Source organism: Nuphar pumila, chromosome 4 (assembly GCF_984573655.1).
Source record: "Nuphar pumila chromosome 4, dmNupPumi1.hap1.1, whole genome shotgun sequence".
NCBI lineage: Eukaryota > Viridiplantae > Streptophyta > Magnoliopsida > Nymphaeales > Nymphaeaceae > Nuphar > Nuphar pumila.
In genome coordinates, this window is record NC_143252.1 from 24,657,137 (window position 1) to 24,778,547 (window position 121,411).

Sequence of the window (121,411 nt, forward strand, 5' to 3'; positions counted from 1 at the left end):
TTGGCGAGAGAGGAGGGAGTAAAAAAAAGTGCTTTTGGAAAAATGTTTCAGACTGTTTTCTGTAATTATTGGTCGAGGGTGGGGTGGGTTCTGGGTATTGAATAGACAAGTAGCTACAAATGGCTCTCCGCCACGTGCTGTCCCCTTTCACGTGGGGGCAGTTCCCTCACCAGACGATCCCTCCACCTCACGGAAAGGGATTCTGGAAATACATATATGACCTTCATGTCCCTAACCTTCCAGACCCGTTTGGGTAATAGTCTGCCTTGACTAGGTCCAGTTTCTGGGCATATTGAGGTTCTATTGACCCGGTTCAGTTTGTTGACCATTGCTAGGGATGGCAATGGACCAGGGAGGGGGCAGAGGATAAGGTCTCCACCCCCCGCCCCATCTCAAAATCCGAACTTTCATCCCTGAACGGGGATGAATTTTAACCTCCACCCCCGCCTCCATTCTTGTTTCATGTCCTCTATCCCCGGTCCAAACGGGGGCGAGGCCGTGTTTCCCCTCGATCTATTGTCATCTCTTAGAAGGATTGGGGATTTGGGGGGGGGGGGGGAGGGGGCAAGGCAGGGATCGGGGCGAGGAGGGGGAAAGCGTAAGTCCATCCCCGCCTCCATCCCCATTTCATGCCCTTCATCCCCGGTCCAAACGGGGTGAGGCGGGGTGGGGCTCCACTTTCCCCGGGTCCACTGCCATCCCTAACCATTGCCTGGCTGAGATTGAGGAAGGGTTCACACTGGTAGTCGGGTCGAGTTCTTCTTATAGGAGGTGTTGCTTAGTGGGTTTTTTTAAGACTTGCCAATATACCCATAAAATGTTTTTAGATTACCTCCACCAGACTTTTATTCACTTCTCTTGAAAGTTTAAATTCTCTATTTGCAAGCATCCATGGGTTTCATTTAAAGTTTGAATCTATGTATGAAAACTACTCTTTAAGACCTGCATGCCAACATAATGCAAGTCAGGCCCTGTAGGATAAAACAGACACAGATTCACTTATCTTTTACTCTGTGATGGTTAATCGAGTTGAGATGTTGGACACGCTCAGGTCAACTAGCCATGCTAGCTTGAGTCAAAGCCAATAAGTTGGTGAACTGAAACTTGAGTGCATATGCCGATGAATTTGACTAAATAGGCCCACTTAGCATAAAGACACATTCGGGGAAGATGTATCATCGGACCCAATTGCGCGAGTACGATCCATCACAAACATATGGACTTTTAGATTTTTTTTATAGCAATTTTTATTCGGAAATGTTATTCGTTAGGAGTTAAAAATTAATTTTTGATTTTTAATTTAGGATTTTGATTTTCGATTAAATAATTGCATCTGAATCTAGATTCAATAGCTCGTTAGGATCTCTTTAGCGCTATTGAAAGATGTAAGAGAATTTTGGATAGATTTTATTTTTTATTTGAATTGAATTGGTTTAGTGGGTGTCAAATCCACCTATTGAGCCCAAAAGAACCTTTATTGGTCCAAAAAATCAATTGTTGAACCCAACCCATGGTTGAATGGTTATTCAATACCCTTTCTCTCTTCTCTCTTTGAGTTTTTATATAGAGGAATTAAAAACTTTAAAATGTGGGCAACTTAATTATATATTTTTAGAAATTTCTCCTCCTTCAATTGAAGAGTATGTGAACTTGGTGAAGAAACCTCACAATCTTCTTGGTGGCAGACCTAGGGTGTGACTGCTACCAACCCTTGGTCGGACGTTGACCTTGTTAGACGTCCGTTTGGGTGCTGCTGATATTCTGGACGTGTTCTCTGGCCAGCGATGGTGTGCACCTGAGCTAAGGAGACGCCAAAGATAAGCCTTTCATTCTGTTTCTCCCTTTCTTGATGCACTTGTGAATGCTAGAATGTTTTGAGATTGATCATATGTTCCCTTATGTGCTAGATTGTTCCACTTTGAGTTCCTAAATCCCTGTAAATTTTTTTAGATTCTTGAGGTTTCAGTTTACAGGACACACGTAGAGATTGAATTCTTGTGAGAACTTGAAACTTGTTGAATATCGAGATTTTTTTACTAAGATACATCTGATTGGTTTTTGGATTAACATTGAAAGCTTGTAATTCTTTTCACCAACCATTCTCACATTCAGTTCTGTTTGGATTTTCTGATTTCACGATGAAAGGGTTGAGTTCGTATGTGTGTGTTGATTGCACGATGAAAGGGTTGAGTTCGATGCCCTATTTTAGCAACCTTAGAGTTCTTTTCGTCCCCAACCGGCGGTCCTTAATCCTTTCAACAATCTTTTGATGTTATTTCGATGATATTCTGACAACATTTTGGCTTTATGAAAATCCTTCATTGATGGCGGTTCATCGATAATGGTTCACCGGAGGTGGCAAACCCCAAAATCATGGGTGACACTTCATTGACGATGAGTTTTTTTTGATAAAATCATTGACGACACTTCATCAATTGTGAGTTTTTTCGATAAAAGTATAGGAGATACTTCATCGATGATGAGTTTTTTGGGTAAAGGCGTGGACAATACTTCATCGAAAGTGAGTTTTTTCAGTAAAAGCATAGGAGACACTTCATCGACGATGAGTTTTTGGGGTAAAGGCATGGGCAATATTTCATCGAAAGTGAGTTTTTTTGGTAAAAGCATTAACGATGAGAAAACTAGTGGCACTTCATCAACAGTGAGTTTTTTTTATAAAAACATCGATGATGAGAAGATCTGTGATACTTTATCGATGATGAGTTTTTTCGATAAAAGCATCAACAATGAAAAGATAGGTGATACTTCATCGACGATGGGTTTTTCGTTAAAGCATCAACAATGAAATCCTGTGGTATTGGGTGAAATAAGAAACCTAAAGTCCACGAGTTGTTTGTGACTGTTACATTCTCATCATGAATGATGATGATGATGATGATGTAGAAGGCATCTGCTCAAACGAATTGTGATAGTTGAAAAAATATATTAGATGATGATGATGATGATGATGATGATGATGTAAAGTCGACATATCTCATAGTCAACATTCGTTCGATCAAATGATACGGGTGAAATAGAAAAAAATAAGAGAATGACACAAAATGTAGAATCAACGATGGTATACCTTGTTTTCTCTATTTCAAAGATGCAGTACAATTTAACATTCTTAAAGCCAAAAAGATGAATGCACTTTTGTATATACTTTAATTTTTTCTATGAAAGAGGTAGTGAGAAACAACATTCTTGTGAAAGAATGAAATTAATGCAATGTACGAGCGATTTTATTTTGTGAAAACAGAGATTCTGTTACAGATAAACTGAATCTCTGTTTTGAAGTTGGTGTTCATTGCTGGGTCGTATGTGCTGAGATTGACATCAAACCCGTTCACACGTGGATCCGGTCCCAACGTCAATACCTGCTCACTTTGGGGATTGATTGTGCTATAAATTTATCTTCACTGAATTTGGTTTTATGCTCTAATATTCATACGCATATCTATTTTTGGTTTGAGCATGGCGTTGATCTTGAGCTTATAAAATACACCTTGCGTCAAGACTGTTTTGCCCTAAACTAGTTTGACGATGAAACTGATTATAATTTTGATTTTTATGTATGATTTAATACAAGTTAAATTCAATATTATACTTATTTTTTTATTGTGAAACAATAGGGAACTCATTTTACTAATTTTCATGTGAACCATTGGCTGTCTTTGTGCATTGTGAGTGGCTCACTAAGTGTTCGGTAAAATGCCTCGTTTATTTGAAGCTGAACTTTTAGGGTGTCTCAGGGAAAACTCTAGTGACATTACCCCACTTGTTGTTGACGTCTTATCAGCCTATTTGAGACCCTAAACTGGTGTCCTCCTAAAACCAGCCCACTGAAGTTGTGTGAACCACTATAGTTTAGTTTAAGGCTTGTTTAGCAGTGTCCTAGTTAGGTGTGTGCCTAGTCCTTGATTGTGTCTCCTAAGTCTCGCCCACGACCCTATTCGCCCTCATAGCATCTTGAGTATCCGCCAAGGTGAAGACGATGATGCAACTGCAAGAATTGAGCTTAACTATTGGGTCACATCCAATTCTCGAGACGAATCCACTAGGATAACACCCTCAAAGGAGGCTCATGAGACATGAATGTCACTTATAGAATACATAGTGGCAAATATGGGATTTAGGGTATGTTTGGCTGCTCTTTTAAAAAATGAAAAGAAATCTCATGAGAATTGAAATCTAGTGATTTTTTTTCTTATGTTTGTTTAGTGAGAGAAATTCCAATTGCATGAGATTCTACCTCTGAAAAACAAAAAAACACACAGCCCATATGGAAGGGGACACAACAGTCCCTGGAAAGTGTTGCATCCCTCATTTCAAACACAGCTCAAGTCTACCCTTGAGCATGTCGCTTTACAATTCATCTTCTCATATGAGAAGTAAAGCACAATTTGATGTTAAAAGGCTTGTTTAATTGCTTGGATGTGAAGGTGCCTTTTGAATCCCTTAGATCTCATATTCCAATGATAGAACTTAGCATAGCAGAAATTTAAAAACCTTAATATCAAATCTTTATTTTTATTTTTTAACATAGAATCACATATCTCTCAACCAACCTAAAGGGAGAGTCAGTGACATGAATCTTCAATCCTTGAATAACCAAAGCATTCAAATGCTCCCTGCAAATTCAGATTTGAGATTCAAGGATTAGGGATGAACGCATCTTTGGCTCACCTATACACCAATCAAGTGAACCACCTAGTTGAAACTCATAGAAGAAGGTTGTTTTGACTAATTATATCCTTATGGATGTGTTCAGTGTGGTCAAAATAACAAGAATCAACTTTTGGATTGTATTTTTTTCGATCTAAAAATATATTTTTTTAAGTGATGAAAAATTGGTTTTTTGTGAGCCCTAGATTTTTTTAACCCTCAAGAGAAATCTGACATACATATTGGAGAAACATGGTTCAAGAGCTAGCATCTACTAAACCAAACATGTACATTACATCTACAAGGTCATACGTGCAAAAAAATTTGAAAAACAAAAATTTAGACTTTTTTTCCTAGACAATTCCAACCCGCCAGGATAGCAAACATTGACCCTATGAGTTTGTCTAGAACAGATGCAGTCGGTATCGTCAATGGCCACTTGGAGGGTAGGGGACGCGAGGATTTACTTGATAAAGAGTTAGTGAACATCCTTTCTCAATTTGAACAAGTTAGAATCACTCGGGTTCTTAAAGTTTGGAGTCACTCATGTGATTTGGAAAGATAAAGCTCCACAATGGTGTCCGTCAAGTAAGGGTCTCAACGGGTCAGGTTTGCTTTGGACCCAGGTGGAACCAGATTTTTGGGTATAGTATCAAGTCCAGACCAGGGTCTAATCAGGTCCACTATAAAAAAACCATACCTGGACCCGCCAAACCCCGTAAAACCATATTTCTCATCATTTTTACATTAAAAAATTGTGGGTCTTAATCGAAACTGGGGTCAGGTTTGGGTCTGGTATAAAATTTCACAAACTATACCGGGGTTCAAGTATTAATCGGACTTTTAGGTATGGATCCGAGTCTTCTTATTTATCACCATACCCGGACAGTATCGGGTTTGGTTCCGGTGATAAACGAGGCCCATTGACACCCCCTAACGTCAAGTCTGGATGCTTGAATTGTTTGATTGATTCTTTATATTAATGAACATGCATAGGTCTGCCTAACCCCAGCTTTATTATCCAAAAAAACTAGGGGGTGTCAACGGGCCTAGTTTACCTAAAGTCAACTCGTACCAAAAACCCTATAGAGTTCAGGTATGGTGATAAATAAGAAGACCCAATTAAGACTTGAGTCCAAATATAAAGGTCAAATTAATACATGAAGTCGGGTATAGTTTGTAAAATTTTATACCAGACCCGAGTTGCGATTAAGACCCACAAGTTTTCAATGTAAAAATGATAAAAAATATTATTTTATCAGGTATGGCCAGGGTCTGGTTCATGTAGTTTTTATCAGGTCGGGGTATGGTTTCTCTTATGGTGGATCCGATAGACCCAACTCTGAACCGATACCATACCCAAAAATTGGGGCCAGGTCTGGTTCCACCTGGGTCTGAATCAAACCCGACCCGTTGACACCCCTTAAAAAAACATTGAACCTATATGAACTTGTATTAGTTCTTCTGCAGATGTGGATCAACCCCAACCCAACCCATTTAACAACTACTAGCTGTTAACATCCAGTCCTACTTTACACTCATTGCTTCTAGGGCTGTCATCAGGTCGGGTTTTCCTTGGATCTTGGTTTTACCTGAACTCGCCCAAATAATAACCAACCGGCTTCGAGTACTTCACCCGGATTACATCGATTCAAGAAAATGAAACCTAAATCCGAACCCTATAATTTATATTCTCATTAAAAAATACATGTAAAATAATAGGATCAGCTGGATCAGGTGGGTATCAGGAAAATTAACCAGATTGGGTCAGGTATCAAGAAAAAAAATTATGTCCTAAACCCGACCCGCGTGTCAGTGGGTCTGAGTTTGCATTGACCCGAATATTGTTCGAGTCAGAAATGTTCAAACCCAAACCCCTGTATTTGGGTTCTCGTCGAGTCGGGTATCTGATACAAACCCGACCCGTTGACAGCCCCAAATGCTTCCACGTGATAGTTGCTACCTCCCTGGCCAGTATACAACGAGGGATACAAGTGTCATATTGTTACTAGCTAAAAGTAAACTGGAACTTTCATCTCTTAGATTTGGGTTTCGAATTTGAAATCAAGAGAAATCAATGGCAAATCTAAAATTTCTAAAGATGCTAGGGTATTTACGTAATTTATGAAACAAGGTTATTTTCAATCCGTGCTGCACTAAAAAATACTAAAATAATTCAAAATTTGGAGTGCGAAGGGAAGCCCTTCTGCTCTGCTTTGGTTAAGGAAACGACTAGAATACCCTTGCACAATTAAGGAGCCGAAGCCCATCGCAACGCAATGGTCTAATAGTATTCGTATGCAGGCAAAAACTTTGTCGTTGATAGCCTTCGAAGGGGTGGTTCAGTAATTTAAAATTTACCAATTTTGCATGTTTTTTCCTTTTTCGAAAACTCGTCGCTTTTCTGCTCGCCATTGCTGAAAAGGAGCTCCGCTCTGAGCCTCCTCGCCGATATGGTAACGGTCGGAAACGGCGAGCTGACGTATCCCTGACGGTGTCAACTCCGATCGCCAGCACTCCCCCCCTTCGATTTAAACGTCGATCGGGCGGCGTTGCACTGACGGCATTAAACTCTCTCTCCCTCTCTCTCTCTCTGTTAACCCTCGCATCCTCTCCCTGCCCTCTTCCTCTTCTCCTTCTTCTTCTTCGTCGACCCACATTCGCTCGGATTTCCTCCAAATCCATCGCCCGAACTTCATCTCGGGCTCTGAAGATTCAGATCGCACTTTATCTGCCATCTCTGTAAGTTTTCTTTCCATCCCCCCAAAGTTATCCACTGATTCTGGATCGGCATTGCTCTCCGATTTGCTGAATCTTTTCCGGAGTGCTTTTTTCTTTTGTTTCTCTGATTTTTTGATATTTTTACAGAGATTTCATTCGCAAAACATAGTGAGAGAATTTTTTTGAGAATTTTTTTATTTTTATGTTTTCTGGAATATTATGTTCATTCTGGAGGAGATGATGCGAGAAGGATTTCAAGATTTTTTTTTTTGCGTTGTTCTTTTTTCTGGTTTCTTTGATGTAGGAGCCTAGATGCGTCTATTTTTACTATTTTCATGATGAATCATTGAAGTACTTGTTTGATGTACAACTTCGTTTTTTTTTTAATTTTTGCTGCAATTTTTGTTCTGTTCTTCTTCTGGATTTTGAGAATCTACAAGTTTTTTCCTTCGTTTTAATGTTCTGTTTGACTGACGATGTTGTGAAATTTTCGGCATTTGTAGTTTTCATGTTTTTGGATATCCCTGGTTCCCGGATTTCTGGATGTTAATTTAGATTTTTCTGATTTTATGCGATTTGCTTTCTTTTCTCCTGCAGTTTGTGATTGGCACTCTTAGACTTTGGATCAATACATTATTCGTTGGTCAGTAATAATTTATTTAGGTCCTTTTCATTTTTTGCTTCTGATCTTTCCATCTCTTTCTCGTTACGGTTTTCTGTAATTTCTTTTTTTTTATTATACGTTTTAATTACTAAATTTGAGTTTATTTTATTTTTATATTTCTGTTATTTCGAGTAATGAAATGCATTATCTTTGCTGCAATATTTGCTTGTTTTACTATAACATCTAAAATATGATGATCTTCCACTTCCTCTTCTACAGATTTTTTTTGTGGATTCGGAACATGTTTTGTGAATTTGACAATTTTCTCTGTCAGATTTTGGTCCATATTGAATTGCTTCTCCATAGTTGCATTCCTTTGTAATTAGTTAAGTTGCTCACTAATTAAGGCTCACGCACATACATTGGCATCCTTTTTTCTCACCTTGTTTATCTTTTCTTACTGGATTTATACAAATTGAGAGTTTTGAAATCAGTTTTAGATTATCGTTTTCTTCTCTTAATTTCTCAATCTTGTAGAAATGTTGCTTTCTCTACAATTATTGTGAAATTGCAAATCCTTGAATCAAATTATTTTCAATTTTTCTGTTCAATAGTGTGAGCAAAATTTTGTTTCAGTTATTTGTTCCTTGCATTGCAGATTTTGTTTTCAATACTTTTGTCTTTTTCATTTTTTGAATTTTCAATCTGGTATATGTCGTATGCAAGTTTTCTAATATAACCACAATTCTACAGATAATTTTAGAAAATGCTACTGTTGCTACTGTTTTCTCAGATTAAAGTTTATTATTTCTTTAATTTTAGTATTGAAAGTGTGTTGTATTTGAAAGGTTTCATGTTCTGGTTTTCTTACTGGTGGTTTCTTTTGAGCAAACAACATTGCCTTTATCTGCCTAATGTGATTTGCTTCATTTTACTCATTTTATTCATATGCTGGTTGGTTTATTTTCTTACCTTGCATGTGATATTTATTAATATTGCTTGTAGAATTCCCTCAACTCTCAAGCTTTCGTTCAACTATTAGTGGCTTGTTCGGTTTAAGAAAATTGCCATTATTATGCTATCAGTTGATGATTTTAGTTTCTGATGGAAGTTTCTCTGATTATGTGGTCCATGTATTTCAGATTCTTTCCTGCACTTTTTCTTTTCAGTGAGAATTTTAGACTTGGTTGCAGTATATAAAAAAACATCATTTGTCTTGTTTTCATTAGTGCCTGAAATCACTCACAGCAAATCAGTAATTGGGCTGAAGGAAAACTTGGGCATTTCCGGTACTTTAGCTATGGATCATAGCTCACAGCTTCAGAAGAAAGGGGGTCTAGTTCCTATTTCACCATCACAAACTCCTCGCTCGAGTGAGAAATCCGGTAGAGATTTCCGATCAGCTGATGTTTTTAATAGCAGGCAAGACAAAGACAAAGGTGTTAATGTTCAAGTTATTCTGAGATGCAGGTGAGAATTCAATTTCCCTCCGTTTTTTTATTTTATATTACAACAGCATGTAACCTGTCAATGGGAGTTCATTTTTAAGTGGGAGTTGAAGAGAATGTATCTTGTGAAGTAGCTCCACTTGTGTCTATAGAAGGTTCATTCTAGAAAGGTTTACTTTGTCTTTGTTCCATCTATATGCCTTTTTGTGTATCCATTTTCTCCAATTCTTTTGAGAATATACATCATTTATTCTTTCTTTGGTTTTTTATTAGGCCTCTAAGTGAGGAGGAGTTAAGGGTGAAGACCCCAACAGTAATCTCTTGTAATGATCATAAACGAGAAATTTCTGCTTCCCAAACCATAGCTAACAAGCAGATTGATCGGACATTTGCATTTGACAAGGTTTGGATCTCATTGATGCTTTCTAGACCTATTGCTTCTGAGTTCTGAGGTTGTTGGTCCTACCATATTAGACATGCTTCCAGTTAATAACTTTTATGATTACACCAGGTCTTTGGCCCAACATCCCAACAAAAGGATTTGTATAATCAAGCCATCTTTCCTATTGTAAATGAGGTTTTGGAGGGGTATAATTGCACAATTTTCGCTTATGGGCAGACAGGCACAGGAAAAACATATACCATGGAAGGAGGGAAGAAAGCAAAGGTTTAAGTTTGTGCTCCATTACATTTTATCCTCCATCGTTTTTTGTCTTTCTAAGATTATCTCATGTTTTACATCTCTTGAATGCATTCCTTGATAGGCTATCTTTTTGTTTTTTGCAAAGTTTTAATGAACTTCCATTTCTTATTTGTATTTGTAGAATGGGGAATTCCCCAGTGATGCTGGTGTTATTCCTAGAGCTGTTCGACAGATATTTGATATCTTGGAGGCTCAAAATGCCGAGTACAACATGAAAGTGACATTTCTTGAGCTGTATAACGAGGAAATAACTGATCTTTTGGCACCACCAGATGATTATTTGAAGTTTAATGATGACAAGACAAAGAAATCAATTGCTCTCATGGAAGATGGAAAGGGGGGTGTCTTTGTGAGGGGTCTGGAAGAAGAAATAGTTTGCACTGCCAACGAAATATACAAAATCTTGGAAAAAGGATCTTCCAAACGTCGCACTGCAGAAACTCTTTTAAACAAGCAAAGCAGGTAGATGGGTATGATTGTGTTTATTGTATGATATCCACTTATGCATATGTAGTCTTGACAAATTGGTGAAAGAAAATAAATCTAAACATGCTGCCTGTTTATGTCTTGGCAGTCGATCTCACTCTATATTTTCCATCACTATTCACATCAAAGAATGCACTCACGAGGGGGAAGAGCTAATTAAATGTGGAAAACTCAATCTGGTTGATCTTGCTGGTTCAGAGAACATTTCACGCTCTGGTGCTAAAGAGGTGTTCTTAAGCATCATATATCTTTCATATTGTTTCATGTATTGAATTTTTGGAATTTCCTTCTATTCATTATCATGTTAAGAGAATTTCATTTCAGGGTAGAGCACGAGAGGCTGGAGAAATTAATAAGAGCTTGCTTACACTTGGTCGTGTAATCAATTCCCTTGTAGAACATTCTGGTCATATTCCTTACAGGTTTAAAAGGCTAATTAATTTATTTGTGGTTTAATTTCTCTTAGCTACTCTAGTGAGAAACTGATAGCTTTTCTGCTGAATCAGAGAAAGCAAATTAACAAGGTTGCTTCGGGATTCCTTGGGAGGTAAAACCAAGACTTGCATAATAGCCACTATATCACCTTCTATCCACTGTTTAGAGGAGACACTCAGCACGCTGGATTATGCACACCGTGCTAAGAACATTAAGAATAAGCCAGAGGTCTGCAATTCTATTGTTTATTTTATTTCCAAGTTTTTGAAGTTGAATTCTTTCCCGAACTTATCTTTTGTCTAAGTACATGTTCTTTTCAACTTTTTCCAGATTAATCAGAAAATGATGAAATCAGCAATTCTCAAGGACTTGTATAGTGAAATGGATCGCCTTAAACAAGGTTCTGTTTTCAATTTGTTGGATATGTCATGTTTTAACTGGTCTTATCTCTATTCATCTTTGTGTGGTTTAGTAAAACTTACAGTTTTATATGATTTTATTATTTTTATTTTAATCTAAATAACTTTGAAATGACATTATTTGTAATACATCTTATGCATGCATATGCAGAGGTATATGCTGCAAGAGAGAAAAATGGAATATATATTCCGCGTGATCGTTATTTACAAGAAGAAGCTGAAAAGAAGGTTTGCTGCGTTTTCTTTTGCCTGGATACAAATATTGGTCCTTCTGAGAGCATTGGTTGCAGACTATAACATTTCAAAGAAATAACATTTCCACCATTACGGTTTCTATTTGTTGCACAGGCCATGACAGAGAGAATAGAGCGCATGGAACTTGAATTAGAATCCAGGGATAAGGTTTGTTTGATATTCTTTCCTTGCATAGTGACTGTTGCGGTGTGGTTTCTATTGCTTGACTTTGAAGTAAACATCTGACATTCTTGACATTTTTATTCAGCAACTGGCTGGGCTTCAGGAGCTTTATGATACACAACAACAATTGGTTGCAGATTTGACTAACAAACTTGAAAAATGCCAGGTAAGTTTGTTTAGGTTTCTTTTTATTTATTTTTAACTATAATTTATTCTTTCTGTCTGTGATTGTACTCTTCTGCACCAAATGTTGTCTACCCATTGCATCTATAACTGCAGCGAAAACTCGTGGATACAGAACATGCTTTATCTGACCTAGAAGAAAAATACAGACAGGCAAATGCCACAATTAGGGAAAAGGAATACTTGATCTCTAACCTTCTTCGGTCAGGTACTGTTCTTCAACTTTGCTGCATCTTGAGAAATAACATTTAAATTGAACTTTTCTTGCAAAAACTAATCATCAAAACTGCAAGAACAGAAACTGAATGTTCTATTTATGCCACATTATCTTTAGACAATCACAAGTTGTTATTTGGATAATTATTTTTTTTCAGAGAAAGCACTTGTTGAACATGCAATTGAGCTTCGTACTGAACTAGAGAATGCAACAGTGGACATGTCAGGCTTATATGCTAAGATTGGTAAGTATTGCTTTTTGGCAGTATCCTTTGTGTTTATGCATGGTGTTGTCAAATGAACTTAAGAGATGTCTTATTCATGGTTGCTTTAGAGCGAAAAGACAAAATAGAAGAAGGAAACAGAATTCTTGTACAAAAGTTCCAAGCACAATTGACTCAACAGCTTGAGCTCTTGCATAGAACTGTTTCTGCTTCCGTGATGCAACAGGAACAACAACTAAAAGGATTGGAGGAAGATATCCAATCCTTTGTATCTACGAAAGCCGAGGTATGATGTAACCTTTGTAAAATATGTTGTGTGTTTTTTTATTGACCTAATCTTTACATGTTACTTTTGTTACTGTGTTTTTTCTTATAGGCAACAGAAGCACTTCGTTATCAGGTTGAAAAACTTAAGACTATGTACAGCTCTGGAATCAACACATTGGATGATTTAGCTGGTGAATTGGAGCAAAATTCACAGGCAACCTTTGGAAGCCTAAACTCACAAGTGTCTATCCACTCTAATTCTCTTGAGGATGTAAGTTCCATTTTATTCTAGGGAATGCCATTGTGAATCGGATACTTAATCTATCCATGCAAGGTTCTGATACTGCTCTTTGGGGACAGCTTCTTAAAAGAATAGCTTTGGAGGCAGAGGCGGTACTCAATGAACTTCAAGGTGGCATTTCCAATCAGGAGAGAAAACTAGCTTCATTTGTAGAACAACAGCGTGAGGTTGGAAGAATGATAGCAACTTGCAAGCTTTTTGTGGTTCTTTAGAACTTAAATGTTTGACTTTATTTCTTCAATCATATATAGGGGCATTTGAGAGCCATTGAGGCTACACGATCTATCTCAAAAATCACTGTGGACTTCTTCAAGACCTTAGACATTCATGCTTCCAAGATAAGCCAACTTCTTGAAGAAACTCAAACCTGTCAGGACCAGAAGTTGTGTGAACTTGAAAAGAAGTTTGAAGTAGTTCCCTTTCCCTACCTCAATGTTTTCTTGACACAAAGGAAAAATGTATTTTTCTGCAATCTTTTGAATCTAATCCTGCCTCTCATATGCAGGAGTCTGTAGCAAATGAGGAAAGACTATTGTTGGAAAAAGTGGCTGAATTACTGGCAAGTTCAAGTGCTAGGCAGAAAAAGCTGGTATCATGTCTTTGCATTCCAAACCTCATCATAAACTCATACAATTATATCAAAGTATGCAGATTACATGTATGGAGACACACACACAAACACACACACACAAATTTCATATTCATGACCAATATTTACAGCTATCCTAATGATTTGCATTTCAATTAATATCTTTTAAGTTTTGTACAATTAACAAAGGAACAATTTCTAATATTGGCCAGATTTGACATAAGCTGGGACAAGTCTATAATGCAAGTTCTTAGTTCAGTTCGCCAGTCTTTTGAGTGCGATAAACAGATCTCTGAAGACCAACAACTCTGATTTTCACACACACACACACACACATCATAGGTTTTGCTTTTCTTTTCTTCTTCAGTTTATTCAGCTTGTGTCATCTGTATTTCGCAGAGGGATATGTCCTTTGATGCTTTTAAACAGCCGAGTTCTTGTCCTAGTAACCCATCAGCACTCCTTCAAAAATCATTCAGCCTCTGAGTATGTGATTCTATTAAATATTGGGGCTTCAAAATTAATTTAGACAATACAGGCTAAGTTATATAACCATATGGTATCGGATATCCTTGCTAGGTATTTGCTTAATCATTCTTTTTGTGCACCTTATATTGTAAGATATACTAGTTTCATGCTTTAAGAGATGCTTATGCATAATGTGCTCAAAATTCTCCAAGCACGGAATAAGACAAGGAAACATTAACTGTGGTACTTGTTTATCTGGCTTGAAAATTTGAAATAGTTATAATCCCCAGCTCACTCGCTCGTGAGGTCACTGGTGTAAAAACCCCAGGTCCTGTTTGCCCACCAAGGAGTACACCCAGCTTCGGCCTCAAGTTAAGAGGTGCACACCCTTGGGTTTCGAACTTGTGATGCTCCTTCAGATTGGTGACGGTCACTGAGTCGCCCCTACAGTTGAGCAAAACCTTGTGGAAAAAATTGTAGTCTATGTTTCTCAGGGTTTTGGTACTGGGTATTGGTAATCAATATCTGAGTCTTTAAGGTGTCTGATGTGTTTATGTATACTGTTATAAGCAGAGTTACCGGAAACTCGCTTCTTAGATAGGTGGAAAGCTTGCTTCCCGGAAACTCGCTTCGGAAGTGTGATACTCCTCGCTTCCGAAACTTGATGAGAACCTTGATTCTCCCATGCTTCTATGCATTCCACATGCTTCATCCATTCTTCTTATATGTTATCTTACTCAACTTTTCATGTTTGTTATGTGTTTTCTCTCACTCTTCTCACTCACTTCCATGTGCTTTCTATAAATTGGTAGTCATCTTTTTTAGATTTTGTTAAAAATTTAACTTTTACACTAAAAAATCATGAAATTTAATATTAGTTACTTTTTTATTCTATGTCACGGGAACTCATCCAACTAGGTGCCACATCCGCGTCGACATGACGCTGTTAAAACATATGTAATAATACCATAATACCTGATAGGGGTATTATGGTCATTTCACAAAGTACCCCATAGGGGTACTTATTTTGTTTCTCGTATTTCACTATTTTTTATTTTTCTTTTTATTTTTATTTTTGTATTTTTTGGATACCGAAAAGGGGCCCCACAATGGAGTCGTTGGGGCCCCCAACGGTCACATATGTGACCGTTGGGGGCTCCCAACGACTCTATTGGGAGCCCCTTTGGTCTCCTCTTCTTATAAATAGGGGGAACCCCCCATGTATGTAGTATTGCTCTTGAGAGCTCCTCTTCAATAATAGTGATATTATTTTTCATGTGTGTAGCCTTTTTATAAGGCCCTTTGTATATCCCTTAGTGGATTTTCTCTCTTGTGCTTGTTGCATTTGTCCGTGTGGGACATAGTGAATGCTTTAGCATTTTTGGTTTCTTCCGCTTATTTCGTTACATGGTATCAGAGCCATAAGATCTTCTAAAGGTAAAATCTTGTCTCTCTCTACTTCCTTTCTTTCTCACATCTTCCTTGTGTAGCAATGGAAGTCAAGATCGATCTATCATTCAAACTCAATGGAAAAAATTACATGATGTGGGCATCCGCAATGGAGAATAATCTCAAAGGCAAGAAGCTTTGGGGTTATGTAATGGGAACCGTTCCGGAACCCCAACTTAAGCTCATAAAGATGGAAGGAGATCAAGAGAAAGCACTTGAAGGCGATGCTCGTCTCAAGGCCATTGAAGATTATAATCATCAAATGGAAGATTGGGAGAGCAACCATGCAAAAATCCTTGCATGGTTTATGAATAATGTCGAACTTAAGGTATGTGCAAATATTGCAAAATTCCGCCGGGCAAATGAAGCTTGGTTTTTTATGAAGGGTATGTTTACCCAAAAGGATTTTGCAAGAGCTTATTTCTTGCAAGAAAAAGTAAGAACCACAAAACAAGGCGACATGAGCATACAAGATTACTATAGTGCTCTAAATCCTTTGTGGGATGAATTGGCTCTTTTAGAGCCTAAATGGGTATCTATGGAGGATGTGGTTCTAAGACAAAAACAAATGGAACAAGATAGATTGTTTCAATTTTATTTGGGCTTCGTCCCGAATTTGAACAAGTGAGATCCTCACTTCTCCATAGATCCACGTTTCCTCCCTTAGAAGAAGCTATTGCCGAGATTACTCAAGAAGAGACTAGGCATAGCATGGGTAAAAGCATAGAGGAAGTTCTTGCCGTATCTAAACCCGGCAATCATGTTAAAACATACAAACCACCTCATTTTGGTAAGCAAGGGAGTGGTGGAAGAAAAATGATTATATGTCACCATTGTTATGAGCCGGGACATATTAAACCCGTTTGCCCAAAGCTAAATGGGGCATTCAAGCCAAAGGTGGCTTCCGTTGAAGAATCCACCACCAAAGAAGATGACGGCAAGAACGGGGATCTCAAAGACACTCTTGGACAAATCTCCTTGGCTCTTCAACAAATCTTAAAGGTCACTTCTTCCACCTCCGGTGCCGCCATTGCCTCATCATCACCTCCCGGTACGTACTCTTGGATTTTAGATTCCGGAGCTTCTTTTCACATGACCCCTCATGAAAATGCATTAACCAATGTGCACACCAATTCAAAAATGTCTTGTGTCTCTACGGCCGATGGAACTTTTCTCAAAATAAATGGTGTTGGAACTCTTGATTCTAAAAATGTTCAAAATTTTCTTGTCCCAAAAGTTAGAATAGTTCCAAAATTAAATCTTAACCTCTTTTCCGTTTCTCAAATAGCCGACCATGGATGTGAAATATCTTTCTCATCCCAAGGGTGCTTTGTGCAGGATCTCCGGTCCGGGAAGCGGATTGGGCAAGGCCATAGGAAGGGAGACCTTTATTTTATGGATAATTTAATGCTTCCAAATACCTCATTTTGTACTTATGTCCAAGACAAAAATATTGAAACTTGGCATAAAAGGCTTGGACATCCAAGTTACTCTAAAATGTATCTTTTTCCTTTTGGACACAAGTTTTGTAAAGAAAAAGATATCAATTGCAAAGATTGCATTTTTGGCAAAATGAAGTCTACCCCTTTTCCTATTAGATCCTTTGTGACAACAAGACCTTTTGAATTGGTGCATTCCGATGTTTGGGGGCCATCTCCGGTTCTATCTAAAGGTGGTTATTCATATTATGTTACTTTTATTGATGATTATACTAGATATGTATGGATTTATTTTCTTAACTTTAAATCGGAAGTTTTTAACTTCTTTAAAGAATTCCATGCAAAAATTCAAAATCAATTTCAAAGTCAAATATCCATTCTTAGATCCGATTCGGGTGGAGAATACTTATCAAATGATTTTCAAGCATATCTAAAACAACATGGCATTTGTCATCAAAAATCTTGCCCAAGAACTCCTCAACAAAACGGTCTAGCGGAAAGAAAACATAGGCATATTTTGGAAACCACTAGATCCTTACTAATTTCTAAAAATATTCCTAAAAATTTTTGGGTCGAAGCCGTGTTAACCTCCACCTATTTAATCAATAGGATGCCATCTTCAAAATTGAATAATATCTCTCCTTATGAAAAACTTTTTAATATGACACCCGACTACAATCGTCTTCGGATTTTTGGGTGTAAATGCTTTGTTCTTTTACATAAAAGAGATAAATTGTCACCTAAAGCAATAGAATGTGTATTTTTAGGATATGGTGAAAATCAAAAAGGCTATAGATGCTTTGATCATAAAAACAATAAGTTATTTGTCTCCAAAGATGTAACCTTTTTAGAAGATGAAAATGGATTTGACATATTGGAAAAATCAAATGAAATTGATTATATGTTTATCAATGATCTTTTAGAAGATTCAAATGATGACTCTTTGAGTCATCCGGAAATTTTAGAAAATACTCATGATTCTCATAATGATGATGTATCACCAACTAATGGTGACAATCTCCAAGTATACACTCGGCGTGAGGAAGCCCAACCTATTAGTGCTTTAGAAAAATTCTTGCGGCTTAATGAACCCCTAGAAGAAACCTCCCTTAGGCGTTCTTCTAGAGAATCAATTCCACCTAATAGGTTTGTCTCATATGAAACTCTTTCACCTAAATATAGAGCTTGTCTAATAGCCTTGCATTCTTACTATGAACCCTCCCATTATAATCAAGCAAAAAGTATACCTCATTGGGTTGAAGCAATGAAAGTTGAACTAGATGCTTTAAATAAAGCTAAAACTTGGGAAATAGTTCACCTTCCTCCAAATAAGAAAGCTATAGGATGTCGATGGGTCTACAAAGTCAAAACTAAAAGTGATGGTTCCCTAGAGCGCTATAAAGCTAGATTAGTTGCTAAGGGATACTCACAAGAATATGGCATCGATTATGAGGAGACTTTTGCTCCCGTGGCTCGCATGACAAGCGTTAGAACTTTAATTGCGGTAGCATCATCTAAGAAATGGCCTATATTCCAATTAGATGTTAAAAATGCCTTTCTTAATGGTCAGTTGAATGAAGAAGTATATATGGATCCTCCGCCGGGAATCAGTGTTAACCAAGGTCAAACCCTTCGGTTATTAAAAGCCTTATATGGTCTTAAACAAGCCCCTAAGGCTTGGTATGATAGATTTAGTGCTATCATGTTACAATTGGGATTTCGCTCATGTTATACTGACACTGCTTTTTTTGTTAAAAATGCAGGTAATAGTATCATCATCCTTCTGCTTTATGTTGATGATATGATCATCACTGGCAATGATGAAAGCGGTATTCTTAAAGTTAAAAATATGTTAAAACATAATTTTGATATGTCTGATCTGGGTTTTCTCAGGTACTTTCTTGGCATAGAAGTTGCATACTCTCCTCGAGGGTATATACTGTCACAGATGAAGCTTGCTGCAGACATATGTTCCAAATCTGGGATTTCAGATGATAAAAAGGTGGAGACTCCCGAGGTTATCAATGCTAAACTACGACTGGAGGATGGAGTTCTGCTGGACGATCCTACGCCCTACAGGCAACTCATAGGCTCCCTCACCTATCTGACTATCACCAGGCCCGATATTGCTCATGCTGTGCACTCTGCAAGCCAATTTCAGCATGCTCCTACATCTGTGCATATGAGTGCTGTGCTCCGGATCATTCGATATATTAAAAATACTTTGACTAAAGGGCTATTCCTATCCTCAATCTCTTCCTTAGATTTATTAGCTTATACTGATGCTGACTGGGGAGGAAACCCAAATGATCGAATCTCAACTACTGGCTTTTGTGTATTCCTAGGAGATTCGCTAATTGCTTGGAGGTGCAAGAAACAACAGAAAGTCTCATTGTCTTCTACTGAAGCAGAATACAGGGCTATGGCAACCACTACAATGGAGCTGGTGTGGCTTCGAAGTCTTCTTCAAGATATGGGAGTCGAAATTACCGGGGCTTCGAAGCTTTGTTGCGACAACAAAAGTGCTATCTACATTGCCAGCAACCACACTTTCCATGAGAGGACGAAACATATTGAAATGGATTGTCATTATGTACGTGATGAATATCTTCGTGGGACAGTAACACTGCCATATGTCACTTCAGAATATCAACTTGCTGATTTCTTCACCAAAGCCCTGCCTGCTCCTCGCTTCTTGTTCCTCCTTGGCAAACTTTCGGTCATTCCCCCGTAAAGTTTGAGGGGGGGTGTTAAAACATATGTAATAATACCATAATACCCGATAGGGGTATTATGGTCATTTCACAAAGTACCCCATAGGGGTACTTATTTTGTTTCTCGTATTTCACTATTTTTTATTTTTCTTTTTATTTTTATTTTTGTATTTTTTGGATACCGAAAAGGGGCCCCACAATGGAGTCGTTGGGGCCCCCAACGGTCACATATGTGACCGTTGGGGGCTCCCAACGACTCTATTGGGAGCCCCTTTGGTCTCCTCTTCTTATAAATAGGGGGAACCCCCCATGTATGTAGTATTGCTCTTGAGAGCTCCTCTTCAATAATAGTGATATTATTTTTCATGTGTGTAGCCTTTTTATAAGGCCCTTTGTATATCCCTTAGTGGATTTTCTCTCTTGTGCTTGTTGCATTTGTCCGTGTGGGACATAGTGAATGCTTTAGCATTCTTGGTTTCTTCCGCTTATTTCGTTACAGACGCGATGCGGGTGCGGCACCCGGTGCGGTCAACCTGACCCTGGGTGCGGTCAATGCACCTAGGGTCATTTATGTCCAGACTATATATATATATATATATATATATATATATATATATATATATATACATATATAATTTTTTATATTTTTGCCGCACCCCCGCACCCTTGTGACATAGCTTTTATTTTAGTTGTTATTTGTGTTTCATTTTGATTCTCATTCAATTCTTATATTTCTTCTTTTATTCCTCGCTTTCATCTTCCTAGTCTGTCAACCTTGGTTATAAGTATAAACAATGTTTATATGTAATTCATAAATAATAGACATAATTTGATTATGAAAACAAATTATCTTGTTTTGATGACAAACTGATTAAAATAGATTTTAAATATAAACTTTTTTTGATGGATACGGGTTCCCTCTATTGGAGCCAATTGGATCAAATGAGCTTAAAGGATCCAGAATTCACATCACAATTCTCAGATGGGTCTGAATCATGCGGCTCAAAGTTGAAAGTATGTGGGTTCATGTTTTCTCTAATTTGGGCTGAATGGATCCTGTATAAAGTCATGCAGAAAATATGTTAAAGTTGGGCCAAAGCTAACCCGATCTATATACGATCCATATTAATCCTTGAATTGGATTTGGTTATAGTTACCAAATGTGTTTGAATGCATGATGATAGTACAATGTAAAGTTGTAAACAAAAAGTTATAAACCTAATGAGAAAAAGAAAACCTCAGCTTACAAAATTTAGGCTGTTTATATTTAATTTTTGTTTGTATTTCTTAAATGGAACAATGAACAGTTCATCAAGACAACAATTTAGGCTGTTTATATTTAATTTTTGTTTGTATTTCTTAAATGGAGCAATGAACAGTTCATCAAGACAACATTTATGTTATAAGCGTGGAACTCTGATTTCTGGTAACTGATGTTAGTTTCTACTCATGGACAGAGTTACTCAAAGCTTCTTAGATAGGTGGGAAGCTCACTTCTCGGAAACTCGTGTCAGAAGCGCGATACTCTTCGCTTCCGAAACTTGATGAGAACCTCGATTCCCCCACACTTCTCCTATGCTTTCCACACGCTTCATTTATTCTTATTATATGTTCTCACTCAACTTTTCATGCTTTTTATGTGTTTTCTCTGACTCTTCTCACTCATTTTCATGTGCTTTTGCTAAATTGGTAGTCATCATTTTTAGATTTTGTTAAAAATTTAATTCTTACACTAAAAAGTCATGAAATTTAATATTAGTCACTTTTATTTTAGTTTTATTTGTGTTTTATTTTGATTCTCATTCAATTCTTATATATATTTTTTTATTCCTCGTTTCCCGCTTGCTATATATTTTAAAATGCATCGCTTTTTGCTTCCATTTCCCATATTGTTTCCCGCTTCCACTTCCTAGTCTGCAACCTTGCTCATGGACCCTTTATTGAACCAAATGTGGTTGAATGCATGATGATAGTACAATGTAAACAAAAAGTTATAAACCTAACTAATAAAAAAACCTCAGCTTACAACATTTAGGCTGTTTATATTTAATTTTTGTTTGTATTTCTTAAATGGAACAATGAACAAACTCATCAAGACAACAATTATGCTATAAGCACGGGCATGCATCTTAAGAGTTAAAAGAGCATCTCCATGCTGGCCTGGCTCGTGAAGGCTAGGCACTAGGTAGTAGTTCCTACGCAATTAACAGGAACTTTTCGTATAATATTAAAATATAAATCACATTTACCTTTTTTAGACTTTTAAAAATTTCACATTTTAAAAAAAAAATCATTTGAGCTTTGACATTAGGTGGTAATGCCTAAGTTTTGTGTGTGCATGTGAAATATTCAGGACCGTAGGACAATTTTTCTCAGCTAATTGATATAATTTTAACCTCTGGCCTATCAATGTGATATATTTAACCATTGAAACTTATGTCATCTTGGAGTGAGATGGTTAATTAGTTTGAAACTTCATAATGATCCATAGTTATAACAAAATCCTTTTACTTAATAAGAACAGTCTCTTTAAGCATGTATATTTGAGAATATTCTCGCACATTCATTGCATTTTTTCTTGATTATTATTATTGTAGAACATTCTTTTCTTAAAAAGCCCAACCCCAAGAATGCTACTCTGCATATCCAAAAAAAAAATTATGAGCTATAAAAACTAGAAAAAGAACTAAGAGTGGATTGCTCACTGCCTCCACCATGCTATGAGATGTGCCTAGCTTACTGCATTTTTCATACATAGGCTTTTTTCTGTGTTTTTTTTTCAAAGACCAGGCCATATTGGTTCTCTTCTGGACTTTCTGTGTTGTTAATCCTTTAGTTTAAACTTTAAATACTACTGATGACAAGTTTTTTGTGGTTCAGGTGCAAACAGGAGTATTAAACCTTCGTGAAAGTGCTGCATCTAGAACTTATGAGCTGCAACAAGGAGTATCAAGCATACAAGACTTTACGTCTTCTATTAAAGACCAGTGGACAGCTTTTGTGTCGAAAACTGATAACTACTATATTGAGGATACTGCTGCAGTGGAAAGCGGCAAGCATTCCCTGGAGGAGGGTCTCCGTGAATGGTAAACTGCAACTTTGAATTAAAGTCATACTGTTTGTCTAGACTTAAAATGAACTTACTCATGTAAATTATCAATCTTGCAGCATGAAGCAAGCAACATCAGCTGGGAATCAATGGAGGAATGCACAAGATTCCTTATTTCATTTGGAGAAAGGCAATGTTGAAGCCGTCGATTCCATAGTCAGGTAGAGTAGGGGAGGGTCCAGTGTTTTATTTTCTTCCCTTTTTCTTCTTTTAGAGGTTAAAATAATTATTTGTGCTATTAGTGTTCATTCTCTTTTTTCCACTTGTTTTTCTGCAGATGTGGTTTAGAAGCCAATCAGGGTTTCCGTGCAAAGTTGTCTGCAGCTGCCTCCACTGTCCTGGAAGATGTCAATACTGAAAATGGGAGCCTTCTTTCGTCCATAGATTGTAAGAGTTAACATTATATGCAGTTCAGGTCTAGGAATGTACATGTCTTGCCCAGCATATACGGGTTACACATTCTTCACAAGATGATATGCACAATACTTGCAATGAATAAATGCAAGAATATGCAAATGAGCATAAGCATTGGTATGACTTTCTGTGGAGCTCATATACTTACTACTGTGCAGATGCATTGAAACTTGATAATGATGCATGTGTTAATGTTGATGCCACAATTGTTCCCTGTTTTGATGAACTGAGGGAACTGAGGAGCTGCCACTTTCATAAAACTGTGGAAACAAATGAACAAGCTGGGAAGAGTTTGCAACAAGAATATGCTGTAAGTATCCATTATCCAGTCTAAGGGTTAAAATTTTGGGCCTAGGTGTAGGTTTTATTGTGTTCCACAGTTGGTACATGATGCATGTAAATCCATTACTGGATTTGTTCATGAGTAATCTGGCCATTGACACAGTTGATCACATTTTTCTCTTCTTCTCATTAGGTGGATGAACCATCGTGCACAACCCCTCGGAGAAGGTCATTCAATTTGCCGAGTGTGGCATCCATAGAAGAATTGAGGACTCCACCTTTTGAGGAACTGGTAAGAGCATTTTGGGAAACAAGATCTGGCCGGCTCGCAAATGGGGATGTCAAACAATTGGCAGGGATGCATGATGCTCAATCTTTACGAGACTCTCGTGTTCCTCTTACTGCTATAAATTGAACACGGATAAAGCAGTAGATACAACAGAAGATTGAGCCTTGTGGCTTTCTTGATTCATCTCGAGATCAAGTTAGCATCTTTCATGGTATACCTTTGTACAGATATTTGATCCTGTGTAAGTATTCATTCAATCTCTGTATGTTTATTATACTTTCTAGTATAATTTGAGTGATTTTAGAGAAGCCAATGCATAAAGGCTAGTGTATGTATATCCAGTACAAATACTGATTGTATTCCTTTTTATGGTGAAATCTAAGAACCATGACAGCAAAGAAGTCGGGGGGGGGGGGGATTTTTATTTTTTTTAAGTAGAATAAAGAAACTGGTACTCATTTTACAATTTAAGATTTCTTCTCAAACATGGTAAATTGATAGTACATCAGAATTACCTGCTGTCACGTGTAGCTCTGCAGACAGTGTGGGGGTCCTTTCCCCTTTGCATGGTTGGTATGTAAGTAGTAGGACCATCATTTCTTGAGCAGTCGCATTCATTCTCTCGTGTGTTGATAATTAACTGGGAGTTCCCTCCTCCCTTGCTAGCCTCTGGTCTACGATATTACTGTGTGTATCATAAAGTAAACTTGTAGGTTGTAGCTCGTCTTTCATTCAATCAGTAGCAAATTATTTTGGTGAGGCTACTCTGAAATCAAGCAATGAGGACTGCCAAGCCGTGATGGACTACGAGAGAGAGAGATGATATGACTACAAGTTTGCTTCATGTCCACTTTCTAGATAAGCGTGGAGTCGGGCACCCGAGGGTGTTGAGAACCTAAATAAATGCCATAACTTATGACTGATCTCATTCTAGTTAGTAGTTAGATCATGATCTCAATAGTAGCAATCACCTTGATGATGTGGACGATCTGAGAAAGTTCAAACTGTAATTGTTGGTTACAAGTTCCATCTTGTCATTAACTTTCATAAGATTTTAGGCAGGAACAGTCAAGTCATAGCTGGCAATCACAATCACAACTTGTACTTTCTCATATTTCACAGGATCTTGAGAAAATCTAAGAAGCAGTATATCCTTAGGGAAAATTTCAAGAATGAGCCTAAACTATTAGCTACAATGAAAACACACGTAAGTTTTAAAAATTGTTGGAAACACACCTAAACTTTTTCGTGGTTAATTAAGAAAATATACAGTTTAGTTACAATTTCCATTTTGCCCTTAAAAAGGTATTTTTAAAAGACACCTAACAAAGGAAATTTGAGGGTAAAATAATAGCTTTATCATCAAAATTCAGCTAAAATAACAACCAAAGTGAAAATGAACAAAACATAGATTTGATTAATGGCGTGTTTCTAACAATTTCGAAAACTTTTAGGTGCATCTTTTGAAAATTCCCCTTCAAAAATTTAATGCCCTCGATTCTTGGAACTTGTGAGTTTCATTTCTGGGTGCAAATACAAAGGAGACGAATCTGTGAGTTTATGGGTGCAAATACAAAGAAGAATCTATCGATTCCATTTTTGGCAAAAATATAGAAAGTAAACGTTGCAATTCCTCACGTGGCTTCTCAATTATTTTCTTAGAACGACCATTGTTAAACTTGAGTGAATTACAACCCAGTTCCTCAGTTCTTCAACTATCAGCTCCCACACAGCCCTACTTGAGTGATCTCAGACAGAGCTTCTTTATTTGAGTGATCAAATTGGCCTCACTAGACTAAACGCATGAAAGTCTTTGTTGGTCCGTCACATCAGCTCGACAATTTTTTAAGTGAAAAACAAAGATTCTGCACAAAAAAACCTAACCTCTCTATCAAAGTCTAGTCTTTCCAAAGATCAAATAATATAAACTGTCATCCATGATGCACATAGAAATTTGCAGGGCCCAAACCAATCTACCTTATGTTAGGATGGAACTGCTAATTATGGTCTTTAGTCCTTATTGTCAAAGGTATACCTTTCTTTGTTCGTGCATAAAGTTCCCACTTCAGCATTAATCTTTTATTTGAAATGTTTGCTTGTCATGAAATTTATTTCAGGGTACACGTAACTTTAAAATGGTTGACATTACCACATTGAAATACTCCCAACACTCTTAAAAACAATAACATTTTTAAAGATATAATTCTGGGAACAAAAAATCACACATTTTTTAAGAAAAGACCTGATATTTATTGGAAACTCTTTGTTTTGCTTAGAAGGAATCCATACAAAATTAACACCATCAGATTTCCTCGACTTTCATACCTTAAGTAGGTCATTCTAGATAGTTCCTGACCCTTGCAGAGAAAAAATTGCTAAATTGTCAAAAATATTAAGAATAACTCAAGGAAAAGGTCGGATAAGTGAAATGGTGAGAGTCCCACTATCTTAATGAGGGATGGCTTCGAATCCCATTGAGAGCATCACTCAGCCTGACTATAAAAAAAAACTTCAAAAAAAAAAAAACTAAAATACAATGAATAACTAGTAATTGGTGAAGGGTGTGTTATTCTATGGGATTCATGCAGTCATGAAAGCAACCATGGCCCAGATGGTGGGCTAGAAAACTAACGGCTTGGTTTTACTGCAGTACCCACAAGCTTACAAAGGGACCTACAATCCATAATCACGACAAGCAACATCTGCGGCCTAATAAATCAAAACCATTAGGTATTTTTCCATGAGACCCCACACCAACAAGTTCACAGCACGAGATGTATGGAGCCAAATCTCAAACTTGGACCACTGATTTTCAAAGCTGAACAGCTGAGTCGAAGAAGAAAAATGAAAGAGATATCTCTCCATTTTTTTTCTTTTTTTTTATTGAAGATCATCTTCCCCTTTAGATTTTTCATGCCAGGTTGTCGATCATGTGCTGAAGTTTAATCGGAAAATGACCCTACCGTACAAGTAATTTGACACGTTTCTATAAAAACCCTATATTCTCTTGATGTTCAAAATCTTAAATATTATACTTCGCAACTGCGAATTTAGTCATTTGACTTACTCATTGATTTGCATAATGTTATTTGAATGTTTCTATGAATGAATTTTTATATAATGTCGTTTGTTTGTCATGCATTTATATATAATGTCATTGATTGAATGTTTAAATAATTTGAATGTAAAACTGAAACCACAGTTCAATGTTTAAACTAAAACCACTGAATGTTTAAAGTAAAACCACTCTTGTTGTACTTTAAATGATTTGTATATAATGTTATTGTTTATATGTTTTCAAATCATTTCAATGTTTAAATGAATTGAATGTTTATTTGCTTACATTGTTTGGGTTGTTGATCATGCATATTTTATTCATATTTTTATAGATCTTGTGCATACTCAATGTTTAAATGGCCATATTTAGTTCATTTTGATGTGTTTTCATGCAGGAAAGCTTCGTTTTGAATGTCATCGAAATCAGAGTTAAAATGAGCAATTTGATAGCCTTTGGATCGAACCCCGAAAAAATGGATCTGGTAAAATTTAAACTCCAGATTTGACTCACCTGTGTTTTAGAAATAATTTAGTTTCTAACAAGAAATAATGTTTTAGTTGAGGCATTTTGAAAATTATTGAAATTAAGACTTTTTTTTAGAAAATTTAAAAATTCTCTTTTAACCCTAAGCTCCCATTATAAAAAGGAGTTTAAGAGGAGAAAGGGACGTTTTTTCTCCTTGGGATTCACTTCCCCCCTCTCCCCATGCCTCTTCTCTTTCTCCCAGTTGTCCCTCCTTCTTCTTCTCTTTCTTTCTCCTCATTCTTCTTCTTCTTCCATCTCTTCCCTTCTCCCTCCATCGGCCAATTGGTTTGGGTTCTTCTCATGATTGAAGATCAACTTCGGAGGTATGTGACAAGCCACAACATAGAGGAAAGGCCACTCTTCTTCTCCTCAATCCATCAGAGGCGAACCACACAACGAGTCTCTTCTCCCTTCATTCTAAGTTTGCATGCATATAAATTAGTTTTTTTAGAATTGATTTCAGCATTAAAGTTCATTTTTTATTTGTGTAAAAATCTAATTTTTAAAACCACCAACCCAAGCTGCCGGCCATACCCGTGCAATCGCAAACGGTTGGCCAGACCTGTTTGCGTGATTTTTTTTAGTTAGTTGTAGAGATCAATTGTTAGTTTTGTTATTTTTTTTATATATTAGGTTAGCATTTTAATTAGCGATACACATGTTGGGATAACATTTTTGCAAAAACTTCATGCGAGTTTGATATTAAAAATCTAGTTTGTGCATATTTCATAACACTGAAACCGAGTTTCACGTGTTCTATGAAATCTGATCTTTTTTGCAACATCGTGACCTATTCTTTTCTCAATTAAAGTTGTTTCTTTTCTTAAATTTAGTCATAACAATCTGTTATATTTAGATTCATTTCAATTATTGTTTTAGTGGGACTAACCGTAACTAGAATAGATAGTCTAGTTTGCCTTTGTTTTTGTGTTGGTTTTGAGTTTTGCAGGTGGGTCATGAGCTTATTGATTTTAGGTGGAACACGGTCGTGGTAGACATATCAAGGCCGTATATACGAGATCAACAGGAGCTAATTCACGGTCGGACAAAGACTTACTTTTTTAATTTTTTAGGGCATTAGGCCAATTATTTATTCTAGGTTGTATTAATTTGTATTTTTGCTCAAACATTTGTAATAGGATTAATTGCGCATTGGTTTATTTTCGAGGCAATAAGGAGTGTGTTTTGTTTGGAGTACAAAGTTTCAACTTGTTCCCTGAGTTCGACCCAGACTTCACCACTAGTGTTAGCCAGTTATTTATAATTTGATGCATGGTTTACACTGACGATTTTTTATTGAAAATATATTTTAAAAATACTTTTAAGAAAAGTTGCAGCAAAATTTTGGCATTGTTTCCAGGGAACAACAATTTAAGACTAAGTACTCACTTTACTGTCTCTATTTCATGTATATTTAGGACTGCTAGTTTGTTTTCACAATTTTTTTAAGATTGCCTAGTTTATTTTCTGTTGATATCTAGGATTGTTTAGTTTGCTTTGGTTCATTACTTAGGATTGTTAGAACCACGTTGAGTGCAAACTATAGAGCCAGTTTATTTTTTTTGCCTGTCCTACCTACTAGGGTACCATTTTAGGTAACTAAGCATGTAGTTTGTTTTGAAGCTCTATACTTGCACTTGGGTGGTGGTTATTTATTTTGTTACTTTCTTGCTTGCTTCGTAGCATGTCTTGATTGTGATTGCACGCTAGTGTAGGTAAAAAGCCCTTGGGATGAGTATTGCACCGGTCTCAACTCAGCAGTGTATGCAAGGGCAATGCGCTTTAGGCCCTAAACTTGTTGATCCTGTTGATAACCCCAAATTAATCCTTAGGAGATTCCATAGAACCAGACCCATGTCGGAAGACCTTGCCCAAGTTCGTCTTTTGAGGGAGTACTTCGTTCCTACAAAGTATACTCTCATCTCCTGCATTGTGCGATATGATATAGGAGCCCCACAATATGAAATCAAGGCTATTGTCATCCAAATATTATCATCCTTCTATGACCTTAGTAATGAGGATCCCTATCATCATCTCGATGAGTTTCTAGAGATTTGTTTCACTCTTAGGATCAACAATTTTTGAGATGACATGCTTAGGTTAACCTTGTTCTCATTTTTCCTCAAAGACAAAGTCAAGCATTGGTTAAAGTCTTTGGATACAATTCAAATTACTACTTGGGATCGGATGCAAAAAGAATTTTAAAAAAAATATTTTTCAATTGGTAGGACGAATTAATTCTGTAAGGCTGTCACTAGTTTCACAAAAATAGAGAAAGAACAGTTCTATGAGACCTGAGAGATGTTGAAAGATCTTCTCAGGAAGTATCCCCATCACCAAGTGCCCAAATGGCAACTGGTGCAATACTTTTACGATGGGCTAATCGAGAAAAATAGGTAAATAATTGACGCAGCTTGTGGGGGCACATTTATGCTCAAGAGAGAGGACAAAGCATGAGCCTTGTTCAAGACTCTGAGTGAGAATTCTATGAATCATGCTTTAGACTCAAGAGCAGAAAGGGCAACACCTGCCACTAGGGGAGCTAAGAAAGTTGGTATGTATGAAGTGTGGACAAACCTTGAGTTGCAAAACAAGGTAGACCTTTTGATTGAAAAATTAGACCAGTTGTTGTCAAATCTCACACCAGCATGGTGTGCGTGCTGTGTGCGAGCCCATCACACCATGTTATAGATTGTCCTGTTATACCACAATACCTTGAATTTGTGCAATAACAAGTTCAAGCAGCGTAAGGTTTCACCAAGCTGGCGAACAACCCATTTTCCAACACTTATAACCCTGACTGGCGAAACCACCCCAACTTCTCGTACAGAAATCCATAACAACAAGCCCCTGCTCCTCTCCAGACCCAGGTTAGGCCAAGTAGCTATCAACCTAGCTACCAGAGACCCAATTTCCCTCAAGCTCAGCCTATGTTTAGCCAACCTATTTCTCAAGAACCTACATCTAGTCAAACCTTTGAAGAGAAAATGCTTCAAGCCTTTGCAGACATAAAGGCAATTCTGAATTCCCACACATAGTCAATAGCTAAACTAGAAACTTAGATGGGACAGCTAGCGGAGGGGTTAAGAAGGCATAGCGAGTAGACACTACCTAGTCAACCTATGGTCAATCCCTGAGAAAATGATCTAATCCATGGCCTGCATATGACTAACTCACACTAAGAGCAGGCCAAGTCTATCACCACTATTAGGAATGAGAAGGAATATAATGGTACCATGGAGACGATTGGAGAGCCTCAAAGACAAAAAAGTGATCAGTTGGTCTCCTTAGATTCACCCCAGGAAAGCGGAAGGGCTCCACAACCTGAGCCTCCCAGATCATACATACCCAAAGCCCCCTTTCCTGAAGCACTAAAGAAGCCAAAGTCTTTTGGCAAGCAAAGGGTGAAAATGCAAGAGATGCTTGAGTTATTCAAGTACGTGCAAATAAACCTTCCCTTGTTGGATGTCATTCAGTAGGTCCCTCCATATGCGAAGTTCAACTTTGCACACAGAAGAGGAAGTTGTGGTCTAATACACCCAAAAAAGTATACTTGGTTGAGCAGGTAAGTGAGGTGTTGCAACACCAAACTCCACCTAAGCTAAAGGACCCAGGGCCCTCTATTATCTCATGCATCATAGGATACATTATTGTTGAGTACGCCTTGCTCATCCTTGGAGCAAGTGCAAACATCTTATCAAGTTTCTTTTATGACATATTTGGGTTAAAGGATATGGAACCCACACCTATGACACTGCAATTAGCAAATAGATCAATCAAGGTCTCACAAGGGATTCTTGAAGTCGTGTTGGTCAAAGTGGAGGATTTCTATTTCCCTGTTGACTTTATTATTCTGGATATGGAGGGAGTTAACCACGTCAGGCAGACGTCCATTATCTTGGGACGACCCTTCTTGACTACAACCAATGCGTGCATCAATTGCCGCACAAGAGCCATGGATGTGTCCTTTGGTAACAAGAAGATGGCGTTGAACATTTTCAATGCTGCCATGAGCCCTGCTGGCGAGGATGCTTGCTTCCAGGTCAACTTGGTTTAGGACCTAGTAGAAGCAGAGCCCCTTTGGACGTTGAATGATCCACCTTAGGATGAGGATGATGAATCACTCAGAGAGGATAGCTTGGGATTAATAGATAGACTTTCAGGTGAGCTTAATTGGACCTAGAACTTTGAGCCTCTCCTGGATCTGGCAAAGCATGCTGCCAAACCCTCAATCGAGAATCCGCTTGAGCTTGAGTTGAAGCCTTTACTAGCTTATCTCAAGTATGTCTTCTTAGGAAAAGAACATGCCTTGCATGTTATTATTGCGGTAGACCTGACGAGCACCTAAGAGCGTCAACTTTTTTTAGTCTTGCAAGAGCACAAAGATGGAATAAGATGGTTTGTGGTAGACCTAAAGGAGATAGATCCCTCCTTTTGCATACACCGGATCATCATGGAAGATGATGCTAAACCCTCTAAGGAGTTGCAAAGGAAGTTAAACCCCCACATGAATGAGGTGATTAAGAAGGAAGTATTCAAGTGGTTAGACGCTGGGATCATATATCCTATCTTCGACAGTCAATAGGTAAGTCCAACTCAGGTCATTCTTAAGAAATCTGAGCTCACTATGACCATTGATGACAAAGGAGAAAGTATCCCCACAAGGACTACCACAAGATATCGAGTGTATATTAACTATAGGAAGTTGAACAATGCAACATGAAAGGACCATTTTTCGTTGTCGTTCATCGATTAGATTCTAGATCGACTCGCAGGCTAGAGATATTTTTGTTTTCTGGATGAATATTCATGATATAATCAAGTGGTCGTTCACCTTGATGACCAGGAGAAGACCACGTTCACTTGTCCATATGGCACCTTTGCTTTCAAGCGTATGTCGTTCGGACTCTGTAATGGCCCAACAACTTTTCAGAGGTGCATGATGGCTATCTTTTCAGATATGGTATGGATGACATCCTAGAGTTTTTTATGGAAAACTTCTCAATGTATGTCTCATCTTTTGATGATTGTCTCCAAAAGCTATCTAGAGTGCTCAAACGATGCATGGAGACTAATCTTGTGCTTAGTTGAAAAAAGAATCATTTCATGGTTAAGCAAGGGATTGTCTTAGAACACATTGTGTCTGAGAAGGGGATTGAGGTTGACAAAGCAAACGTGGAGTCCATTGCCAAACTTTTTCTGCCAACCTCAGTGCGACATGTTAGATCATTTCTCGGGCATGCAGACTTTTATAAGTGATTTATAAAAGATTTTAACAAGATTTCATGACCATTTTTTAACTTGTTAGCTAAGGATCAACCTTTCAAATTCGATGATGCATGTATGAAGGCATTTCTTACTCTCAAGGAATCCCTGACCTCAACGCCCATTTTGAGATCTCCTGACTAGTCATTACCTTTTGAGATAATGTGCAATGTTGCAGATTATGCAGTAAGAGCTATTTTAGGCTAAAAGGTTGATCGAAAGCCGTACGTTATTTACTATGCTAGTAGAACCCTCTCTGATGCTCAAATGAATTACACCACTAAAGAGAAGGAATTGTTGGCTGTGGTGTTTGCGTTGGAGAAGTTTTGATCATATTTATTGGGCTCTAAGGTCATGGTTTACTCAGATCATGTCGTTATGCGGTACTTGATGAGTAAGAAGGACACAAAATTGTGACTCATCTGATAGATTCTGCTATTACAAGAGTTTGATCTTGAGATTCAAGATAAGAGTGGATGCAAGAATCTGGTACCAGATCATTTGTCCAGACTGACAGTGGAGTCATCCCTGATCAGAGACAGATAGATGACTCGTTCCAAGATGAGCAGATCTTACATGTTAAGCGTCTTCCCTAATTTGCTAACAATATTAATTATCTGGTGACAGAAAAGTTTCTTGCGCATTGGTGTAAAAATGAGAAAGATTGGTTTTTGGCGCAGGTGAAGCACTATTTTTGGGAAGACCTAAAGTTGTTCAAGTTATGCACTGACCAGATGATTCGTAAGTGTATCCCAAAGGAGGAGAGTGGGTCTTGGCCTTTTGCCGGTTCTTAGCTTGTGAAGGACATTTTTCCAGTCAGGAGATTGCAACAAAGGTCCTCTAATCTGGATTTTGGTGAACTACACTGCATAGAGACTCACATGAGTTTTGCAAGCGATGCTTGCGGTGCCAGCAGACATGGAACATCTTCAAGAGAAACATGATGCCCTTGCTCCCCATCTTGGTGGTAGAGATTTTTTATGTTTGAGGAATTGATTTTATGGGTTCCTTTTCACCATCGATCGAATATGTTTACATTTTGGTAGCAGTCGATTATGTGTCCAAATGGATCAAGATCGTAGCCATCCGGACTAACGATCATAAAGAAGTGATTAAGTTTATTAATCATAATATTTTTAGTAGGTTCAGAGTTCCTAGAGCGATAATTAGTGATGTGGATAAGCATTTTAAGAATGTACAAGTTGCTTCTCTTCTTAGGAAGTACTCAGTGCATCATAAAATTGTTACACCCTACCATCCATAAACCAATGACCAGGTCGAGGTTTCTAACAGAAAGATCAAGCAAATTTTGTAAAAGACAGTCAGACCTGACTGTAAGGATTGGTCTCAACGCTTAGATGACACTTTATGGGCATACAAGTCTTCAAGACCCCAATTGACATGTCTCCCTACTGGTTGGTATTCAGGAAGCCATGCCACCTTCCTATTGAGTTGGAATACAGGGCCTATTGGCTATTAAGAAATTCAATTTTGACATAGCCCAAGCTGGCAAAGAATGCAAGCTTCAGTTAAGCGAGCTCGAAGAGTTGCGTAATGATGCATACGAGAGTGTCAAAATCTATAAAGCTCGAACCAAGGACTTTCATGGCAAGCATATCTTGAGAACGCAATTTGAGCTTGGGCAAAAAGTTTGGTTATTTAATTCGTGACTCCAGCTTTTCTCAAGGAAGCTTAGGTCAAGATGGGATGGTCTGTTTGTAATTCAGGAGGTATTTTCACACGGTGCAGTTGATGTCCTAGACCCTAGAATGGGCGGGAGATTCAAAGTCAATGGGCAGAGGGTGAAGCCTTGTATTTTAGATGTCGTAGTGAACCAAGACATTGAGGTTATTGACCTCGTTGATGTATAGAGTAGCGTGCATATGTACATTATGTTAGGAGTAGAGTGCATTTTTGGTAGATAAATAGTTTTTGCTGCATATTTCTTTCTTTTTATTATATGAGCATGAATGACAGATCATGTATACATCTCACCACCTGGTTAGTGTTTATGAGTGGAAGGTGACAAGACAACTTAGAGCCTCTAGAGAAACAACTTTTGAGCCAACTCAGCAGGAAATCATGCATCTACGTGTGCATGGCAGTGGTAAATTGACGAGCATAAATCATCGCATGTAGGGTTCCATCGCAAACAACATGTGGTATCTATCCTTTCTCTCGTGTTTATTTTATTTCCTTGGTGTGCATTCATTTAGTTTGCATATAAGCATGGAGGAATGTCACTGAGGACAATGTCATTTAAGCATGGGGGAGGGTACAGTATGCACATCCATATTTTTTTTATTCATGTATATGTTTTTATAAAATTCATAAAAATGAGGCTTTGAGAAAACAAGTTTAGCTTTATATTAGTGAATTCTGCAAAGGCGTGACATTTTAGAAGTTATTTTTTTAGACCCATGTGGATTTTTTTTTGAAATCAATCTAGAGCTAATGATTATTTATGTGGATTTCAAAGATATATATATATATATATATATATATATATATATATATATATATATATATATATATGAATGTTAAAGTTTATTTTGAATCACAAGTATGAATATGCACAGTATAAAAAAAAAACAATGGATATATAAAGAAAAGAAAAGAAAAGAGCATATATGTAGTTTATTTTGATTTTCTTAGTTGTTCCTTCCTTAGTAACTGGGTCCAGGAACAAGTTAAAGTGTCTGCGCTCACACGAATAGGACAATTAAGATGGTCAGACTTCTTGTCTAGTCAACACCTATGGCCTTTTAAGTTCGAGCAATTAAGCTCAAGGGGTGTTCTACACCTGGTGCCCTAAAGCCATCTGACTTGGGAGCCACTAGCCCCAAGCTCGCTATATAAACCCATTAGAAAGATTAAGAGGTGTAGGCATTGCACATGACAAGAAGAAAACTAATATGTAGTTATGAAAATCTAGGGCCTAGTGACTCGAGTGACTAAGTCTGAGGGATACTCTGTATCTAGTGCCCTAAGGTCGTCTGGCCTGAGAACCATTGACCCAAAGCTTGCTACATGAGTCACGAAAGCTTGAAAATTGACATAGTGCTTAGAGAAAAAGAAAAGAAAGAAGAGCCTAATGAAAATGCATTGCTTAAGAAAACTTGTGAAAATCTGTGCAAAAAACATGTGTGAGGATAGATGGGTAATAATATGAATATGCATGATTTTTTGAGAAAGAAACATAAATAATTGCGAATTTTAGAAAGGTAGAATTTTTTTTTACTACTGTGGCAGAGTGATTTGATTCTAATTTGCCATGAGACTGCAATTTCATGAAATATGTGTTTAAACTAGCTTTCTTGAATGCCTAATATTTTTGAAAAATGATTGAATGTATACATGACAGAGATGTTTGTAGGTAGCATCACTGCAAACCCTCACGAGACCTCACTCGTCTACTGGGGTAACCTAGGGGTTTAAAGGGCTTGTTGCATATGCTAAATGCAACCGTGATTTCTATAAAAGTGAATTAGGCTAATAAGATGTTGCATATTAGTTTTTGCATTTAGGCCACTGATTTGCATGTTTTTTTTTTGCTTTCGCTTAGTTTAGGAATAAAGTTTCCTCGAGGACTAGCAAACGATAAGCATGGGGAAATTTGATCATACATATTTTACTCATATTTTTATATACTTTTATGCATGATCTTGTGCATACTCAATATTTAAATGCTCATATTTAGTTGATTTTGATGTGTTTTCATGCAGGAAAACTTCATTTCGAATTTCATCGAAATCGAAGTTAAAATGAGCAATTTGATGGCTTTTGGATTGAACCCTGAAAAAATGGATCGGGTAAAATTTAAACTCCAGATTTGACCCACCTATGTTTTAGAAATAATTTAGTTTCTAACATGGTTTTTGGAAATAATGTTTTAATTTTAGTAATTTGAAAATTATTAAAATTAGGATTTTTTTTTTTAGAAAAATTCTAAAAGTTCTCTTCTAACCCTAAGCCCCATTATAAAAAGGAGTTTAAGAGGAGAGAGGAACATTTTTCCTCCTTGGGATTCATGCCTCCCTCTCTCCCCTTGCTTCTTTTCTTTCTCTCAGCCGTCCCCCCCCCCTCTTCTTCTTTTTCCTCCTCCTCCTTCTTCTTCTTCCACCTCTTCCCTTCTCCCTCCATCGGCCAGCTGGTTTGGGTTCTTCTCATGATTGAAGATCAACTCCAGAGATGCATAACAAGCCACAACGTAGGGGAAAGGATGCTCTTCTTCTCCCTAATCCGTCGGAGGTGAACCACGCGGTGAGTCTCTTCTCACTTCTTTCTTTAGTTTAGGTTTGCATGCATATAGATTAGTTTTTTTAGAATTTATTTCAGCATTAAAGTTCAATTTTTATTTGTGTAAAATTTTGATTTTTAAAATCACCAACCCAAGCTGTCGGCCATACTCGTGCAGTCGCAAACGGTCGACCAGACCTATTTGCATAGTTTTTTTTAGTTAGTTGTAGAGATCGATTGTTAGTTTTGTTATTTTTTTATATATTAGGTTATCATTTTAATTAACAATACACATGTTAGGATAACATTTTTGCAAAAACTTCATGCGAGTTTGATATTAAAAATCTAGTCTGTGCATATTTCATAACACTGAAACCGCGTGTTCTATGAAATTGAATTTTTTTTGCAAAATCGTGACCTATTCTTTTCCCAATTAAAGTTGTTTCTTTTCTTAAATTTAGTCGTAGCAATCTGTTATATTTAGATTCATTTCAATTATTGTTTTAGTGGGACTAATCATAACTAGAATAAATAGTCTAGTTTGCCTTTATTTTTTTTGTTGGTTTTGAGTTTTGCAGGTGGGTCATGAGCTTATTAATTTTAGGTGAAACGCATCAGCAGTAGACATATCAAGGTCGTACATATGAGGACAACATAAACTAGTTCGCGAGCAGACCAAGACCTGCTATTTTTATTTTTTTAGGGCATTAGGCCAATTATTTATTTTGGGTTGTATTAATTTTTATTTTTGCTCGAACATTTGTAATAAGATTAATTGCTCATTGATTTATTTTTGAGACAATAAGGAGTGTGTTTTGTTTGGAGTACAAAGTTTTAACCCGTTCCTTGAGTTCGACCCTGACTTCAACACTAGTATGAGCCGGTTATTTATAATTTGATGCATAGTTTGCACTAAATTTTTTTTATTGAAAATATGTTTTGAAAATACTTTTAAGAAAAGTTGAATTAGATGTTATATGCAAAAATCAACAACAAGTTTATATATGATTCAAGAAATTCATAAAAAATAAATTTTTTTGCATATTTATCATAATTTCACAAATATTTAACTATGATATTTACAATATTTGAATATTCACAAATAACTTTACGTGAGAGCATTCAATATATGTAAAAAGTAAGTTATTTATGAAATTAGTGGTAAGTGTTTCACAAATATATTTTTGTGAAATATTAATGTATATGTGAGAGAATGATATTTATGATTTTGGTGGTTTCGATTTCACCAAGATTTCACAAATAAATTTATGTGAGTTCGTGAAGTATAAATTCACATAAAAAAACCTATGCTTCTGAATTTAAGTGGGTGTTGGACATATTCGACGAGTGATACAATTTTATTGCAAAAATGCTTAAATTTACAGTTGTGAAGGGTAAAAGTATCCTAACGAATATTTGTGATTTTGAACATCGAAAAAAATATCAGAAATTGTAAAGTTTTTAAGAAATCGGGTACTGTCATTTTCCAAAGTTTAATACCTCAACTGCTACAACCAAAACAAAATAGAGCAGGAAAGAAGCAAACTTGAGCCAAAGCTATATCACATGGATATGACTGCAGATTCGGGGATATGGCCATTTTTATGAAGTTTTCAGTATGACATATATAAATGGACATGACACCCGGCCCAAAATGAAAGCACATAAAGCCAAAAAAACCTCTACAAGTTGCTGCTTACTACTATACAATTTAGCTGTAACAGAATGTACAAATAAAATGCTGTAACTTCGATACATATTCAATGAAGTTTCAACGTGAACGTCCCCCTGTGGTGGGACGTTGTCGTTGGTGGGAGCTGTCAGTCCACGTCTTCCTGTGGTGGGACATTGCAGGTTCAAAACCCCAGTGGTACGTTGAATAATAAGGGGTCTGCCTAACTCCAGCTTGCCTTTCAAAAAAAAAAATGTTTTGACGTGAACCGTCTTTCCTAGTGAGCACTCGGAGCCCCTGCAGAAAAGTAAAAATACTGTCAAAAAATATAGTGACAAGTCCAAAACAACTTTTTTCTTCTGTTTGAAAGAACTCAAATCACATAGTTGAAACACACGAACAAAGCAAGATGAAGACATTACATTTCACTCGACAAAGAAGATCGACTAGCCATGACGGATTTATCATTTCTGAAAATATGTTGCAGCAAAAGCTCAGTTCTCTAAACAATGGAGCTGCCGATGACACTACTGAAACCATCTATAACCTTTTTTATTTTTATGCAAACTAAACAAAGTAGCCTTCCCATCTTTATTCCTTAATCAACAAGGTCCTTTTGTTGTTAAGACAAAAACACACCTACGATTGCAACCAAATTATGCAGCCCAATTACTGGATTACTTCATATGAACTTATGTGAATACATCACTTGATACAAATTATTGTAAAGACAAACACGCACACCTCTCTCTCTCTCTCTCTCTCTCTGTGTGTGTGTGTGTGTGTGCACACGCATGAATGTAGGGGTGGGCATCGAGCCAGCCTGGCCAGCTAATGGACCGGGCCAGCCCGGTTCTTAACGGGCTCGGGTTTGAAGAGAAGCCCATGGCCCGGCCCATTGGCTCAACGGGTCAAAGTGAAGCGGGTTGGGTCCGTCCTGGCCCAATCATAAAAAGTATAAATGCTTGACTAAAATTATGGGTTAATGAGAGAATAACAAGTTCCCATGCAACTAATTCCTAATTAGGTAAATAGTAATAATTAACAAATAGCAAGTTTCCATGCAACTAATTAGGTAAATAATAATAGTTATCCAAGTTACTATGTAATAGTTAATCTTTAAAATTTTATATTATTAAAAAAATTAATAAATAACTCAGGCCCATCGGGCCAACCCGGTACCTAACGAGCCCGGGCCTTAAATCATGGCCCAAACCCGGCTCATGGCGGACCGGGTCGGCTTGGCCCATCGGGCTGGTTGACCACCCCTACATGCATGTGTGCATGCACACACATGATGTGTGCACGTTGCATGTTGCCATGACACTGAACGTGCCACAACACTTCATAGACAATCAAACCTTTGTTACACAGTCAACAGTCCCTATATTTTTCTTTTCTAATGATCTTGATATTTTATTTTACAATCGTATTTATTTTATTCTAAAATATCACTGATACACACATTTCAGTTTTCCACTTAGGTTCATTATTTAATGCATATCATACAATGTATAAAAGTAAAAGTGAGGGTCATGACAGAATAATTTTCTTCATAACTTTTTTCGAAATGACATGATACTAAATAGAAACTCTTTTTTGCCACTTCCCATTGTTGAAGAAAAATTGCTACCCACACTTTATAAAAGGGCTGCACCATGCCCAACAATGTCAAAATTACATTTCATTAAATTCTTTTTACTTTCAGATCAGTAAAATATTCAAAAAGAGTAAACTTTCCATAAAGGGGTTGGCAGCATCAGGTAACCTGGTTCTCAATATTCGGCAACATTCAGTCAATATCATATTGCAATATCGGAGTAGTCTGGCTCTATAGTGAATTAATAATGCACTGATTTTCAGATCCAACAATATACGAGTTGCTGCCCACTATAATTGTAAAGTCCAAAAAAAAAAAAACCCGAGTCGGACACGTATCCGACACGCGCTAGGCACATGTCGGACACGTGGCTCGGTTGATCCGTCGCTTTGGACCCAGGCTGGACCTGGATCTGCGCTCGAGCTGGATCCGGATCCACGTGCAGCCCAGGACCCGGCTTCTCGAATGATTGAGAAGCCTGTGCCTTTTAAAAAGGCACAGGCGTCTCGGGCGAGCGACTGACACCCTCGCCTGTTCTCTCTCCTCCCTGCGTTCACCGCCTCCTCCTTCCTCTCGTTCCCTGTGGCCACTGTCGCCGGCAAGCGACACCGCCAGCCATCGGACCCTCGGGAGGGAGCAACGATGCAATTGGAGCCACCGCCTTCCTCCTCTCGCTTTTCGTGGCCGTGGTTGTCGGCAAGCGACACCGCCTCCACTTTCCGCTCTGACGTCGGCCACTGACGTCCCCCGCCTTCGTCTCCGACGGCCTCGATCGACGTCCACTCCGCCACCCCCTTCTCTCTTTCTTTGCCTCTGTGTCTGTCGGCAACATCGAAGTCTTCGCCGGTAGCCCCCAAGGTATGTAAAACCCTCTCTCACACTCGTCTTGTCGTGTCGGCAGGGGGCTCCGTCCCCCTGCCATTTGCCGTGTCGACAGGGGGGCTTCGCACCCCCCTGTCCTTGTCTTGCCGGTAGGGGGGGCGGAGCCCCCTGCCGATTCTAGTGTCAACAGGGGGGCTCCGCCCCCTGTTTCCATTTTCGCCTGCCGGCAAGGGGGCGGAGCCCCTTGCCATGTTGACAGGGGGGTTTCGCACCCCCCTGTTTCTTTTGGCTTGCCGGCAGGGGGGCAGAGCCCCCTGCCGATTCTGGTGTCGACAGGGGGGGCTTCACCCCCTGTCCCTATGTTTGCCGGCAGGGGGATCAGAGCCCCCTGCCACTTCTCCTCTTTGACAGGGGGCTCCGCCCCCATGTCCCTACGTTCGTCGGCAGGGGGATCGGAGCCCCCTGCCACTTCTCCTCTTTGACAGGGGGCTCTGAACCCCTGTCCCTGTGTTTGCCAGCAGGGGGATCAGAGCCCCCTGCCACTTCTCCTCTTTGACAGGGGGCTCCGCCCCCCTGTCCCTGTGTTGCCGGCAGGGGGGCGGAGCCCCTTGCCACCTCTCTTTGACAGGGGGCTCTGCCCCCCTGTCCCTGTGTTTGCCGGCAGGGGGATCGAAGCCCCCTGCCACTTCTCCTCTTTGACAGGGGGCTCTGATCCCCCTGTCTGTTGCTGTTGTTGGCAGGGGGCGGAGCCCCCTGCCATCTTTTTTAGTTGACAAGGGGGGCTCCGATCCCCCTGTCCGTTGCTGTTTGCCGGCAGGGGGGCGGAGCTTCCTGCCACCTGTTTTGTTGTTCCACAGGGACTCTGTTTCCCTGTCTCATCTTTGTCTTGCACGCTAACTTTTTACGCTTGCAGGTTGCACGACGGAGCGCACACGTATCCCGTGGCCCGAGACCGTTCGTACTTACGCCCGCAGGCGTTTGGGAACCCGCAACCCCCCAAGGTAGGGGAAAGTTGCGTGGAAGGACTTTCAATGAACAAAACTAAAGAAAAGATAATCAAACAAGAGGACGATTATATACGTATACATACAAGTTATATATGTACGTTCTTTAACTCAAGGGCGCAGTTTCGCGATCCTTGTCCTCTTTATCTTTTCAACACTTTACTTTATGTTGTCGTCGCGCTTTATGTGCCTAGGCTTTACTGTTTGTCTTTTAACTCAAGGACGCGGTTTCGCGATCCTTGTCCTCTTTATCTTTTCAGCACTTTACTTTCTATTGCTGCCACGCTTTATGTGTCTAGGCTTTACTTTGTCTTTTAACTCAAGGACGCGGTTTCGCGATCCTTGTCCTGTTTACGTTTCAACACTTTACTTTCTGTCGCCCCGCGTTTTATGCGTATTGGTTGTTTATATTTCAGCACTTTACTTTCTGTCGCCCCGCGCTTTATGCGCCTTGGCTGTTTACGTTTCAGCACTTTACTTTCTGTCGCCCTGCGCTTTATGCACCTTGGTTGTTTATGTTTCAGCACTTTACTTTTTGTTGCCCTGCGCTTTACGCGCCTTGGCCTTGTGCTTGACCTGCTTGTTTATGCTCTTACTGCTTCACTTCTTGCCTGCGCCATGTAAATTGCGATCATGCTATTGTTTCTATTTCTCAGTTATTTCTAGAGATTGCTGACAGCTTTTGAGCTTGTTTTGAGTGCCTCCTTGTGGCCTGTGGCTATGAGCCTAGCCGCATCTCTTGGCGATGATATGCGATGCTACGATGAGTAGCACGAGGTGGATAGACCTCATGGTGTGCGAAAAAGCATAATTGTGGACATCTCACTAAATGGTAATCATGCGCTTTCACAGGCAAGATGCTCGAGTGGGTTGAATAGAGGGCATGTAGAGTAAGGCGATGATGAAGAAAAACCCCTCATCGTACTTGTTCGAGATGATTTATCAAAGGAGAGGATGGATGGTACAAAACCTCCGATGGACAGGCCATTAATGGCTATTACGAGCAAAGGTCTGGCTTCCCCAGTCATCGGAGGTAAGAGAAATGACGCTACCATAAGTATCCTAGGTGGTAGTCGCCGGACACTTCTGTAGAAGTTGGATGCATCCTTGGGCCATGTTTTGCCTTTGGGGGCTTACTCTCTTGACCACTGGTCGTCCCCTTAGGAGTGGATTCAGTCAGTCCTTCGGGGTATAATAAAATACATAGCATAATGGGCCCCCGAATGGATCTTGGTTGTTTCTACGTTTTATACATTGTGCGTACCCATAATGGCCAGTTAATAATCAGATCACATTATGGCATGCTCACAGTTGTTCCTTGTTCTTGCTTTTGACTGTCTGCTTTACCTTGCTATTAGTTTGCTACTTGCGATAGTTAAAAGGTATGCATGATAAGTTTTGTTGTGACTGCTTACAGTTAGATTGTTATCACTGTAATACTAGCTTGCTTGAGCTCATGATGATATTCGTGTTAGCTTTGTTATTCACCTACATACTACTTATTGCATCAGTTTATATCTGCTTAGATATGAGCATACTTTAGATTAGTTGATGTTCTTCTTATTCTTTTGCGCACCTACCAGTTTTCAGGACTGACCACATTTTTATGGGTGTAGGTGACAGGTAGGCTCTCCTTATAGGCGGTGGTGCAATGCTACATGATCAAAGTCTCACATCTCTCGTCGGCGTTCTGGCTACTTCACTTTGGGTTTTGCACTTTTGTTGTTAGGGGTGGATGACTCCTGTTCTGTACAGACTAAACCTTTTTATGGATAAACTCTTTTCTATCTTTTGCTCACTGTTTGGCTTAGTTAGGAAATGGGTTTGTGCTGGGTCTTTTTGCTAACGTGCTCAGAAGAATCGACTTATGCCTTTATCTAAAACCTTTGGTATCTTTAAAAATCTTTGCTGCAAACTCTGATTTTCGAAGGTAATTTCATTCAAATCTTCTTGTTTCAAGACGAACTTCTGAGGCGTTACAATAATGGTGGTTCTCAACAAGGAACACAATCTCCAAGGACATCAAGACTCAGAAACAATTCCTTGACTGACAAATCTAAAATCCTCTAAATCTCCAACAATGAAGAAAAAATCCTACCAATTAACAGCTTACAACACTTTTTCCCCTTTTTTTCTTGCAGTAAGGTAAGAAACAGAAGTCAACGTCAAGTTGACAACACCTTTTCCCAAGGGGTTCCACATAACACTGGTTTCAATAAATATTTAAAAGCACACTCTCTTGATCAATGAACACTGTTATTGTAAATATAGCGTGATAAGAAGTCCCCAAGCTACAAAATTACATTAAGGAACTAATTAAATTTTTTATTAATGTATGACAAGAACTCCCAAGTTACAAAATAGGTTAAGAAATTAACAGCGCATGCTAATATAAAATCACTAACCAAACTCCAACACAAACTTGGCAGCACTTGCAAAAAGGTTAAACCTCAGTTTCTCACATCTACACAGCATATTGACTCTAACATCCGTTCCAGAAAATACAGAAAACTGCTTGAGCACCACCACCACAAAGTCAATACTGCTGTTTGGAAGTTTAGCTGTCAAATAAATTGGTCAAGAGCATGCAATGCATATTTAAGAGAAAAGTGAAAAAAAAAACTTATATTGATCCTCCACCAAGACAAACTCAAACACCAATGCAAAAGCTTCAGTTTCAACTTTCAAGCAGTTTGAACAGCACCCAATAGGTGAAATGGCCAGAAGAACATCAATTAGTGGGTATTGGGAAGATAGAGATAGAACTGTATATCCCCATAGTGAACACCACACTCATCAAAGGGCAGTATGGCCAGCTTTGCTCTGTCATACTCCCATTGGAAATTGCTTAATAAGGGCTGCAAATGAGTTAAATAGGTCCATTGTATTAAGCAGCCTGAATTTGTGCAAAGTACTAACCTGACATATAACTTGCTAATCTACATTACTACTAAGGCTTAATGCCCCCTGCATGGGACGCCTTTTTTGGTGTTTTCTGCGGCAGGGCAATTGGGGCCTGAACTCAACTTGGAGAGGTAGTTGGGTGGCATGGCTTTGTTGGCGTGTAGTGACTCCTGGACACATTGAGATGGAGAAAGGGCATGTGTGGGAGAATAGAGAGTGTAGCAGATGTTAAGGTTGAATGGATGGAGGTGAGGCGGGATACGTTTCAGAGAGAGAGAGAGAGAGAGAGAGCAGCTGCTGCTTCTGAAAAGTGGGTATAAAAATAGAAACCCCAGCAGAATCACATAGCATCTTCCAGGCACACATTCCAAGTGATGAAACCATGGGAAAACACCATTCGTGGTGGGCATCGACCCCATTGCGGGATCTGATTTGTATACAGTTTTGGAATGGATTAATCTGCCATGTGATTACATTGGGGTATTAGTTGAATGAATTCTGAAGTTGGTTTTACTCCTGATGCTTATTTGTGGAGGTTTTGCTTCAGTTCAGTGGAGTTCCAGCATTTTTTTCTGTTTCCGAAAATAAGGGGTTCCATTTTTAGGTTCTGAAGCCATCTTAAAGGGTTTTGGTACTCATTGATTTCATACTGGTTTCTTTTTCCTTATTTTTAGGTCTTTCTGATCATGATAATGAGCCTGAGTTGTTGTTTTTTGTTTTGTTTCGTTTGTCTAAATATGGGAGCTAGATATTGAGAATTAGGCAAGATTGATTCCCAAGGAGACTTGATATGGATGGTTTATAAGTTTTGGGTTGGTTTGTCTTTTTTGATCTTCTTGATTTTAGATTTTAAGTCTGACCTAAGGTTGACAGACTAAGAAGCGGAAGTGGGAAACGGCATGGGAAGCGGAAGCGAGAAGCGATGCATTTTAAAATGTATAGGAAGCAGAAGCGAGGAATAAAAATAAATAAATATAAGAATTGAATTGGAATAAAAAATGAAACCCAAATAAAAACTAAAATAAAGTGATTGTTCTTAAATTTCATGATTTTTTAGTCTAAGAATTAAATTTTTAGCAAATCTAAAAATAATGACTGCCAATTTAGAGAAAGCACATGGAAGTGAGTGAGAAGCGTGAGAGAAAAGACAAAAAAAAAACATGAAAACTAGAAAGAGAGCATGGGAGAATCAAGATTCTCATCAAGTTTCGGAAGCGGAGTATCGCGCTTCCGAAGCGAGTTTCCAGAAAGTGAGCTTCCCACCTATCTAAGAAGCTTCTACTAACTCTGCTTTGACTACCAGAAAGAGCCTGCTGGGGCTCTCTTTTATCAGAAATGTGGACTTGATTTTGAGAGTAAGTTTTTCTATTAACCATCTTGTATTAGAGTGAAGTTAGGAACTTAATTATTTTCCTATTATTATTAGAGTGAACTTAGGAACTTAATTGTTCTTTGCTTTGAGAATTTGGCTCTAATCATCAGCATGTACCCTGATGTTGGATATTTTGCTTTTATTGTCTTTAGGTATTTTGGGCTTTAACTGTGTTGGAGCTCTGTCCATTAGTTTGATGGTAAGCAGAAATGTTTACAGAAGCACCATTTAGAGTGTAATGAAATATGCAAAAATACAAAATAAGGACCTCTAAGGGCTTACAAGATCATAAACACAAAGTGCACATGCACATACATAAGTCCAACTAAGGGACAATACAAAAGTACAAAGGCACAACACAAGCATTAAGTGCATTCAAAACATTAAAGAATTAAACGAACACAAAATATTAAAAAATGCTTGATATTATTGAGCATGAATGCTTAAGAGAAGCATTAAAGAACAAGAGGGGGGTTCACTCATATTTTTACACGAGGTAGTCTCAAATAGAGCTATTGGACTGTTCCAACAACAACTCTATTTGATCTTTGAACAAATAGACCCTATAAAAACATCAAAGAACAAAAATAACAAAATAAAGCAAAAGTACTAATGTGTCCCTAATGGGCACAACTTATTACAAGAACTGAAATGACCTAAATATCCCTAATGGGTATTTATCTATTACATCATTATAAATACATACAAAGCATATATATATATATATATATATATATATATATATACACAAACTTAACACTCCCCTGTTAAGATTATCAAGAATAGTCGAATCTGGATCCAGACCTAGATCCAAATGTATTTGTATTTTTGTATTTATTCCATATGATGGAGGACAATATTGTAATATAGAGTACACCCTTTATATAAGAAAAGACGTCACCCTAGAGAGGGTGAGATGTCAGGTTTACCTCATTCAACATTTTTCTCCTTTCTCTGATTCTGTTTTGTTTGTTTATTGTGCAGGATCAAGTCTCCAAGGATATTTCACATGGTATCAGAGCCCAAGAAGAGGTAAGTCAAATCGATCCTGGCTGCTTCCTTCTACTTTTCCAGATCTCACTTCCTTCTAAAGATCTGATCTTCTTCTACGTCATATATGAAACCTAATATTTCTGCGTGAAATCTGATTTCTTCCTCAATAAAAAAAAGAGACCAGATCTGATCACGTCAAGATCAGATTTCTCATTTAGCGTTTCTTTTGGTCAAATCGATCCAAATCTGACGATTCATCATGTCAGGTTTGATCCCTCCTAAAAAAAGGGAAGAAAAGAGGAAGACCCAGACCAGATCTTTCTCATTTGCTCAAATCATTCAAGATCTGACGATTCCTCACGTCAGATCTAATTCCTTCTCAAAAAAAAATCCCAAATCTTAAATTTTTCTTTTCTTTTCAACTTATTGTTCCTTTCTCATCTGTTTGTCCATCACGTTAGAACCAGATCTGACGTGACCCATTTCCTTTTCTTGAATCTTGGATACAACAAGTACCAACATCTCTGATATGTAAGTTCTGATCATTTGCAAAAAAAAATTGCAGATATTGCTCATATCAGAACAACCTGACATTCAGAATCTTCAGACAAATTCAACGTGATTAGTTGGTTCTATTTTTTCCTTCTCGTCAAATGGTTGCAATCAATGCCTCCTTCCTCAGCCATTTAATTACTGAAAAACTTGATTCTTTCAATTTCATCACCTGGACATGATCTGATGGGTCTCCTTGATGGGTCGATTTCTGTACCTTCTAAGGAACTTGTTTCCCAAACAATTTCAGTGAAGGATGGAAGTGCTGAGAAAGCCTCAAAGATCATGGTTAGAAACCCAGAATTTATTACATGGCAAAAAAATAATCAGTAAGTCGTAGCATTTATCACTGCTACCCTCCCTCGTGAGGTTCTTTTACACATCCCATCAGGAGTTTCAGCAAAAGAGTTGTAGGATACCTTGCATCAGCGGTACGAGTGGATTTCTACTCCCACGATATATCAGTTGAAAGCCGAGTTTGCAGAGTTAAAAAGGGGAGATTCACATGTTGCTGAATATCTTAACAAAATCAAAGTTCTAATAGATCAACTTGTTATAAGATCCCCACTATTAGATGAAGATATATGCGAGAAAACTATTAGAGGACCTGGACAAGAGTACATGTTCATTACTGCTTATACTAGCACTGCCCCTCGTCCACCATTTGATAAACTGTGAACCATGCTATTAGAACATGATGTTATGTTCAACATATCATCCAGGTCCTAGAAAGATGAGGTGAATCATGAAGTCATGGTTGCATCCCAAAATTTTAACTCTTCCCAAGGAAGAGAGCGTGGCCGTGGGCGCAATTTTGGTGGACGTACAACATGTATTCTTCCTACACCTTCTTCCTCTTCTAATCAAGCGAATGTGATATGTTAAATGTGTGGGAAGAAGGGTCATACATGTTCCAACTGCTATTGGCCTTATGTTCTTACTTATAGGCCACCTACAGTGTCAATTCCTACTCATTTTCAGGTCCTTGCAGCTGCTCTCCACCTTTAGCTGGTACTGGTCCGCGTGCTCTAACAAATTTTATGCAGGCTTCCACCACTCCCTATCCTTCTTCAGTTGCTAGTTCACACGATTTGGAGGCCCTTACTGTTGGATTTGGGCAACTAAAATTTCAACAAAATCATAATTTTGTTGGGAATCCTCAACATGCATTCTTCATCCCCATATGGAATGCACTCTATGTGAGGACACTCTCAGAGCACCTCTCCTCAAGGCTAGTTCATGAATTCAGGGGTTGCACATTATGTTACAAGCGATTCAGGTAAACTCTTTCATGTCGAACCTTATCATGATAATGGGTATGTGATCACAGGAGATGAGAAACACCATCATATTACTCACATATGCATATGCATATGCCTAAATGCAATGCATATACTAAGATGAAATGCATATGCATATACCTAAGTGCAATGCATATACTAAGATGAAATGCATATGCATATGCCTAAATGCAATGCAAAGATGCAAATGAAATACAAAGATGCAAATGAAATGTAAAGATGTTAGAAAATGTAAGGATGCTATGAAACAGAGAATGTAGTTACAACAGTGAATGAAATGTTGTAGGAAATGAGGATACAATGAATGCAGGGAATGAAATTTCAGCAGTGAATGAAATCACAGCAGGAAATGAGGATGCAATGAATGAAATGATGAAGGGAATGAAGTTTCAACAGGACATGAGGTACTATGAGAAATGAGAATGCAATGAATGAAGTGAATGATATAGCAAACAAAAGATGCTGATAAAAATGTAAATCAGAACTAAATGTTCATAATGCAGAGAAACAAGAAAATTCAGGCATTAAAAACCAGAAAATGTTGAATCAAAAACATAAAAATATGCTGCAATTGAGTGGATGTTGTATAGATGCAGATACAAATGAAACTGCAAATATGCGCATGTCAAACTCATAGATGCAACCTGCAGGTGTGAAATGAACGCTATGCAGGAAAAGGCAATATGCAAATGAAACAGAGAAATGAGCAGAGAACCAAATGTGATAAACAAGACACTAGTCAAAATGCACAAATGCAAAATGCATTGCGGATGTCGATGCAAATGAAAATGCAGATTCAAAACAAGTAAACCGTAGATGGAAAACAATGAAACACATGCAGAATCAAAACAAAATAGAATGCAGAGTATGTAGGATCAGAACAATGTAAAACACAGATGCAAATGATATGCGATGTAATGATATGCAGACACATCAATGAGAATGAAATTCAGATGCAAATACCAAATAGAATGACAGGAGATGCAACCAGAAATGACATGAGAGTGCTATGTGATGTGGTGGAATTGATGAAGTACGATGCAGATGGTGCGAAAAAGGAGAAAAGTGCAGTAGATGATGCTTAATGAGATGAGATGGATGCAGATGATGTTGCTTCAACTCAGCTGCAGCTCACTTCTGTAATGAAATACATTTCAGATGCAACAAGAGACCATGCTGCAGAGAGGAATACACAGATTGCACATGTATGCAGGTGCACGACAATATCAATGAGAAAGAAAGAATGAAAACAGATTAACATACAAAAAAAAAACGTAAAACACATTCTAAAAAATTCACGCTGAATGCAAGGGATAATGCACAGGATTGAAATGCGCTGGAAATCACACACAGGTGATAAAGGGAAAACGCAGGAAATGCTATTAAAGTGATGATATGCTGAATTTAAAATGTAAGACATCGATCCACACAGATTTGCAGAGAAATAATAAGAAAACGATGATAATGCTGATGAAGATGAAGAAAATAAATGCAATATGATTCATATGCGATGAAATAAAATAGAATGCAAATAAAGACATACGGATGAAAAGGAAATGCATAGGATGCTAAATGCAGACCGATGTCGTCGTTTAGATGAAGGATGAATGGCGTTGCAGAATCGGAAGATACTGATGCAAATGTTGTGAGGTGAAACAGGAAAAAAAAGAAACGATGCTATGAAATGCTAATGAGATGTGGTAAAATGAAAGACACGCAGGAAAATAAATGCAGTATAATCAGCGGATTAAAGAAAAGAAAAGAAAAGAAAAAGGAATTTGCAGAAACAACCAGCAAAATAAAAATCGTGAAACAAGATGAAAGTAGGAGAGAGAAGAAGAGAAGCTTCTTACCGAATTAGCTGAAGTGGAATGGATGAGGCTGCTCCAGTAGGATCGATTGAGAGGAGAATCGATCAAAGTCCTTCACCTGTCAAGAAAGAAAAGAGAATCAAAGGGAGAGAGAAAGGGAAAAGGAAGAAGGAGAAGAAGAGAGGGAAAAAGGAGGGAAAGAGGAAGGAAAGGGGAAATCGGAAGAGGGAAAGCTTGTTTTTCTCTCTCTCTTTTTGAAAATGTCGATCGAGAGCCCTTTTTCCAAAAAATCTGATCCCTTCCCTCTCCTTTACATCAGTTTATAAAGGAGAGGGTGGTTTTAAAAAAATTTGGAAATGCCTTCTAAGTTTTAAATTTTTTTAAAAAAGGGGTTAGTTGCAAAGATTTTCCGAAAACCTTTTCTTATTTAACCTAAAGCCACTTTCTGAAATTTTGCTTTTCTTTTCTCTCTCTTTTTTTTATTTTCAGAAAGAAAATCTAAAATATTATAAAAATGCAGACGACCAAGGAAACGAGATCCAGATGGAATTTTGAAAGATTTTATAAAAATATTGAATTTGGAGTTTGAGGATTTTACAAAAGAGAGCTTTTGAAATCAAATAATTATTTTTAAATTTGAATTTTAAAAACGGATCTGAATCTGAGATTTTGAGTAAAAATCGAGTTTGGATCTCTAACTAAGGAAAAATGAGAGGAATGGATCCAAATAGAGATTTGATCTGAATACTTGAGCCACACAGAAAATTGATTTTGGATTTTTAGGTTTGGATTGAAAATAGAAAAATTGGGCTCAGAATTGGATTTGGATGTCTGATCTTGATCCGAGTTTGGGTCTGGTATAGAAAATGAAATTGGACTTTAGATCTTCAATAGAGAAGTGAATCCGAGAAATTATTAGAAATTGACCCAATTGCCCTTTTGAATGACTCAGAAAGTGGAACTCAAGGTCAAAAAGGATAATTTTTGGAACTTGAAAAATTTGGGGTGTTTACACTAAGCTACCTAGATACAAGCCTACCATCTAGGAGTGCCTAGGAGCCTAGGTGAGTACCTAGATGGGGGAAGGGGGACGGGGATGGGGGATGGTGGGAGGGTGGCCACCAAGGTTAGTATTTTAACAGTTTCTTTTATAATGCTTAAAACATTATAGTTATGTTTTGATTGAGTATTTTGAAATATTTAAGTTTTTCAGTATTTTTTCTTATTTTTATGAATTTTATTCTTTTGTGGGTCTCTATGCAGCAAAACTAAACAAATACTTGTTTAGATGGACTTTAATGTTAGAAATGTAACCAATTGTCATCGCAAGTCATAAACTAATATAAAGTGGGCAACCATGAAAACATAAACAATTCCATAACCAAAATGTAATATTCCAATAAAAAAAATTCCATCATCAAATACAAGAAAAAACTGGAAATATTAATTTAGAAAACCAAAAAGCTAAGTTTGTTTGAAGGATACCTGTATTAATACTGTATCAAGCACTGTCCAGATGAAAAGGACATACTTCCTTCACAAAAAGCTTGACATAGAACTGACCAGACTCCCATGATCGAAGGGTTTATCACAAAAGCAATCTTCAATTCTAAATGCTACTGACAGTGAATATTTGATTCTCGGCGAAAAGGGTCAGGTCCAAGAACCTCCCAACCCATTCGATGACTTTGACTCATGCTACCAGGTGCAGAGTCAATAGACTGCTGGACTTCTATAAGCTGTGCAGCATTCTCCTCCATACCAGTCCTTAAATCACTATAAACAAGTTCTGTTTTGCTACCTGAATAAACAGGTGATAACTCAACATTAAAATCAGAAGCACCATATCCAGCAGCTGAACTTCTTGCAATCTGATCAGTGGATCCATGGTAGCCTGAATCACTTACTGGAACCATGTCAGAGGGCTCCGTACCTTCCTTTTTCTGCCTTTTCCATTTCTTGGTAGATGAAGTTCCATCATCCTCAAAATCTTCATCATCTCTTTCTCGGTGCAAATAAACCCACAATTTTCTGTCACCATCAAACTGTACACATGGGTCACATTTATAGTGCAAGCGATCCAATGCCCCACTGACAACTTGGTTAACTTGAGCATCAGATACATCTTCCACAATATACTGTGAGTCCCTTATAAGAGTACAGACATCAGCTCTGGTGCCAATACTCCCAGGCAGCCTGGCAGCTGCATCTCTAACCAGACATAAAATTGTTACATGGGGTGGCCGATCAGGCTTAAGCATAAAATGATCACGGGCCTTGGATGTAGGCTTGCCACCACACCTTCTAAGTGGAGCAACAACAGATTTACAACCATCTACAGCAGTGTAGGCAAAGGCCCTATCCGGAACTGTATATCGCAAGTATTCTTCCTTACGAAAATATGCTCTTACTTCATCAGAACTTGAACTGATAGTTGTTAAACTCTTTTGCGCTCTTAGGTCCCTAAATCTTTCTTTCTCATCCAAATTAGGTAACAGACTGGCTGGTGGTGCAGGCAGACTACCTAACTGCCGCAGAGTCTCTTGATCATTTCTCAACCAATTAGCATATGAGTCAACTAGTTTCACAAGCATCTTGTGAGCAATCCCCCAAGCCACAGGAGAAGTTTCCATCTCACCAGAATCATGACCAGATGACTTAGCAGGAGGACCGATCCAAGACCAACTCTTTGAGGCTCTTTTATATAATGCAAGTGGCTTCCACCCCTTTGCCCCTAAGGGTGCTGTTTTTGCTGAAAATATCTTCAGCACTCCTCTAACCAGATCTTGAAGTGGCTCCCGAGTTTTGAGAATGGAGGGATCACCAGGTCTCAATCTCACATGGTTTACAATCTCTTGAAATGAAAGCGAAGGCGAAAACAAAAATTCAGCATGTTCAGAATCTGCAGGCACTCCGTCAGGCTTTTCTTTCTGCTTTTCATTCACTTTCTGTATTCTGTCGTCATTATCCTTAGAAGTATCTTCAACATAAATACTGATCAACGCAGCACGAACAGCAGAAAGCAGATGTACGATGGAGAATGAGAAACCAGTAAGAACTGAAGGTTTGATAAGAACTGATGATTTCTTTGGCATCTTTGACTCTAACTCATCTTTTACAGGCCCTCTTTCTGTCATGCTTTGTTCCGGCGATACCACACCCAAAGAACCAGTTTCACTGTCTGTTTTCTTTCTATGTTGCTTCTTAGATAGGCTAGCATCTTCAACCTGGTGCAGTGTACTAGTCAAGACATCATTCATGAGAACTGGTTCATCTTTGCTGTTCAGATATTTTGCTTCAACCTTACCCTTTTTCTTCTTTACTGGCTCATAGTCTGATGATGACATTTGCAACCTCTCGTGATTTAAGGATCTGTATGAAGTATAAGCAAAATCCTGAATGTCATCCTTTTGACGTCTTTTCAGCAATTTGTTTGACCATGACAGTTCAGGTGAATCATCTTCCTCTGTATCACCACTTCCATAACCATGCTGGTAATTGGATCTAGTGGGACCAATTGAAAACTTTAGGTCAGTTTTTGTTGTACGTTTTTTATCTGCACTGTAGACTTTTTGTGCATCGGACCATGCTTCAAGCCCATTTCTTGCAGACACAAGAGTTTCTTTACTATCATTAGCTAACACAGTAGTGCTGTTTTCCTCATCTAAGATCCCATGTGAATGATCATGATGGTAAGTTCTGTCACCTGACTCATTCAAAAGTTTCTGATCAGTCTTCCCCTTCAGCTTTCGCCTTGAAAAGTAGACATTTAATTTAGGCACCTGTGACCTATCATTTGGATTCCCCTCCAACACAGTGGAGCGAGCCACTCCACCATGAAGCTGAAGAGACTCCTTTTTAACCTTCCCCATTAATTTATAAGTTTTTGAAGGATCATGAGCTGATCTGGCTGAAACAAACTGAGGCACATCAGATAAACCACTGCCATAGACCATCTTTTTGGAGCCAACAGTTTCCTCAACTTCTTCATCAGAGTGCTTAGATGAACTCGAATGTGTCTCATCATCGCTCTCCATCATGCCATTCAGGTCTTCAACATAATCTTGTCTCTTCTCCTTGTACTTCCTTTTGCGTATGTCCCTGGATGTTTTTGCTCTACGATCAGAAGTAAGGTATTGCAGATAACCTCTGGATGTCATTTCATCAGAATCATTTAGCTGCACTCGGAATCGGTTAGAAGATTTGTTTTTCAAATTGAAAATGCCATTTGCATTGCTCGCTTCATGATCATCACTCATCTTCCGCTTCTTACTTTTCTTAAGTGCCTGCTCATCAAATTTTGCAGAATGGTCCAGTATGACGGTCTCTCCTTGCATTCTCTTGTGATCATCTGCAAGAAAGTTGTGATGGAAAGGTGGACTTCCCACAGACCAGTCTATGTGGCTTCCTTTTATTGCATGGTGCCATTCACCATGCACTGTGAGCTGTTCGACATGTTGAAACCTATCTTTTACAGAGTTCATCTGATCTTCCAGCAAGGGTCTCTTTTGTTTCTCTGAATGTCTATCCTTTTTACCTGTATCTTTTGAATACAGCATGTGACCTCTGTCAATGTGGGGCAGTGCCATCAACCCTTCTCCATCTGCCATGTCTTGCACCTTCCAGTGCCTACCATGCCGCATATTTTCATTCTTTGATGATAGCTGCAGTCTAATATCACCTTTGGAGTCTCCTTCTCTAAAGCTCCCTTTGTTTTTCCATTCATCTTCTGCAATGCTAATCGGTCCTACCTCAGCATCATGCTTCCTGAAGAATTCCATTTTCTTTCCAGGCTTAAAAAACTTAATGCTTGATCCTGCATTGTCTTTCCCAGGATTATGATAAGTTTGTGCAAACACTTCATAATCCCGTTCTTCTGGACCATCTACTCTAATTTGACTATTGGCCCTCCGACCAGCCACCGCTTCATAGCCAACCAATTGATCATGTCGAGCAGGAACCAAAGCCGAAACATGGGGCCTGTATTTCATATTGGTAGAATGAGTCTGGTTCATCAAAGAGGAAGAGTATCCACCAAATTCAGCATTCCCCTTATTTGCCAAACTTGTTTGCAATACTTTGAGAATGCCTTTCCGGGTCTGCTTTCCATATTTCCCTGGTTCAATAAACTTCTCAGGCCCTCCTCGAGAAGCAAAGTCAATGGATGGTTTGGCATCCACAACAACTCGATGGCCTGTTCTTGCTCCAAGAAAGTTTTCCCGGACAGTCGATTGACCAGTATAAAGATGCTTGCTCTTGGGCCTTCTACTCCAGCCACTAGGTATCAGCCACTCGCTTGACTCCTCCCTGTCCAATGACTCGGTGTCTGAATGTAGGGTGAGCATCTCTTCATCCTTTTCCTGCATTAAGATATTCTGGCTTCTCATAATGTTTAGAAGCCGAAGCCGCTCTTCAATCCCGTAGGCAGCACAGCTTATCCAAGCTTCTTTTATATGCAAAAGGCTACCAACCATCGAATTCTGGTACTTGTGTAGAAAATGATAATGCTCCCTCTTCTGCAAGAAATTCAAGCCCTGTCTGTAGAGTGCAACTCGGGGTTGACAGAAACCCCCCTTCATCTGATCAAAGAGCTCAGTGAGTGGACTGCCAAAATGGAAATTATCCCGAGAGAATAACTCTTTCAGGGTCCTCATAAACGTATCTTGATTCATGTCAGGGATGAATTCTGATAAGGCAAACCGTTCCTTCTCCGTTAAGCAATCGTTCCATGTTTCTATCGACAATACACCACTCAAATTCGGAAGCTCGTAGAGCTCTAACGGAACGAGAAACTTCCGATCGCCCACTTGACAGAACTCGCTGCTGCCGCCGTCCTCCGCCAATTCAACAGAGTCGAACCCATCGGACCCTGCGCCGGAATCAACATCATCATCCTCATACGATCCAGTGCGAGCGTCGTCGCCATCACTTGAGATGCAGTCGCGCCCGTAAGAACCAAATTCCTCGTCCAACTTAGAATCCCTGGAAATCCTCTTGACGATCGCCATTGAAATCCCGATTCCCTCCTTCCTAACGCCAAGAGAAAGCAACAACAATTCCTAAAAAAATAAGAAAAATCCTAACTTTCGACCATCCAGAAAATCAAACCCTAAACAAAACACAAACATCCAATCTTCCAAATAAAAACAGAAAAAAAAAATCTACAATCAAGAAGACAAAACCGAGAAAAAAAACAGAAAGCAAAGAAAGAGAACATTTTCTGATCGATCGAGAAAGGAAATAGGAAGAAAGTGAAGAAAGGGCGTACGGATCGCCGATCTCTCAACGCATCCTCTTCCGCGAGATTGGTCCAAGAAGGGCCATCAAAACCACCGAAGGAAAACGAACCGGCCACCGCCTTCGCCCCATACGCCAAAGAAGGAAGGAAATAGAAGAACGAAGAAAAAAACCCTAACCCTAACCCAAGGGCGGCCGATGTGAAAGGGGAAAGAAGAAGAAGATAAACAAAAAGGACGTGGGAAAAGAGACGCAGGAGAATAAAGGTATCGGGGGGGAAGACGACGGTGGCGATGACGATGAGGACGTGGACGAATCTTGGGCGTCGATCGCACGAAGAGAGAGAGAGAGAGAGAGAGAGTTGCTTGCAGGGGAGAGAGGGCGACTGCCGACTGGGACGACGACGCGACGAGAACCCGAGACTATTCGTCCGCGACGCATGGGTCGCGTCAGGAACCGGGACGGGATCACCGGTTCCGGTGACCACGACCCGACCGTTGGCGGTTTTATCCCATTCAAGCGTCCCTGAGCCGAGGGTCCGTCGCATGGGCTTCGCGCTCATTTACGCTGGGATGAGATGACCGTTGATCGCTTCTTCAGATACTTGGATGTGTCACGGATCCACAGAACATGCACAAGGACCTGATCTTTTTTCGTTTTCATTAGGTGATTAGGGAGATCGGATGGAGAAAAACGTGACCTAATTATCACATGAGGCTGTCAATCGGATGTTTGACTTGACCCAAACCCAAATTTTTTAATATGAATATAAAAAATGAGGACAGGAATAATAGTCGAATCAACCTGAAGCCGACCTGAATAATATGCTTGTAGGGATGGCCATGGATCGGGGCGGGGCGGGAGACAAGGTCTGTACCCTTGCCCTGTCTTAAACCCGAACCTTGATCCCCGCCTCCATCCCCACGCAGGGATGGATTTTAACCTCCACTCCTGCCTCCATCCCCAGTTCAAACGGGGGTGAGGTAGGGCGGGGCCCCATTTTCACTCAATCTATTGTCATCCCTTAGAAGGATTGGGGACGGGGACGGACAAGATGGGGATCAGGAGGGGATGGGGGCGGGGTGGGGGCAGGAAAAAGCGTAAGTCCATCCCCGCCTCCATCCTCGCACGGGAATGGATTTTAACCTTCATCCCCGCCTCCATCCCCGTTTCATGCCCTTCATCTCCAGTCCAAACGGGGCGAGGCAGGGCGGGCCCGGTTTTCCTCAAGTCCACTGTCATCCCTATATGTGTCATGTTTGAGTTATGAATTTTGTTAGATATCTGACCTAACCCGGCTTCTTTACCGGATATCTGACCCTGACCCAAGTGATTTTCTATTGACAGCCCTAATTGAAGTGAATACTCAAATGTGAGACGATGATATTCATCCTCTGGCTCTTCTTTTTTATCTCTTGAGTGCGCGTCTTCCGCAGGCATAAACAGTAACTAAAGGGACAGTGTTCTGTATAAAATCCGATTTGCAAAGCTGAAAACTGATTATAAGGGCACGTTTGAAAGTAGGAAACATCTAGTAAAAGTGACCCGAGGTCGAATTTTTTCGACCTTCCCAAACCAAAGAAAATGTTTCTCTGAGAAATATTTTGATAAAAAATACCGTTTTTTATAGGAATGACTCCTCCGCGAGTCTTTCCTGTCAAAAGCTTTATGAGCTTAAGAAGAAACACCCTCCTCTCTTGCCCGACTACCCAAGTTGTCTTCCCGCTCCTCCTCTTCTTCTTCTTCCCACCAGAGGCACCCCTTCTCCTTGGGCATGGTTGTGGGTTTGGTGGGTCCCCTCAACCGGAGAACCTCTCCGGCCACAACCGAACGAGCAGTGGTGGTGGTTTCTCTCGTAGAGGTTCTTCTCCAGGTAGGGTATCGTAGGTGCATCATCACCACCACCATGAGAATTATTCACAAGTATATCATTCCAAACGGATTCAGCAACATCAAGGTGATTTTTTTTCATCCTTTTGGTAAATTTTTAACCATAGATAATTGGATTCGTACCTTTAACGATATTTTTTTTGTTGTTGGTGTGATTGTTTTTCTTCTTTTTATTCAGATTGTTCTTGAAGAATCTGATGATCTATGGCATATTTATAATATCGTCATGGCGGGGGACAGGGTTTTAGCTGATATCATTAGGTATTTCTTTTTCTTTCTATTTTTTTGAATTTTTTCTTTAGAAATATATCTATTTGGTCATTTTATATATAATTTTTAAGATTGTCTTTCGAGGTGTAGTTGGTGATTTTGGAGAATAGTGGTTGAATTAGTTGCTTGATTTTTTTTTTCCAAAAATTTTAGGGAAGTTCAACGGGAGATAGATTGTGGCGGGAGGTGAAAGCGTTTTAGATAAAAACGCTGGTAACAAAATATAGCTTGGCAGAAAAGATAAAGTTCAGTATACAACAACAACAACTACGCCTTCATCCCAAAACAATTGGGGTCAGCGATATGAACCAAACAAAGAAAATCATTTTGGGTCTTCCACATGAATCCTTTTCCTCCAATCATTTCTATCCAATGCCATGTCCTCGGTGAGGTTCAAAGCATTCATATCCTTTTCTATCATCTTCATCCAAGTCTTCTTAGGCTTACCCCGACCTCTTTTAACTAATATATTTTCCCCCTTTTAACTGGAGCATCATTAGGCCTTCGCCGAATATATCCAAACCACCGTAAACGATTCTCTCTTATCTTATTTTCAATGGATGCAACACCTACCTTCTTACGTATCTCCTCGTTTCAAATCTTATCTTTTATTGTATTTCCACACACCCATCTAAGCATACGCATCTCAGCTACACTCATTTTTTGAATATGATGTTTCTTGGCAGCTCAACATTCCGTACCATATAGTAAAGTGGGCCTAATTGTCATCCTATAAAACTTTTCTTTCAACCGCAATGGCATTCTACGATCGCACAACACTCCAATTGCACTTTTCCATTTCATCCACCCAACCTTTATCCTATGATGTAACGCCCCAAAATTTCAAACTTGTAAACCTTTTGAAAACAGTTTAAATGCTAGAAAATCCTTTTTTCTTTTCAGAGTTTATTTATAAAATCAGCGAAAGCATTTCTTTAAAAGAAAAGAGGGCAAGTCGACAATCTTGGGCACGTTAGCTAAAAGAGCATAAAAGACAAAGGCATAACTTGCAAATATCCAGATGAAATCATTTATATCATAAACAATTTCAAGTTTGTACAAAATTTGGATTTCTCTAAGAAACCTGTAACAAAACCCAAAACGACCAAGACAAAAACTGCGAGTGGAAATAGTGGATCCTGAGGATATCTCGCAATCGCGGCATCGTCTGCTGAGTACCTAATCATCACCTGTACCCATAAAATAGGTTAGTTTCGTGAAAAACTAGTAGGTGCACAAGTAGACAGAAATGTCTGAAAGAAGCATAAACAATTAATTATGCATGATGAGTAACTAAACAATTACTGAACTAACATGAGCGGTTTATTAGCATAAGTGAAAGTCTAACTAGCACATGTTGCACGATATAACAAAACATTTAATAATGAATTGAAATCACTGAGCATAAAACACAATTCTACGATTCATCAAGTGGAGTGCACAAGTTACTTTATGTTCCATCATTAACTGGCCTGCGGGTACGCGCAAATGTGACTCGTAGAAACAACTGAGACTAGTTCGGACGTCTATTATTCTATGTATTTTGAATAACCCGAATAGCTAGTTGAGTCTGTTCCTAAGGGGACGACCTTTAGTCGAGAGAGGATTCCTCAAAGGCGTTCGTGGCTACGGATGCATCCTACTTCTGCAGAAGTCCAAAAGATCTAGCACCGAAGATAATATCTGGTAGTCTCATCCCCTAACTCTGATGACTAGGAACACCGAGTCTTTGCTCATAGAATGGTTGTTAACAACCTGTCCATCGAAGTGTGTATACAAATCCGTCCTCTCCCTTGACAGACAACAAGAAAACGAATGGGTGTGTCAGGGGTTACTTAACCAACGAGCCATTTTACATGCTCTGGTCTTTTGACCCAATCGAGCATCTTACCTATGAAGGTGAAAAATCAATCAAACTGTAATGTGGTTTACCAATGTGCTCGTAGCACTGGTCAAGGTCGAATGATTGTCTTAAACATCCGTCGTATTACTCGCATGCCATGCATGTCTATGAGCATGTTACGAGGAAGGGTTCTAGGGCCTCAATGGGAGCCTCAACAACATAATTTGCAAAGATATAATGTCATCATTCTAAGCTTTTGAAATGACCTATGTCATGTGCCAACTTATGGCATGTGATTTTCTCGAATCTCACATTCGTTATCGTAGTGTCAACATGCAACACAAATTTTGACACTGATAACGATAAACGGTGAATGTGGATTTCGCATGAGAAAATTACGCTCACCAGCTTGCTCGAGTCCCGGATTTTGGAAAATCTCGAGTTGCGCCAAAAATACTAAACAAAGTAGAAAAACTACTCCTTCTGAATGCTTGATTCAGGATGACCCGCTGCGATGCTTCAAAACCAACATTATTTGCAGAACTGTATGTTTGATACAAAAGGACTTCTTTCATCCATCGAGGTTACAAATTTTAAAGACAGAAAGCAGGAAATGCGAAAGCAAAAGCCTGGGCGCAAAGCGCGACGGCAAACATAGAACAAGTAATGCGAAAGCAAAGGACAAGGATCGCGAAACCGCGTCCTTGAGTTAAAGACAAAAAACAGGAAATGTGAAAGCAAAAGCCTGAGTGCAAAGCGTGGCGGCAAATTAAAGACAGAAAGCAGGAAATGCGAAAGCAAAAGCCTGGGCGCAAAGCGCGGTGGCAAATTAAAGACAGAAAGCAAGAAATGCGAAAGCAAAAGCTTGGGCACAAAGCATGGCGGCAAATTAAAGACAGAAAGCAGGAAAATGCGTAAGTAAAGGACAAGGATCGTGAAACCGCGTCCTTGAGCTAAAAGCATACTTATATACTTATATGTATATAAATATATATTTTTGTTCTTTTGGTCTTTAATTATTTAAGCTAGCTTCAGTTATTTAAGTCCTTGTGCAATTTCCCCTACCTCGGGGTATTGCGAGAAAGAGGTTGCCTACGAGCGTAGGTAATCGCCGGTTTGGTTCGCGGGGCGCGAACAGGCTTTGTTGCGTAACACTGCAAGATTACAATAATATCATGAATCTTAATTGAAAACGGAACAAAGGTCGGGCAGAGGCTTATTTTCACTGCTCGTCGGACATATTAGGGCGGCAGGGGCCAAAGGCCCCTGCTAGCCTCCCAAAAGACGAGACAGGGGCCTTTGGCCCCTGTCGGCTTTCTAAAAGAACGAGGCAGGGGCCAAGGGCCCCTGCCGAGTCCTGAAGAATTATGAGGCAAGGGCCAAAGGCCCTTGCCGACAGTTCTACCTCGAATGGAAGGGGGCTTCCCACCCCCCTTCTGTTGGCCTGTCGGAAGGCAAAACGAGAGAGAGAGGGGGTCGTAGGGGCCAAATGCCCACCTGCGGCCCTCGAAAGAGGAGGCAGGGGCCAAATGGCCCCTGCCGAGCTTTGCTCGACAGAAAATGGGTCCGATTTTTTTTTTTAAACACTGGATTTTACATATGATTTACATCTCCATCAATTTCTCCATACTTTTGAATGATAGATCCCAAATATTTAAAACACTCATCCACCAGTATTTCTTGCTCACCAAGCTTCACTATACTCCCATCACTACTTCGTTGCTTGCTAAACCGACATTCCATATATTTTGTCTTACTCTTACTCAACTTAAAACCTCTTGCTTCCAATGTATGTCTCCATAATTCTAACTTAGCATTAACCCCAGCTCTAGACTCATCAATCAAAACAATATCATCAGCAAACAACATACACCACGACACATTTTCTTGAATTGATCTCGTAAGCTCATCCATCACTATATGAAAGGGCTTAATGCAGATCCTTGATGTAACCCAACCGTTATAGAAAAATTGTCACCCCTCCACAAGTGCAGACATTGATTACTACTCCTTCGTACATATCTTTAATTATACTAATGTACTTGAGAGAAACACCTTTCTTCATCATTGTCCACCAGAGAACATCCCTAGGTACTCTATCGTATGCCTTCTCCAAATCAATAAAAACCATATGCAAATCTTTGTTCCTCTCTCTATATCTCTCAATAAGTTGTCTAAGAAGATATATAGCTTCCATAGTTGATCTTCCAGGCATAAAACCAAATTGATTCTTCGATATCATGACAACCTTCCTCAACCTATACTCAATCACCCTCTTCAAAGTTTCATAGTATGACTCATGAGTTTATACCACGATAGTTTGTGCAATCTTGTATATCACCCTTATTCTTATATAGAGGCACCAAAGTACTCTTCCTCCACTCATTAGGCATCTTATTTGTCCGCCAAATCTTGTTAAAAAGATTTGGCAACCATTCTAAACCTTTCTCACCCAAGCATTTTCAAGTCTCGATAGGTATACCATCTGGGCCAACTGCCCTTCTTGATTTCATTTTCTTCAAAGCCTCTGCAATTTCTTTTTTTTGAATCTTGCACATGAAGTCACGATTCATCTTATGAAAGGGAATGAAGAAGTCTCCAAGATCCTGATCATGACTTTCGAATCAGTGCTCAGTAAATGTGAAATGGAAATGAAAGAGATGAGTGTCTTAAAATGAAGGAAACGGTTAGTAAATGTGAAATGAAAAATGATCAGGTAAAACATAAGACCATAGTAGAGTCAAATCAGTTGAAAACTGATCGACTTTATCATGTTTTGCAGGATGAGCTTCCTAAAAATGAAGGAAATGGTTCTGAAAGTTAAGGATAAATAGTTTCATTCATTTTTTAATTCAATTGTTTTGGCGTCATCTATTTGACTACCTCTAATGTTGTATTTATTTGAGTCATTTTCTCTAAAATAACATCAAGAGTGTGAGTGTTAGCCGTGGACGTATGATTTCTCAATCCTAACCACGTTAATCTTATGTCAGTTTTTTTAAATTTTTTTGCATTTTTTTCTCTTTATGGTATCAAAGCCATCAAGGTGATTTTGTTCATCTTGTTTCTATAGTTTTCATCTGCATCTTATCCCTTGATCTATTCACACCTCGCAACACTATCTATCAAATTTTGTTTCTTTGAAGCTATCTCACTCTAACTTTTTCTTGTGGAGAACCCAAATCTTGACATTAATTGAAAGCCCCAAATCATGACATTAATTGAAAGCCCCAAATCATGACATTAATTGAAAGCCAAGATATGCAAGGGTTTTTTAATGATGAGACAATTATGCTGCCACACATGATTCACATTAGCACTTATGCTAATTCAAAATTAAAGGAGGCTATCGATCCTTAATACTCAACTTGAAAAAAACCAGATCGTCTTCTAAAAGGCTGGATTATTGGAACCTTGTTCAAAAGTATTCTCATACTAGTTAGATTGAAGACATCGAAGGAGATATGGATGACTCTGGTTGACACCTTTGCTCAAGAGTCGCAAGAGAAAGAGAGAGAGAGTTTCACTTCATGCACATGATGACTATTGTCAAGAAAGGTATAGATTCATTTGATACCTATATTCAAAAATTTAAGTTTATTTGTGATGATCTGGCCGCGATTGGCAAACCCGTTGAAGATGATAAGAAAGTCTTTTCAGTCCCTTCCTACAAAAAATTTATTCCTCTCCTATAAAGACAAGAAGAAAGAAATAAGATGCATAAGTCCAATCAACCACAATTGATTTTTTACGGACAATATGGATCAAGTAAAGGAAGTGAGAATGGAAATAACAACTACAAGTTTAATTCAAAGAGCCACATTTTTTTCTCAAAATAAAAGTTCTAATGACTCAAAGAGAAATGGTGAATCTCAAACACAAAATGAAAAAAAGAAAGGAAAGAAAGTGGGCGTTATTTGCCAGATATGCAACAAGAAAAATCACTCTGCATTGAAGTGTTTCAATCGTTTCAACCACACATTTCAACCTCAAGATGCCCCTCAAGCTTTGGTTGCTATGACGATGTCTAAGAGTTAAGATGCAGAATTGTTTGTTGATACAAGAGTCATTGCACACATGTCAGGAACCCAGGTAAATTGCATAATATGAAACTTTATACTAGTGATGACCTTGTGATGGTGGGGAATGACGAAAAAATGCCTATTACTCGTACAAGAAATGCTAGTATTGAGGTAGATTCAGTTTCGATCCATTTACAAGATGTTTTGTATATTTCTTCTCTCAAGAAAGAGCTTATGTCAGTTAGCCAACTAACAAGTGATTTGCCATATATTTCTGATTTTTCTTTATCTGGATGTGTTATAAAGAACATGAAAACAGGGAGAACAGTGGCCAGGGAGTAGAAAAGGAGGTCTTTATGCTCTTGGTGGAGGTTCTAAGGCATTCTTTTCCACTCGATTTTGAAAAGTTTTAGAAGAAAAGTGGCATGAGTGACTTGGACATCCACAAATGAGCATCGTGAGATATTTGAATAAAAAAACCTCATCGATGTTATTCTCAACAATAAAAGCAACATATATGCTAGTTGTCAGCTTGGCAAGGCTTGCCACCTACCATTTTTGGATTCTAATAATATAGCTCAAGAACCTTTTGAAAATGTGAATTCTGATATATGGGGATCAACTCCCACCTTGTCTCATGAAAACTATCGCTATTATGTGGTTTTTATTGATGACAACACAAGGTTCACGTAGATATATCCTTTGAAGCAAAAATCCAACTTTTTTGAAAGTTTTGTTCATTTTCATAAATATGTTGAATGCCAGTTTAATAAACAAATTAAGGTGTTTCAATCGGATGGTGGTGGTGAGTTCACAAGTCAAAATTTTATCAAATATCTTGATGATATGGGCATAAGACATCAAACATTGTGTCCCATGACACCACAACAAAATGGTGTTGTGGAGAGAAAACATCAAAATATAACTAAACTGAGTCTTACTATGATTTTTCATAGTGCCATTCCTAAAAGGTATTGGGTGGAAGCGTTCTCGACGACTGTTTTTTTAATAAATTATCTCTCCTCTTACAGTTTGAACATGGATTCTCCATATCTCAGACTATTTGGCACGCAATCAGATTATTTGAGTCTACATGTTTTTGGTTCTCGATGTTTTCCCTATTTGAAAGTATGGAAAAAATAAATTTGATTCTAAATCTCTTTCTTGTGTTTTTTAGGATATAGTGTGCAATACAGGTTACAACTATCTTCATCCCGCTACTGGCATATATACATGTCAAGACATATTTTTTTTATGAGCATAATATGCCTTACCAAGACCCGTCTTCGTTATATAAAGATAAAAACATTCCAAGAGATTTTTCAATTATTGAAGATTGTAACCACGAAGGCTTTTTTTAAAATTGGGAAACCGATAGTCTCTCTAAAACCCCTAAAAGTGTTGAAAATTTTGGTGTCCCAGGTAGTCGGAATGTTACTTGTTATGATGAGTAGCTGAACACTAATCTTGATGAGAATGTGCAGGTCTTCGATGATCCTCAACAACATGATGATCATCAAACTAACAATAATCAAAGTTCGGACAAAGACAGTCAGGAGACAGGTAACGAGCAACTTTCCATCAATGCCAATGAATGTCTAACAGAGTACATTCAGTCTGAATGTTGTCGGACAATCGATATATATGTTGAAATAAGTATTGGCATAGGGGTTGATCATCATCGTGAGAAGCATCTAGAGGAATGTCAAGTTTTTCAAACATGGGATGATGAAGCTAATTAGGAACAACCAAGGAACATACACTCTATGGTGACTCAAAGTGTGAGAGGTATTTTTAAACCAAATCCTAAATATCTCAATCTTTATGTTTTATATGTTTCAATTCCAAAAAAAATGAAGACCATCAAAGCGACATTAGCTCATCCAGAATGAAAACTCACTAGGGATGAAGAAATGGCGGCCTTAACTGCTAATCACACTTAGGATCTAGTTCAATGAAAATCGTCCATGAACATAGCGGGTTCAAAATGGGCTTTTAAAACTAAACTAAAAGCAAATGGGAGATTGGATAAACTTAAGGCGCGTTTGATTGCATAAGGGTTCAATCAAATCGAAGGGATTGATTCTCAAGAAACTTATTCGTCGGTTATATGCCCCCAAGTATTAAAGTTGTTCTCATTATGGCCATTGTTAAGAACTGAGTGACCAAACAATTAGATGTGAAGAATGCTTTCCTTCATGGATCCCTTAATGAAACAATTTAGATGAAACAACCCATAGGCTTTGAAGATGAAAAATATTCTAAACATATTTGCAAACTCAAGAAGGCTTTATATGGGTTGCACCAAGCCTCACGTGTCTAGTTTGAACGATTGAGAAATTTTTTATTCTCCTATGGGTTTCCAAGTTGTATGTCGGACCCCTCCATGTTTATTTTTCATTCCAAACAAAATATCTTGATTTTGTTGGTCTATATGGATGATACGGTTTTGACAGGAAACAACAATGCTCTTAATTTTTTTGGAGAACTTCCAAAAGAATTCTGTCAAATACCTAGGAAAAGTCTATTACTTTCTAGACATTGAAGTTGTTTATAATAAAAATGAAATATTCGTGTCAATCTAAATATGCTAAAGAAATTTTGGAACGGGCAAAAATGCCTGAATGCTAACTTATGAATAGTCCAATGATTTCAAAGGGTCAGGTAAATAGGGAGCTATGTCACACGGACTCAGCTAAAGGGTTGCCGCACCCGCGTCGACACGCACGGACTCGGGTGCGGCTTTGGACTCGGCCCGAACTCGGTCAACGCCGAGTCGGACTCGGTCAACGAGTCTGGGCCGAGTCCGTCCACATTTTGGACTCGGTCAACTTTGACCGAGTCCAAAATTGTCCAGTTCGAGTTTTAAATTTTGTTTTGGATCCGGGTCGGGTCCAAACCCGACCCAGATCCAAATTTTTTTGGCAGCCGAACCCTAAAAGGGGTTTATCGACAGGGAGAGGGGCTTACTCTCTCGATTTTGCCTCTCCCCCCTCAGCCCCTGCAGCTTTCTCCTGCAACCACGCCGGCGATCCGAACTCCGGCGACAGGCAGCCACCGTCTCCCCCTCCGTCAGGTATGTCGACCCTCCTGCACCCTCTGCTCGTAGCCTCCCTCCTTGCACCCTTTGCACGCAGAAGAGGGGCTCGGGCCCCCTCCCTGCACCCTCTGCTCGTAGGGGAGGGGCTCGCCCCCCCTCCCTGCACCCTCTGCTCGCAGGGGAGAGGCTCGGCCCCTCCCTGCACCCTCTGCTCGCAGGGGAGGGGCTTGGCCCCTCCCTGCACCCTCTGCTCGCAGAGGAGGGGCTCGCCCCCCCTCCCTGCACCCTTTGCACGCAGAAGAGGGGCTCGGCCCCCCTCCCTGCACCCTCTGCTCGCAGGGGAGGGGCTCGGCCCCCCACCCTGCACCCTCGGCTCGCAGAAGAGGGGCTCGACCCCCTCCCTGCACCCTCTGCTCGCAGGGGAGGGGCTTGGCCCCCCTCCCTGCACCCTCGGTTCGCAAGGGAGGGGCTCGGCCCCCCTCCCTGCACCCTCTGCTCGCAGAGGAGGGGCTTGGCCCCCCTCCCTGCACCCTCTGCTCGCAGGGGAGGGGCTCAGCCCCCTCCCTGCACCCTCTGCTCGCAGGGGAGGGGCTCGGCCCCCCTCCCTGCACCCTCTGCTCGCAGAGGAGGGGCTCGGCCCCCCTCCCTGCACCCTCTGCTCGCAGAAGAGGGGCTCGGCTCCCCTCCCTGCACCCTCTGCTCGCAGGGGAGGGGCTCGGCCCCTCCCTGCACCCTCTGCTCGCAGAGGAGGGGCTCGGCCCCCCTCCCTGCACCCTCTGCTCGCAGAAGAGGGGCTCGGCTCCCCTCCCTGCACCCTCTGCTCGCAGGGGAGGGGCTCGGCCTCTCCCTGCACCCTCTGCTCGCAGAGGAGGGGCTCGGCCCCCCTCCCTGCACCCTCTGCTCGCAGAAGAGGGGCTCGGCCCCTCCAATATTCCATGTTTTATTAACTTTATTTTATTTACTTATTTAATTATTTTATTTTCAGTTTTCACTTTTCAGATATAATGGCGAGTTCTAGCGGTAGTGTCAATACATTTGGTTCAAGTTCTAACCCTGAATTAGATGTTTCTCAACCACTTTGGAGGCTTGTGACAAAAGGGATAAAAGCTAGTAGTGGTGGTGGTGGGAATGTGCAGTTTCATTGTAATCTATGTAAGACTGTTTTCACAGGTTCTTATACGCGTGTGAAAGCACATCTTTTGCATATTCGTGGTCAAGGAATTAGGGCATGTTCTGGGGTTGACAAAGACATGTTAAAGCAATTAAAAAAAGAACAAGAGGAAGCTGAAAAGAAGAAAATTGCAGAGATGAAAAGCGATTCGATTAATTTGTCTTTTCCTACTGCTAGTGATACACAAGAAGAGCTTTTAAAGAAAAGAAAGATAGAAAGCAATAAAACAATACAAGCGTCATTCAAAAACATGGCAAGAGCAGAAATTGATAAAAAGATTGGTCGATTCTTTTACTCAAGCTCAATTCCTTTTAATGTAGCTAGAAGTCCATACTGGAAAGATATGATTACATCTTTGGCTAATTGCAATTTGAGTGGTTATGTGCCTCCTAGTTCAGAAAAACTAAGAACAGTCATTCTTGCAGAGGAAAAAAATAGAATTGAAGACTTGCTAGAGACCCAAAAATTTGCATGGAAACGACATGGAGTGTCGATTGTTTCTGATGGGTGGATTGATATACAAAGGCGACCACTGATAAACTTCATTGCTTACTCACTAAATGGGCCAATCTTTTTGAAGATTGTTGATGCATCTGGAGAGTATAAAGATGCTGAATATTTAAAGAGATTATTTGTTGAAGTGATAAAAGAAGTGGGTGAAGAAAGTGTGGTGCAAATCATTACTGACAATGCTCCAGTTTGCAGTCGTGCAGGAATGAATTTGGCAAGTGAAGATACATATTCACATATTTTTTGGACTCCTTGTGCAGCACACAGTTTAAATTTGGCACTTAAGAGTATATGCAATCCATCAAAAGATGATGCACATGCACATGCACATGAAATGTGCTTATGGATTGAGGAAATAGAGCATGATGTTCGAAATATTAGAAATTTTGTTGTAAACCATCATCATGCCCTTTCTATATTTAATAGGCATTCTGATCTCAAGTTACTGAAAGTTGCTGAAACTCATTTTGCTTCTCTAATTGTTATAATAAAAAGAATTAAGCAACTCAAGAATGCATTGATGATGATGGTGGCTGATCAAGATTGGGATTTTTATCGTACTGAAGATGATGTCAAGGCTCAAGCTATCAAAAAATGCATCTGTGATGATTTTTGGTGGGATAAAATTACATATTTTGTTGAATTTACAGAGCCTATTTGGGAAATGCTGAGAGAAGTTGACAGAGATGTACCCATGCTTCATAGAATTTATGAAATGTGGGACAATATGATTGAAAAAGTTCAAAGTATCATTTTTAAACATGAGAAGAAAGATATTGCACTTGATGATTCAGAATTTTACAATCATGTACATTCAGTTTTAGTGAGAAGATGGGATAAAAGCAATACACCTTTGCATTGCATGGCACACTCTCTCAATCCAAAATACTATGCAAAAAAATGGTTGACAGCAGGTGTTGGTCGTGTTTCTCCAAATGAAGATCCTGAGATATCAAGAAATAGAATGATATATTTGGGAAGAGTTTTTAATGATCCTCGCATGTTTAAGGTTGTAAATAGTGAGTTTGGCAAGTTTTCTACTGGAAGATTTGATTCTTTAGCAGCACTTGTGGCAAGAGACAAGAAAGATCCCCTTAATTGGTGGGCAACATATGGATCAGAGACACCAAATCTGCAACGTCTTGCAATGAAGTTGTTATCCCAACCTGCTACATCATCTTGTTGTGAAAGAAATTGGAGTACATATGCTCAAATTCACAACATTAAAAGAAACAAACTCACTAGTAAAAGAGCAGAGGATTTGGTATATGTTCACTCAAATCTACGATTAATTTCTCGACGCACCAAAGAAGAGTATATGTACTTTTTTTTCTTTGTATTCAAAGTTTGTATTTAAATATTTCATATTTGTATTCAAAGTTTTAAGTTAGATACTAATATAGTGATTTTTTGATGCAGTTGTGGACCATCCAAGAATTGGGATGTAAATCCAGAAGATTTTGACTTGGAGGGAGAACATAATTTACATACTCTCAACATGGACTACCTCGATCCTGTTCTTCCTTCTAATTCAGACGATGAGGCAGATTTATGATAAGTTTTGTTGTTTATCACACTCACAAGCTTCTTTATGTGTTATATTTTGGTAAGTTTGTGTTGTTAAGAATTGTTTTTTTTTTGCTTTAAAATTTACAATCTTTATGTGTTAATTTATTGTTATATATATATAATTATAATATTTAAAATATATATATTTAAAATATATATTTTTTAATATATATATATATAGCCGAGTCCCCGTGTCCAAATTTTTTGGAATTGCGCCGCACCCGTGTCGCACCCGCACCCGCACCCGCACCCATGTGACATAGATAGGGAGAATGATCAAGATTTTGAAGATCCTACGTTATATAGAAGTATTGTAGGATCTCTACAATATCTCACCATCACAAGACACAACTAACTATCTTGTGGAGTTAACTATGTTAGTCAGTTCATGCACACACCAAAAATTGCGCATTTTCAAGAAAAGCGAATTCTTCGGTATGTTAAAGGAACTATTGATTTCAAAATAAAAATTTCCTCTCAAAGCACCCTTGAGTTATATGCATTTTGTGATGCAGATTTGGCCGATTGTACCATCACTGGAAGATCCACTAGTAGATTTTATACTTTTCTTGAGGGTAATTGCATATCATGGAGTGCAAAAAAATAAAGTACCGGTGTGTACTGCAGCCGAACTCACTTACGTGACATTGGAATTCCTATTATGAAGCCACCCACTCTTTACTGTGACAACATCGGTGCTCTTCACATGTCAATCAATCTTGTCTTTCATAACAGATCAAAGTACATTTAGGTAGATTTTCACTATGTGAGAGAGATGGTAGCTCATAGAAGTCTCTTTACAAAGTTTGTTAAATCTGATAGACAACTTGAAGACATTTTTACTAAGGCATTTGGAAAAATCTTAATTCGGAGCTTTAAGGGGAAAATTTGGCATATGCAATCGACTTAGTTTGAGAGAGACAGAAAGTGTTTTAGATAAAAACGCTGGTAACAAAATACAGCTCTGCAGAAAAGATAAAGTTCAGGATGTTAAAAGATAAAAACAAAATGAATGCAAGGGATGAAACCGAATCAGTGCTTAGTAAATGTGAAATGGAAATGGAAGAGGATCAAGATGAGCTTCCTAAAATGAAGGAGACAGTTAGTAAATATAAAATGGAAAAGGATCAGGTAAAACATATGACTACAGTAGAGTCAAATCAGTTCAAAACTGATCGACTTTATCATGTTTCGTAGGATGAGCTTCCTAAAATGAAAGAAATGGTTCTGGAAGTTAAGGATAAATTGTTTCATTCATTTTTGAATTCAAATGTTTTGCGTCATCTGTTTGACTGCCTCTATTGTTGTATTTATTTGAGCCATTTTCTCTGAAATAACTTCAAGAGTGAGTGTTAGCCGTGGACGTAGGATTTCTCAATCCCAACCACATTAATCTTGTGTCAGTTCTTTTATTTCTTTTCACTTTAGGAGGGACTCTGAGCGCATGAGGCTCAAGCTGGAAATTGAGGTAGTTTTTTTTTTCCTTTTTGTCGACATTAATTTGTAATTATTTTTTTTTTTTGCTATTTTTTTTGAGATTTTATGCATGTCAACGTGAAGAAAAGTTTGAGGATGCTTGTTTCTTTTGTTAATATTGCAAGTTATGATAAAATTTTATGTATTCTGCTTCAAAAAGATGCAGTTTTGTGTATGAATTTTTGCGTTTATTATGGAAGAGAATGAAAATCAGATAGTTTATCTGTTTTGGTTTTTACATTGGAGTGAAAATTCATGGAAGGGATGATGTCGGTAACAGTGTTGATTTGCATTATGGTTTTTTGTTTTATTTTGTTTCTTGGCTTCTTGAACGTGAACAGTATTTTATTAGCAATATTTTAGGAGAACTGCCATTTGTTAACTAGGAGGAAAAATTTTCCATGCACAAACAGGCAAAAAAAATTCTCTTTTGTTTTCAGCCCATTTTTTTATGCAACACAAACAAGAGAAATTTTTTCTTTTGGAAAACTTATCATATCAAAACTTCTCATAGGCAAAACTTTCTTATCCTAGGAGAGTTTTTCTCGCTTCCAAATATGCCCTTATGGTGTGTTGAAAGTAATAGCAATTTAAAAAAATAAGTCGATGAATAATCTTAGTGTTTTTTGCAAAATATCATTGAAATGAAATGCAAATATTAAATAATAAAAATGATTGTTTTTTTTTACTTAGACCAAAGAAAAAAAGTTCCCATCACTGATTGCATATTGGTAGGCCTACGGTTGATACAAACTCTGTGGTGCCCTTGCTCTCTGGAGAATACAATGAGCTTCGACCTTGCAGAAAGAGATGCACCCAATGGGTTTTGAATTTATGACATCTCATCAACTTTGTGACATTCACAAGTCACCCCTACTGAGCAATGAAAATCACTGAATTACTCAATGTATTTTAGTGAAAAATGTTATTGAAAGAAATTGCAGGGAGAAAAAATGCATGTCAATTTTTTTTGAAAGGCAAGCTGGGGTTAGTCCTACCCCTACCATGTCCAATTAATGGGGACAAAGGGTGGTCTTTTCAGAACTCGTGTACCCCCCTCCCCCCTTAGCCAATTTTGCTAACTATTTCACTATAGAGGTAGAGTCAAATTTAGTTCTCCGCATACAAAATGAGAAAACTATACAAAACCTAAAAATCCTTTTCCAGCTGGGGAAGTTGGTCCAAGTGACTTTTGTTCCCAGTCAAAAAGCCAGCTTCACCTTGTTCATTCTCAACATTCCAAGACTTGTCAGTTGGTCCAAGTGACCCCTAACATTTCATGTTATGATCTTCATTAGGTGGGGGTAGGGGGTGGGGTTTCTTCTCGTGGGAACCTTATTGTTTGGTCCTTCGAGTACATAGGGGGGCTCTTGGTAGGCATTTCAGTCATCTTTGCTTGCGAGGTCTGCCCTGTCATCATGTTGGGATCAATGCCCTAATAGATTTATTGAAAAACGTGAAGGGCTTAGGCCCTTGTTGATGAGCTCATGGTGATTGAGAAATCGTGGATGTCACAATCAAAGGGAGAAACACGTTCTTGATGATCAAAGATCCTTAATCTTGATGATTGTACCCTCAAAAAGCGTAAAGAAAGAAAAAAGGAAAGATAGATCTCAGAGAGGAGAGTTCTCCAAAAACTCTCAAGATACTTCATTATGGGGCTAAGTCCTCCTTAAATAGTCCAGGGCTGGATCAGGTCCAATGTGAATCCAATCCGGTACAAACCAAAGCAAATACAGATAGGTCCAAGATGGATCTGATCTCAAACAATCCAAACCAAGTATAATCAAGTCTCAAAACCCAACAAAATGGATCTGATTGATCCAAACAAGAAAAAAGTAAAAACCCGATCCAGGTTGATCAGTAATAATTCTCAACCCTTAAAAAACATTATCTTCAAGGCATAAAGTTTGGGTAGCACTGCAACAAGTCGTCCTTAACCTCCCAGGTCGCCTCGTCCACTGGATCAATACCTCCGTCATGGGTCATCCGTCTACTCATGTGTTTCCTCCCAAGTGCGTACAATGGTTGCAACCTCTAAGTCGAGAAGGTCCGGAATCTATAGTGAAGGCATTCCGCGATATGACTTCAACCTAGAAATGTGAAAGATGGGGTGGTTGTGGGTCCCCTTTGGCAGATTGAGTCAGTACGCTACCTGACTTATTCGCTCTAGCACTGAGTATGAACCGTAGAACCTATGGGCGAGCTTGCGCTATCGAGCCTGACAGACTATCATCTGTACCAATTTAAAACTATCCCCAAACTCAGGTGCATCACAGAGTTAGAATCAAACCATTACAATTCAAATATCACAAAAAGATTTTATTTACTTTATAAATGAAATTTTAGAGTTTATACATAAAACAAAAAAAATAGAAGAGTACAGATCAGTCCAACACAATAGTCCCCGTGTGTATTGACATTCGTTTACCTATTCCTGCAGAGTTGAAAAGTAAAAGAAAATGGAGCGTGAAACATATAATATCTCAGCACAATTCTGTAGGCCCTTCCTTACTAGGTATCAACAAGCAAACAACACAACAGATAACAGTTACGGTATAATCTACGTAACCCTTATATCATTTTATGATGATGTGAGCATAAAAATCATACACATACAATGCACACATACTTTAATGCTCACATAAGCAAACCATTCATGCACATTCTCTTGCGTATATCAAACATACAATACATGCATACATAAGTATACAGTTTACACATACTCTTATACGCATATATAATTCAAACATATAATCATATGTATTTGTATTTGTGCATACAGTTATGTGCACAGGTCATTCGGGCATACACCTATACTCACATACCAATTCATGCATACAGTTAACATCTATTTCAATTAAGTGTGCAATCATGCTCACTCATACCTCATGCATACAATTATGCATGTATCACATTTAATCATGCGATTATACAAGCAAACCATTTATGCATACAATTATGCAGACATGTCATGACTCACCTCATGCATGAATATATTTTTTGTCTTTTCATTTAACTTTCTTTTGTAATTCATGCTATGCTTACAAACACCGAACCTTAAATTTCATCTTGTTACCCTAGAGCACCACACCTGACCAACTATGGGTACTCAGGCTTCCCTGGGGGTGTTTATTCACACAATTTATATTTTTCACATTTTAAACCAATATAGAATAGGAGACTAGCACTAAAGTTTGAAACACATCATCATGTCATCTCTTTGACTGGAAAATCGTAGATACACTACTATCGGTATATAATTATAACTTTAACTTTGCCATGTGTATCAGAGCATACAGTTCCCTTAAATTGTCGTGGTAGGAGAAGGGTTCACATTTGACCCGACAGGACTACCTTAGTCCATGTCTAATGGGATCACAATTCTCATGGGGTTAGTGCAGATGCAGGTTCACATTTAACCCCACTTGCTCAACCTTAATAATACGAGTCAATGTCAGCTTATCTTTCAGAGTGTAATTAATTAGAACAACTTTTCTTATTTTTCGAAAACTTTTTCTCAATGCATGTTATTTCACACAGTAAATGTACATGATAAACAATATCACATCAACAATTACACTCAAGTCAATACCCATAAATTTCATGCTATTCAATCATGCATATTGTGCATCACATATGTCAGAATTGCATATTAAATCACGAATAACATAACTTTAACATAACAAGTAATAAGTTGGGTCAACACCCATAAATTCATCTCATTTATCCATGCACTTTATGCATCACCTCATATTCAATACACATGCATATTTCAACTTGAATGACATAAATTTTAACACACAAACAAACACTTGGGTCAATAGCTATTAATATCATGCTATTTGATTATGCACCTCGTGCATAGATCATACTTGCCATACTTGCAAGATTTAAAGCATAAATAAATAATTTTCGTATACAAACCAAATATTTGGGTCAATACCCAATGCAAAACATGTCTTTCAAACATGCATCACATTTATAACCCACCATTTGCCATATTCGCAAATGTCAAACATGCATCATAAAGTTTCATATTTGAAACTGTTGTGAGGGGTTGATGCTTGTTACATATTTGAAATTTAAACCATTACAGATATATCATCTACCCATATATATATGACCTGTTTTAAGTAGTTACCTTCTAGTGTGTACAATCAATCCTATGCGGTTAATTTTTAATGCATGCATTCATACATTTTATCTCATTTCATATATCATCTCACGCATTGTATAATATCATAAACATAGATCACATTTATTTGTATGCATACTAATAACATACACACACATCACATTATATAAGTATTTGTATATGTGCCTCAACTACATATGCACGTACCATAACACAACATCTGTATATATGCCTCAACTGCATACACATGAATCACATCACATCAACTTTCATACGTATGCCTCAACTGCATACGTACATATCACATCACATCAAAATAATATTTGATAATTGTAAACCACCCTAATTACATTTACCTCGTGAATATTTCCATTCACTCGATTTTCTTCAATGATGTGAGGCCTTATCCATGGTCATACACCAACCGAACTAATCACTAGGGGGCCCACCTGCGCACAAGTGTAAGTGTGTATTAGCCCACTATGACATAATTTGTGAAGAAACCAAGCCATATCAAGAGTTCAACCTCAAAAAATGAGTGCAACAGAGATATACACCCCAAACACACACACACAAACAAATATTTTTATAGTATGTCGTAACCACATACGTATCAATTCACATCACACACATTGAATATGTATGACTCAATGACATACACTCTCATAACACAAAATTAAGGTCCAACGTTAGCTATAACCGATTAACAATTAAATGTCGGTTTCTATTCTTTAATGTTTAAGGTACAACCTACAAAACAACACACTAATTCTTTAATTATAAAACCCGTCTGCCAAACCCAACTCTAGTTAGTTCGATAAAATATTATAACAAGTATACAAACCCCAAAAGAGCCATTTTCGGATTCTAAAAGCATCAACATATATCTATTAATTTACGCATCACTTACATAATTATAAACCCAGTAAGCATAGGAGAATCATACCCCGAGCTCCGATGAGGATTTGAGAATTATACCTCTAAAGACACGTCCTTCACTCGAGAAATTTTCAAACTTTTAAAAAATGACACGTATTCTGGTGGTGGATCGACAATGCAAGGGGGCGAACGACAACGATGATGACTACAATGCAGACCACGAGGCAACACACATATGATGACAATGACATGGTTCCCGAGGCAATACACAGATTTTGAGGTAGCACACATCAGTCATGAGGCAGTGGCGGTGACACGACTACGATATCGATAACAAAACTGTCGTTCAATGTCAGTGGGGCCCACACAACTCAGTGGTGGTAGTGGAGGTGGCACACCAAAGCACAAAAACAAAAATAGAGAATGAGACGAGAGTGAGAGGGGTGGGCCTTGCAAGCTCCCCCTCTTTTCTTCTTCCTTCTCTTTTTTTTTTTCCCCTCTTCTTCTTCTCTTCTTTCTTTTTCCTCTTATTTATTTTTCTCTTCTTTCTCTTCACGGTTGAATCAAAGAGAGGAAGAGAGATGGAATAGAGGATAGAGAGAGAAGGTGGGGACTCAGAGGTGGAGGTTCGGCGATAGTGGGTGCCTCCAGCAGTGGTTTGGTGATGTCGTGGGCCACAGTGGTGGTCTAGATGATAGTCCGGCGAGAATGGGAGGGAGAGAGTAAGAACAATAGAGAGAGAGAGAGAGGCAGTTGTGGCTCATGGTTGCAAGCTCCTCGATGGCAGCCAGAGGTAGTGATGGCATTGGGTGGGGTGAGACTCTGATGAACAAAAGAGAGAGCGGTGAAGATTTGTGAAGGGGAAAATGAGAGAGAGTGAGATAAGGAGATAAAGATGGGGAAAGGAGACCAAGGTTGTTAAATGCGATGAGGCGAAGTGAGGCGTTGAGCCTGCGCTTTGCCTCTGAGGCGTACGCCTCAGGTACTGAGGCGTACGCCTCTCACAACTGGAATGGAAGTGAAGCGGTGGGAGGGGAGGCAGTAAGAGAAGGACCACCCGCCCAGCTGGTACGGAAGCGAGGGATATGCCGGTCGTCCGGTGGTCGGAGAAGACTGAGTAGCAGCTGCAGCACAGCAACTCCGGTGGTCGGTGGTCACAACTGGTCGGAGGTTGATGAGGGGCGCATCACAGCAACGCCTCAGTACCTTGAGCATGCGCCTCGCCTCTGAGGCGTACGCTTCAGGTACTGAGGCGTACGCCTCTCACAACACTGAAGGAGACAAAAAATTGAGAGGGTGAGAAGAGAGAGAGTAAGAGGAGAGGTGGGTATTTCGTGGAAAGGGGGAGAGGAAGAGAAAAAGGGCGGCTGCCACATGACATTTTCCCATTGGCTGGGGTCCTCTTGATGAAGAATTACCCCCATGCACCTCCTCTTTCTTCTTTTTCCTTCTAAAAAATATTTTTTTCTAAAATGCCCTTATTCTCTTTCTTTTTTTTGTATACGTCCCTCCGAGCTCAGGTGGTTTGGATCTCGATCCAAACCCTGCATGCACATCAGACCAGCTTACCATTAAATTAGATTTTTGGATTCTCGGTCGATCCGAATAACGTATGGATCAATCCTCTAGAGTTTGCACTACTTCATCTCTGGTTCAGACCGGATATCTCGGGTCCGGTTCATTTCAACCCATATCTCATATGAAATTGACAGGTTTGGGTTGCTCTTAGATCCGAACTTTACTTAAAAATTCTGAATTTATATATTTAAAAGTTTTTGAGTATTACACATTGAATCCAACAAATAACTACAAACAATGATTTTTTTTTATTTAACATGTAGAAACCATTGCAAGGGATCAGATGTTTCATTATGGGCCGAGAGGTGTCACATTGACCGTGGACTTGAGTCTGTGTCCTTAACGTAAAACTATATGAGTACTCACAACCTCCTTCAACTTGAAAGCCTTAATCTGACCCACCTATCTAGGTTTGCAGAGCCTTTATGAGCAAAAACAAAACCTTTACTTGTGAAAAATTATAGATTTGGCAAAATGTGACTTGAGGCAGCACATGACCTAAAGCAGAATACTGATGCAAATTTGATAGGATTAGTTAATGGAGAAGACTTGGTCAAATTTGAATGATTTCATGGATTTTAATTTTTAGTCTGAATATAAAAATGTGACAAATTTTAGTCGAAGGTCTAACCAAATCTATTCCAGTTTTAATGAGAAAATGAGTGGCCTCGAATTATTATGTGAATTAGGAGCCTAAAATATGAAATGTTGAGATCTAGTATGATTCTAAATTAATAATATTATGACTAAGTCTTATATATATATATATATGGTAATACATCCTTGCTAAATGAACATAGTGTTAAATGAAACATACTATTGGTTTTTTAGGTTTTTTTTTTAAATTATGACTGTACAAATGTGATCTAGCTTGTTTTTATAGGAATCCGTTCTTGGTGCATTTGATTAGGAAGCATGGGTAAGTTTTTATAAAGTTTCAAAAATCAAGGGCCTGCAATTTTTATAAATTTATGAGGCTCTAAATACTTTTTTTTTAACCAAAATGCATGAAGTGTCGATTTCTAGTAAATCAATCATGCTAAACACATATGTATGGTTAGAATTTAAAAAAAAAAACTAAAATCCAATAAAATGATTTATTTAGCACTGTGCCATATATATAGTGCAGTGTAATGGTGGACGGCAAAACGTTCCCACATCCAAAAAATGGGGTTTATCAGTGGTCTTTGACCGCTGCTAAAGACCTGGGCACAAAACAGGTCTTTAGAGGTGGTTGCGACCGTTGCTAAATGTTTGTATTACGCCCAAAATAAATAGCACCGCTGATCACATGCTTGATCAGCAGCGCTTTTGCATCCAACATAACAGTGGACAAAATGTCGTCCACTGTTACTCCTGTTCCTATATATATATATATATATATATATATATAAAATAAAACCTGTATCGTCGAGCGGATTCTGGTCGAACAAGGCTCAGATGCACAGCCAAGAGCTGTGCATTAAAAAAATTCAAAAATTTGGTTTTAGCGGCGGTTCTTAACTGCCACTAAAAACCCAAAAAATGCAAGGCACACAAAGTATCCGATTTGTGTCAGACACTTTACCCGTTTGATGATACGGGTTACACTCTCAGTATATATATATATATATATATATATATATATATATATATATATATATATATATATATATATATATATATATATATATATATATTGGTGGATAACTTACAAACATTGAATGGGCGGATGCGCGGTTGTGCGCCGCATGTCTGCCCAAAAGGCCATTAGTTGCGAATGTCACTAAAAGCCTTTTTTGTGCAAAAAGAAATGTGCACCATTGATTGCACACATGATGGACGGTGCGTGCTCGACATGACCGTCAACTGTTAGTCCCGTCTCTTAATGGAGCTCAGCTTGAGCTTCAGTATGAAAGTATTGAGACAAGTTCTAACGGTCTAGGCTCACGTTTAGCTCAGCTCGTGTGCAGCACTAGCCATGCCCAAGCGCTAAGCATGGGCATGCTAGTGTACCCATTCAATTCTCAAATGTCTATCTATCAATGAAATTTAGATTAGCAACGGTTGGCAGTTATGGAAATGAATTAACTTTAAGATGGGATGCAAAAGCATAAGATCAGGGCAAATGTTTCGGAAATCGACCACAAAAGCAGTAAAAACCAATGTTGTCAGTATGCCCTGAATCATTTGACCAACAATTCAGGTGAATCCTCGGCTAAAAAATTAAAAAAAAAAAATATTTTGTGTCATTCAGAACGTGACACGTGTTAAAACCATTAAAATAATATTAAAAAATTAATTTTACATTTATTAAAAAGTAGCGGATTCAGATTAGTATAGTATCGTATCGTCCGATACAGGATACTGATAACTTTGGTAAAAACTCTCTTTCTATCATGTATCTTCAGTGTGTTAATTAGGTGAGCCAGCTATTCAAGATCGCACTTGAACATAACTTTCATGTGCAAGACGATTGAAGTCTCCTAACCAGTGTGACAAATATCGCGAGATTTATGAAAATATCGCGATAATATAGTGAGAAATTGCCTGAAAGTTTAAAACGACAATTTCTTGCGAGATTTTCAAAATATCGCGAGATTTATGAAAAAACATAAATATTGTGATTTAAATGCGATATTTATGTTTTAAACGGCTATTTATTACGAAAAAATCCTATTTTTTTATTTTTAAATAATTTTTATTACTTTTTTCTTATAAAAAAATATTGTTTATATTTTTTAATTAATTTTTTATTGCCAAGATTTTGCCAAAAATGCAAGATTTATGGAATTTTTTTAATTTCTCACGAGTTTTTGAAAAACAAAAAATTGCCGATAAAAACTTTTGTCACTATGCTCCTAACCAATGAAGCAGGACTATTTTCAGCAACTCTATTATGAGCTTTTGTCTCATGGAGCCGATGTTCAGTCAATCCCAACTAATGGGGGGCTTCACTTGCCTGGTAAGGGCAGCTAGTGTACGTCACCTTGTTGTGGGACGTTGCATGTTTAAAACCCAATGGTATAGTTATATAACTGGTAGGGGTCTCCCTAAGCCCAACTTGCCTTTCAAAAAAAAAACAGTCAATCCCATGGGAGCACATGTTCATGGGGCCTACTCCGCGCCAATGGAGGGACATTGTGTCCATATAGACTGGCCTATCACCATATAAAATTTCCAAATGAATTCACCTTTGAATTTGTGACTAGCCATCTCATGAGGTTGCCTTGAAGAATAAAATCAAGCAAATGTGTGAAAAGGATGGCTTGAGAAGTTTAGGGATGACTGGGGTGGGGGCGGGGACAAGCTCTCCACCCCTGCCCTGTTTCAAAATCCGAACCTCCATCCCCACACGGGGAAGGATTTTAACCTCCACCACCGCCTCCATTCCCATTTCATGTCCTCCATCCCCGGTCCAAACGGGCCCCATTTCCCCTTTGTCTATAATCATCCCTTGAAGGATTGAGGACGGGGCGGTAGAAAGCGTAAGTCCATCCCCGCATGGGGATAGATTTTAACCTTCATCCCCGCCTTCATTCTTGTTTCATGCCCTTCATCCCCGGTCCAAACGGGGTGAGGCTGGGCGGGCCCGTTCCACTGCCATCCCTAGAGAAGTTCTGTGTGTGTGTGTGCACTTAAGTTTGGAGCATGGCTTTATCGAAGCTATGAGTAAGTTGGGAGCATGGCTATTCCTAAACTAAACAATTGAAAATGTACCCAATATTGATTTAAGAGTAAGTTTGGCATCATAAGGAAATGAGTCCAAGATAATGGCAATCAAATGCTAAGTAGAATTATGGTTGAAAAAAAGCCTTTATTTTTCTTTTATTATATATAAAAAATTTCTTCTCAGGGTATATGGTAAAAAAAGTGTTTTAAGGACAATTTTGGTATGATAAGATTTGGCTCTCATTTGAAAACCAGCAGGTCTGTTGGTTGAGAGAGTCCAGAAATTCTTTTTAACATTTGTGTGACTTGCCAAAAAACGGAAAACTTGTACCCACATTTTAGAGAGAGAGAGAGAGAGAGAGGGGTCTCTTTTTGGAGACCTTTGGTCGAGACTGATACTCAATTGAATTTTCTGTATCGAAAAAAAGAAAAGAAAAATATCATGTGTCAATCAGAACGTGAAACATGATAAAATCATTAAAATAAGTTTTAAAAAATAAGTTTTAATATTTTTTGCTATTAAAAAATTGCCGATGGGTGATGTGTATAGATTTCGGGCCGATGTGATACGTATCGGCCGATATGCACCAATACATAGATCGTGGCACATAGTAAAATGTTACTGTTGTCAGTTTTCAAGGACAGTCATACATTATGGTAAAACATACAAATTTTTGCTCACGTTGCAGTCTGCCTCTACCGTTTATATAATTCGATTCTACATGTTTTCTTCATAAAAAATATGAAAAAGGAAATTATTGGTAGGAGCTGTCAGTGCACGTCTCCTTGTTGCAGGTTCAAAACCCAGTATAATAACTGGTGGGGTCAACCTAACCCTAGCTTGCCTTTAAAAAAAAAAATGAAAAATGAAATTGTTGTTGCCAATGCTTGCACAGATAGTAAAAGTGGTTGGTCCCATGAACTTGGTAACGTTCCATATGATGTCAAAGGCGCGCTAGTGTGTTTAACATGCACCCATATGCCATGCTTATGAACAAAAATATACAGCACCGACACATGCACTATGCAACATAAGTAAGTTGTGATAAGCACTAGACCAATCTTCTATAACTCGTCCTATCCTCATAGTGAATCAAACACTAAAAAGTGTCCTCTACCGTGTTATCAAAAATGCGCCTTGAGACACAAAAGGCGAGCCTCGCCTTGAGGCGCGACCCTCTGTGCCTTAAGGCATATTTTTTTTAATGATTTTTGAGACATAATCAACAAGATTTTTGTAGGTTAATCTCATATATTTTCCAGTTATTTCAGTTATGAAATCAGTTTCTTAGTATATTACTATATTTTAATTTTTGTTGGTTAATCTCGTATATTTTTCAGTTATTTCAGTTATGTAATTAGTTTCTTAATATATTTTAACTTTTATTGGTTAATCTCATATATTTTTCTGTAATCAATTTTTTAGTTACTTTTATATGTTAATCTCATATTTTTAGAATAATCTCATATATTTTAACTTTTGTTGGTTAATCTCATATATTTTCCAGTTATATAATCAGTTTCTTAGTATATTTTAACTTTTGTTGGTTAATATCATATATTTCCTAGTTACGTAATTAGTTTTTAGTTACTTTTATATGTTAATCTCATATTTTTTAGAATAATCTCATATATTTTAACTTTTATAGGTTAATCTAATATATTTTCCAGTTATTTCAGTTATGTAATCAGTTTCTTAGTATATTTTAACTTTTTTTGGTTAATCTTGTAAAATCCATTTAAAACAAAATCATGTCAGAGACGTGCCGTTGTCGATCCGATTGAGTTGGACCTGGATCCAAGCTTGAGCCAAACCCGGATCTGAGCCTGACTCAGACTCGGCTTCTCGAAAGATTGAGAAGCCTGCGTCTTTAAAAGATGCAGGACTTCTGGCTAAGGGCAAAAGCCCTCGCCCCTTTCTCTCTCCTCACCGCCTCCCATCCTTTGAGCAGACGCCGACGACCGAAGCAGTCGGCCACCCCATTCGATCACCAACATTTTCTCCCTCTTCTCTACTGCGATTGACGACCACCAGCAACCGTGCCGACGGCCTCCCATCCTCTTTTGTGCTACCGCCAGCCCCCCTCCGATCGTCGCCATCTCCCCCCTTTTTCCACTACGACCCCACCCCCTGCCAACCTTCTCTTCAGGTTGCACGACGGAGCCCTCTTGCACTGCGTGGCCTGAGCACATTCGTACCTACGCTCGCAAGTGTATGAAAATCCACAACCCCTCAAGGTAGGGGAAAGTTGCGTGAAAGGACTGTGAATAAACAAAACTAAGATAATAAAATGATAACTAAAGTAAAAGACAATTATATACATATATATATATATATATATATATATATATATATTTTAACTCAAGGATGCGATTTCGCGATCCTTATCCTCCTTTATTTTTCTGTCCTTTACTTTTTTGTTATCGTCGCGCTTTATGTGCCCAAGCTTTTAATTTATGTCGTTACTCTTGTTGTCATTTATTTTTCTGTTACCATCGCGCTTTATGTGCCCAGAATTTTAATTCATGTCTTTTCATTTGATGTCTTTCAATTCAAGGACGTGGTTTCGCGATCTTTGTCTTCTTTATATTTCTGCACTTTTTTTCTATTGCCCCACACTTTATACGCCATGGTTATTTGGTTTTTTGCACTTTTCTTTCTGTTACCCCGCGCTTTATGCGCCATGACTATTTGTTTTTCTGTACTTTTCCTTTTTGTTGCCCCGCGCTTTATGCGCCTTGGCTGATTACTTTCTGCTTTTAATTTCAGCACTTCCTTGTTGTTGCTTTGTGCTTTATGCGCTTAGGCTTTGTTACTATTTTAGTTGCTTGCATTTATGCTCATGCTTTTGATTTACGATACTTCTTGCTTCTATTGTATATTGTTATTTCTATCTTTGCATTGGCTACTTTTGAGCTTTGGCCACACAGAAAGCAAGGATTCTGCTTCTTATGGTTGCATGCAGGATAAAACCTCGTAATAAGCAAGTGCATGCATATCAAGGTTTACGCCTTTTCAGATAATGCGAAACTGGGTACTAATGCTTTGGTCTCAAGAAAACATACCATACCGAGACTCTGCTTTCTCGCAAGAATGCTTACTTGGTTTGACTTATTTCGGGTGCTTTTGAGTAACCCTTGCCTACCATTGTAATTGCATCCTTTAGCAGTGACGTTATGTGATATTACGATGTGTAGCATGAGAGGTTGTTAAACCTCATGGTGTGCAATATAGCACAATTATTGGAAATCTCAAAAAAGGTAACTAAGCGCCTTCACGGGCAAGATGCTCGAGTAGGACTAATGGATTAGAGTATGTAGAATGGGACGACGGTTAAAGAAACCTCTAGCGTACTCATTCGAGATGGTTCATCAAGAAAGATGATGGATGATACAAAAACTCTGATGGACAGACCATTCATGGCTATTACGGGCAAATGACTCGGCTTCCACAATCATCGAAGTTAGGGGACAGGGGCTACCATAATTATCCTAGGTGGTTGTCGCCTGGCACTTCTGCAGAAGTTGGATACATCCATAGGCCTTGTATGCCTTTGAAGACTTACTCACTTGGTCACTGACCGTCCCCATAGGAGCGGACTCAGTCAGTTATTCGGGGTAACATAAAATCCATAGGAGCGGACTCAGTCAGTTATTCGGGGTAGCATAAAATATATGGCATAATGGACTCTCGAATCGATCTCGATTGTTTCTACATTTTGTGCCTTGTGCGTACCCCCAATGGTCAGTTAATAATTAGAACTGAAATATGATTAGCTTACACCATTGTTAGACTTGCACTTTGGTAGAGATATGATAGTTAATTTGCTTTTGAGCTTGGTTACCTGCTTTGCTTTACTACTTGTGATAATTAATGGTATGCAGGGTTGGTTCTGTGGTGACTGTATGATTAACTTGGTTATAACTGCTTATAATTAACTCTGTTCTAAGTGCTTGTGGCTAGTACTTGCTTGCTCTCTGCCTGTGGAATCAATTTCATTATTGATTCATATGATTACACAATTATAAACATGCTTTATATTAGTTGTTGTTATTTCTGTTCTTTTGTGCACCTACCCATTTTTTTGTGAGACTGACCCATTTTATGGTTGCAGGTGACAGGTAGGCTCTCTTCACAATTGGTGGCATAGTGCAACATGATCAAGGCCTCACCCTTCTTGCTGGCGTCCTGACTGCTCGTTTTGGTTTTTGTACTTTAGCTTCCAGAGGAGGAAGACCCCAAATCTTGTACAACAGAAAAATCTACCTTTTGTTCACTGCCTATTTTGGTTAGAAATGGTTTCATTGGGATTTTATGCTAACGTGCTCAGAAGAATTGACTTGTTCCTTTTTAAAAGAAAATCTATTATTGCTAAAAGTTTTTGCTTTATAAACTCTGAATTTCGAAAGGATTTAACTAAATGTTTCCTTATTTCAAGTTGAACTTTTGGGGTGCTACAACTTTTGGTATCAGAGCCAGGACAAGAAGGGTTGAGCCTTGATGATCGAGCATCCCATCACACTGTAAGTAGACCTCTATTATCGTTAAGTATTTAATGCGATAAACTAAAGTGTTGTTTTTGTTTTTTTAGTGCTTTTGTTTGATGGATCTGTCGGCTTGTCCAAGTGTTATCACGGCAGGGGCGTACGTAGGATGCATGCCTGTTCGGTTAGGGTCGGGGGCCTTTTCGTAGAAAGGGGAGGACATAGAATGTCCTGTGAGGGTTATTGGGCTAACCTCCCACCCCCACCGACCTTTATGGATGAGTTTGGCATTCCACTGCCGTTGGACTTTCAGATACCGTTGGCAGCAATTTGGTCTTCAGTATATGCCAGGATGGATGGGCGTATAGCTTCACATGTTTGAGTAAATCGACATGCTACACTAAAAGAGTCGGGAGGAGACAATGCTTTAGAGGTCCAGGTGGAGTGTGTCTTCTGTGACGATTTGGGGCACACCCTAGACTCTTGTCTCCTCAAGGCTGAGCACGATGGGGCTTTTGCGGCTCATGATTTTGCAGAAACTGTCATCCCATGCTTGAATATGTTGGATCTACTGCTAGCAGTCATTGAGCAGCCACTGCCCCAGTAGCCCCTGAGGGCCCTGTATCTCCCACACATTGTTGATTCTCCGATAAATATTTCAGATTCCACTATGAGCTACTTGGGCTCACCTCAGTACACGCTTGAGATGCCACTTTATAAGGAAGAGACTCCCTGTGATGAGCCACCCCTTTCACCCCTTGGTGCAAGTTTAGGCGCACGGGTGATAAGAAGAAGTACCTTCGACAATTCACTAGTTGTCCCTAGAGGGAGTTAGTGTTTGTCCCCTTTTGTATGGGAGTCTGCAAACTTCATTGCGGATAAATCTTTTTCTTTTTGCTTGTGCACCAGCATCACTGAAATTTTGTATTAGATACACCTGTAATGACTTAAGAATTATAAGGTATTATGTTTTTTCTATCAAGTTTGGTGCATTCTGACTTGTACCTTATGGTTATTTTCAAGGATGGTGTGGAGTTTGAGTGGGGATTTGACCGATGACTGGTCAAAGCAAAGAGGATTTGTAATGGATTCCCTTAATACATTGGCCAAAGCGATAAGGAGTCAGGTTGCTACCCAAGAGAACATGGCTCCTTCCACAAATCAGAAGGCCACTTTCGATAATTTTTTGAAGATGGACCCTCCACTTTTCTCTGGCAAGGTGGACCCAGATGCGGCTGAGCATTGGGTTAAGGAGATTGAACAAGTTTTTCAGGTCCTCTCGGTCCCTGATGAGAGAAAGACTTTGTTCGGGTCTTTTTGACTGAAGGATGAGGCGCGAGAATGGTGGGATACCCACTCGAGAAGTATAGTTTCCAAGTATTAAGGTGGTTCCCTGGGATGCCTTCAAGAGGGTGTTCTTCAAGAACTATTTTCTCCCTTATGCGAGGGAGAGAAAGTAGATCAAGTTTTTGAAGCTGTGTCAGGGCAGCCAAGCTTTGGGCGAGTATGTCACCAAGTTTCAGCAGTTGGAACGTCATTGTCCCAACATTTTTGGGGATGAGCATGAGCGGGCAGAAAAGTCCATCTGAGGCCTAAAGGAAGGGCTCAGGCACAGGGTCCTTACGAGTATGCCCGCGACCCTCTCTGCGGCTATTATAGCAGCCACTCTTCTCAGTGAAGACTGAGAGCGTTCGTGGAGCGCTCCGATAAGGAAGCCATCTGTGGCAGGTGGCGAGCAGAAGAAGGCCCAGCCTCGCAGCCAGAATCGGCGGTCGCTTTTACCCGTCAAGATCAAGGGAGGGAAGCAACAAGGACCTCCAGCAAAGCGACAACGGTACTAGAGTTGTCCTCAACCCTGACAGTCCTCCAGAGACACCTACGCCAAATGTGGGAGGTTGCATGGCAGTCAGCCTTGTCCCTACAACACAGGTGGTTGCTTATATTATGGCAAGATGGGCCACTTTATTTAGGATTGCCGCAAGAAGGCTACAGACAACCTCAGGCGAGCAGGCGGTGCACCCCAGCCTCCCAGCAACAATAGCAAACAACACAGCTGATGCAACATCAGCAGCAACCGCAGACCAACAATGTGAAAAATGCACCAGGATGGGTGTATGCGGCTACAATCGAACAGTTGACAAAAGGGGATCTCATGCAAGGTACTTTTCTAGTTGTGGACCGAGCAACTTTCATTCTTTTTTACTGTTGTGCCACCCATACATTTATTTCCATAAGTTTTGCTACATAATTTCAATTACTTGTGTCACGGTTGAACTCTGCCTTAGATGTATACAACCCGATTGGGAAGAACACAATGTGCACCACCTACTTGCCAGAATTAGATGTAGTCATGGCAGATCGACACTTACCTGTTTGTGTCATCTTACTCGAGATGACAAAAATTGACGTTATCCTAGGCATGAATTGGTTGCACAAATACCATGCTAAGGTCGTTTGTCGTAAAGGAAAGATTGTGTTGTCCCCTCTAGGCTTTCTAAAGGTGGAATTTCGGATTCCCAGACTGGTGCATAAGACCAAGATTATTTCAGTGCTGAAGGCGCAGAATTTCTTGCATAAGGGATGTATTGCTTTCCTAGTCAGCGTTATCCACTTAGACTCGGCACAAACTCCCATTTGCGAGCTGGATGTGGTACGTGATTACACGGATGTCTTTCCTCAGGAACTGCCAGGTCTCCCACTGCCTCGAGAGGTGGAGTTTTATATCGCATTTTTGTATGATACACACTCATCTCTAAAGCCCCATACCGTATGGCACCAACAGAACTCGAAGAGCTCAAGAAACAACTTTAGGAGCTTTTGGATCAGGGGTTCATTCACCCAAGTGTGTCACCCTAGGGAGCCCCTATTTTATTCGCTAAAAAGAAGAACGGATTCTTGAGCTTGTGCATCGATTATTGGATGCTCAACTAAGCCATGATTAAGAACAAATACCCTCTACCGCGTATCGAGGATATTTTTGACCAACTGCAGAAAGCCAGGGTTTTTTCTAAGATTGACTTAGATCTGAATACCATCAGCTTCAGATCAAGGAGAGTGATATTTCAAAGATGGCTTTTTGAACCCGATATGGGCATTATGAGTTCAGTGTCATGCCTTTTGGACTCACAAATGCCCCTGCAACTTTTATGGATCTTATGAACAGGGTGTTCAAGCCCTTCTTGGATGCTTTTGTAATCATTTTTATTGACGACATCCTGGTATACTTAGAAAGTCGAGAGCAACATCAAGATCATTTGAGCATTGTCTTAGAGACCCTCCAAAGAGAACACTTGTTTGCCAAGTTTTCTAAATGCGACTTCTGGCTTAAAGAGGTAATGTTTCTAAGCCACGTCATTTTGAAAAGAGGAGTATCTGTGGACCCTGCAAAGGTTGAGGTCGTGTTGAATTGACAACAACCGAGGAATGTGCATGACATTCGAAGTTTTCTTGGATTAGCTAGATATTATCGAAGGTTTATCCAGGACTTTTTCAAGATTACATTGTCTATGACAAAGTTGCTAAAAAAGGAGACCAAGTTCATTTGGGATGATAATTATGAGGCCAGTTTTCAGTTATTGAAGGAACGTCTTACCACTGCTCCTATTCTAGCCTTGCCTTCTAGCCAAGACGGGTTCGTGATTTACACTGATGCCTTGGGATTGGGTCTTGGTGGTGTCCTTATGCAAAATGGTTGGGTGATAGCTTACGCCTCTCGCCAGCTTAAGCCGCACAAAGGAAACTATCTGACGCACAATTTGGAATTGGCCGCTATAGTCTTCGCATTAAAGATATGGCGACACTATTTGTACGAAGTTTAGTTTGAGGCCTTCACTGACCACCAGAGTCTCAAATACCTTTTCTCTCAGAAAGAACTGAATATGTGTCAACATCGATGACTCAAGTTCCTTAAGGATTACAATTTCACCCTCTCCTACCACCCGGGGAAGGCAAATGTTATGGCTGATGCACTCAGTCATAAGTCTTCCAGGGCTTCAGTCAGTGTATTATCTGTCGAGTGGAAGTTGATCAAGGATTTTGTCTTATGAAAACCTTTCGCTTCCTCATTAGGCTTGATATGTTTGTCAAATCTCATGGTTCACCCGGATATATCCAAAAGGATTATCGTTGGATAGAAGAATGATCAACTTTACGAAGGACTAAAGACAAGAGCGATATATGATGATACTCCCTTCTGTTTGGGGGGGAATGGTAGTATATGGCTTATGGATTGCCTTTGGGTCCCTAATGACCATGTCTTGAAGGATGAAATTTTGACTGAAGCACATAGGTCCAGGTACACCATCTATCCTGGGGGTATCAAGATGTTCAAAGATCTGTATCGGGTTTACTGGTGGAGCAGCATGAAGCGAGATGTGGCTAGGTACGTTTCGAGATGTTTGACTTGCCAACAGGTCAAGATCGAGCATCAATGACCAGGCGGAGTCATGCAGCAAATAGAGATCCCGCTATGAAAGTGGAAAGATAATATTATGGATTTCATCATCGGTTTGCCTAGGACAAAGAGAAAGCACAACCCGATTTGGGTGATCGTCGATCGACTCACCAAATTGGCACATTTTTTGCCTTTTCATCTTGATCAGTCACTGGACAGCCTAGCGAATTTATATATTCGAGAGATCGTGAGATTGCACGGTATGTCAACCTCTATTATATTCGATCGTGATCCAAGGTTCACCTTGAGGTTTTGGAGACAACTTCAACAAGCATTGGGCACCAAGCTAAAGTTTAGCATTGCCTTTCATTCTCAGATTGATGGACAATCTGAGCGTACTATTCAGACTCTAGAAAACATGTTGCGAGCATGCATGATAGACTGGAAAGGGGAATGAGATTCCCATGTTAGTTTAGCAGAATTTGCTTAAAATAATAGCTATCATGCTAGTATCAGCATGACGCCTTATGAAGCCTTGTATGAGAAGCCTTGTCGATCGTCGGTATACTGTGATGAGGTAGGCGAGAGAAAGCTAGAGTCACCTATTGTGATTTAGCATTACATGCAACAGGTGCAAATGATTCAAGAACTTTGTACGACACAGAGTCGGCAAAAAAGTTATGTCGATTGTCACCGCCATGAGCTTGCTTTTGCAGTCGAAGATATGGTGTTCATTAAGGTTTCACCAGCGAAGAACGTGTTTTGATTCAGGAAAAAGGGAAAGTTGAGTCCCAGATACATTGGGCCTTTTGAAATCCTAGATCAGATTGGCGAGGCAACTTATTGTGTGGCGTTACCCCCTCAGTATACCCAGATTCATAACGTCTTCCATGTATCCATGCTGAGAAAGTACATTCATGACCCATCCCACGTCATTTATTTTGATAACGTTGATATTCGTGATGACCTGACATTCGAGGAGCAACCAATAGAGATTGTTGATTGTCGCGATCGAGTCACGAGATCGAAGATGATACCTTTTGTAAAGGTTCAATGAAAGCATCATGGCATCAATGAATGTACTTGGGAGCTTGAGGATGTTGTTAGAGAGAAATACCCTGACTCATATTCTGAACTTCGGTTACAATCAAATTTTGTGGACAAAATTCTTTTATGAAGAAAAGGATGTAAAGTCCATTTAAAAAAGATTGTGTCAGACACGTGTCGGACACATGCCATTGTTGGTTCGATTGAGTTGGACCTGGATCTGAGCCTAACTCAGACCCGACTTCTCAAAAGATCGAGAAGTCTGCATCTTTAAAAGACACAAGACTTCTAGCAAAGGACAAAAGCCCTTGCCCCTTTCTCTCTCCTCACCGCCTTCCGGCGCCTCTCATCCTTCGAGCAGACGCTGGCAACCAAAGCTGCCGGCCACCCCCTTCAAGCACCACCATCTTCTCCCTCTTCTCTGCTGCAACCGACGACCATCGGTGATTGTGCCAATGGCCTCCCACCCTCTTTTGTGCTGCCACTGACCCCCTCCGATCATCACCATCTCCCCCCTTTTTCCTCTATGACCCCCCCCCCCCAATGACCTGTCAGTCTCCTTCTCAGGTTGCACGATGGAGCCCTCTTGTGTCCCGTGGCCCAAGCATATTCATACCTACGCTCGCAAGCGTACAGGAATCCACAACCACTCAAGGTAGGAGAAAGTTGCATGAAAGGACTATGAATGAACAAAACTAAGATAAAGAAATGATAATTAAAGTAAAGGACAATTATATATACGTATGTCTTTTAACTTAAGGATGTGGTTTCGCGATCCTTGTCCTTCTTTATTTTTCTGCCCTTTACTTTTCTGTTGTCGCCGTGCTTTATGTGCTCAGGCTTTTAATTTATGTCTTTACTCTTTCTGTCCTTTACTTTTTTGTTGTCGCCACGATTTATGTGCCGAGACTTTTAATTTTTGTATTTTCATTTGATGTCTTTCAACTCAAGGATGCGGTTTCGCGATCCTTGTCCTCTTTATATTTTTGCACTTTCTTTTCTGTTGCCCCACGCTTTATGCGCCATGGCTATTTGTTTTTTTGTACTTTTCCTCGTGCTTTATGCACCATAGCTATTTGCTTTTCTGCACTTTTCCTTTCTATTGCCTCGTGATTTATGTGCCTTGGCTGGTTACTTTCTGCTTTTAATTTCAACACTTCCTTATTGTTGCTTTGCGCTTTATGCGCTTAGGCTTTGTTGTTTTTTTAGTTGCTTGCATTTATGCTCATGCTTTTGATTTACTGTGGTACTTTTTGCTTCTATTGTATATTGTTATTTCTATCTTTGCATTGACTACTTTTGAGCTTTAGTCACACAGGAAGCAAGAATTCTGCTTCTTATGGTTGCTTGCAGGATAAAACCTCGTAATAGGCAAGTGCATATGTACCAAGGTTTGCGCCTTTTCGGGCAATGCAAAACTGGGTACTAACGCTTTGGTATCGAGAAAATGTACCATACCGGGACTCTGTTTTCTCTCGAGAATGCTTACTTGGTTTGACTTGTTTCAGGTGCTTTTGAGTAACCTTTGCCTACCATTGTAATCATATCCTTTGGCAGTGACGTTATGTGATATTACGATGTGTAGCATGAGAGATTGTTAAACCTCATAGTGTGCAATATGGCACAATTATTGGAATTCTCAAAAAAGGTAACTAAATGCCTTCACAGGCAAGATGCTCGAGTAGATCTAATAGACTGAAGCATATAGAACGAGACAACGATTAAAGAAACTCCTGTCGTACTCGTTCGAGATGGTTCATCAAGAGAGATGATGTATGGTACAAAAACTCCGATGGACAGGACATTCATGGCTATTACGGGCAAATGACTCGGCTTCCCCAATCATCGGAGTTAGGGGATAGGGGCTACCATAATTATCCTAGGTGGTAGTCGCCTGAAACTTCTGCAGAAGTTGGATGCATTCATAGGCCTTGTATGCTTTTGGGGACTTACTCTCTTGGTCACTCGTCGTTTACTTAGGAGCGGACTCAGACAGTCATTCGGAGTAGCATAAAATACGTGGTATAATGGACCCTCGAATCGATCTCGGTTGTTTCTATGTTTCGTGCATTGTGTGTACCCACAATGACCAGTTAATAATTAGAACCGAAATATGATTGACTCACACCACTGTTAGACTTACACTTTGGTAGAGATGTAATAGTTAATTTGCTTTTGAGCTTGGTTACCTACTTTGCTTTACTACTTGTAATAGTTAATGGTATGCATGGTTGACTCTGTGGTGACTGTACGATTAGCTTGGTTATAACTGCTTATAATTAACTCTGTTATAACTGCTTATAATTAATTATGTTATAACTACTTGTAGCTAGTACTTGCTTGCTTTCTACCTGTGGAATCAATTTTATTATTGATTCATATGATTGCACAATTATGAGCATGCTTTATATTAGTTGTTTTTTCTATTTTTTTGTGCACCTACCATTTTTTTTATGAGACTGGCCCATTTTATGGGTGCAGGTCACGAGTAGGCTCTCTTTACAGTCAATGGCGTGGTGCAACATGATCAAGGCCTCACCTTTCTTGCTGACATCCTGACTTCTCATTTTGGGTTTTGTACTTTTGCTTCTATGGGAGGAAGACCCCAAATCTTAGACATGCTAAACTGGTTATCAGAAAAATATACCTTTTATTCACTACCTATTTTGGTTAGAAATGGTTCCGTTGAGATTTTGTGCTAATGTGCTTAGAAGAATCAACTTTTTTTTTTTTAAAGAAAATCTATTATTGCTAAAAGTTTTCGCTTTGTAAACTCTGAATTTCAAAAGGATTTAACTAAATGTTTTTTTATTTCAAGTTGAACTTTTGGGGCATTATAAATCTCATATATTTTCTAATTATGTAATCAATTTTTAGTTACTTTTTTATATGTTAATCTTATATTTTTTAATACTTATGGGGTCGGCAAGTTAAAAAGCACCGATACTTTCAATGAGAATCAAACCTGAGATGAAGGGGGCCAGCACCTTTTCCCTAGGCCCACTGCCAGGTGACCCCAGCAGGTGTCAAAATGCCTCCATGGTACCATATAATTAATATAATACAAGATATGCCACCAACACAGCTTTCACCCGATTACCTCTTGATCACTAAAATTATGTTTTTCTCACCTTCAGTTGTAGGATTAAAAAAAACAAACTAGGATGTAAAAATCAATATAAGAAGTGGCCGTTCAATGAATTATGCCTTTGATAAAAGCAAAACAACAACAACAACAATTGTTGTTACGTAGAAGCCTTAAGTCGTACCATTTTAAATGAATATGCAAGGACAAGAAGAAAGTTGTACTGTTGTACATATAAAGACAAGCGTAATGTAGTCATAGGCATGGCAGTGGACCGGGGGGAGATGGGGCCCTGCCTTGCACTGTTTGGACAGGAAATGGAGAACATGAAACGGAGTTAAAATAAAAAACCTGAACAGAGATGGATTTACGCTTTTCCCGGCCTCGTCTGGATCCCTGCCTTGCCCCGCCCCGTCCCATCCCCAATCCTTCTTTAGGGATGACAATGGACCCAGGGAAAATGAAGCCCCACCCCGACTCGCCGCGTTTGGACCGGGGATGGAAGACATGAGACGGGGATAGAGGTTAAAATCCAAACCTGTGCAGGAATGGAGGTCCGGATTTTGAGACAGAGCAGGAGTGGAGACCTTGTCCCCTGCCCCCACCCCCGCCCCCGCCCCGGTCCACTGCCATCCCTATTTAGTGATAGTGACAATTGTTGAAAACCGAAAAAACTTGCAAGAATTTGTATTTTTTTCATAAATCTCACATTTTTTGGCAAAATCTTAGTAATAAAAAATAAATTTAAAAATATAAAAAATATTTTTTATAAGAAAATATTAATAAAAATACATGGCTTTTTCATGATAAAGTCATTTAAAACGTAAATATCATATTTAAATCATGGTATTTTTGTTTTTTCATAAATCTCGCGACATTTTGAAAATCTCACGATATTTTAAAAATCTCGCAAGAAATTACCGTTTTAAAATTTCAGGCAATTTCTCACGATATTATTGTGATATTTTCATAAATCTAGCAATATTTGTCACAGAGAGTGTAGCCGTTTGCAAAATCAAACGTGCTCTTACGTCTCATCTCAATGGACATTTTGTAGGTTCCAATCCCAATTGGACGACTAAAATAATGCATCTTTTGTATACAATGCACTTTTATGAGAAAAGAACCTGAAAAATCAGGATTTGATCTGGTGGGTCTGGTCCTTTTTCTTGTGAACTTCTACAAGACTGGTCCAATCCAAGCAGGAAACAAGGTAGGCTTGCAAGCAGTACGGCTTGGACTCAACCAAGGCCTGGACTTCTGAGCCCAGGCCTGGCTGTGGGATCTTTGAGACTGTAGTCAAATTGGATCAAGCCAAGTTGGAGCTGGTCCAGTCCTTAAGATCCACCTACCCTTCAGGATCCAAACTTGGGTATGGTTAAGTACTTTTTCAACTTAATTTCTGATTGGACCCAGACATCAAGTCCCAGTCAAGTCATGCTCCACTTGTACAAAATATAAGTGCTTCTAGGATTATCAAGGACAGGGTGATTTTCGAAAGAAACCTTATCAATTTCAACTTGGCAGCAATGTGATTCAAGGCTTTCTTTTGCAAAGCTGTGCATGGAAAAAGAATCGTTTCCTTTTTGTTTTTTTGGCCTGTTTTTACAACTAGCCGCTTTACTTTATATTTACTTTTCCCAGTCTTGCTTTCCAACTAAGTTGCATCATCTGAAGTTTTGCGACTCCCTTTTGGCAAGGGGGCAAGGCCACTGAGTTTTGCGCTGCCAGGACAATGATCATAATATGGCAGGTAGAGCCAGTGTGGCTAGGTCTCTGATCTTGGAGGCGGTTTCACAGTGTAAAAAAAAAAAAAAAAAAAAACTAAGATGCATGATCTTAAAAAACAACCGTATTATAAGATAAACAAAGTTGACATTGAAGGCCAATTTTTTAACACATATTCCAAGAGAAAAAATGATAATGAAAGTGATTCAAACACTACGAGAAGCTCGATTTTTCTCCCCTATACACCGAGAGGTCGAGCATGTATTTATATGCAAAATATGTTACAAACATTAAGAATACCGAAGATTACAAGACTGTTACAAAATATGATAAAAGCCAACAATAGTGATCATCGTTTTATCAGAAAATGATAGAACCGAGTATTTCGAACTCTCTCTACGTTATGCCAGGTCCAGGTCTTCTTGTATCTTTATCTTCAGAACTTCTCTTGACTTGCAGAATATCTTTATCTCTAACTGAAACCGAATTCTTATTGGTATTGAGAGTCAGTTTTCTTGTATCTCTTCTAGATTGATCCAAATGATCATTATCCTTATCAGTTGATTTTCTTGTATCACTTCTAGATTGATCCAACAAGTTTTTAACCAAACGATCATTATCCTTATCATGCTCATGCAAGCTCAACGTGGGGTCAATAACATTGAGCTTGTAAACCGCGAAACAAGAAGAGGCTTAGTTAGACCTTCAACAAGCTCATCAGTGGAGTTAATAAACTGCACTTCAAGATGTCCCTTTTTGCACATGGTCCCGAAAACAATGAAAGTCAATTTCAACATGTTTGGTGCGTGCATGAAAAATAAGATTCGCCGCGATATATAACACTCTCAGATTAACGATGCCAAGCTTAGTGAGAAGGGACTTGAGCCAAAGAAAATCAATAACAGCACATGCCAAGGATTCGTACTCGGCTTCAATACTAGATCGAGCGACAGTGAGTTGCTTGCGGGAGGACCAGGAAACCAAAATTGAGCCAAGAAAAACTGCAAAACTGCTTGTAGACTTGCAATCATCAACACTGCCCTCCCAGTCAGCATCAGAGAAGGCACTAAAATGTATAGAGAAAGACCGTGAAAGAAACAAGTTGTGATGAATGGTTGCCTTGACATACCAAAGAATGTGTTTTATAGTAGACCAATGCATGACCGTGGGTTGATGCATAGATTGACAAACTTTGTTTACTACGAACACAATGTCTGGCCTGGTGATGGTGAGATATTGGAGACCTCTTACAATGTTGCGATATAAAGTAGAGTCATAAAAAAGAGTAGCACCACCCTTAGATAATCGAGAAGTAGAGCTTAACGATATAGAGATCGGCTTGGCGGCAGTCATAGAGATACATTGCAGTAATGTAAGAGCATAGGTACGCTAACATAGAAAGAACCAAGAGGAGGCATACAAAACTTCAATACCCAAGAAATAATTTAACCGCCCAAGGTCTTTGATGGAGAAAGTCATACTGAGGCACTGAATTAAAGCCTAAATGACAACTGAAGAATTGTCGGTAATGATAATATCATCAACATAAACAAGTAAATAAATAACCAAACCACGATCTCGAAAAATAAGTAACGAAGCATCAGAAAGCGAGATACGAAAGCCACGAGACAAAAGGTAGGAACTGAGACGCTGGTACCAGGCACATGGAGTTTGTTTGAGGCCATACAGGGCCCGATCAAGTTTGCAAACATACTGAGGGCATGAGAGCAAAGTCGTACCTGTGTTTTATGGGGCCTGAGGCGGAGGGAAAAAATGGGGCCCCTATTAATAGTAGGAGTTCGGAGGCAGTGCCTCCAATTTTTTTTAAAGAATCAAAATAACAATAAAATTTGCATTCACATTAAACAAATATAATATTCCAAATATTTATATTATATTAAATAAAAATAAGGGAGCTCGTGCCTTAAAAATGGGCCCCTAAAATTTTTTTGGGCCTAGGGGCCCTGAGGCCCAAGCCTCATTGGCCTCTTTACAGGTCCAGCTCTGCATGAGAGATCTTCAAAGCCTTGAGGTTGTGTCATATAAACGTCCTCAGATAGTAGACCATTAAGAAAAGCATTATTAAAATTCAACAGATGAATCAACCACTCTGAAGAAACAACAAGCGAGCTTTATAATGGGGAAGAGGAGGAATGAGGTGCCAAGTGTGATTAAGTTGAAGAGCATTGAATTCATCATTCATGGTTGTGTGCTGCCACTTGGGGTCAAGACTGGCTTGTTTAAACGAGGTGGGTTTAGGTGGGAGGAGGACAAAACTAAAGCACTCAAGGGAGATAGGACAACGATTAAAAAGAAAGACACGAGGCTTAAGGGAGTTGGTCATAGAGCGAGTGACCATGGGATGAGTGTGATCAACCGACCGACTGACAACGGAAGCAGGGAGAGGGGAGGAGGAGACGGGTGGATCATTAATGGGGGCGGGGCTCACAGGGGAACTAGAAGTGGGAGAAATAAGGGGTGCCGAAGCATCAGAAGGGGGCGTCGATTCAGAAGAAGGGAGCGAAGGGGGAGGGAGAAGAACAGGGTGAGAGAGACCCCAATCAGAAAGAGTGGGCGAGGAAGGAGAAGCAGCTAATGAAACATTGCCAATAAAAGATTCATCAAAATAGACATGGCGAGAAATATATGTGCAATTATGAGAGGGGTCATAGCAAAGATAGCCCTTATGGCGAGAAGCATAGCCAAGAAGGATACACAGAGAAGTTTTGGGATGAAATTTAAATGTATGATAAGGGGTTAAAAGAGGATAGCAACGTGCACCAAAAACATGGAGGTGACTATCAAATTTATGAAAAAGGAGTTCATACGGGGACTTGCGATTTAGAACAAGGGTTGGAAGATGATTAATGATGTAAGTGGTAGTGCGGAAAGCATCAACCCAGAAAGAATATGGTAAGGAAGAGGTATGCAAAAGATTGAGCCCAGTTTCAATGACATGCTGATGTTTGCGCTCAATAAGCCTGTTTTGTTCTGGGGTGTGTGGGCAAGAAAACTGATGCAATATGCCATGGTCCCATAATTTTTTTTAAACTCACAGCTAGTAAATTTACCTCCATTATCTGTTTGGAAAGTGCGAATGGATTATTGGAGTTGCTTTTCAGTAATGTATTTGAAAGACTTGAAACATTAAAACACTTGAAACTTAGTATGTAATGGAAACAACCAGGAGAACCGAGTAAAATCATCAACTATGAGAAGATAAAAGCGAAAACCGTCACACGAAAGTATTGGAGTGGGCCCCCACACGTTAGCATGAAGAAGTTCAAGTGGGGAAGACGTAGAAGAAAAAGAATTTCCAAAAGAAAGTTTATGAGCTTTGCTGACAAGACAACTCTTACGTACTTTTGTTTGATTATTTTTATTAATAGAAATAGCATGACTAGAATTTAAAAAGGAAATAATTTTCTTGTTAGCATGTCCGAGATGCTGATGCCATATGTCAAAAGAAGCCACTTTGCCTACATAAGCCGCCACTTGCATACAACTATCTGATTTAATTGGGTAGAGTCCCACGCTGGATTTTGATCCCGTGAGACGGATCTTGCCTGTCTGGCGATCCTTGACAAGGAATTCAAAATGAGTAAATTCAAAGATGCAATCATTATCTTCAGTGAACTGGCTCACAGAAAAAAGATTTTTCATGATAGCAGCAACATGAAGAGCATTCTTTAAATCAAAGGAAGAGCCATGCGATTTTAGAGTAAGACTATCAATGTGAGAAATGGGAAGCATCTTACCATTGCCAACCATGATTTGCTCACCTTCATGATTTGGTGATTTATTGGAGAGCTATTGATCATCCATATTTAGATGATTTGTATCACCAGTAGTCATCGGTGGATAATTAAAGAGACATGACAGAAAAAGCTTTAGGAATATCCCAACAATTTTTGGCAGTGTGACCGTGTTTGCTGCAATACTTGCAAGTGACTACTCTACGAGTACCTTGATTCTGAGGCACAGGATTGCTGGTGGATGTATTTGGATCGATATTTCTCCCTTGGCCTCTACCACGATCACGATAAAAGTTACGACCATGACCTCATCCTTTAGAAGGAATGAATGCCATTTGCTGAGTTTCAGATGTCTCCGAGGGCTTAGCATGAAATAAAAGCACACATTTTTCTTGATTAAGAAGAACATCGTAGAGATCTAGAAAGGAATACAATGTCGGATTAGTGGTGGCAGATGTCATGGAGCTTTCATACTCAAGAGGAAGATCATTCAAAGTTATTTGGACTAATTCTTCATCTTCTATGGGATGATTGGCGGCAGCAAAGGAGTTGACGAAAAAATTTATGTGGTCAGATCTTTCTTTAGAATCGTGAGTCTCAAAGGAGATTGAGACCCATAAGCTTTTTTCAAGACAAGCTAGGCTTCACGAGATGATTTTGTTCTCATAATTTGACCGAGAATAGTTTCAAACACAGTGGCTTTGATCCAGTTGAGAGTGAGCTGGTCAGAATGAATCCAAATAGAATAATTCAAATTTTCTATTTTTCCATCATCTGTCACGGTGATGAAGGGGTCCGATTGAGGAAAAGAACCATCAACGAATTTGAGAAGGTCGTGACTAATCATAACTGATTTGAGTGACGATCTCCACAATAAGTAGTTATCTCGATTCAGTTTAATCGAAACTAGACTGGCAATAGCATTCCACTGAGTCATAGGAGCTATAGAGGACGATAGAGAAGCCATTGAGCACTCGTTGGAGATGGATGACTCTGATACCATAAAAGAGATTCAAACACTATGAGAAGCTCAATTTTTTCTCCCCTATACATCGAGAGGTCAAGCATGCATTTATATGCAAAATATGTTACAAACGTTAAGAATACCGAAGATTACAATACTATTACAAAATATGATAAAGGCCAACGATAGTGATTATCATTTTATCAGAAAATGATAGAACCGAGTATTTTGAACTCTATACGTTATGCTAGGCCCAGGTCTTCTTGTATCTTTAGAACTTCTCTTGACTTCCATAATATCTTTATATTTAACTAAAATTAAATTCTTATTGGTACTGAGAGTCGATTTTCTTGTATCTCTTCTAGATTGATCCAACAAGTTTTTAACTGAACGATCATTATCCTTATAAGATAAATCACACTCTGACTTAAGGGGGAGGAACTTCTTTCTTCCTATTGATCTGGAAATCAATTTTAAAGCAAACAACTCCTTGTCATTAGACTACTGATCAAGGTCACTCTAAAACTAACCTGCATCGAGGCCGAGACAGGACCCAGAATGTGTTTGTTCAAGAAATTTATAGCATCCATAAAAGCAAACATTTTATTCCATAAATTTTCATCACTTTCAAGATGATTAGCTTTTCAAACATGATAGATCCATTTCCAAGCGAGTGACCGCTATGGGCAAAAAAAAAGTGACATTTTAATCATCATTTTAAACGAACAAAATATTGTTTTTTTTAAATATCATGATATTATCATTTTAACAAAAACATCATGATTTTATTGCAATGATGCAGAGCAGGAATGTTTCTGCTAGAATCAAAGGCCATGAACGGTTTTCAGAAACACTTAGAATGAACAGGCATCTCTAAGAGGCTCTATATGGATGGTTGGACTGCAACAAACATATTTATGTTTGTATGGATAAACCGGGGGAAACAAACCAAAAAGGATCCTATCCTTTGATACATGATGTTAAAGGATCCTGTGTTGATTCTAGTCGTCCAGCTGATGCATCTGGATGGCTAGGATTAGTCCACATTCTAACCTGGATGATGACTAATTCTAGCCTTCTAGTTGCATCAATTGTACGGCTAGGGTCAACATTAGAACGAAAATGTGGATTAATCCTAGCCATCTAGATGCATCAGTTGCATGGCTATGATCAACATACGATCCTCTGACATATGCATGACTTTATGGAGGAATATCTTGGGACCCGCGATAATTCATATGCCAATGTTGCCCACGATGACTTTATAATAAAATAACATACAAAAAAGGTAGATATGCTTTTAATGGAAATGTTCTCCCATAAGATAGATATGCGTTGGACGAAAATATCCTCTCACTCCCTGTATATAGATTTGCATGTCGTTTTGCCTTTGTTTTTAGCTTGTGCTATAACGCATGGTCGCCTTCTTGTTCCTTCCTTGTGTTAGAAAACTTATCCTGGTTCTTTCCTACCTCGTGGAGATAACTATAAATCGAACGATTGGTTCGATCATTGGTGGGCGTCAAAGGGAGATTTGTTGGCCATCTCTTTTTAAAGTCTTCTCTTCTTCATTTTCGTTAGGCAGTATGGAAAAAAGCAATGATGCACAAACATTCCAACAAGTGCGATTAAAGCATCGTGAGTACCTTTCCATGTCATCATGTTATTGTTGAAGAACGTATGTCATCGTTAGTGTCATTAAGGCATTGTTTTGTTATTGCAGGTAGATTATATTGTTTCAACGGTTAGAAACTTGAAGACATTTGTAAGACGTTGGAACCTGTTGACAAGAATGCTTGGTTACATATGCGAGCAAGGGTCTCTACCCCACCCGGTAGTGTCTATTCACTCAGTATATGCAATGTAACACAAATTGAGGTTGTAGTAACATGTATATCGATTTGTGAGATAATGTTTTGTTTGTTGATGTCAATTTGTAATATTATGCTGAATTGTCGTATATCAATTTGTAAGCTATTATGTGTTTTCTAGTAACAATTTGTGAGATATTGTTTTGGTTGTTAATATCAATTTGTAATATATTATGTGTTTTCGAGTATCGATTTGTAAGATATTATGTATTTTCGAATATTGATTTGTAAGCTATTATGCTTAATTAATTAGTAGTCATTGTTATATGCATCTTGAATAAATCGTAGTAAACGTATGCGCTGGCTAACGCAAATTGATATTTTGCATATGACAGTGTTGATCATATCAGCTAGTTGCAGTGAAGATGACGTATCTCAATCATTGGGAAGTCATGGCGCAATGAACATCTGTACTATCGATGCACCTGAAGAATTGAATATGTGCACTAATGATGCACATGATAAGAAGGGCACTGGCATTGGATTTACTCTTGACTTGAATATTTCAGCAGATGAAATATAAATCGGTAATGAGGTAGACGATCATGACAGTGCACTTGACAAAGGTGCAAGCACCTCAAGTCTACATGATAGTACACTTGACTCTATTCCTGTAGAGGAAATGCAATTTAATAATGAGGAAGCTGCATACAAATTTTACAATGATTATGCCTTAAAATTTGGCTTCAGTGTTAAAAGGTATTCTTGGGCAAAAAATGCACAGGGTGACGTGGTAAGAAAGACATATGTTTGTTCTAAGCAAGGTTGAAAGAAGTCAAGTGGAAATCCAACAAGGAGCAAGCCAGATTCAAGATGCGGTTGTCCAGCGAGAATGGTGTTACGAAGACTTCTGAATGGGAAATATGTAGTTCGTACTTTAATCAATGATCATAATCATGAATTAGTTACTTCATTTATGACTCCTATGTTAAGGTCACATCGTAAAGTAACTAAAGCGCATGTTGCAATTGCTGAAATAGTTGATACTGTCGGCATTGCACCAAGGAAGACATACAATTTCTGCGCGCACGTAGATGGTGGTCGCGAGAATGTATCATTTACACCTATGGATCTAAGAAACCACTTGAGAAGGAAGATGTTAGAAAATATGAAAAATGGAGGAATATGTTCTTTGGTTGATTACCTACAAAAAAAATCAAACATTGACCCTGGTTTCTTTAGTGCAATGCAATTGGATGAAGATGGGTATGTTGTGAATATGTTTTGGGTAGATTCAAAGCCAAGAGTGGATTATGAATGCTTCAATGATGTGCTTGTTTTTTATACGACAGTGAAAATTAATATGGAACAGTGGCCATTTGCACAGTTTGTCGGAGTGAACCATCACTCACAAAGTTGCATATTAGGCGACAAGTTTTTGTATGACCAGACCAAGGAAACCTTTGAGTGGTTGTTCAGAGTATTTACACAGGCAATGAATGGGAAGCACCCTGGAGTTGTACTTACAGATGATGATCATGCAATTGCAGCTGCAATGTCTCATGTGTGGCTAGATACACATCATCGCCTATGTTTGTGGCATATCTTTCAAAATGCAACAAAGAACATAGGACACATTTAATCAGAAGACAGGGTTTGACAAAAAGTTTATAAGGTGTGTACTTGAGAGCATAGACGAGGTCACCTTTATGTCAGATTGAGAGGAAATGATTAAGATATACGACCTTGAAGATTGTCTGTGGTTAAAAAATTTATATGCAGAAAAGAGAAGTGGGCATTGGCATATGAAAGACAATACTTTTGTGCAGGTATGATAAGCACACAAAGAGCTGAATCTATGCATGCCACGCTGAAGAAAATCATGTATTCATGTTTAACAATGTTTCTCTTCATGGAACAATATGAATTATTTGTAGATGGTCTAAGACAAAATGAGCTTGAGCAAGACGTGAAATGCTTCAATACACGACCTGTAACTTTAGGCATGAAAATATTGATGCGACCTGTAGATCTGTATACACTAAGTGTATTTGAATGGATTAAGAAAGAGGTTATACATGTCATGAATTGCAACATAGAAAGACTCGTGCAAACCAAGAATATACATAAATACCATATTTTATGATAGGGCAAAGAGCATAAGAAAATGCAATAAGCATATGTCATGTACAATGTTGACAATGGAAAAGTTAAATGTGCGTGCAAAATGTATGAATTCAAAGGTATTTTATGCCGTCATGCAATAAAGGCACTTAATCAAGAGAAGATACAAGAAATACCTGAGTCATATTTAATGCGAAGATGGACGAGACAAGCAAAAATTGAATTGCTAGAAACAAATAATGTCAGTCCATCTGGTGTTGATGAGAAGTGCCAGATAGCCACCCGTTACCAACAACTATGTAGGTCACTTATGCATGTTGCAGATTTAGCATCGAAAAGCAAAGAAGCCTATGTATGTATGAGAAATGTGTCAAAAGAATTACTTGAAAAAGTGTAGTTAATTTACCATGAGTCTGTTGCAGCTCGCGAAGATCAATCTAAGAAAACAAGATCGAACAACTTAGGTAAAAATCACGTTTCCCCTAACCCTTGTGAGAAGTTACACCGAAGCGTAAACATCATCTTCGATAAGGGAGGAGTAAACGTTGTAGATTATAATAGAAATATTCACCTAGCAAAGGGTATCAAAAGGAAATTTGCCTCTGATCGCAGTCACCGGAGGACAAAGGGTGCACTGGAATTGGTTGGCAAGAAAATGTCTAAGAAACAACCAACCCCTAAGCAACCAAACCCTTCGCATAAACATGTATGTAATACAATATATTGCTTCCCATGTAAATTGTATTACGTGCAACCTATCAATATCTTACTTATGTAATTTCCAATATGCAGCAATACCATACAGACGTGCACTATAATGTTGGAACCTGCAATCCACCCGACCTGTTTGAGTGGAATGATGGCATGAGTATGTCAAGTCTTTTGGTATGTAACAATTTTGAGAGGATGTTAGCATTTCTTGTTGAACATAATGTAGTGTCTGATATTGTTCTGTTTCATAACAGGCTCTGTTTAATTCAAAAGCGAGCAACGCAACACAGGAATCGCATGTGGATTCTTCAGCTTCAAAATAGTTGCAGCATTTAGCTTTCATATCTTACAAATCGTTGTAATGTTTATCAATTTATAATTCTTTGTTGTAGTTCTATAATTCTTTGTTGTAATTCTATAATTTTTTGTTGTAAATCGATAATTTTGTGTTGTAATGTTATAATTCTTTGTTGTAATTCTACAATAGAAATCATACTACAAATATCATAAAAATTAACACTAGAAAACACATAATATCTTATACATCGATATACAGAAATTGATCATAATATATTACAAATCGATATACGAAAATCCAACATAATAGCTTACAAATCGATATTACCAAACAAAACTATATCTCACAAATCGATACGCAAAAACATATAATATCTTACAAATCGCAAAAGGGATTAGCGACGCATGCAGTGTACAAAGGCTTCTAATGTTCATCCTTCGTCAATGAAAATCCAACAAGCGATTAGAGACGTATATTGTTCATAAATCGTTGTGATGCTCACCCTACGTGAATGCAAATCACAAAAGGGATTAGCGATATATGAGGTGAACAAAGGCTTGTAATATCTGGCCTTCGTAAATGAAAATTCAATAAGCGATTAAATATGTGTACTGTTAAGAAATTGTTGTTATGCTCACCCTACGTGAATATAAATCGCAAAAGGGATTAGCGATGTATGCGATGTACAAAGGCTTTAGACTTTTATCAATCATTATGTATTACAAATCGGTATACGGCATTGCAGCATAATGTCTTAGAAATCGATATTAACAAAAACATCATATCTCACAAATCGACACTATAAAACACATATAAGCTTACAAATCGATATGCGACAATTCTGCATAATATATTACAAATCGATATACGGCATTTCAGCATAATGTCTTACAAATTGATATACGGCAATTCAACATAATATATTACAAATCGATATTAACAACCAAAACAATATTTCACAAAAATTGATATAATATCTTAAATTGTTGCAGAATTTACATTATTGCGATTTGGGCGCTTGAGGTGGTGATTTGTGTATTCAAAACATGTGTGCCAGGTTCGTAATTTTAGTTTATGGATCAATGTGAATTTTGTACATAGTCCAAAATTTGTTACAAATGTTTGTACACAAAAATTTGGAAATTGAAAGTTGAACCAAAAATTGTTATCTCTCTCTCAGTAGTAGAACGTATTCCTCTTCACGTTATCCTTCAGAACAGGTAGACGTTTAAAATGACTTTCTCTTAATGCTGGGGGCCTCGCGTTCTTCATAGCTTTCTAGGTAATATTGCAGTCTGGGTTTTTGTATCTTCCTCAACTAGAAAATCCTTCAATTCTTCATATAGTTCTTTGCAGAATCCAAGTATATCATCCTGAAAAAAAACCTGGAAATGAGAATAATATAAAAATATAGTCATCAATAATATAGGTTAATAAAACATCTTTAAGTGTACAACATACAATGATGAATTCTGGTGCTCGTCCATAGTATATTGCTTCAATATACTTCATTATAAAGATGCCACAATCGACGCCATTATTTTGTAAAGGAGCATCCTCCGCGACGTGAAGCCTCCATGGGCCAATGTCAACCCCCAACATGTCTTTGAAAAATCCAACATATGGTTTATGCAAAAGCAAGTAAATTCTGGTCTACGGTACAAGATACGGTAATCTTAAAGATATAAACTTACCAAATGAACAATGTCACGATTTATGCCAATGCATAGTCAAAGGAGTTGTATAGCCATAATTTTTGTTCTCGTACATCCAACACGTATAAGACCCAATGCTTTTTTGATTGCCACTATGTAGGAATCAATATCTGCAAATTGATATAATAAATGCCTTAAAAAATGGATATGGAAATGCATACTGATACCATAAAATTTGATGTTAAGAATCAGCATATAAATCGATATTAAGAATCAAACCAATATCTTAAATCGATATTAGGAATCGGTATTGAATCAAAACATCTTAAATCGCTATTGAAATTCCTATTAATAGCTTAAAAATATATATTAAAAATCAGCAAAGAAATCAATATTAAGAATCAAAACAATATCTTAAATCGCTATTAAGAATCAGCATAGAAATTGATATTAAGATTCAGAACAATATCTTAAATCGGTATTAAGAATCAAAATAATATCCTAAATCGATATTAAGAATCAACATAGAAATTGATATTAAGAATCTAAACAATATCTTAAAAATCGATATTTAAAATCAACATAGAAATCGATATTAAAAATTAAAACAATATCTTAAGTCGATATTCAAATTCCTATTGATAGCTTAGAATCGATATTAAGAATCAAAACAGGATCTTAAATAGATTTAACATCTTACAAATCGATATGGTCACAAACCTTTTTACTTGAAAAAAAGTCTGACATTTGGTCATCGTCACCCCAGTAGTGTATTCTGTCTAAAAATCCAGCTGCATATGGCATTCGGTGGACTATACTCTGTTGAACGGAACAGTAATAATAGTAAGTTTATAACACGAAGGTATATTAGTAAATAAAATGACAAAATAAACATATCAGATAACCGATATATCATAAAATAAGAGGTGACGACGCGGACCGACATGGTTCTTCCCTTGCTTTGAATATATATGACAAAATCGTGTATAGTTTGTTTAGATCAAATGTGAATTTGTTAATATACATACCCATGGCATACGTTAATGTATAACTGAGAGTGGTTTTATACGTACAAAATTACTGATAGTGTATCCTTCTGTAAATTCATCTCGCATTCTGCAAATTCATCTCGCATCCGGTTGATGTTCTCTTCGAGTACTTTGCAGAGTTTTCTGGTACCTTGTTTTGTAGATACTGTATTGAAATTAGTTGAATATTCAGTAAAATAACGGTAGCATTATATTCAGTAAACGAACTAAAATCGACGTAAAAAGGCCGAAGCAGGTTATAGAAATCGAAGGTACACTTTTTGCGAACGTTCGACTAAATCGTAGCATCCCTCGACATCGATACAACTTGTGCTTAGAAGTAGGTTAGAGGAAACCTTTTGCGCTTAGAAGGAGGTTATAGAAATCGAAGGTACCCTTTTTTTGTTCGTTGCTCACGTAGCAGGTTATAGGAAATGCTCATTTTCTTCTTTAAATGAAACATCATTTGTTCCATGCTATTAAAGGAAACATCTTGTGTGCCTTGCGGAACACGATGATTCATTCATTTATTGTTCACATTGTTTCACATACCATCAGTTTTAAAAAATCATGTAAAAAGAATATTGACAAATAAATAAATTACATTGCGCATTAATTAAAAGACGTTTCATTTGCTAGTATCCTCGACATGATGTTAGTACGTGTAAATGAATGACACATAGCATAACATCAGTAGCGTGTCAGATCCTAAACCCTATACTAATGTTATGGTTTATTGTAACTAAAGGAATCACTACATAATAAACTCAAAACTAGTAATCACTATAATTGCTATCACAGGAAGTACAAATCGTGGTGACCGCATAATCGTACCTATTAATCGCTAAACTAAGTAATTATTATCACAGGAAACACTATAAATAATAAACCCTAAACCAATAATTGCTATACGATTTAGCAAATATAAGTACAAATAATGGTATCTTCATAATCGCTATACTGAGTAATTGACATATTAAGTAATCGCTATCAAAAGAAACACTAAAAGTAATAAACTTGAAACTAGTAATCGCTATATGATTTAGCAAACATAAGTATAAATCATTGTAACTTCTTAAACACTATACATATTAAGCGCTATACAGAGTAATCGCTATCACAGGAATCGCGATACATAATAAACCCTAAGCCAGTAATCGTTATACGTAAGTACAAATCATAAAAGAGCTAGTGATACTTCTGTGTTACACTTATTAAGGAAAAATTATATAATTTCAACAAATAATGTCAGAATTACAACATAGAATTATCAGGATACACAAATCACATATGTTTATTCACTTGCGCTTGACGACTCGGATGGACATAGAACGTGTCTCTTTCTTGGACTTGGTGGAGTCTCTTTATTTGGTGGCCTCTTTGTTCCCTTGATCTTATATAACCCACTGGTAATCATCTCAACCAACGACCCAATTTGTTTACTCAAATTTTGCAGGTCATTCTGTAACTCCTTATTATCACTCTCCAGCATCACAAACTTTTGGTCGGACGATACCTTCTCCTTTGGGAGCTGTATTTGCTCCTTATTGTGTACTGCAACAAATGGAATCGTATTATCCGCCAAATGGACACGATGAACGTTACATCTATGCTGGAGAACGACATGCTTGGGGACAAGAGTGACCTCACTTTCAGGTTGCTTCTCCTCAATCTGTCAATTTTCACGCATGGGTTGCCAATATTGTTTGAAATAGTTGGGGTCATATTGTCGTTCTTCATAATCATATGGTATGGCACGAACACCTCCTTTGTTCTAGTTATCCAATTGTTTCTTGAAGCGTTTGTGCCAATTCACGTTTGTGACCCCACCACTATTCATCTTCCTTTTCAATTCCAAAGGCAATTTTGGTATCGACTGCCCCAAGTCAGCTTATAGGAGTACTCGACTACCATGTTGCATCTCGGTTTCACATTTGCTAAAGAGCCAAATATCGCAGACAGACAATCTTGCAGCCTTGGCAACAACCTCGTCGTCCTCGTCATGCCCATCCCCATAAGGTCTCCACACAACCTATACAATCGAGATTGTAGTTTAGATATAGACATAATTATTCATGCAAAATGTTGAATGCGATAACGATTTGTATTAAAGAAGACAAAATGTTGAATGTGATTATTAGTTAAGAATGTTAAACATTACAACGATTTAATGTAATGAAAGTAAGATGCAAACACGGTAATGATTTGTACTAAGGAAAATGATATAATGAATGCGATGATTACTTGAGACTGCTAACCATTACAACAATTTACACTAATGGGTTAGATGCAAATTTGATAACGTTTTTTACTAAGGAAAACAAATCCCTACAGCGGTGATTACTTAAGAATGTTAAACCATATAACGATTTACGCTAATGAAAGTTAGATGCAATGGAGATAACGATCTGCACAAATGAAGATAAAATCATAAAGCGATGATTACTTAAGAATGCTAAACATTATAATGATTTTAAATTATTTACCTCATTTAATTGCAGTCCATCTAAAATGAATTGAGCATTTTCGCACTTGACATTTATTGAAGCCCATGCGCCGATCATAGGAAAACCACAAACCGCAGGGTCACATTGAGGACGCAAGGCAACAATATGCTTCCAAGTCTAGGCCTACAAAAAATAATATATTAGTAAGACTACGACCTTCAATGGGCTTAGTCCAAAAACACTAAATATATAATAAACAAATATCTGAACAAATAGCCAACCCCCCCCCCATAATTTTCGTGCCCATACTCGCACAGTAAAGTTGATTGTACAAGTGTGCGAGCATAGCAGCACCCCATGCCTAGTTGTCGACTTCATCTAAATCTTCCAGGAACTACAGCCACAAGTAACTTATTCTCAAACTAGAACAATCGAAAAATAAAGTTAGTCCAAAAAAATAAAGAAGGAAGCCACATAACTCTTGGTCAGTTGCTTCAGATGCACATGCAGCGGACCGGGCTTCTCATTTATTACGAAAAAAATGAACTTTCATCGATGAGGAATTGCCTCCAACAGAAATAGACTCACGTCATTCCTCCATCGACATTCCTAGAAGGGTCGTGCAATTGTCCCTTGGGTTATAATTTGAATCCTGTGTTAGGACAGCACTTTCATTGAACTTAAGACCCGTAATCTGTGTCACATCTTCTAGGGTCATGGTCATCTCAAAACCCCCAAAATGGAACGTGTTCGTCTTATGATTCCACTTATTGACCAGGTGGGTCATGGTATTCCAACAATTTTCAAAATAATGTTGGTCTAGAAGGTCGTCGAAGTGTATCTTTCGTAATCGGTTCTTCTGATATTCACTCAGCTTTCTGAACCATGACAGAACTACAACCCACATACACTGCCCTTTCAGTTTTTCACTTGCTGCTTTGCTTCTCTTCTGACCTGCCTGTAACATAAAATATCAAATCACAGTTAATCGCTATACCTAATAATCGTTATACAAAGTAATCGCTATCACAGTAATCACTATATAGAGTAATCACTATACATAATAATCTCTATACATAGTAATCGCTATGCAGAGTAATCGCTATACAGAGTAATCACTATAGATAATAATACCTACAATAGTACACGGCAACATACAGTAGCGATTAACGTACCTTGGTCACACTTTTCTCCTCTCCATCCCCTTCCTTTCTCTATTTTTGTACTACTTCCTTCCTTCCGTCTTTCACGACCATCATATGATTTTTCCTTTCTTTTTCCTTCTCTTCCTCGTCCTGCTTCTTCCTTTCTCTTTCCTTCTCTTCCTCTTCCTCATTCTCCTTCGTTTCTCTTTCTTTCTGTTCCTCGTTCGCCTTCTCCTTCCTTTGTCTTTTCTTCTCTTCCTCGTCTTCCTTCTCATTCCTTTGCCTTTCTCTCTCTTCTTTGTCCTTCTTCTCTTTCCTTTGCCTTCCCCTCTCTTCCTCATCCTCCATCTCTTTCCTTTGTCTTTCCTTCTCCTTCTTCTTTATTTGCCTTATCCTCTTTCGCTGTGCTAAAAACTCCTTCATCTTTTGCCTTTCCTTCTCTTCCTCATTCTTCCTTTGCTTTTCCCTCTCCTCCTCCTCTTCCTCCTCCTCATGCTTATTTATTTGTCTTTCCTTCTCTTCCCCATCCTCCTTCTCCTTCCTTTGCTTTTCCATCCCCTCTTCCTCCTCCTTTTGCCTTCGCTTCTCCTCCTTCTCCTTATTCTTCCTTTTTTTTCCCTCTCCTCCTCCTCCTTTTGCCTTCGCTTTTCTTCCTCCTTCTCCTTATTATTCCTTTGTTTTCCCCTATCCTCCACCTCCTCCTTCCTTTGCTTTGGTTTCCTTTGCTTTTTTTCATTATTCTCCTCCTTCCTTTCATTTTGCTTCTCTTCATCATCCATCTTCTTCTTTTTCATCATTGGATTACTATTTTCAATATCTGACAGATTAGGCTCTGCTCTATACTTTACCAACAATTGCTCTCTTTCTTTATCATTCTCAATCTTCATTAGTCTGTAGTACGCTTCTACTTGCTCATATAAAGCATACTCTTGGACGATTTCGTCAAGAGTTTTCCCCACTGACGACGAAGTGTTTCTTCTCTTAGGAATGTAAGACATTGGTAACTTGCACAACACAAAAACTGACCGAGACGGCAAAGGGTGCTCCGATGAAAGAAGATGAAGCGTTAGAATTTTTGTGGAATGATTAGGGGAAAATATTGTGAAGAACTCCTTTTATAGCCAAGTGGTTTAATGCTTATGGGACCCGCCAAAGTTTTTTTGTCAGTTCACATTTTTGGCGGTTCACGTCTTATAATAAAAGATTTTAAAATGACATCGTTGACGGCCACAAATATATGCTTTTGTTGCAAAAATCATGTTATAGTATAACGCAATCAGATGATCAAATAGCATACAAATCGATATGGAAATTATTGTTGATAGCTTATAAATCGATATACAGAATTAGGATAGAAATTGATATTTAAAATCAAGTCAATATCTTAAATTGATATTAAGAATCAAAACGTCTTAAATCGATATGGAAATTCCTATTGATATCTTAAAAATTGATATTTAAAATCACTACAATGTCTTAAAACGATATTAGGAATTAAAACAATATCTTAAATCCATATTAAGAATCAGCATAGAAATCAATATTAAGATTCAAAACAATATCATAAATCGATTTGAAAAAACGTATTGATATCTTAAAAATCGATATGTAGAATCAAAAAAATATCTTAAATCGATATTAGGAATCAAAACAACATCTTAAATCGATATACAAAATCAGTATAGCAATTGATATTATGCTGAATTGTCGTATCGATGATTAATATATTATGCGATATATATATCGATGTGTAAGATAGTAAGTATTTCTAGTATTGATTTTTAAGATGATAAACAAAATTTTGCTTAATACTGATTGTCCTTTCGCGAATTAATTTTATGAGTTTTGTATAAGTGAACATGTCCTACCACGATTTATTCAATGACTGATTCATAAAAGAAAGAAAGGAAAATACAACAAACAAATCAACACGATGTTTAGGCATAGTAAAATATAAATTGAGTTAACTTCAACGATACATTACAACCACATTCATTTACAAAACATATGAGTGTTGCACATTCTTTGTTTCTCATGCAAATATCCTCAGCTAAACATTCTTTGCTTTCAGAGTGTTACACATTCTTTGCTTTCAGAGATCCTACAATGTTATCACTCCTAGCACAGAGTTCATATTCCGGCTAGCAAGAGCTCTAGAGAGGTATTTATGCGATCGACACATAGAATCGCTTTGCAGCAGAAAATGAGCGCACTCTTGATAATATGCTTCACAAACATCAGCTCAGGCACTATCCCCTTGAAGCAACTGATTCTATGTGTATATTTGTCATGAAGTATATTTAAGGTAGGTAGATATTTTTCAACTACGAATTACGGTTTGCGAACAATGGAGGGTCCGGCAGTAGGAATAGATCAAATAGATGAACATCAACATCACCCCCTGTCTATCATGCAGAATATTTGTGCTTGCTCCGGTATGACAACAACGATTAAAGATGATTATGGTCATTATATTCTATGTAAGCTTTGATATACTTCATGACAAATACGTCATAGTCGTATGTGTCATGAATATATCGATGTATACACAAAAAATAACAACCATAATTATCATCGAAGATTATACAGATCTTTCCTCACGGCGTGAAACAACTATGTTATCAGCATCAAAACCCATCTATCAAGCACAGGTAGAAGGAACACAGAAGAACAAAGAAGAAAGAAAAATACAACGGAGAAGAAGAAGAACGCGGAGGAGAAAAACGAAGAAGTTGCGTTGCTGCAGAAAAGAGGAACAAAGGTTAAATAGATTAGGGTTTGACATAGACAATGGGTCAGGTAGGTTTGGGTAGGGTTTTACACAGATCTATATTAGGGTTTTACATAGAATAGGGTTGTATGCACGTGTACACAAATCAACATGACATTTAGATTTAGTAAAGTACAAATCGATTTACAACTTGATAACTATTAAAAAGTTGTAAATCACTATCACTGTTATATAGAAGAAGTGTTATATCACGATCTGTACATCAACAGACATTAAGTTAAAGTTGAAAACCGTTATCATTGTTTTATAGAAGAAGTGTTCTATCAAGATTTGTACAACAGCATGACTAAATCGGAAATGATTTGCCTTATTGCGATTTATGTTTACCAGCTTTGTCTATGTGAGCGATTTGCTTTTATGAGGGTTTTCTACGTGAACAATATGTCGTATCACGATTTACCTAATGATTGATTCATAAAAGGCAGAAAGAAAATAGTTGTAAACAAATCGACACAGTGTTTAGACTTACTTAAGAACAAATCAACACGATGTCTAGGGTTTAGGATTTAGGGTTTAGGGTTTAAAGTTTATGTTGTAGGGATTGGGGTTTAGGGTTTAGGGTTTAGGGTTTAGGGATTGGGGTTTAGGGTTTAAGTTTTATGATTTAGGGTTTAGGGTTTAGGGTTTCAGGAAAAGGGTTTAGGGTTTAGGTTATAGGGTTTAGGGTTTAGGGTTTAGGGTTAGGTTTAAGGTCACGTGAATCGCTATCATCAACAATTATAATTCGCTATTGCATCAAACGTATAAATCATTCCTGAATTAAACGTACAAATCGTTGCTTCACACTTACAAATCGATGTATAAATCGCACCCTTCATAAGTACATATTGTTGTAACGTTTGGGCTTCAACAGTAAACCTCATTGTACGATTTATCAAACTTTAGTATAAATCTTGGTAACTTTATATATAATAAATCGCTACTGTGTTAAATGTATAAATCGTTGTTGCTTTAAATGTATAAATCATAACTCATAAATCGTGTCAATTTGGCTTTGTTACCAAAATATATGTCATTCATTTATAAAAGAAACATTGTTTCACATCCCGCTTGTTATCAAAAATCGATATGCCTTGTGAGACCTGTATTCCAATTGACGATTTATGAGATTTACGCAATGATGTTTATGTCAGCCACAACGATTTGCCTTTGTATAGAAAATATTGGAATAGTATAACGCAAATCGCGGTTGTAGTAATATACTATCGATTTGAGAGATATTATTTTGTTTGTTAATATCGATTTGTTAGCTATTATGCTGAATTTCCATATCGATTTGTAATATATTATGTGATATGTATATCGAGTTTTCATTCTCCTCCTTCTTCCTTTGCTTTTTCTTGTCTTCGTCATCCTTCTTCTTCTTCTTCTTCTTCTTCTTCATCTTTAGTTCTTCCTCATCCTTCTTCATTTGCTTTTCATCTTCAATATCTGATGGATCAGGCTCCGCGATTTGTATTTATGATTTATAAAGTTACCACGATTGCTGTTGTTCAGGGTTTGTGAGGCATAACAGTACTTACGTTTATCATATCGATTTATAATATGAATAAGCGATTATGCTGAATTGTTGTATCGATTTATAGTATATTATGCGATATGTACATCAATTTGAGTGTCCAAATTGTTGCTCAGTTAGCGACTTCTATTAAAATCGTTGCACATTATTTAAGGTAAGAATCGTTGTAAATAGATATTATGTGTTTGCTAGTGTCAATTATTATGATATTTGTCGTATGAATCATGTCAAAACATGCTAATACTATAAATCGTTACTTTGATTGGCATGGTAATAATAATAACTCGAAGATCATTACAAATAATTGAATCACTTTTCTTTGTAAGGATCTTCAATTATTTTTCTTCAATGACTATGTACAACCACCAATTGAAACAATATTGAACGTAACAAACATCTGAGAAACTGTATCGATTTGAATGGTGCAATGGGCTACCATTACGAATGAGCTCGTTTGCTTGCAAAGGATATGTGGGATTTGACCCTTGATACAGAGTTGTTGTCAGAACTTCTACATAAGAACATGGAGCTATCAACTGCAGAGTATACTTTTGCATCTGCTCTTGTTGATTTAATATATGATAGATCCTCAGTTGTACGACAAAGAGTGATCCGACAATAGACGACGGTAAAAGGTGGTCTGGCAACAGACGATGGTAAAAAGTGCTCTGGCAACAGACGACGGCAAAGGGTGCTCCCGCAGCAGCAGACGACGGCAAAGGGTGCTCCTCCAGAGGTATAAGGGTGATCCAGAATGGAGAGGGCGACATATTTCGAGGTTGAGACTCTTCAAGCAAAGGTGTTTACTGCTTAGGGCGAAAACAAAAGGTTATCCTCCATTTTTTGGTTGGAGGAGATTTTGGTACATTACTAGAAACGTTGTTTCATGACGCTAATGGCGGGAAAGGAAACTTAAGTCTTTGCAAATGCACCAGACTTCGATGCTAAGTGATGCAGACACACACGAGGAAACGAGCCCCACATGCTTACATGTGTGGCGCTCATTCAGACCCGAGAACACGCAACTGCGTGTTCCAGGGGGGAACATATAACCTGCTTCGAGCTGCATGGCTATGATCAACATACGATCCTCTGACATATGCATGATGTCAGAGTCTGAAATATGATGTCAAAGGACATATCCTTTTTCATTCCTAAACATGTCATTTTATTTCTATGTAGATTTTCAACTCTTCTTTTTCACGTATCTTTGTACCACATTTTTCAATTCATTTACTTATGCAAATATTTTTGGCTAATAAAAACACAACAAAAGCAAAAAAAAATCAATTTCACACAAGGGCAACCAATACTTCACAGAAAATGGCATATTGGTAGTTTTGTTAAGTGTTTTGGGCATATTCCCATTAACAACCTCCTTTGTTCCCACACCTTGAACTACTATATTTTTGTTGTCATGTTGAATATTTCGCATTGGGTCCAACCGTGAGTGACCCGGTTTGACACAAGGTACTAATGAAGGTATTAGTGAGAAGTTAGTGCGAAGGGGGTTATGCATTCAATATGGTATGTAAAGGGTTCACATGCATGAATGTCATGTATCTAACCCCTCATGCTTGGGCTCATCGTGGGCATCGATAGGCTGAGTAGAACATCGTGCACCTGCGCTAAGACTTGTTTTATCCATGACACCTACTGGTATATATTCTTATTTTTTTTACATTCCAGTTATGCTTTTAAGAACGCCAACATTGGGTTATGGGCTCACACCTCGCATTCCGCTGTGCATGTGGGTGTGTCGACATTCATGTGAAACTCGATGGAATTTGTATCGGCAAACATTTCTCTCGTCTGACTCTCCTTCAATTTTTGAGAAGTCGAAAGGCGATGAAGGAAGCGTTGATCAACACATCACCGTCTATGGGTTGGCAGTTGTTTTTGCCCTCCTGTGAAGGTCGCGATGGTCGTCGATGTCGGAATCCCGATTTTCTGCCATGTTCTTGGTACCCCCTTTACTTCAGCCACAACCTGCTTGCAACAACTGGTTGTAGGCAATTGTCACTGACATCAAAGAGTCATTAGTCGATGGAAGATGATCATCGCCGGCATTGGGATGATGTCCTTGGCTGCATCTGAGACTCGTAGCCAAAGGCAACCACATTAGCTACTGCAACACGGTGATCGACGATGACTGGTCGCCATCGATTGCAGTGGCCAGCCACTAATGACAGAAGCAGTCGGCAGATAGAAAATAAAATAAAATTTTTGTCGATGTTTTTTTTTCTATTTTGGAAGATGGTGGGGCACGCAAGAGGCTGACAGTGGTTGGTTGCAATAAGTCGGCCAACCGTCGGTCTTAGACGTGTCGGCCGCTGTAATGGCTGCCGACCGGAGGCGACAACAACCAACCTATGTTTTGGATTTTTTTCCCCTCTTCTGTCATTTAACAGTGGTGGACGACGGAGGTCGTTGGTGCCCTCATTCGACTATCGCAGCCGACAGACTCCGCTGGCCACCGGTGGCAACAACAGCCCCGGCGGCAGATGAATATAAAAAAAAAGGCAAACCCTTACCTGCGTCGGTATCTGCCGACTATCGGTTGCTATCGTTGGGGGGAGGAGCCAGTCGTTGTCATCGACGAACTTGCTGGTGCCCGAGATCCAAGTCGGATTGGGTATCCTGACCCGGTTGGAGGCCCGATCCAAACCCATTTTGAGTGGATTGGGTCTCTGTCACATCTCGGGTCAGGCCTGATCCATGAACCAGATCCATTAGGGAACCAGGTGGATCGGGTCAAGACCTGATCCATTGGACGGGACCGGACCCGAACCCATTTGAGATATCGGGTCTGGGTCTAACTCGATCTAGGATCTGAATCCAGCCTGAATCTTTTATGAAACGGGTTCAGGTCTGGACCAGGTTGGGTTCTTCGATCCAACCTATATCCTATTTGGACCAGATCTGGATCGAGGGTGGGTCTAGTTCGTGTGATCCAACCCGGGACCTGGAAATAAATGAGTCTGGATCTGGACCAGAGGGATCCCACTCAGGATCCATTAGAACTGGATCTGGATCTGGATCTAGATCAGGATTGAGTCGGATCAGGTTTAAAATAAGGTCCATGTACTATTTAAACTCATTTAAAACTGAACCAATTATGGGACCAATATGGGACATTCTGGGACCAGTTCAGAGCCATTTTGACTGGTTCCTATCAGTTTTTCACCGGT

The 121,411-nt window shown here is 38.7% G+C and overlaps 2 protein-coding genes and 1 long non-coding RNA gene across 3 annotated transcripts; 2 read left to right on the top strand and 1 right to left on the bottom strand.

The window, feature by feature from the left end:
* Positions 1 to 9,225: 9,225 nt before the first annotated feature.
* Positions 9,226 to 24,240, top strand: LOC149839675 (kinesin-like protein KIN-5D). Its single transcript, XM_090002738.1, has 23 exons — positions 9,226 to 9,460; positions 9,712 to 9,841; positions 9,950 to 10,105; positions 10,263 to 10,603; positions 10,716 to 10,854; positions 10,952 to 11,049; positions 11,134 to 11,290; positions 11,393 to 11,462; positions 11,633 to 11,709; positions 11,830 to 11,883; positions 11,984 to 12,064; positions 12,178 to 12,289; positions 12,456 to 12,542; positions 12,632 to 12,807; positions 12,898 to 13,059; positions 13,149 to 13,256; positions 13,341 to 13,499; positions 13,595 to 13,678; positions 22,629 to 22,834; positions 22,917 to 23,018; positions 23,135 to 23,244; positions 23,430 to 23,581; positions 23,747 to 24,240. The coding sequence occupies exons 1-23, from the start codon at positions 9,291 to 9,293 to the stop codon at positions 23,966 to 23,968; spliced, it is 3,153 nt and encodes a 1,050-aa protein (XP_089858864.1). The 5' UTR covers positions 9,226 to 9,290; the 3' UTR covers positions 23,969 to 24,240.
* A 14,288-nt stretch (positions 24,241 to 38,528) lies between these two features.
* LOC149839676 (uncharacterized) lies at positions 38,529 to 57,537 on the bottom strand. Its single transcript, XM_090002739.1, has 3 exons — positions 57,229 to 57,537; positions 52,446 to 57,019; positions 38,529 to 38,898 (listed from the first exon to the last, which is right to left on the bottom strand). Exon 2 carries the CDS (start codon positions 56,966 to 56,968, stop codon positions 52,577 to 52,579), a length of 4,392 nt encoding a protein of 1,463 aa, XP_089858865.1. The 5' UTR covers positions 56,969 to 57,019; positions 57,229 to 57,537; the 3' UTR covers positions 38,529 to 38,898; positions 52,446 to 52,576.
* Positions 57,538 to 58,877: 1,340 nt separating this feature from the next.
* LOC149839677 (uncharacterized) lies at positions 58,878 to 73,059 on the top strand. The gene is made up of 3 exons (XR_016431509.1): positions 58,878 to 59,154; positions 59,266 to 59,348; positions 72,941 to 73,059. It is a non-coding gene; the product is annotated as an uncharacterized LOC149839677 (long non-coding RNA).
* The last annotated feature ends 48,352 nt before the right edge of the window (positions 73,060 to 121,411 follow it).

Coding starts and splice junctions, on each gene's coding strand:
- LOC149839675 (XM_090002738.1), top strand. CDS start 9,291: ATGGATCATAGCTCACAGCTTCAGAAGAAAGGGGGTCTAGTTCCTATT. Junction 12,065..12,177: donor ACAAACTTGAAAAATGCCAG/GTAAGTTTGTTT, acceptor CTATAACTGCAG/CGAAAACTCGTGGATACAGA. Junction 13,257..13,340: donor TTGTAGAACAACAGCGTGAG/GTTGGAAGAATG, acceptor AATCATATATAG/GGGCATTTGAGAGCCATTGA.
- LOC149839676 (XM_090002739.1), bottom strand. CDS start 56,968: ATGGCGATCGTCAAGAGGATTTCCAGGGATTCTAAGTTGGACGAGGAA.